Source organism: Cajanus cajan, chromosome 4, assembly GCF_000230855.2.
Source record: "Cajanus cajan strain Asha chromosome 4, NIPB_CcT2T_4, whole genome shotgun sequence".
Taxonomy (NCBI): Eukaryota; Viridiplantae; Streptophyta; class Magnoliopsida; order Fabales; family Fabaceae; genus Cajanus; species Cajanus cajan.
Genome location: NC_138520.1, coordinates 15,596,225 through 15,740,403, shown reverse-complemented (window position 1 = coordinate 15,740,403; position 144,179 = coordinate 15,596,225). Strand labels below are relative to the sequence as shown.

The 144,179-nt window shown below is 35.0% G+C and overlaps 10 protein-coding genes, 2 non-coding genes and 1 pseudogene across 15 annotated transcripts in view; 5 read left to right on the top strand and 8 right to left on the bottom strand.

The window, feature by feature from the left end:
* The window catches only part of LOC145957195 (uncharacterized), a 648-nt gene extending 234 nt beyond the window's left edge, over positions 1 to 414 (bottom strand). Inside the window, exon 1 of the mRNA XM_083073413.1 lies at positions 1 to 414. This exon is cut by the window's left edge and continues 234 nt beyond it. Coding sequence (XP_082929539.1) covers positions 1 to 414 — 414 coding nt within the window.
* Positions 415 to 23,715: 23,301 nt separating this feature from the next.
* On the top strand, positions 23,716 to 24,099 carry LOC145957194 (protein MAINTENANCE OF MERISTEMS-like). Its single transcript, XM_083073412.1, has one exon. It carries the CDS (start codon positions 23,716 to 23,718, stop codon positions 24,097 to 24,099), a length of 384 nt encoding a protein of 127 aa, XP_082929538.1.
* A 1,459-nt stretch (positions 24,100 to 25,558) lies between these two features.
* LOC145957193 (uncharacterized) lies at positions 25,559 to 26,119 on the bottom strand. Its single transcript, XM_083073411.1, has one exon. It carries the CDS (start codon positions 26,117 to 26,119, stop codon positions 25,559 to 25,561), a length of 561 nt encoding a protein of 186 aa, XP_082929537.1.
* A 1,465-nt stretch (positions 26,120 to 27,584) lies between these two features.
* LOC109789137 (nucleic acid binding / zinc ion binding protein) lies at positions 27,585 to 29,988 on the top strand. Its single transcript, XM_020348026.3, has 4 exons — positions 27,585 to 27,795; positions 27,947 to 28,011; positions 28,502 to 28,700; positions 29,116 to 29,988. Exons 1-4 carry the CDS (start codon positions 27,661 to 27,663, stop codon positions 29,479 to 29,481), a joined length of 765 nt encoding a protein of 254 aa, XP_020203615.1. The 5' UTR covers positions 27,585 to 27,660; the 3' UTR covers positions 29,482 to 29,988.
* A 1,766-nt stretch (positions 29,989 to 31,754) lies between these two features.
* On the top strand, positions 31,755 to 33,041 carry LOC109804477 (arabinogalactan O-methyltransferase 1). Its single transcript, XM_020366313.3, has one exon. The coding sequence runs from the start codon at positions 31,770 to 31,772 to the stop codon at positions 32,808 to 32,810; it is 1,041 nt and encodes a 346-aa protein (XP_020221902.2). The 5' UTR covers positions 31,755 to 31,769; the 3' UTR covers positions 32,811 to 33,041.
* Positions 33,042 to 39,939: 6,898 nt separating this feature from the next.
* TRNAL-AAG (transfer RNA leucine (anticodon AAG)) lies at positions 39,940 to 40,020 on the bottom strand. Its single transcript has one exon. It is a non-coding gene; the product is annotated as a tRNA-Leu (tRNA).
* Positions 40,021 to 40,096: 76 nt separating this feature from the next.
* On the bottom strand, positions 40,097 to 40,177 carry TRNAL-AAG (transfer RNA leucine (anticodon AAG)). Its single transcript has one exon. It is a non-coding gene; the product is annotated as a tRNA-Leu (tRNA).
* An 854-nt stretch (positions 40,178 to 41,031) lies between these two features.
* LOC109819181 (plant/protein) lies at positions 41,032 to 44,996 on the bottom strand. 2 transcript variants are annotated; one of them, XM_020384813.3, is made up of 7 exons: positions 44,762 to 44,996; positions 44,621 to 44,661; positions 43,674 to 43,731; positions 43,027 to 43,120; positions 41,944 to 42,028; positions 41,805 to 41,870; positions 41,032 to 41,407 (listed from the first exon to the last, which is right to left on the bottom strand). In XM_020384813.3, the coding sequence occupies exons 1-7, from the start codon at positions 44,850 to 44,852 to the stop codon at positions 41,294 to 41,296; spliced, it is 549 nt and encodes a 182-aa protein (XP_020240402.1). In that variant the 5' UTR covers positions 44,853 to 44,996; the 3' UTR covers positions 41,032 to 41,293. The 2 variants fall into 2 exon arrangements, with proteins under 2 accessions (XP_020240402.1, XP_082928445.1); XM_083072319.1 differs by lacking the exons at positions 41,032 to 41,407; positions 41,805 to 41,870; positions 41,944 to 42,028 and adding an exon at positions 42,047 to 42,844.
* A 145-nt stretch (positions 44,997 to 45,141) lies between these two features.
* Positions 45,142 to 46,325, bottom strand: TSO2 (Ferritin/ribonucleotide reductase-like family protein). The gene has a single exon (XM_020384804.3). The coding sequence runs from the start codon at positions 46,245 to 46,247 to the stop codon at positions 45,258 to 45,260; it is 990 nt and encodes a 329-aa protein (XP_020240393.2). The 5' UTR covers positions 46,248 to 46,325; the 3' UTR covers positions 45,142 to 45,257.
* A 20,121-nt stretch (positions 46,326 to 66,446) lies between these two features.
* Positions 66,447 to 67,455, top strand: LOC109795522 (uncharacterized; annotated as a pseudogene).
* Positions 67,456 to 80,664: 13,209 nt separating this feature from the next.
* Positions 80,665 to 85,726, top strand: LOC109792366 (cell division control protein 48 homolog C). The gene is made up of 10 exons (XM_020351777.3): positions 80,665 to 81,587; positions 81,936 to 82,543; positions 82,805 to 82,957; positions 83,745 to 83,861; positions 83,987 to 84,091; positions 84,508 to 84,573; positions 84,663 to 84,727; positions 84,811 to 85,012; positions 85,187 to 85,312; positions 85,420 to 85,726. The coding sequence occupies exons 1-10, from the start codon at positions 80,819 to 80,821 to the stop codon at positions 85,465 to 85,467; spliced, it is 2,259 nt and encodes a 752-aa protein (XP_020207366.1). The 5' UTR covers positions 80,665 to 80,818; the 3' UTR covers positions 85,468 to 85,726.
* A 4,352-nt stretch (positions 85,727 to 90,078) lies between these two features.
* On the bottom strand, positions 90,079 to 99,929 carry LOC109794350 (uncharacterized). Of its 3 annotated transcripts, none has more exons than XM_020353806.3 (13): positions 99,553 to 99,929; positions 99,026 to 99,164; positions 98,336 to 98,472; positions 98,030 to 98,231; positions 97,699 to 97,937; positions 94,425 to 94,536; positions 94,189 to 94,339; positions 93,964 to 94,106; positions 92,739 to 92,911; positions 92,227 to 92,601; positions 92,098 to 92,153; positions 91,864 to 91,979; positions 90,079 to 91,644 (listed from the first exon to the last, which is right to left on the bottom strand). In XM_020353806.3, the coding sequence occupies exons 1-13, from the start codon at positions 99,766 to 99,768 to the stop codon at positions 90,365 to 90,367; spliced, it is 3,339 nt and encodes a 1,112-aa protein (XP_020209395.2). In that variant the 5' UTR covers positions 99,769 to 99,929; the 3' UTR covers positions 90,079 to 90,364. The 3 variants fall into 3 exon arrangements, with proteins under 3 accessions (XP_020209395.2, XP_020209392.2, XP_020209398.2); XM_020353803.3 differs by having other exon boundaries at positions 91,777 to 91,979; positions 99,553 to 99,924; XM_020353809.3 differs by lacking the exons at positions 99,026 to 99,164; positions 99,553 to 99,929 and having other exon boundaries at positions 91,777 to 91,979; positions 98,030 to 98,221; positions 98,336 to 98,476.
* A 34,888-nt stretch (positions 99,930 to 134,817) lies between these two features.
* Positions 134,818 to 139,100, bottom strand: LOC109791608 (retrovirus-related Pol polyprotein from transposon RE1). The gene is made up of 8 exons (XM_083073410.1): positions 138,470 to 139,100; positions 138,319 to 138,414; positions 137,850 to 138,259; positions 137,421 to 137,777; positions 136,044 to 137,192; positions 135,444 to 135,989; positions 135,150 to 135,395; positions 134,818 to 135,096 (listed from the first exon to the last, which is right to left on the bottom strand). The coding sequence occupies exons 1-8, from the start codon at positions 139,098 to 139,100 to the stop codon at positions 134,818 to 134,820; spliced, it is 3,714 nt and encodes a 1,237-aa protein (XP_082929536.1).
* Positions 139,101 to 144,179: the final 5,079 nt, after the last annotated feature.

Sequence of the window (144,179 nt, the reverse complement as noted above, 5' to 3'; positions counted from 1 at the left end):
AGAATCATTCAAGCCTCGTAAAAATTGCACAGCTCTATCTTCCAATTTTTGTTGAGCAATGATGGAAGAAGCAACACAAGAGCATTTAACATTACAAAGACAGACAGGATCAGCTCTAAAATTCTCAATTTCATCCCAAATGATACATAACTTAGTGAAGAAATCAGTTACAGACAAATCACCTTGTTTCATAGAAGAAGCCTCATATTGTAAATCAGAAATACATAGATGGTCTCCTTGGGCATAGCGGGATTTTAAATCCTTCCATATTTCATCCGCTTGATCCATCCACAAGATACTCTGGCGAATGAACAGGGAGACTGAATGAACAAGCCAAGATACCACCATGTTGTTGCAGCATCTCCATGCATTGAACGTGGGATCCGATTTGGGTTTGTTAAGGTGCACTACCATCAATGAATTCAACCTTATTTTTAGCACTAAGGGCAGTAACCATGGAACGACTCCATGAGTGATAGTTGTTAGATTCAAGCAGAGGAGAAACAAGAGCAATGGTTGGGTTCTCACTAGGGTGCAAATAAAGAAAATCATGGACGCTAGGTGGTTGGTCCATGTCGTCACTCATGATGATAAGAGTGAAATAGAGAAGAAGAAAAAATAGCAGTAGGAAACGTCAGGTGTATGCTCTGATACCATAATAAAAGATGTCATCACAAAAGCAAAAAGGCAGAAAGTGTAACGTGCTCTACAGAGTTGTGGCCAACAAACTTGCATTCTCATTCATTATGAAAAGGGACTATATATATACACACGGAGAGAGAAGAAAAGCTGATAACAGAAAGTTGTTATATAAAAGACAAATAATGTGAGGAAAACATAAATAGAAAAAAAGAGAATTAAGAAATATTTTCAAATTTTTTGCATTCCAAAAGTAAAAATAGGAGAGTATTTATAATTTAAAAGACATATATTAAATGAATTACACTTATTTGTTGAACTAAAAAACACATTCAATAAGTTTATTTTTTTAAAATAAAAACTAATGTTTGAAACATAATAGATCTTATAAAAAAAAAGCATCAAACCAATTTGAATATTTGAATCCTATAATAAAGATTAGAGGAGTATACGCTACAAGAATACTATCATTTAGTGTGAGCCAAAAGTTGGCCGTAGGACAAAAAAGTTGACACAAATATCAATTTTAGCACTACATAAGCATCGGTCTCAATGTAACACTAAAACACTTTTTACTAGTAACTTTTCATCGATCAACACACATGGATTCTACTTGAACTCTACCTAACCGATGTAAAGCCTGTCATAAATTCCAGCTAATACTAAACAATATATTTTTAATATTTACTCATGATTGAAAGAGTATTAGTCATGCTGATAATATTTGCTTAAGAGTTTTATTTTTTTTATTAATACTAGTATCAAACTTAGCAAAACCTGAGTCGATGATAATATTTTTAAATGAATATTGTATTTAAATTATCAATCCAATATATAGTTAACATAATTCAATATAGTGACAATGAATGCTAGAATCTAGAATTAATACAACAAAATTAATGGAAATCAATACTATTAAAAAATTATATGATAATTTAACATAAAATTAATCTAGAACTAAATTACTAATCCAATAATTGTTGTTGGACCTTTTAGCTTTTTCTCTAATCGATTTTGTCCCAAAATTAACCACATTATATGTCGAGGTTGGAACTACATTGGAAAAAGCCTAACAAAACATCTCATAAGATATATGAGATATCTAAAAACTGAGATGATAGTTGAAGATGTTAGAATTAAAAAAAAAGAACTAGATTTTTCTCATAAACAAGTTAATACAAGTAAGTTAAGATATCAAATCTACTCTTTTGCATCAGCATGAGCACAACTTAAACGATTAGACATAACAGACTCATACAACACATTTAGAGATACCAACACAAAGAAAAAGGAGACAGAGAAAGGACTTGAGAAATTAAGGCCAAAGCTCCTTTAACCTATCCTCTGGTATATTTATTGATAACAACAATAAGATATACTATAGTAACTGACATGGGTAAAAAGAAAGCATAACGAGAGAGGTTCCTAGTTCTCTACAACTACTAGAAACAATTAAAAGATTATTATTAGTCTTAAATAATAATTTTTTAGTGACATGGGTAAATGTATCTTGTTACTATAGATAGTACTAATTAATTTCTTTTAAGTCATTCTTAATTATATAATCTCACATCTATACAACTTTTAGATTCCTCCCATTGTAGTATATTCGAGATGTAACAGAAATTCTCACTTTACTAATAATTATTACAAAGAGATTTTTTTCTTTCTTTTTCCCTTTCTTTTTAATTGTTACATTAGGTTTGGGTAGGTTGATGAACATTGCAATTCAAAATTATTTTTGAGGTTATAAGATTAGAGTTGATTAAATTCAAATATCCCATTTGCAGAAGAGGTAAATGATACATAATCTCAAAACAATGTCCAAATTCAAACTTCAAATTAAAGCATGAAATAAATGAGTAATTTACACTCCAAAGAGTATATATAGGTTTAAAACCAAAAGACTGAAATGTAAAGATCCAAAAAAATATATATAATTTACCCCAACTTCTAGTGTCATGTCCTATCATATCAAGGTACCCAAAACAACATCAAATTAAGGCTTATGTCTCTCCTCCAATATTAGCATCTTATTAATCTTCATCTACAAATGACATTCAACCTAAACATAAACAAAACAAAGAAAATAAGTGAGATACATCTCAATCAAGCTTTTAATGTGAAACAAAGGTCAAGTAGCTCATAGGTATAAACATATCAACAAACAACAAATATAATTCAAACACATATATCAGGATAATATATGTTATCTTGTCACCAATAGCACAAAAATGATATCATTTACATAGATATGTACACTAATAAATTGTGAGTTTATGTCTTTTCAAAAGAGAGTGGTAACAATTTTTCCTCTTGAAAAATTATTTTCCACAATAAAAAAACTTTTTCATACCAAGCTTTAGGAGCTTGTTTTGAACAATATGAAGCCTTTTTTTTTAGTTTGAAGACATGTTTAGGAAAAGAAGTATTGTCAAAACCTATGGGGTTGTATAACATAAACTTCTTCTATTATTATACCAATATTCTAGAAGTAATTGTTTACATCCATTTGATGCAACTTCATATCATGATGACCAATGAATGAAAATCAAATGTGAATGACTTCAAGTCTAACTACATGAGCAATTGTTTCGGAAAAGTCTATGTTTTCATATTGTGAGTAACCTTGAGCCTCTAACTTTGTATTGTCTCTTATCATGCATTTCCTTATTCGTCAAGTTTATTTCTATATATGCATTTTGCATACATAATTCCAAATAAATAAGATTTTTACTAATAAGAGTTAACACACACATATATGATAATTACTCAAAAATACAAATGAATAGGTCATAAATTTTGAAATAAAAAATTAGTTATATAAACAATCAAATAAACTATAGAAAATGAGTTATTGATAGAAGACATTAGGTTAAGATGAAAAAATTGAGGGAGAATTGAACTAAAAATAAATTATTAAAATTTACTCCAAAAATTGGTAGCAATTCATATAATGTGATTGGTGTTATAGAGGTTTGTGCAAATATTTCAACTAAAAAAATGGCTATCAACGTAACTATTTATAGAAACCCTTATCTAATATTGGAATTATACGATTTCAACATAAATCCATTAATTAGTAATTGTAAACCTATTTATGATCTATCTTAATTCGTGTCATCGATAATCACTTAAAACAACCTTCCAACAGGTGAAAACGTATTCATGAAGTGTCTTATTGTTACCTAATGTTTACCTACTTGAATGTATCAATATTCCTCTAATTCTATATTTGAAAAGAAACATAAGAAAAGTCTTTGAGCTCAAAAAACACTTGCAAATAAACTTATATTAACCTCTCCATAAAAATTGAAACTCAAATCTTTAAGTAAAAAGGCAAAGACTTTCATTCATTAGTCAAAAAAAAATAAAAAATAAAAAAAAAACTCCATTCATGTTCATCCTTTTTGGAACAAAAATAATATCACACTACTAAAAAAATTAAAATGTTCATTGGTCTAATTGATGTAGCGATTGGTCCTCAAGTCTCAAGCTCTCAAGTTCAAGTCTTAAGTTTAATAAAAAAAAATGACACTGGAAAAGACAACCCTAATACAATCTAGGTCTCAAGGGAGATTGATTCTCAACGAAGTCAGTAGATACTCCTTCCAATAACATGGTAATTAAAAGAACAAAATTGTAAAACAGCAACCAAATTTAATGTTTAAAATACATTTGTCTCTAAGTACAACCGAATTTTCATTTGACCATTACATTTTGTTAGCGACTAATTTTGTGACCAACAAATGTTGGTAACAAACTTATTAGTCACTATGTTCATTGTTGTTCAATTATTTTTTAAAAGAACAAGGTTTGTGACTGCATTAGCAACGAAATTGTTACTAAATGAAAAATACTATAACACCTAACTTTCTATTGGTTGTTAAATATAAGAATTATTCCTAAAATTAGGATTGGTGATAATTCGATAACTAACCTATATGTGCTAAATTGGTGCATAGAAATTGAATGTATTTTTGTAGTTGAAGTCATTCAATAATTATGACTGAGATTAATTTGATTGCTAAATATAAATTACATAAAAATAAAATTTTGGATTTAAAAATAGAAAAAGTGTTATTGATTTTTGGGTGAATGAATATTATTTAAAAGGAAACTAAAAACCTCAAGGAAAACATGTTTGAGTTACATAAATAATGAGCTTATGAATAACAAAAATATGAGCAAAATGAAAGACATGGAAATCATAATTTGCCAATAAGGCATACATTGCTAATCTATCCACAGGTTGATTTGTCTTTTTTAGCACATGGTTCCAAATAACTCGTTTAGAATTATTATGTACATTATGAATTGATTTCATAATGTTAAAATAAGGGTGTGAGTTGCAACATCCAAGAGCTGGTAGTCGTATTATTAGTTGAGAGTCAGAATTTATGCAAATCCTCCTATAGCCCTTGGACCAAGTAAATTGCAAATCTAAAAGGATTGTTTTAAGCTCTTCCACCAACATTGAGCAACCTCCCAAATTTGAAATATAGCCAGCAATAAATCTTCTCGTATGATCTTGTAAAACATAACCACACCCCAATTTACTTCTACCCTCTGTAATTATACCATTGCAATTAATAACAACTAAACCTTCAACAAGAATCATCTATTTAATATTCAAAACCTTGGAGATTACTTGACTTGAACCTTGGAGAGGACTATAAATGGATGCACTCATATTATAAGCTTGAGCCATAGTGCAAGCTTTTGTGAAAACATCATAGATAGTTTAGCTATTTCCTTGAAATATCATAGAATTTTGCAGCCACCAAAGCACGTTTAGAATATTGTCTAACAAAAGACTTCATTTCACACCATGCATAATCACATAGTTGGAAAACCTTTTGTAAGCTAGCTACTCCAATTATAATCCATTTAGAACTCAACTTCTTGCTCAATACGTATAAAAACTTGCCATACTAGTTTGGCATGATAGTAGTCCCGAAAAAGATGGATTAAAGATTCTTCTTGCTCTCCACATATGACACACATGTTGGAACTACTTAACCCCCAACACATTCTTATGGAATTAGTAAAAACACATTTATGGCTTAGTTTCCAAAGTAATCTGTGAGTTTGTTCAGGGTCTCTCCATCTATTAACTAGTTTAAATAACACTTGATTAAGGGATTCAACAACTTGATTCACAACTTCATGGGTTGATTTCATTGAAAACAACCCATCACTAAATGTACTCTAGCCTATTGAATCTTTTTTCTCTATTTTAGGAAGAACTATCATACCCAAAACTTTCTGAACAATGTTCTCAAGAATATAATCCTTGAAACTCATAGACCCTAAATACCATCAACATATAAATAATCAACAATATAGTTATGAATTTTGGACTATGGAATATTAGTGGATGATGAGTCAATAAGCCTCCCACATTCTCCCACCTAGTTATCCTTCCAGAAACTCATTGTCCTACCATTATCTCCTATTCTCCATATGATATCTCAGACGAAGATATCTCAAATACTACAAATTCAATACCATAAGTTACTACCTTGTCTCTTTGTGTTAATAATCTTGGGCAAAAGATTTGAACCACGATTGTATTTTGCTCTAATTATCGAGGACCGCATCGGAGGCTCTAAAGTACATAATCTCCAATATGCTCGCAACATAAAGGAATTATTGATATCTCTCATTGATCTTAATCTCAAACCTAAATGCTCACGTGGTTGGCAAACTCTTTCTTAGGAAACCAAATGCATTTTCCTTGCACTAGAATTGCTACCTTAAATAAAATTTTTGAAAGCTTTATCAACCTCACCTTAAATAAACAAAGGGAAAATTGTCATCTGCATAACATATGAAGGCAATGCTTGTAACACTAACTTTGCAACGGTGACAAGACCTACAAATGAGAGCAATTTTGCCTTCAACGCACTTAAGCATTGTTGGACCTTCTAAATTATAAACTAAAAAGTGTGCTAAGAAGCCCTAAGTACTTTCTTAGCTCCTCAACCCATTATATTCCCATCTCTTGGCTCAATTGTTGTCGTACATGCACCCCATCATTCTTTGAACAATACATCATGGATTTATCAAGATTTATTAGCAAAAGTATTATTGATGGTAATAAATTTCATGGCTTATAACCTATACAACTGATGGAATAACACTAAGGCTGAGAAGACCAAGAGGTGATATATTAAAGGAGGCAAGAGGAATGGGTTAGTGAGGCCACTTTTGGACCTTAGCTCCTAAGTTCTTTTTAATCATAGAATTTATTTTACTTGTATTTCCAATTTTACCCTTGTATTTTGGGGTATTTAGGACTTAGAATTTATTTTCCCTTGTATTTCCCTTTTTACCCTTGTATTATGGGGTGCTCTAGATGATTAGGATTTTTAATTTTGGGCTAAGGTGTTAACTAGAAGGGTGACGCATTTTTTTGGTGCTCATTGGATCTATTTTTGGTGTTAGAAAGGCTTAGGCCCAAGTGGAGGGCAAAGGTTGCATGGTCTTATCATGCACCTAGATATAGCCAATCTAAACCCAAAGATTCCATCCTTGGCCACCAATTTGCATCTAGGGTTCATTTGCATTTCATTTGGAATGCATTTGCCTACTCCAAATGCAACCCTAGATGCCTCCCCTCCTATAAATACCCAACACCCCACACCTTGTAAATACTTTGGATATTGAATATAAAGAGAGCCTTTAGTGCCTTTATATCTTTCCTTAGTCACCCTTGGCTATTTTCGGCCAAACCCTACCATCTCCATCTTGAGAGAAACAACCCTAGAAGTGGCCTTCATCATCATGAAGTGAGCCAACCCTAGAGTACCATTCTCAAGCATTTCCTCAAACACCTTCTACCCAACCTTCATTTTCGTCCATTCCATCATCATCCACCCTAAAACCTTGGTCCACCTTTGAAGAACTTGATCCTTGGAGAAGGCGTCCTCCTCCTTGCTCATCATCTCAAGTTCATGCAAGTAAGGATGCCATCAAGTGGTATCTAGAGCCTTGGTTCTTCAAGGGTAACAATCTCTTTATCTCTAAAAATATTCGGTCATGTCATGTCTTCCTTACATGTCTCCTAAGTGTGCCTAAATGAATCATCTTAATTTCCATATTTTGATGATCCATAAATCTCTTCTCATGTGTTGATTCATACCATATGTTCTTTGTGAATCATCTTGCCATTTTAGGCTTTCTTATTTAGGTTCTTGATTTTTTCTTTAAATTTTTGAGTTGCTGGAAATTTTGGGCTGCATGTTATACATTAATGTTTCTATTTTTTTAATCCATCCGGTTTTGTCATAAGCTTGTCTCTTTGAACTACCTTGAAAGAAATTCCAAGTTTTTTATGCTTAGCCTTTGAAATGAACAAAAAATGACATGCATGCCACTTGTTTGATAAAATGGTCGTGAGTCCTTGATGTGCTTTAGAGAGTCAATCATGCATGCTAATTAGTTCTAGCATGTTCTACATCACTTAAAATATCATGTGTGATTAATTCCTTTACACATACTTACTTCAAATTTTCGGCCAATTTTTTGTGTATTCCTTGGTGAACTTGTATGCCTACATGATGTTTGATAATTTGAGTGTGAAATTGATTTCAATATGCCTATCTTTGCTGCTGGACGTGGGCTATTAAAAACTTAAGAAAAACACTCAAATTTTGTCTCATTGAGCTAGTGTAAGTTGCTAAAAGAATACTCCAAAAAGTTGCTAACAAAACCACCAAAAACAAGTGTAAAACCCAAGCAAAGGAATAGTATAAAATTTAAAAGAAAAAAGAGAAAAGTGGCTAGACTTTGAACAAAAAAAAAAAAGCCAAGACTTGGACAAGCCCAAAAAGAACAAAGAAACCAAAAACAAGAAAAAGGGAACCTTTGCTAGACTTGTGGAGTTTTGGACCAACTTTCATACCATAGCACTTGGAGTTAATTCTTGGACCATTGGACAATACTTAATGGCCGAATGAGACAATAAATCAAACATGTTAAGTGCATAATTTTTCTTTTAAGCCTACTTGCTAAATTCTATTCTAGTGCCATTCTAGGAATTACTCTTTTATGTGCTTTCCTTTTATTAATGTACCTTAATTTCAGTTTTTGAGTCTTTCTTCTACTCTTAAGTTTGTCTCATAAATTCCATTTGAGTTTAGCCTTTTCTTAATTGTGCCTTTTTAGTTTTTCTTTCTTGGCCTCTTGTACTCTTGTGTTGTGTTTTCTTCTTGATCTAGGTGGGGAATGTTGAAGATTGAAGAATCTACATCTGGAAGATGTTCCCTAGAAGTTTTAGTTTTGATGTTTTGCTCATGTTGCTTTTTATTTTAAGCCTATGTCAAAAGGATAATGTATTGTTTGTTTAAAAGATTAGGCTTGTATGTGTTTGTTTGTTATGTGTTAAAAATTAGTAATTAACATGAAGGTGAAAATATCATAATACTCATTTTTCTTATTTCATTCATTGTTGAGAACATGAAGTATTAATTTACTGAGTGTTTGAGACTTTAAATGAAAACTTGAAAACATCAGAAATTTTCTGAGTTAAGGAATAGATTACCTGAACTGGTAATAGATTACCTGACTCATGTTGAAAAACTGATTGATACTGGAATAATCGATTACCATGTGTGGTAATAGATTACCAAACTGATTCTGATGATTTCAAGAGGAAAAAGGATCGTGTTAATCGATTATCTCTTTAAAGTAATCGATTACCTCTGTTCCAAATGTGAGTTTTGTGTTATTTTGGCATCGTGTTAATCGGTTACCATGTTAGGTAATAGATTAAAACAGGAGCTGAAATAATTAGTTCAGTTATTCTAACTCGTGGTAATAGATTACCATCACAGGTAATAGATTATCTCCGTTATGAATATAACTGAAATAACTGTTTCCTTGCACATGAAAATTGTCTTTAAATAAGATTAAAACTGAAGCTTTTAGAAGAGAATTTTTTCACACACAGAAAGAAGAGAAATACTTACACGAACAAGAGAGACTTTTTTTTAATACACATTACTGCAAAAGAGAAAAAGATTTTCTGAAAAAGAAAGAAAGAACATATCTGCTGAAAATCAACTTTTGGAAAAAGAAGTGTGCAAGATCAATTCAAGAAGATGAAGTTCATATAGAAAATTCATTCTAAACTGGTTTACGTTGTTGAAGATCATATCTACACGAACAGGTGTACTCGTTTCTGATCTTTTGTTATTGTTTGAATGGTTTTAACTCTTGAGATTAGAGAATCTCTGGAAGAGTTGTGTAAAGAGAAATCTTGAGATAGGTTTTTCTCAAGTAGGATATTGTGGGATCAATATTCTTGGGTTATATGTTTCTTGTGGAGTCAAGAAATGGTTTGTTAATCTTGGGGGTGTCAAGATTTGCTTGTTAAATTCATTGATTGGATATTGCTTGTGCAGGGTGCATGTAAAGAATATCAATAGTGGATTTGACTGGATTTAGAGGTGTATCTAAATCTGAAACTGGATGTAGGCCTTTGGATGGCTGAACCAGTATATATCTTGGTGCATGATTTTCTTAACTCTTACACTCTTTACATTCTGTATAAGTTTCTTGATTAATGTTGTATGAAGAAAACATTATCTGCAGAAACTGAACTTTAAAGATTCTTGGTAATTGATAAATTCAATCTTTACATATCTTGTATTAATTGTGTTATTCAAATCTTGTTGGATAAGTTGTGCATATATAACTCTGAATTACTTTTTATGTTTAAAGGTTTGTTTTAAATCAAGATTTGTTTGGAGGATAATGAAAAACAACAACCAACACTCTTAGAGAAGAGTAAGGAGGATAATGTTTCTTTCAAAGGGCTTATGCTTGAAGAGAGTCACTTTCCCATTGAAAATGATTTTAAAAAGACTTTTTTCATTCATCAAGACCTTAACTCTTTCTCTCACGTTGCCACTAGTCATGAAGTGGAGATTCAAAAACAAATCCTTTTTAAAGAAAAAGAATCTCAACTTCAAGATTTAGTGAAGAAGAAGTAGACTTCACTTAGTCCCACTTCTTGTGCTACCTCCTTGGTGGTGCCCAAGGAAGATAAGCCTTCTTTCTTTAAAACTCTTTCTACTTTAGTTTTCTTCATAAAGCACCCAACTTTTGGTTTGTATGGTTTGTTGGATACATCTCATGGTGTTGTATCTTCTATTTTTGATCTTGAAGGAAGTTCAAACTTATTTGAACTTAACTTGAATACTTTCCTACAAGACAAACTTAGATTATATGAGTTTCCTAGACTCCTCTTAACACCTTTTTCTCATATGTATCTAACAAATTATGCAATACAAAGTTGTTTAGGTAATTTTTTAGTTAAGTTTTCTTTATTTTCCAATACATACCTAGGTCATTACATTGGGGACTTCCAACAAGATATTTTAGTTTTTAGGACTAATACATTAGTGTGCGATAGTTTTAGTCTTTTTACCTTTTTAGGTTTTAGTTATTGTAGACCCCTAAAATTGTCCGGGTCGGAAATAAGACTCGAAGACTCTCGAAGACCGAAGGAAAGTCAGCCGAAAGGACTCCTGGAAGACCCTGGAAGACCCTAGGATGATTCTTCATAGGTTTAGAAGTCTTAGAGTAGCTTAAAATAAGGATGTGGGAGGATTGGAGCTCAATACGGCCTCCTAGAAGTTCAGTGCGGCCGTACTGAACAATTTGAACTACAATACGGCCGTACTGAAACCAATACGGCCGTACTGAAGTTGCCGTACTGAAGTTTTTGAACTTCAGTACGGCCGTACTGAATTCAATACGGCCGTACTGTAGTTCAAAACTTCAGTACGGGCCGTATTGATGTCAGAGGTCGTACTGCGCCTCACTCCTATATATAGGACGTCATTTGGACGTCATTCCACACATTTGGACACTTTTTCCATACTTTTGGACCCTCTTGCTGAGTATTCTGGGGTTTTTGAGCAGTGTTCTGCCCTAGAAGTCTCTCCGAGAGCCGATCCGACAAAGTTCTTGAGTTCTGAGCATTTAGCTTGAGGATTCGAACTAGTCGAAGGGAAATCTTTTTGATTTCCATAGTAAAAATTAATCTTTAGGGAAGGAGCGAGCGAGCGTGTAGTGGGAAGGAGCGCCAAAAAGCCTCCTAACGTCCGTTTAAATATATAAAAGCACGCTTCAAAGGTTTCTTTTCCAAATCCCTTCTTTTACCGCTTTCTGATTGTTGCATTGCATATTTAGAATTTTCATCATGTAAATATTCCGCTTATAATCGTTTCTAATAAATAGGGGTAATTTAGTAATTTTACACTGTTATTTATGAAATAATCCGTCATAGGGAACCCGAAAGGGGCGTTGTGGGGTGCTAACACCTTCCCCGCACGTAACCGACTCCCTTACCCAACTCTGGTTGTAATGGCCAAGGTTGATTTGCGAAAATCAATTGCCTTATCCCTTTTTCCAATGTTTTGAGTAAAACATTGGTGGCGACTCCAAGAACCCTTCTTTTTGCGAAAACCACTAATCCATGGAGGGTCCCGCTTGGGATTAACATGGATTGGTGAATCATTTAATAAAATTGTTAGTTCGATGAGGTCTCAGTTTGAGAATAAGTCGTTCTAACAATCCATCATTTTTCAAACCTTTAAAAAGAGTCCAACCATCGTCGCGAATGCCAAGGTCCGTTTCGGCGGGTGGCGACAGATGGCGACTCCGCTGGGGAAGCCTCGAGAGTCAGTCCCATTTAGTGATGGATTATTTCTAAAATAATAGTTTAAAATTACTTCATTACCCCTCGCTTGTATGATAATATGTTTTATCTATGTGGCTTTTAATAACTGTTGTATGTTTAAATTTCGCACTTGCTTGAAATATAAACTGCACACAAACCTTTGCACACAACAGTTCCCTCTATACCCGGGGGCATGAGTGGAAAGCCATAGGGAGTGGATGTTAGTACGGCCGGTTGTCGAATGGGTCTATAGGTGCCCGTAGACCGTTGTCGGAAAGCATCACTCAAGGTGATAACCATGAACTCGAGTCCGACAGTGCGTTGGAGCTTTCCATCGACTTACGACGAGAGGAATTGGGTCCCTATAATGGGGGCACCTTGGGGGCCTCAGACCAGTGAGAACAGTTAGAACCTCCTTGAATATGCACTTTTCTGCAGGATACCCCTACCTCGTGATTCGCTCGTGACTGTTCGTGGATGAGTGAATTGTTTGTGCATTGTTTATGTGACATTGTTTGAGCATACATTGCATTCTTTAAACATACAACATTCCCTTTTAAAATAAGAATAAATAGGAATAAGAATCTTCCATTACATGGTGTTAACATCTACCTTCATCACATTCATGTAGGTAGTTTCCATTTTTTCACCAAAAAAAATACAAAAAACAAAATACCCAAAAAAAAGAAAAAGGGTTATTTATCCAAACTAAGCAATATCATGCATCATCTTAGGAGCATCCTGAAAACATGATAATGCTTAGTTGAATAAACACAATGCATGCATATTCAACGCCATCATCTCATATCATGCATTCTTATCAAAGATCATGGAGGGATCTAGGTTTACATTTCATACATCCCTCCTAGTAATTCATTAATAATAGTAATAAAAAGAAAGGATTAAGCGATGCGTATGTTCATAATGGATCGCACGCCGTTTGTTATTAAGTGTAAGCCAACAACCGCGCCAAGCGAACGCACATCAACTCCGTTGTTGGTAATCAAGACGAATAAAGGGGAAGGTCCGACACCGTTAAGGATCACTGCTCCAAGACCTTTTCCCTACGAATCGAATAAGGTTGTGCCATGGATATACGACATCCATTCTTCTGCCGACAGCGATATCTCTAACATCGCTGGACTTGGGGACATGACTAGGAGTGGCAGGATCTACACTCCCGAAGATCTTCATGATAAAGCTCCCAAGAATAAAGGAAAAGAAAAAGAAAAAGAAAAAACCGAGGAAAATAAAGAATCCGAGGAGGAGACTGACGAGCTGTTAAAATATATCCGATAGAGAGAGTACTCCATCGTGGATCAACTTCATAGGACGCCAGCAAAGATTACTCTGTTGTCGTTGATCCTAAGCTCCGAACCGCATCGGCAAGCTCTGTTGAAAGTCTTGAACGAGGCATACGTGTCGCACACTATCTCCCAAGACAAATTTGAGGGGATTGTTAGTCACATCACGGCTAATGATCACCTCACTTTCACCGATGAAGAAATCCCCGCTGAGGGACCGAACCACAACAAGCCCTTGCACATCTCTGTAAAGTGCAAGGAGTATCACATCGCTAAAGTCTTGGTGGATAATGGATCTTCCTTGAATGTAATGCCAAAAAGAACGTTTGATCAAGTGGCAATCAAGGGAATCCAAATGCGCCCGAGCAACATGATCGTCCGAGCTTTCGACGGTTCTAAAAGAGAAGTGGTGGGAGAAATTAATCTTCCAATCCAAATTGGACCCACCATCTTTAATGACGAATTTCAAGTGATGGACATTACTCCTGCGTACAGCTGTCTCCTCGGCCGACCTTGGATTCATGATGCGAAAGCTGTTCCCTCTACGCTCCACCAGAAAGTCAAATTCATAGTGGGTGACAAGCTGGTGACTGTACAAGCTGAAGATGACATACTCATCAGCAAGCCATCCACCATACCTTACGTGGATGCAGCAGAGGAAGCTCTAGAAACCGCCTTCCAAGCATTGGAGATTGCCAATGTTGAAACGTTTCCCTGAGAAATGAAGAAGGTAGCCTACATGCTCACCAAGAACGGATACTTGCCCGGACAAGGACTTGGCAAGGATTCCCAAGGAATTCCCGAGCTACCCACTATCAAGAATAATCCGGGGAAACAAGGGTTAGGATACAACCCTATTCAAGATCAAAGGACGAAGAGGAACCAAGATCCTCCTCGACGTTCTTTAAGCCAGATCTTTAGGAAGGCCGGTTCACAAGCGTCAAGGCCGGTCGTCGTCATCAAGTGCTCTTCTCCTTCCGATAGGGATGTATAGACCTGATGACTGTTAGAGATCACTCCTCGGGGACAGCCCGACCCCCGAGCCTCGATAGGGCACATGTTTCCGCTAGAATTATAATAAAATCATTCTTTATTATTTCTTATTGCTTCTTTTCTTGCTTGCAATAAATTTCTAGACCACATTATTTTAACCCTGTTTGAATAAGCATGAATGAGGTTAAAATTGTCTTAATAATAATAAACCCGCATCATTTTTATGTGGAAGTGTGTGTGACAACTTGGAGCACCATTCCTTGGCCTCGACAAGTGCCATCATGGATAAAAAAGAAATCCTTTAAAAACAAAAATCATAAAAACAAAAAAAAGCTCTGCAGGAAACCCAAAAAGGGGGCTGCGCAAAAATAAGAGCAAACAACTCGCTAGGAATCCCACGAAAGGGTGACCTAGGCAAAAATTAGGGTTGCAAAAATAAACAAAAACAAAGGTCCGCTGAGACGCCACAAAAGGGTGTTTTAGGCAAAGAAATAAGGACTATCAAAAAGCAAAAGAAGTCCATGATGGTACCATGAGCCGAATTCAAAAAGAAAGGTTCAAGGGAAGCTATCTAAGTTGTCAAATCACAACGTCAATAACAGGACTTTCTTAACTTCATAAGTGTTTAATCAAACAAGCCTAAACACATGAGCCTACCTTGGCCAGCCATTCTTACAAAAACCATTTTCGAAAAAATAATCCCCTCTAAAACACAAACTTCTGAACAAAAAATATCTTTCCTTTCTTTTCTCTCTTGTCCCAAACGATTTTAGAATAATCTAGTGGAAACATGGAGATATAGTGGTCAATAGGAGGGTTGACACGTTTTCTAAAGGAAGGAAAGGATCACTTGGTTGATGACACCAATCTCGATATAACACGCATCATTCCTCAGTTACAGAAATCGGCAGCGCACAGCCCGTCTAGAGGAATGGCAAAATCCAAGCAAAGAAACGCATCGGTTAATTCTTTTGAAAAAATAAAATCAAATAGAATTAGGTGCATCATACCGCATACATGCATACAGATGATAGGTGTACTGGAAGATCACTTATTCTCTGTTTATTGAAAAAACCAAAAATCAAAAAAAAAAATCAAACTTCAGAAAAAACAATGCGCCCGTACCATGTTCAGTACGCCCGTACTAAAATTAGGGTTATGAACAAATTTTTAACTCAATACAGGCGTACTGAAATGGATACAGCCGTATTGGCCTTTAGTTGCACATTTAAAGACCTTATCATGAGGCAATCGCATAAAATAGAAAAATAGAAAAAAATTGCTTGTGTATGACAGCAGTCAACAGAAAAAGCCAAAAAACGACAAAAAAGGCAAAAATTCAGAAAATCAACCGCATCATACAGAATAACTGAGCCTGGAGAGGCTTGCCGAAATAATACTCCCTCATCATACAGAATAACTGAGCCTGGAGAGGCTTGCCGAAATAATACTCCCCCATCGTACAGAATAACTGAGCCTGGAGAGGCTTGCCGAAATAATACTCCCTCATCATACAGAATAACTGAGCCTGGAGAGGCTTGCCGAAATAATACTCCCCCATCGTACAGAATAACTGAGCCTGGAGAGGCTTACCGAAATAATACTCCCTCATCATACAGAATAACTGAGCCTGGAGAGGCTTGCCGAAATAATACTCCCTCATCATACAGAATAACTGAGCCTGGAGAGGCTTGCCGAAATAATACTCCCTAGAGACATCTCAGCTTGCACTCTTGGGCCGAACTCCCAGTCAAAGCTTTCAGCGCAGGATCAACAAGATTCCCCAATGGAAGCATGATCATCCGAACAGAATATCCGAGTCAAAGGACTTTGACTTCCTCAGTGGAAGATAGCTTTCCAACTCGAGCGATGAGTGAAGCTAAGCCTGAAGAGGCTTTCTAAATAATACTCTGGGATACATAAGATCTTCAATCCCCATTCGCCTACTCAGAGGCACTCCTTCAAAAAAAAGAAAAAAATCAAAAACATCAACAACCATTCCCCAAGCGGAATCCGGCACTCAGCCGAACACCAAACATCAAGATAATTCGCCTACTCAGAGGCACTCCTTCAAAAAAAAAATCCGAAAAGATCAATAACCATTCCCCAAGCGGAATCCGGCACTCAGCCGAACACCAAACATCAAGATAATTCGCCTACTCAGAGGCACTCCTTCAAAAAGAGAAAATCCAAAAAAGATCAATAATCATTCCCCAAGCGGAATTCGGCATTCAACCAATCATTGAACGTCAAGATGATCTGCCTAACAGAAGAGGCTAATCAAAATTAACGACAGAATCCCCCAGCGGATAACAGCCTACGCAGAGGCAACAAAACCAAGAAAATCAAAAAGAGTCACCCGAATAAGGATAACCGGGATACTCCACCAACGTCGAAAGGACGTCAGCCAATCATAAGGCATCGCTCACCTCAAAAGGAGCATCTTTGTGTCTGCACCCCCAAGGAATCAGAAATTCCCCAGTGGGCACCAACTACGCAATGGAAAGTTGGGACACGAGAACCTATGAGTAACTGCACATCCCCTAGACGGATCCCTGCGTTATCCAGCCCTCAGTGGCACAAAAATCAAAAACAATCGTCGAAGCAGCATCGTGGACTGTGGAGACAAAATCATCACAAATCCCTGGAGAGGGCAAACTCACACTGCCAACGTCGTCAGAAACACGGAGGCAAACCCTGGGGAGGGCAAACCGCAGACCCTGAAGAGGGCAAACTCACGCTACCAAAGTGACCAGAAGCACGGAGGTACGCAACCCTGGGGAGGGCAAACCGCAGACCCTGGAGAGGGCAAACTCAGCTGTCAAGGTTGTCAGAAACACCGAGACAAAGCCTGGAGAGGCGGTACTCAGCTACCCCGTCGTCAGAAACACGGAGGTATGCAACCCTGGGGAGGGCAAACCGCAGACCCTGGAGAGGGAAAACTCAGCTGCCAAGGTTGTCAGAAACACCGAGGCAGAGCCTGGAGAGGCGGTACTCAGCTACCCCGTCGTCAGAAACAACGGAGGTATGCAACTGCCAATGTCGTCAGAAACACGGAGGTGTGCAACTGCTAACGTCGTCAGAAACACGGAGGCAGAGCCTGGAGAGGCGGTACTCAGCTACCGAGGTTCTCAGAAACACCGAGGTATGCACGAGCCTGGAGAGACGACGACTAATACTCAACCTGGAGAGGCTACTCAACAATTTTCCACCGGAAGACACTACAAGTCGGAAGGATGGCTTATTCCCCGGACAATTGGGTCAACTCCTTTACTTGTCAACCGGTACACCAAAAAGTCGTTTGACTAAGTAAAGGGGGGCAGCTGTAGACCCCTAAAATTGTCCGGGTCGGAAATAAGACTCGAAGACTCTCGAAGACCGAAGGAAAGTCAGCCGAAAGGACTCCTGGAAGACCCTGGAAGACCCTAGGATGATTCTTCATAGGTTTAGAAGTCTTAGAGTAGCTTAAAATAAGGATGTGGGAGGATTGGAGCTCAATACGGCCTCCTAGAAGTTCAGTACGGCCGTACTGAACAATTTGAACTACAATACGGCCGTACTGAAACCAATACGGCCGTACTGAAGTTGCCGTACTGAAGTTTTTGAACTTCAGTACGGCCGTACTGAATTCAATACGACCGTACTGTAGTTCAAAACTTCAGTACGGGCCGTATTGATGTCAGAGGTCGTACTGCGCCTCACTCCTATATATAGGACGTCATTTGGACGTCATTCCACACATTTGGACACTTTTTCCATACTTTTGGACCCTCTTGCTGAGTATTCTGGGGTTTTTGAGCAGTGTTCTGCCCTAGAAGTCTCTCCGAGAGCCGATCCGACAAAGTTCTTGAGTTCTGAGCATTTAGCTTGAGGATTCGAACTAGTCGAAGGGAAATCTTTTTGATTTCCATAGTAAAAATTAATCTTTAGGGAAGGAGCGAGCGAGCGTGTAGTGGGAAGGAGCGCCAAAAAGCCTCCTAACGTCCGTTTAAATATATAAAAGCACGCTTCAAAGGTTTCTTTTCCAAATCCCTTCTTTTACCGCTTTCTGATTGTTGCATTGCATATTTAGAATTTTCATCATGTAAATATTCTGCTTATAATCGTTTCTAATAAATAGGGGTAATTTAGTAATTTTACACTGTTATTTATGAAATAATCCGTCATAGGGAACCCGAAAGGGGCGTTGTGGGGTGCTAACACCTTCCCCGCACGTAACCGACTCCCTTACCCAACTCTGGTTGTAATGGCCAAGGTTGATTTGCGAAAATCAATTGCCTTATCCCTTTTTCCAATGTTTTGAGTAAAACATTGGTGGCGACTCCAAGAACCCTTCTTTTTGCGAAAACCACTAATCCATGGAGGGTCCCGCTTGGGATTAACATGGATTGGTGAATCATTTAATAAAATTGTTAGTTCGATGAGGTCTCAGTTTGAGAATAAGTCGTTCTAACAATCCATCATTTTTCAAACCTTTAAAAAGAGTCCAACCATCGTCGCGAATGCCAAGGTCCGTTTCGGCGGGTGGCGACAGTTATACACCTAGACTTCACCGTGGGGAGGATCCTATCCTTAACATTAGAAAGTCTAGTCCTTTTAATTTAGACAATCTTTTTAGCATTTTTAGTAGAACTCCTCTTAGGATACACTTTCCATTTCTATCATATACTATTACCTCTAATGCTTATTTTTATGTTTTTGTTGGTCATGATGCCCACCATGAGGAACCTCTTGATTTGAGGTCAAATCCTTTTCAAGAGGGAGGGAATGATGGAATAACACTAAGGCCGAGAAGACCAAGAGGTGATATATTAAAGGAGGCAAGAGGAATGGGTTAGTGAGGCCACTTTTGGACCTTAGCTCCTAAGTTCTTTTTAATCATAGAATTTATTTTACTTGTATTTCCAATTTTACCCTTGTATTTTGGGGTGTTTAGGACTTAGAATTTATTTTCCCTTGTATTTCCCTTTTTACCCTTGTATTATGGGGTGCTCTAGATGATTAGGGTTTTTAATTTTGGGCTAGGGTGTTAACTAGAAGGGTGACGCATTTTTTTGGTGTTCATTGGATCTATTTTTGGTGTTAGAAAGGCTTAGGCCCAAGTGGAGGGCAAAGGTTGCATGGTCTTATCATGCACCTAGATATAGCCAATCTAAACCCAAAGATTCCATCCTTGGCCACCAAGTTGCATCTAGGGTTCATTTGCATTTCATTTGGAATGCATTTGCCTACTCCAAATGCAACCCTAGATGCCTCCCCTCCTATAAATACCCAACACCCCACACCTTGTAAATACTTTGGATATTGAATATAAAGAGAGCCTTTAGTGCCTTTATATCTTTCCTTAGTCACCCTTGGCTATTTTCGGCCAAACCCTACCATCTCCACCTTGAGAGAAACAACCCTAGAAGTGGCCTTCATCATCATGAAGTGAGCCAACCCTAGAGTACCATTCTCAAGCATTTCCTCAAACACCTTCTACCCAACCTTCATTTTTGTCCATTCCATCATCATCCACCCTAAAACCTTGGTCCACCTTTGAAGAACTTGATCCTTGGAGAAGGCGTCATCCTCATGGCTCATCATCTCAAGTTCATGCAAGTAAGGATGCCATTATTAAGTAAACATAAGATCCATTAAACCAATGGTTTTATTTATTTAGAATGTGGATAAAAAAGCATCACCTATACTTACTATAAAATAAAAGCAAAAAGCATTTTTGGTAAATTGCTCTCACTCTCTACTTGTTAACCACTCACACATATTTAATTTCAATTATTTTTATCATTTATTTTTATTTTTATTTTTAAACAAAATACATGGAGACACAAAGTACCTTTTTATGCTTGTATATATAAGGAGTTTATCTTATAAGAATGTCATTTTTATTTGAGAATAAAAATGCTCAATCTCAACTCTTTAATTGAAATAAATGACTTATATTAAAATATTACAAGTAAAACTATTATGTATAGTTGTTATCGTTGTTATCTCTATCATTGTCATTGTTACCACAAACATTACAAGAATTGTTACCGCCACCACCACTATAGTCACCACCATGACGATGGTGGTAGAGGCCATAGTTGTGATGTAACAATACTGGTAGAGGTGATCGAGGTAACAATAATGCTAATGATGACGATAGTAGTAATAGTGGTATTATAGTGATTATGGGGATGACAATGGTAGTGGAGAAAGTTGAGGCAATCACAGTGGCAGTTGTAATTATAATGATAACAACAATGTTAATGATAACAATGAAAGTGGAGATCGTGGTGGTAATGGTGGCGATAGTGGTGGTGGTGTAAATTATATAAATTTAATACTTTATTTTAAAAATTAAATTAGTAATAGCTTAAAAATTATAAATTTTTAAAAACTAATGCTAAAAAAATAATGACTGAAATAGTGACTTAAATATTTGGTGGTAGTATATGTAAATCTATATTTGTAAATAATGACCAATGATATAATTAGAAAAAAAAAATTCTTAACAACAAAAATACTAACAAAATAACATAGTGGCTATTTGCAATCAATTTAGAGACTAAATTAAATGACAATTTTTTATAAACTAAATTTATAGCGACTGAAGTTGCTACCAAATATCACGATCACAAAATCAATCACATAAAGCATGTGACCAAAATGATAGGATTGACAATTTTTTCCTAGTAACACTATTTTTTAGTCGCTGCACAACCATTTATACAAATTTGATTGTTGATAACATTAGTAACAAGGCTTTTTGCAAAGGATGTTATTTGATCGTTAATTCAATCATTAAATGTAATAGCAATCAAAATAGACAAAATAATGATATGATAAGTCACTAAATATTTTTTGATGTCAGAACTATGTGTACTTTATGATGTTTTGTACCTTTATATATATATATATATATATATATATATATATATATATATATATATATATATATATGAAAACTCTAATACTAAAGTATGAAGTTAACAACTTAAAACAATAATTTAATGATTTGTATATTAAGCTTTGAAATGAATTTCTAATGTTAAAAAGAATAATTGAAAGTTATCTTAATGACACATATTACAATTATTGTTGCTATCTTAACAATAAAGTAACAAGATATAAACACCATCTTTAACTATTTCAATCGCTAATAATTAGCTATGAGGAAAAAATAGTTATTTTATATATAAGTATTATAAAACTTAGTATTTTTATTTCATATTATATCTATCTCAATTATTTCATTTCTTTTCTGTTTCATCTTCATATTCTTTTGAATAGAGATATTTAAAAGAGTTAAACTGAACTGAACTAAATTACATGTTAATTAAATTGAATTATAAAATTAATTCATCTAAATTGAACTAAATTATAAAATAGTTTAAAAAAAACAAACTAAATTATCTTGTAATTCAGTGAACTATTATTATAATTTAAATTGAACTAAACTTTTTTTTTACTATAAATTTAACTAAACAACATTGTACAAAAATTATTTTTATTTTAAATTAATTCTCATTCTCAAACTTGCACAGATAAACCACAATGTATCTAACGCGGTTTAATTTTGGATAAACTAAAATCTTGAAAGTGATAAGTCAATCAAAATCCCTTACCAAAAATTAAAATAAAATAGTTTAAGCTTACATAAGTAGTAACTATGGAACCGCTAATCGATGTTTCATCTACTTGAATTATCCTTTTTACTTAATTAAATTATTTTTGTACTCTAAATCAAACTTTTTTCTTGTGATTTAAACTAAATAGAACTTATTTTTATACTAATTTATATATATTAAAATTAACATTAATATTAAGATTCATATACAATGTATGTAAAAAAATATATATCGAGTGAATCTGTATAAAGCCCAAAATATAAGGAAAAGAGTGAAAGGAAGAAAGGTAGATATAAAGAAATGCTCATGATAAACACACCTCCATTTTTATATAAACACACTCCTTTTTTTAAAAAAAATATATTAAATTCTTAAATTACCCTTAATATTTTTTGGAACTTATAATTTTCATATTTGCACCTCTCTTGTTATTTCTTTTCTCTGCACCTCCCTTCTTCTTTCTTTTCCGGGAACCTCCCTTTTTCTTTCTTTTCCACCCTTCTTCTTCTCTTCTTCATCACTTTCTTCTCTGATCTCTCTACCTCCTCTTCTATCCTTTTCAATTTTTGCAATATCTTCTTCCTTTTTTTTTGTTATAAGCTATATATAAGCTCGCGGTTTAGTGTCAAAGGAAAAGATGTGAGGCCATATGCGTTTTTCCTCCAAGCAATTCTCCTCACTATCTACACCTTATTCTATATTCTTTTGTTCTTATTATTTTTAGTTTATTATCCCTCATTGTTTCTCTGTTTTGTTAACATCTTTCTCTCATCTCTACATTTCTTTTTAGGATTCTTTCTAGGGTTTGTGTGTTTGAAATTGATTGATCAATTGTCTTTGTATTTTGAAATTGATCGATCATCTATCGTTATGTGAAGTTATGGTACGGACAAGAGGTGGTAGCGTTGCACGAAAGCGTCAACGACAAACAAAAGATAGGCAACATGTGAATGCTCAAGTACCTATAGTCAATGATCATGAGGAGCCTCAAGAGGTCATGTTAGATGGTGTTGTGAACCCTCAAGCACCGAGGTCCTTTCTAGGAGGCCATGAGGATTTTTCGGTCCTTAGGAATTTTTCAGACCATGTTGCAACCCGCTTATGGAGTGGCGAGGTAATTAATGTTGTTGGATTTTTTAAGTTTGATGTTTAATAAAGTTTTATAATGACAAGATCATAAAACATTAGGATCGTGGTGAGCTTAAGATTGTCAATCATGGAAGAAAAGTAAAAGGTTTTGTCATCATGCACCACCAAATACAAAAATTGGTAGATAAGTCTGGCTTGGCATCACTTCTACTTTGCAACTACCAGATGGTGGATAAAGGTCTTGTGTTTGCATTTATTAAGCGATGCCATCCAGAGACAAGCTCATTCCACTTGCCAATAGGAGAGATGACCATCACTCTTGATGATGTTTCATGCTTATTGAACCTACCAATTAGAGGTGCACTTTTTAGTCAATCGGGTCATGGACCATGACATTGCATGTGTATACTTAGAGGATTTGTTAGGAGTCTTACACAAGGATGCAATCCTTGAGATAAGGGCTACAAGAGGTGTTCATGTTTACATGAGTTGGTTGAGAGATGTTTATGATGCGAGGTGCCAAGAAAAGCGTTGGGAATTTGCTACAAGGACTTTTCTTCTATTCTTGGTTGGTTACACGATTTTTTCTAATTACAAGAGTGCAACATATGTGGATGTAGCATTCTTGGACCTATTTCATGACCTTTCAGCTTGCAGTCATTATGCATGGGGTGTAGCTGCCTTGACATTCTTGTATGAGTACTTGGGTGATGCTTGTGTCCATATCACTGAGCAGATAGGTGGCTACATGACCCTTTACAGGTGAAAACTTTTCATACTATTTTATGCTTAACATAAAAATTTTGTATTTCTTTTGACTTTATTTAATTTAATTTGGGTTATGAAACAAGCATGGATATTTGAGCTCCTCATATTGGTTCCCATCAATTGTCCATGGAATACTTGGAACAAAATTCTCATGCTAGTCGTTGGTCACATAGCAAAAGTATAGGCCACGTGCTTCCGTATAGGAGGGAACTAGATGCAATCATCATTAATGAAGTTTTTTGGATGCCTTATAGTCATCATAGAGATTATCGACCATTTAAAGATATAACACTATATTCAGGGTGGCTTAATATACTATATAATGTATTATTAGCTTAATACACTATATTTAAAGATGATAGATTATGGCCAAGGCCAAGGAATCCAAGAGGTGATATACTAAAAGAACCAAGAGGAATGGGATGATCTTAAAGACCTTTTTCTTATGTTTGTACATATAGTAGCTCTTTTATATAGGTTATGTTTGCCTTTGTATTTGTGAGGCACTTTACTTGCTTTTTCTAGTGTTTGTATATTGATTTCAAGGTAGGTTACTTGGAGAGTTTAACTCCATTTAACCTCCCTAGTTGATACATTCATGTTGTATTTTTTCAGTAGAGAAAAGGGGGTGACATTTAGCAATACTTGAGGGTGTGACTAGTAATTGGGCCAGAACTGGGTCTAGGCAAAATTTTGCATATTGGACTCATTTTGCTCCTAATTTTTCATAGATTTTATTTAGCTAGGTCTCATCATCATAAGATGAACCTAACTAAACCAAATCAAATATTTTTGAATTAATTCATGGAGTAATTTTGAGCCAAGGCCGCCTAGCCTTTCTTCCTTGTTCATGGCCGAAATTCAGTCTTCCTTCTAGTTTTGAAGCTTCTCCTCCAAGTTTCTAAACCTTGGTAGGTTAGGTTGACCTTACCATGGTTCTTAAGTGAACCATGGTCAAGGTTAGCTTCTCCTACAAGTTTTAGAAACCATGGATGGTTAGCTACACCTTACCATGGTTCCTAGTGAACCATGGTCAAGGTTAGCTTCTCCTAGAAGCTAACTCTCCCTATATATTTGTTTTCTCTACACTTGTACTCACTTTTGAACATTTTGAGAATAGAAATCAGATTTTCTCTCTCACTCAAGAGTCTCCAAAACCGAAGAGAACTCACACTCTAAGGTTTCTCTCAAAGGTTCTTCTACCTTTGACTTGGTTCCTTAGGCAAAATCTTCTCACATAATGTCAAATGTTTAACATATTGATCCTCATTAGAAGAATTCATAACATCATCCCATGCATCCATTACTAAGTCTCATTTCTCCTTTGGGTAAACTACCATATTGCATTTAGCCTTCACATTCTTGTTGATGTGAAAACGACATAACAAATTAGTAGAGCTAGGAAATATCATTTGTAAGGCCTTCATCAAACCAAGGTCTCTATTTGTTACAATCACTTATGGTGTGTCATTGTCATTAGTAATCAATCCTTTTAACTTTTGTAGTGCCCAAGTGAAGTTATCAACTCTCTCAAACATCACATAAGCAAATGCCACAAAGAATGTTAACTCTGTTGAAGTGACGCCAACAATCTCAAGTAATGGCAACCTATATTTGTTGGTTTTATAAGTATTATCTATGAGCAAAATAGTATGAAAAGTAGCAAAAAGTTTAATGGAGTCTAGATGTGACCAAAATATATCTTTGATAACATCATAATTATCCACCTTTCTATACCAATACACATACTTATCACGTTCTAATAATTTTAACAGATGTTGCATTTCTATTCTAGAACCTTTCAAAGAAGATCGATAAGCTTGTCGATAATTGTAAATGTGTCTAATAGTACTGACATTATGCACATTACGATCTTTCAATGTAAGTAGTATGTTTCTTGGCTTTACCATGTTCTTTGTCATTTCACCTACTAAAGAATTCTCTTCAGCACTCAATCGACCAACATATGAATGACCCACTAATATTTCCGCTAAATCATGGTTGTGGTAACCACACATTATCTTAAGGGTCCATCCTCCAGCCTTTTTTGAAGTTGTTCCCCTTAGTTTGAAAGGGCACTCACATTTTTTAATACTAGTCATCCTATTAGATAATGCATTTTTGTTTGATCTTTTAAATTTCCACTTCTTTCATAACTCAAAAATTACAAATGTCTTCCTTTTATCATGTCTTATATTTGTATCTGACCTAAAAATAATAAGGACAAATTCACTTCTTTTGCAACATGTCGTGCTCAATCCAACATAGCATCTCGAGATGGAAAAACTTAAACTTATAAATAGAATTACAATTATTATTATTATATATTGATAACTTAACTAAAATAATAGATTGTTCAATTACCTCTTTAGTGTTAAATACACCACTACCGTCAATAGTCTTATTTGTTGTTCCATTGGTTGATATATTCCTCACCTCATACATTTTCCTAACATGTATTTCATGTGCACATACAAATAAAAATAAAATTTAAAATAAATAAACTATAATGAGAGATAAAAATATAATAATTGTACTAAAAAGAAAAATATAGTATTTTAGAAAATAATATATAAGCAGGTTTGTTGATATGATCAAAAAAATGGAATAATAAGAAAGTTTTGTTCTAGAAAGTACTTTCTGCAATAGTAAAGTTTTTGTTCCGAAAAGTACTTTCGGAATAATAAAGTTTTTGTTCCAGAAAATACTTTCTATAATAGTAATTCTTATTCTGAAAAGTATTTTCCGGAATTATATAAAAAACACACTTCCGAAAAATGTTTTCTAGAACAATAATTTTACTATTCCGGGAAGTACTTTCTGGAATACTAAAATTAACATTTCGAATCTTATTTTCTGGAAGTATGACAAATTTAACTTACGTGTTTCTTTATCTCCGTCATCCACCACCGTTGCCTACGATCGAAGTAGTATATTCTTGTTGTCCATAAGTAATGTTAAATAAGTTAAAATATATATATAAATATAGAATGTAATTTAATATATTAATTTGTACCTTATATTGAATGTAGAGAATAATGAAGATTGAATGAAAAATTAGGGTTTAAGAAAGAATAGAGTAGAAACTGAAAAATAGAATTTAAAAGATAAAAAAATAGAATATGATTATGTTGATTGTAAAAGAAAAAAGATCAAGAATGAAAAACAAAAAAGAATAAAATCATCAAAGAATGACTAGATTGATAACAAAAAAAAAGAATGAGAAAAAGAAGAAGAAAGAAGAAGAAAAATGATGAAAGAAAAAGGTGAATAAAAAAAATTTAAAAATAAAACTTAAAATAAGAATTTAGTTTGAAAGATATTTTAGAAATTTTATTTAAAAAAAATAAAAAGAAATTAAAGGTATATTTATAAAAGATAAAAAGTGTATATATATCTGCCATAAAGAAATTACGAGATGGGCTTTGAATGTGGACAAGTTTTGAGAAGGCCCAAAACTAGAGTCCGAAAGAAACAAATCATCGGTCTAAACTCTGAAGTCCCGAATGAATTCAAAATTGAATGTGGAAGGAAAACAGTGTGATTGAATAGTGTGAAGATGGCGATGGAAGTGGAACTCAATCAGAATCAGCAATTAGGGTTTCCCTTCTGGAAACCGCTTCGTCGCAGGTTCCGACCAGACTCTCCTTTCTTCGCTCCCGGCAACCTCGAACGAGAACTTCTCGCCAAACAGGTTTTTTTTTTTAAAAAAATTTCGTTTTCAAATTCTTCGGTGTTCGGTGCTACAGTTGTTTTACCTTTCTGTCTGTTTCATTATTTCTTAATATAAATACTTAATTTTGAGATGATAATTGTTGATGTTACTTACCCCTTGTATTTCACAGGTTGCTTTGGAATTAACTGAAGAGAAGCAACAGCTTGAGAAATGGATGCAAGAGGAAGAAGGAAGGTACTGATCCTTGTATGTTGTTTTCATATATTCTTAACCATATTGTTTGAGCTCTGAATTAATGCTGATACATGATTTTCAAATGTTGGGCTTCATGTTCATGATGGATTGTTATTTCTAGTTCTCTAACTATGGTTTTTTGTTATTCTACTTGCTTCTTGGTGAAAGATTTTATTTTATATAATTCTAGTTTAATTCTTTCTTTGCTTTTAAGTGGAAAAACACAATTTTGTTGGTATTACTGTCAAGGCCTTACTTCTGTTGTAGAATATGTATAAGGACATAAACTTAAGTCTTTTAGGGGTTAAGATATAAGAAATTAAGTAACAGCAGGAACCAATGTATATTGATAAGGTGTATAAAGCCTAAAACTTGAGGTTTTTTTTTTTTTCATAAAAGGAATACATCTTAAATGAGTGTTGGCTATAGAGACAGATGTAGATTTTAACCATAATGTGTGCCTTGTCTCAAAGCCTATCCTTTTGTGCAGGGAAGTCTTTTGTCCCATTGTTGGTTGTGGTGCACGCTTGACTTCGATGGAGGACTTTGAAGATCACTACAATGCAAGGCATACTGCATCCTGTTCTGTGTGTTCCAGAGTCTATCCTACGTCCCGTTTGCTCAGCATACATGTATCTGAAGTGCATGATTCTTTCTTTCAGGCAAAAGTTGCGCGTGGTTACGATATGGTATATAAGTGTAATTATGGTTCATTGTGCTATCATGATCCAATTCCTTGTAGTATTGCATCTGTCCTATATCCCTGCGTCTTTGTTGAAAAATTGACTGGTTGGATGTTTGTTGCCTTCTTTGGTGTGGAAAATTCAATATTGCTTTTGTTTCTTCTAGTTTCTTCAATAAAGTATCTCCCCATTTTTTTCTTGCTTAAATTTATACTCTTACAAATGTCAACAAGAAAACTTCATTTACAATTTGGTTATTTCAAACAGTGATTAAACCTTTGTGCCTGCCTTACATGCTTTATATGTGTTATTTCTTTTCGAGAGTTCATCGTTTAGCCTGTTATCTTTTTGTGCATCCACATATTTAATTTTCTATTTAGATGACCATCTTGTTAATATCACACTTTTGTCTGTTATATAGTATGAATGCTTAGTGGAAAGTTGTGGTTTGAAATTCAAAAGCTACAACCGTAGGCAGCAGCATCTGGTTGACAAGCATAAATTCCCCACCTCATTTGAGTTTTTCAAGAAGGCTCGGCCTTCAAAGAAACATAGATTGAAGTCCCAACGCAAAAAAGCTGTTTGTAAGGAGGATGCATCAGGAATGATGGAAGTGGAAAATGCAGCCATGGATGACCTTGTTTCAGCAGTCTCTAAATTGAGCACTTCTGACTCCACTCCTTCGTCTATCAGCTTTGGCCGTCGCCCCAAAGGCTTGTCATTTGTCCCTCGAGCTGTTCAGCGTGGGGGTGGATCAAACTCGGCAGCATCCATGTCAAAGAGATAATAAGCTTGCACTCAAACTAATCTGCCTTCTTAATTGCTAAATGATCAATATTCCGATGCTGCTCCAGTATAAAATCTGTGGATGTCTTGTGTTCAAAGTTTGAAGAAGCTGATTAAGTTGAAGATAAGAACAGTAGAATCATGCTGGATGATATAATAACGGCAAACATTAGTATAATCTTTGTGTGCTCCCACTTGGGGCTGTAAGTTTGCCTAACACTGGCAATGTGCGCATGCAAATACACCTGGCTTGGGGTGGAGATTTTGAGCTTCTTTTTGTCTGATATTGTTCTGTAACGTCTAACACCATTACCGAATAGCCACTTTGTGATTTGAATTGAAAGAAATCACTCTTAAAACCTTGTCATATGTTTCTTGCTGCCGCAAATGAATATCTAGCAAGCTTGCAAAAGTTGCACGCATCCTCTTTGCAGGATTTGTAATTTCTACTCCTGTAAACTTTGGATTTTGGTTTGCAAGTTATTACAAGTTTGAGACCACTTGAGAATTTTGTGCACGTTGCATTATTTTTAACTTGAATTCATGTCTGACTCCAAGATTAGGTGTTTTCTGGGGCCAACAATTACTGATTTTCAAAATTCTTCTACCTACATTGCTGTACATTCACAGCTCACGGGAGGGAAGACACAACTCAGCAACCAAACTCTGCCCCTTTGTTTTCTTTTAAGAATCAAACATACCCTTCAGAGAGAATATATAATCTAGTGACTAGAATTTTAGTTAAAAATGAAGTGTTATCAATCTTCGCTGAATAATTCATTTGTCATTGCAATTGAATAAGTTATGGCGACTGTATATGACATTAAAAGAAATATGATATTGATTGCCTTCCATGTTGCAGCATTACCAGCATCAGCATTTACCACTGCATATATATATGAGTGCTACTCTCGCCTCCCAAAATATATTTAAAACACCGATTTATGTATTAAATCAATTGACTCGTTTATAAGTAGGGAATATCGCACATGACACATCCAAGAATAATAGTCATTTATTAATTACTAGAGCCTAAAATTATCAGAACAGGTATGTTTTATTTTTTCTTCCTTTAAGTGGGGTCAAATGATAAAATATCGCCAAAGCATCGATAGTTAACCCTGCTCATTAGATTTCCAAATGTAGCATACTTAACAAATGAAACAAAAAGGGGATTGCTTGTTAAACATGCACTATACAAAATGAAAAACAAAATAGAATGAAAGAAAAGAAAAATGGGATTGCTGTTTGCCATGGCGTATATAGGAAAAAGTTAAACTTACACTCCAATTTTAAGGGGAGGTGTGTCAATAGAAAAAAGAAAAATATGGGGGAAAATGGATACATATGACAAACTATATGATACAAAATACAAAATAAAAATGGAATGAAGATGAGATGGAAGAGAAGTTAGATGTAATAATATAGTAAGAGTTAATCACTTATACACTGTTAGTGTAAAAAAAATTTATACTGGCAACTAATTATATCTTTTAATTGTGTCATGTCAGTGTTAAAAGTAAATGTATTTATAGTGATATGGCACAATTAAAAGATATAATTGGTTGTCGGTGTAAAAAAAACTTTACACTGATAGTATATAGGTGATTAACTCATATAATAAACTCATATACAAATAGATAAATGTTACAAGGTTATTTTTTTAATCTTTGGAATAATTGTATTAAATATGGTTGACTAGCTACCTCAAAAAAAACATAAATACAAATGAATTTTATCAAATGACTTATGCAATGATGAGAAAGGTAAAAATAATATATTATATATTGATTAAATATCAAATTTGATAATTAAAAAATGATAAAAGTGATCTTAAATTTTATTAAAAGGTCTCACAAATTCATTCATCAAAATAATTCATTAAAATCTTTATATTTTTTAATATCAACAAAATCTTCTTTAAATAAACTTTTTTTTAACTAAATACCACTAAACTTTGACGTATTGCTAAAAAAAATATTATAATTATCTTAATTAAATATTACCAAATTTTTTATGTACTTTTAAAATTCTAAACCTTAAATCCCAAATTATTAAAAATATTTCAATTGTCTTAATTAAAAATCATATAACTTTTTATATTAAAAAAAGTCTTAGACTTTTTATAATAATTTTTTAAAAATTTCAACGCAATGCATCTCTTAATTAGTTACTCGGTATGTATTTTATTTAATTTTTTTAAACTATAATTAATTGCTAAGATTTGATGATGCAAAAACCATGTGACAATGTCCAGATGGAGCTAATTATAGGAAAGTGAAACCACATATGTGGCTAGAACATCGCCCTTCATCTCCATGCATCTCTAACTTCTCCATCGCATTCACTCACTCACCTTCATTCATTCATTCACACCAACAACGCAACTTCCCTCACTTCAACATGCAACCCTGGATTTTCAGGTCATTCCAACCCCCCGCCAAGAAGAAGAGCCCCTCCACCCCCCACTCCCCAAATCGCCGCCTCCTCAGCCTCCTCGCCGCCACCGTCGCCGCCACCATCCTCCTCCTCTTCCTCTTCCGCCAAACCCTCGTCGACCCCAGCAGCCTCTGCGTCTCCTCCTCCGCCGCCGTGCCCCTCACCCCCTCCGAGACCGACGTCGCGGCGGAGTTCGACGCCACGCCGATCACCCTCGTCACCATCCTCCACTACGCCACCGCCACCGCCCTCCCGCAGCAGACCAAGGGCGAGATCCGAAGATCCTTCGACGTCCTCCAATCCCTCGCGCCATGCAACTTCCTCGTATTCGGACTCGGCCACGACTCGCTCATGTGGGAATCGTTCAATCCACGTGGCACCACGCTGTTCCTCGAGGAGGATCCCAAGTGGACCCTCTCCGCGCTCCAGCGCTTCCCCATCCTACGCGCCTCCACCGTGCGTTACCCCACGCGCCTCTCCGAGGCCCACGCCCTCCTCTCCTCTTATAAAACGGATTGTGCCAATGCGAGAACTGACACTGCCGGTCACCCCCTCAAAGGTCACCGGCAGTGCAAGCTGGCACTGGACGAGATGCCAGATGAGGTCTACGATCATGACTGGGATGTGGTCATGATCGATGGTCCCAGAGGGTACTTCGCGGCAGCGCCGGGGAGGATGGCGGTGATATACTCGGTGGCTATGATGGCGCGTGCAAGAAAGGGATCGGGAGTTACGCACGTGTTTCTTCATGACGTGGATAGGGAGGTAGAGAAAGAGTATGCGAAGGAGTTCTTGTGCATGAAATATAGGGTTGGGGGTATTGGAAAGCTTTGGCACTTTGTCATTCCACCCGTTGATAATGCTAGTGATATCACTCATGGCTTTTGCTGAAATTAACTATAGTAGTGTCGTATATTTTCTCTTCTTTTATGTCTTTAAATATGAAATATAAAAAGTTGTGTGTAACGATTGTTCTACGTTTTGCTTCGCAGAACTCAACAAGTTTTATCATCTCCAATTCGTGTCTATTTTTTGTTACTATACTTCCTCATGCACTAGTATATCAAAGTTTATATCTAGCATGCATTTTGAGATGGGTATAAAACAGGCAACGTTGTACAATTTTGGAAGACAAAAATGTCTATTAACAAACACGTACCTACAAAAACTATTAATTTACTAAATAAATAGATTGAAGTCAAGTAGATATTGTATTTTAGAGAATAGTTAGAAATAAAGATATATTTTGTTCATCTCTTCACTTTGTGCAAGTCTTATTTCAACCGAGTAATATCTTCTAAATTATGTAAACTACTACGATACACTTTTTTTTACTCCAACTTTATAATCACGAGTAAGATCTTCAATCTCATAGCAACTCTTTGTAATACTTTCAATTTTGTGAGGATAAAAAGATGTTCAAAATTGAGCATCAGGTATAAATAAAAAAGAAGCACGAAGCACCAAGAAATCTAATATGTAGTAACTTTAACAAAATAAGACATGTTTTAAAGAGTCTTTTTTAGTCCCTATACTTATCTTTTAAAATCATTTTTAGTCTTTATGGTTTAATATATATATATATATATATATATATATATATATGCTTATAATTTTTAATCCTTTTAATTTCTATCATTAATTTTTTTAAAATATTCTCTCTTGTGTTGATGTGATAGATGTATTAATTTAACTTTGTAATTGATGCTGAATTTATTTTGTTAGAATTGTTCTAAATTAAATTTATTAATATTTCATGCTTCTTTTGTATCGTCACCTAACGTCCATTGTTGAAACATCATTTTTTTATTCTCACAAAATTAAAGGTACCACATTAACATAAAACAGCCAAAGTTACCAAAAAAAAATAACAGTAGGAATTAAAAGGATTAAAAAAAACTATAAATATAGGAATTAAATAGATATATCTTAAACCATAGAAACTAAAAATGATTCAAAAATATAAGTATATAAATTAAAAAAATCTATTTTAAATTATAAAAACTAAAAAGTAAAGTAAGTGAAATTATAGGAATTATAAATATAAAAATTTAAAAATATTTATCTTAAATTATAACAATTGAAAAGGATTAAAAAAAGATAAGTATAAGAATTTAAAAAAAATTTATATTTTAAAGTATAAAGACTAAAAAATAAAATAAGTGAAACTATAAAAATAAATAATAATAATAATAATAAATAAATAAAAGCTAAAAATTATTCAGATATTAATGATCTAATGTGTTCAATTTACAATGTCTTTTACATGTATAATCTATTAATTAAGTTACAATAATAGCAACAGGCCTAAGAGCACAATTGACCATATAGCATAAATTATGAACCCAAAATTCAATAACCAATACTTGTGGAAAACTTTTTTTTTTCTATATTACATCTAGTTTATTCTATAATTCACTATACGAATGGGATTCATATTCAGAAAAAATTTATTGATTTAAATCTAAAGATACATATATTGATAACATTAAAAATTTTCTTATTACATGCTGTGTGAATGTATTGTAAAGAGCAGTTATCAAACTGACTCTGGGTTGCTAACTCTAGTTTACTAAATTGACTAAAGTTTAGTTAGTTAGTGAATACTCAGCTGTATTATATATAGTGTTTTACATACTGTAAATACAACAATTTCATATAATACAAATTTAGTTACAAATCTGTTACTCTGTCTTTTCGTTTCTCTCTCTTTTCTCACATGGTATCAAGAGCTTGATGATCATCAATGGCTGAAGCGTCTTCGCTGCAACCTTCGTCTGCCCTAATTACGTTTGCGCACACGATTTCGTCGAAGTTAGATGAGACGAACTTCCTCATATGGCGTCAACAAGTCAAACCAGTCATCAAAGCTCATCGACTTCAACACTTTGTTGTTTGTCCAAAAATTCCACTCAGATTCTTGAATGAAACAGATCGAGATGCAGGAAAGCTCAATCCCGAATACATCGCCTGGGAGCAGCAAGATCAAATTCTCATGTTGTGGCTTCAATCTTCACTTTCTCCTACGATTCTGTCTCGCGTTTTAGGAAGCAATCACTCGTATCAAGTTTGGGACAAGATTCACGATTATTTTCATAAATAAACTCGAGCAAGAGCTCGACAGTCACGAACCGAACTCCGATCAACTTCTCTTGAAGAAAAACCTATGGAAGAATTTCTTCTTCGCATCAAAGCTCTTGTTGATGCGCTAGCATCTGTTGGAGAATCAGTTTCCTTACAAGAACATGTTGATGTAATTCTTGAAGGTCTCTCACAAGACTACAACTCTGTGATTTCTATTGTTGAAAGTAAATTTGAAACTCCTTCAATTGAAAAAGTTGAAGCTCTTTTGCTGGCACACGAGATGCGACTTCAAAAATACAAGAGACTTTTGTCAGAATCAGCGTCAATAAATTTAACACAGGCTCCAATAACAAACCCTAACTCTGGTTTGCAACTGAAAACTGAGTCTACAAATCAATCTAATCAGTTTTCACAAGATGATGATATGGAAATGAATGCTGGAAGAAACACCTATCGTGGCCGCGGAGGTCGACGTGGACGTCGTCGCGGTGGAAGGTTTTCAGGTGTTCAATGTCAAGTTTGTCATAAAATTGGTCACATTGTTGCATATTGTTATCATCGATTTGATCAAAACTATCAACCTTTGATGGCTTACAATTTTCAAGGAAGCTACTCTCAGAATCCTAGTTTTTAGAACTCTGGTTTTTCATTTAACAATCAGACCGGTGGATTTCAGAATCAGTTTAATCAGCAACAACATAACTCTATGGTTCCCAACTTCAACAATCAAGTGAAACGAAACATGAGACCTGCTACTTCTCAACAGCCTAGTGTTATGGTGACCAACACAAGCTCAACTAGCAATCCTACAAATTGGTTTCCTGATTCCGGTGCTTCGTTTCATGTGACAGGAGAACAACAGAATATTCAACAAATGAGTCCTTTTGAAGGACCAGATCAGATATTCATTGGCAACGGTCAAGGTTTGCCTATTCATTCTTCTGGTTCATCCTATTTTACCTCTCAAAATAATCCTAAAATGTCTCTAGCTCTACATAATCGTTTACATGTTCCTCATATTACAAAAAATCTTATTAGTGTTAGTAAGTTTGCTAAAGATAATTCTGTATATTTTGAATTTCATCCCACTTATTGCTTGGTTAAATCTCAGGTCACCAATGAAGTGTTGGTGCAAGGAAATGTGGGATCTGATGGTTTATACTGCTTTCCTAATCTTCAGCTTCAAGCTGCTCCAAGCAACTCCTCAGCATTCATAGTTTCTAATAATTCCAATACTGTAGTTTCTGATGTTGATGTATTGAATAATGTCAAGCCTAGCTCTCATACCTTATGGCATGCTAGATTAGGTCATCCAAACTTTCATGTTCAAAAGCTTGTTTCTCAACAATGTAATATTCTTGTTGTGAATAAAATTGATGGTTTCTTTTGTAATGCTTGTTGTATGGGCAAAGCACATCGTTTGCCTTCCAATTTGTCTGATTCAGTGTATAAAATCCCTTGGAATTAGTGTACAGTGACTTGTGGGGACCAGCCCCCATACAATCTTCGAATAATTACAAATATTACTTAAGCTTTGTTGATGCTTATTCACGTTTTACATGGATCTATCTACTACAAAACAAATCTGATACTCTCACTGTGTTCAAACAATTCAAAATGATGGTTGAGTTACAATTTAATACTTCTCTTAAAAGTCTTCAAATTCATTGGGGTGGTGAATTCAGACCTTTGTCTAAATACTTAAAAGACTTAGGTGTTAATCATAGAGTCATATGTCCTCACACTCATCATCAAAATGGAGTAATTGAAAGAAAGCATGGAAATATAGTAGAACTTGGCTTAACTCTTCTTAGTCATGCGTCTCTTCCTTTAAAATTTTGGGATTCAGCATTTTGTACTGCTGTTTATCTTATCAATAGATTACCAACTGCCTCACTCAAATATGTTGTTCCATATGTTGTTTTGTTTAAACAGCCTCCAGACTATACCTTTCTTAAAACCTTTGGATGTGCATGTTTTCCTCTTCTGAGACCATACAGTAAACACAAGTTAGATTTTAGATCTCATGAGTGTGTATTCTTAGGGTACTCTACTTCTCATAAAGGATATAAATGTCTTTCTCCTACAGGCAAAATTTTTATCTCCAAAGATGTTGTATTCAATGAGTATCATTTTCCTTATCATGAGTTGTTTCCCTCATCCATAACTCAATCATCACATACATTATCTAGCTCTCAAACTGAGGTATCCACTTCCATTCCAATCATTCAACCTCTGTTCTACACCTACCACTTTATCTACCAACTCAACTTCATCTCTGTCCAACACTGATCCACAGTCTACTTCTCCTGTCCAGTCACAGAATGTTCACCCTATGCAAACTAGATCTAAATCTGGCATTCACAAACCCAAATAGCCCTCTGTTCTTCTTGCTCAATCTGAACCAAAGAATGTTAAGCAAGCCTTAAAGGATCCTAAATGGCTTGAAGCCATGAAACAAGAATATTTTGCTCTTCTTAAAAATAATACGTGGACTCTTGTACAGTTACCTCCTAACAGAAATGCCATTGGCTGCAAGTGGGTTTTTAGAATTAAAGAAAATTCTGATGGGTCTATAAACAGATATAAAGCCAGATTAGTGGCTAAGGGCTTTCTTCAGCAACCAGGTTTTGATTTTAATGAGACTTTTTCACCAGTCATCAAACCTGTTACCATCAGATTGATCCTCACTCTAGCTATTTCAAATCATTGGGACATTCATCAATTAGATGTAAACAATGCCTTTTTAAATGGCTCACTAAATGAAACTGTTTATATGCAACAACCTCCTGGATTTGAAGTTCATGATTCTACTCTTGTTTGCAAATTAAACAAGGCACTATATGGTCTAAAACAGGCTTCACGTCAATGGTTTGAGAGACTACAATATACTTTACTACAGTTTGGATTTAAGGTCAGCAAGTGTGATCCTTCTCTATTTACCTATCACATGCAATCTAATATTGTATATCTTCTTGTATATGTTGATGACATCATAATTATAGGGAATTCTGTTCAGTTTACTCAGCAACTTATAAATTAGCTTAATTCCATTTTTTCCCTCAAACAACTTGGCATGCTGGACTACTTCTTGGGAATAGAAGTCAGACACTTACAGAATGGATCTGTTCTCCTCACACAAAGTAAATACATCAGAGATCTGCTTCAAAGAACTAATATGCTTGAAGCCAATGCTATTTCATCTCCTATGGTGTCATCCTGCAAGTTATCCAAACATGGTTCAGACACTCTAGCTGATTCTACATTCTACAGATCAGTTGTTGGAGCACTTCAATATGCAACCATAACCAGACCTGAGCTTAGTTTTGCTGTCAACAAAGTTTGTCAATTTATGGCTCATCCTCTTAAAAGTCATTGGAATGCAGTCAAGAGAATTTTAAGGTATCTTAAGGGTACAATGTTCTATGGTCTACATCTTCAACTAGCTCGTGTTCATCAACCATTTTCACTGTATGCATATTGTGATGTTGATTGAGCAGCTGACCCTGATGACAGAAGATCAACATCTGATGCAACTATTTTTCTTGGTCCCAATCTGATTTCGTGGTGGTCTCGGAAACAACCTGTCGTGGCTAGATCAAGTACAGAGGCTGAGTACAGAAGCTTAGCTCAAGCTACTTCTGAAGTTCTATGGATTCAAACTCTACTTCATGAATTAAGGGTTCCTTTTTCCACTCCTACAATTTACTGTGATAATCAAAGCATAGTGTCTCTTGCTCACAATCCGGTTCTACATTCAAGAACAAAGCATATGGAGATTAATCTTTTCTTTGTGAGAGAAAAAGTTCTTGCCAATCAACTCACTGTTCAACACATTCCTGCTTCAGATCAATGGGTTGATGCTCTCACCAAGTCTCTCTCTTCTACCAGATTTTTATTTTTGAGAGACAAACTTAAAGTCGTTGAGCTTCCTTTTGCTTCTCACCCAACTTAAGTTTGTGGGGGGTGTGTGAATGTATTGTAAAGAGCAGTTATCAAACTGACTCTGGGTTGCTAACTCTAGTTTACTAAACTGACTAAAGTTTAGTTAGTTAGTGAATACTCAGTTGTATTATATATAGTGTTCTACATACTGTAAATACAACAATTTCATATAATACAAATTCAGTTACAAATCTGTTACTTTGTCTTTTCGTTTCTCTCTCTTTTCTCACACATGTGATTTTTCCTGCGAATTTTTATGAAAAATTCGTAGGAAACGTTGTTCCTACAAATTTTTCTGTAAAATTTTATCTACAAATAATACCTTCGTGGATAATATATTTTTGCAAATTTTAAAATTTGCAAAAAATTTTCCTAAGAAATTCCTTGCGAATAAAATTTGCAGGAAAGTTTTCTGCAAAAAAAAAATATGCAGGAAAATTCACAAGAAAGTTTGCTACGAATTTTTTTACAAGAAATTCTGCAAGAATATTTTTTACGAAAAAAATTAAAGAAATTACTATAAATTCTATCAATAATTCTTCAACTTTCAAATGCTCACAATGAATTCATCCGAAACATTTGTTTCCATGCCTCCAGCATGTGATACATAATTTTTTAAATTCTAAGATTGTAGATTATAAGTTTAACACTTAACCATACAAATCAACTTGTAAGGTAAGTGTTACCCCAACTTATATACTCTTTAATTGTTTTATTTTCAATTGATGTGGGACTTGAAATTAAAATAGATGGGAAATTATAAGAAAACAATAAGATACATATGAAAACCAAAAGAAAGAATAAAGGAAGTATGTGAAAAAGAAAAAAATAGTAAATTGAAAGTTGGAGATGTAAAATTAAAAAATTAAAGAATAAAAATTATGAATATTTTAAGAATTTCTATTTTTTAAAAAATAAAGGAAGATTATATATCATGAACCAAATTAATATTTAAGTTTGGACATGAATCCTAGTCCAAAACAAAACAATTTGTTGAGAGTGGGATTTGAACCCACGCCCTTTCGGACCAGAACCTTAATCTGGCGCCTTAGACCAACTCGGCCATCTCAACTTCTATATTCGGAATGCGTAAAGAATAATATATAAACTATAGATAAGAAAAACAATAAGAAAATAAAATTGGTAAATGTTGAGAGTGGGATTTGAACCCACGCCCTTTCGGACCAGAACCTTAATCTGGCGCCTTAGACCAACTCGGCCATCTCAACATTTTTATGACAAAAATAATCATTTTATATTTATAAGTGTTAACTGCATATTCATAACAGTTCTTTATCCATAGGCCTCCCTGAAAATTTAGAATTAAAATGTGCAGTTGAGTTTACCACTTAGTTTGGTGAATAATTTAATGACCTTAAACATTAGAGTTGACGTACCTCATTTTAAATGCATACCGATAGATTTCAAGTTGGATTTTTCACTGTCTACTCTGCCTCAGTTTACCATCTTCAACCGTTATTCAGATTCCTCATTTCAAAAATTTGTTATTCTTTTGTGCAAAGAGCAAATGAGAGAACAACAAATCTTAATTATAGAGTCACAATCAGTATTAAAAAGTAAAAACCCTCCCTTATCCACACGAGACAGTACACATTCTACAGAAATTTTCAAATACGTGATGCAGATGTGGACATAACATTACCAATCTAACTATTAACATTTACTACTTCATAACTAATTGAATTCTTAACCTATCCACTACCTGCGGTTGACACCAACCAAAAAGATAAAAGTAGTTGTTCCTTGCATTTATTTGGGAAAAACAAGTTGCCAAAAGGACATTTCTTTTTAAGAATTTAGACCAGTGCTGCAGAGTTATTTGATACCAGGCAAATTTTTCTATCTTATTTTCTTTTTGATTAAGACTATTTTCAAACTTCATAAAACATTTCAATAAAAGTTATTTCAATTAAAAATATATAACTGCATTTCCAAGTTTTTAAAAATGAATATCTTTTGGGTTAGAATTTTATCCCATAATAAATAAAAGCATCTAAATACTTTTTCACAATGGCTTTCTTTCCCCGCTATTACCTCCATACTGCTTACCATAAACAAATGCTACCCTAATGGACCATGTGTATTATCTTTTCTTATGGATCATTCTGTGTCGTAACCGATTCCATAATCTATACAATTTTAAAATCATTACATAAAAATGTTAACCTTGCAGAGGCTACAAAATGAAGTGTCAGGCAGTAAACGAAGTAAATAGTAACAGAATGAGGAATTGGACGAAACAAAATAAATGTCACAAGATACCCATAAACCAAAATATCTGCTAAAATAATTTTAAGGGTCCATCATAGGGCCGGCTTTTGGTTCTAGCTCGGCGTATACAGAGGGGACACCTTCCTTGGAACGATCTCTTCGATTTGCTCGGATGACAAAATGGATGTCTCGCTTTCATAATCGCCATTTTCCATCTGCTGGTGTAACTGGCAGAAGAAAAGCCAAATGCATCTAATGAAATTCATTTTCTGCTACTTTTTAAGTACATAATTTTCAAAGCATTTTTATCATTCAGATGAATTAGCCGAACTACAGGGACGAAAGTAGTAGCATTAGAAGACTGCTTAGAAGTTTTCAAATGAAATACTAATCCTATTGACAATCATGCTTACATTCAAATAATATTTTAAGACCCACTAGCAGCAGTGCTTGTAAACTATTACGTTAGTATATAGGTGTTGCTGATGCTAACAAAATGTTGTAAAATAAAAGTAATTAAATCTCAGAGTTGGTCTTTCATTGACTACCCTACCACTGTTATGTTTTCTTGTTGGAACCAAAAGATGTGAAATGAATCCCCATGTACTTTGAAAGAGTATTTACCTTCTCAAGGATGGCAGATTGATCATCCAAGTGAAACTTGCGCATGTACTTCAGCATCTCTAGTTGCTGTGAAGTTTTACACTTCATATATTAGCAGTGTACACAAGTACCACGGAATTCATCCGAATTTAAATTTTACCTGTTCCTGTAATTGTTGTTGATACAGCATTTTTTCTGCAAATTCTTCTTCTCCAAGCTCTGCTTCATCACATGCCACCTCTTCTCTGCGAATTCATAGTATAAGGTCATTTTGCATTACATAACTGTTTATTAACCCTTCTACGGTTCACCACTTCACCTAAAAGTATTTTATGTTGTCTAAGGGCAGAAGAAGAGGCAAGCATTAAATCGGAAAATAGACTTTAGTAGCTATGATTTTAATGTTTTTAATTACAAGTTTTGAACATAAAATAAATTAATTCAATCACACGGATGTGTAAAAGACAATCATAACTAAGTACAGGCAATGACATGGTCAAAATCTTTCCACCTAGTGCATGTTTGTTTCTGTTTATTTTTTGAGGAAAAAAATTATTTCAAAAGCATTTCACACTAATTCCAAGCTATACCAAAGTGTATGGGCTCCAAGAATGCAATTGCCATATTCCATAATTCCTCAAACATGGTGGAAACATCAAGCTAGTCCATTTACTCTGTTAGTATTGGACCAAAAAAAGGCAGAATGGTACTATAATAACTATACAGTCTGTATTATTAAAATTTTGAAATATAATCACTAAAATTTTGTATCTGATATCAATGTGTGCCTGAGACAAGTTACAGCAGAAAATGGCATAGAACTCTTTTCTTCTTTTGTGAAGAAAATAGAGATATCCCAGACTATTTGGGAGGCCTAGACATTCCTGCCCAATTCCTTCACTAATAAACTTCCTGCCCTCCATTTCCATGTAACCCACTCTGCACAGTTTTTTCTTTCTCCATCATGTGATCCATGTCTCCTAGTAGTTACTCCCCTTGCAAGTCGTGCTAACTTGGGGAGCTGATTCCCTGAATCTCTGTAACATAGTCCTAGTGTACACCTTAATAGATGGGTTTCAAATTATCAATTATTCAGTTGTTGCAAAGTCAATACAACTAAAAGCTAAGAAAGACATAGGCACAGAATGGTCATTTTCTAAATTAATTGTTCTAACAATTGAATAGAAAATATTAACAGGTAAAAGTGAGTGAAAATTACATATAAAAGAAACTGTGAACTTACTTTGAAAGGAATTTATAAAACTGAATCACCAACTCTTGGTCATTCTCGTATACAGTACTGACTTTTCCCAGGCATGAGATACCAAATCTTGGGTCTGTTGTATAAATTATATTATATTAATAATAATCCTTCAAAATAAAATACAACCTTGAAGCTCCATCCAGGGCTAACCGACTAAGAATAAATTCCAACATCCAAGCTATAATCCCAACATAGTTTTGGCAAAAATAAACTCGTAAACTGTTCTGCATCAACATGTCTAGAATGTTCACATAGAAGTATCACCCATCGTATTATCTAGTGTCAACTAATTTTCATCTCATGAACCAAGACTAAGAAGCAAATCATATATGACCATCAAGCGTCCGACACAATTTAATCCATTGTTTGATTCTCTTTTATTGCTAAAGAGTAAATACCCAATAATGCTTTAGATGCCTTTTGTATCTATGGAAAATTAAACTTTCAATCAGGGATGCATTGTCAAACACATACATATCCAATAATGGCATCCATGACATTGCTGCAGCCTACAGCAGAGATGAGTCTGAAGAATAAGCGTAATAATGGCACAAGTTAATGATATGAAAAATGAGGCAACAATGCGAAGTACAAACAACTAATATGTCACAATAAAAGAAACATACCAACACCCATCTCCAAAAATATCTCTTCCTGTATTGCAGTGGTCACAGCAACAGCTTCCTGCTCATCAGTTGTTATGAATCTCAGGAAATGACAGTGAAATGCATTATATACCAACTTTAATCTCATAAATTAAAAGGGCAAAAGTATAATCTTACATCGACTAGTATGCACTTTGATTTTACATATCCAACATTTAAATAATTCTCTATATAAAATTAAAGCTCAACACATACATAAATGCTAATCAAAAAGGATATAAGGTGTACAACAATGTCTCGTGATTTTTGATGACTAAAAAAACTGGGTAACCACTGCACCAGACTCTCCACCTAGTGGATTCTGTGCAGGGATGTATATATTATATAACCTTACCCCAGCAAGCCTTCCAGAATTCAAACCTTCTAGCCTCATTTTTGCACCAAGACTCCCCTCTTTTCATGACTAATCATCAAATCATACCAAGAAGCACAGATAAAGGTTCTAATTATTTAGCTCAGTTGTCACGCTTTAATGAATTCAAACCAAAGGAAGAATTAACTACTGAAGAGACCAACAAGGAAACAAAGTCAAATTCTTTTTTTTGAACAAAATTTAGGTTTACTATATGCATTTGGCGTTGTTCTTCGATTAAAAAAAATCACTTCTATAACCAGCACAAAATTTAGGTTTAGTACACGATATATTCAAACTGTAATTTTAATTAGAAAAGTATTCAATTAACTACGTCCAAATTTTACCCAATTTCGTTTTCCCTCACAAGCCCATTAATGATTCTTAAAATCAGGAATGTTTCCAGTAACCAAATATCTAATACAATGAAATAGCAAAGTCACCTTACATCGAAGATAAACTGTGCAATTTCAAACATAATATAAAAATAAAAAATAAAAAAAAAATAAAAAAAAAGGAAAGTGAAAAGGGGACGAACGACACCATAGAAACTCACCTGCTTGTCCCGAACAGCCTCTGCAATCCTTTTCTTCACATCTGCAGATGACAAAATTCACTAAGTGCAAAATTCTAAGAAACTCGTAAAATAAAATCAATCAAATAGAATAACAAATATGCAAATCGATAATATAAGTACCAGGTTGAGAAGTCAGAAAAATAAAACGATCAAAAAGATGGGAAAGTTGCTCTCTGGTTAACATCCCAGTACTCTGCGTGCCAGATGCCATGAGCGCAGCTCACAAACCCAACAAAAGAAACAAACACGACCCACACTGTAACTTGGATGAAACAATTGATAATCCGTTTTATTTTATATTTTTCCTTAAATAATTACTTCGGGCACAAATTTTTCACACAGTTCACCTTCAAAATCACAATAAGATTCCGTAAATAATTACCATTCACTTTACACAAAAAATAAAAGGAATTTATGCAAAATCTAAATAATAGTATATTTTTTCTTTTAATCTGAACCCAACTTACTTACAAGAATAACAAGAAGAAAAGGAACCCAAATAAACTGAAACTATACTTTATCATTCCTCAAGAAAAAAAAATTCACAGCAAATAAAATAACATAAACCCACAACAGTAAAAGACCCACTAACAAATCTAATTAAAAACAGTAAAAATTAAAAATCTTCATCCATCTTGAACACGTGGATCCCATCATCCCCATTTAAGTTAGACATGACCGAAGCCTTCTGATACTCCCCCACGCGCTTCTCAAAGAAATTGGTCTTCCCCTGCAACGAAATCAGCTCCATCCAATCAAAAGGGTTCTGAACATTGTACACCTTCCCGCAGCCAAGCGCAACCAACAAACGATCCGCCACAAACTCAATGTACTGACTCATCAACTCCCCATTCATCCCCAGCAACGCGCACGGAAGCGCGTCGCACACAAACTCCCTCTCGATATCCACAGCGTCCCTCACGATCTCCTTCACGCGCTCCTCGCTGAGCTTCTTCCTCAGCAGAGAGTACAAGAGGCAGGCGAAGTCGCAGTGAAGCCCCTCGTCGCGGGAAATGAGTTCGTTGGAGAAAGTGAGGCCAGGCATCAAGCCGCGCTTCTTGAGCCAGAAAATGGAGCAGAAGCTTCCAGAGAAGAAGATTCCCTCGACGCAGGCGAAGGCGACGATGCGCTCAGCGAAGGAGTCGGAGGAGTCGATCCAGCGCAGGGCCCATTGGGCCTTCTTGGCAACGCAGGGGATGGTTTCGATGGCGTGGAAGAGGTGGTGCTTCTCGTCGGAGCTCTTGATGTAGGTTTCGAGGAGGAGGCTGTACATCTCGGAGTGGATGTTCTCGATGGCGATTTGGAAGCCGTAGAAGGCGCGAGCCTCGGCGACTTGGATCTCCTTCATGAAGCGGCCGGCGAGATTCTCGAGGACGATGCCGTCGGAGGCGGCAAAGAAGGCGAGGACGTGGGTGACGAAGTGGCGTTCGCCGTCGGTGAGGGAGTCCCAGTGGCGGAGGTCCTGCGAGAGGTCGACCTCCTCCGCCGTCCAGAAAGAGGCTTCGGCTTTCTTGTACATTTCCCAGATTTGGGGGTACTGGATTGGGAACATGCAGAAGCGGTCGGGGTTGGGAGCGAGGAGAGGCTCTTCGGGGATTGAAGGCATTGTGAATGGAGAGAGTGGAGAAAGTGAGTTTGGGGTTTTGGTTGGGGTTTGATTTGAGTTTGAGCGAAGGGAGGGAGGAGTGAGGGGTTTATATAGGAGAAGAAGGGTGGGGGGGGGGAAGAAAATTGGAGCGCGGGATTTGAAAAATTTTGGGAAGCTTGCGGGAGAAGATGGGGAGGGGTAGTTTGGGGATTTTAAGGGTTCTGTGTTGGAGAAGTTTTGTTTAGAGATGAGACTGAGAGTGTGCGTTGCGGCGCGGAGGGAGAGCGGGATATTGTTTTGGTGGGAAATTTGAGTTGCCACCATTTTGGGGGTCAATGACACGTGTCATTTCATGAAAAAATATATAATTCCCGCCTAAATTTACTCTCTCTCTCTTTTTTTCTGATTTTCTGATTTTATTTTTAAATTTTTATTATTTTGCACTAAAGAGTTATATACAGATAAATATTATATAAAAAATTGTAGATAATTATTTAAAAAAAATATAAAAAATTGAGGGAGGATAAAACAGTTATATATCTCAATATCTTTCTTATAATAAATATAAATTTTGTCTCTAATAATTAAAGACAAATAAATATTAAATATTTATAGGTAATTATTAAAAAATATAAAAATAAATAAATAAATTTACATTCAAGATATAATAATTCACTTAAAAAAATAAAAATTAAAAATAATTATATATACCAATATCTCCTTTATAATATAGGTATTGATATTTATTTTGCCTCTCCTCTTCAATTGCCGTCTACTTTTTCCGTTCTTGTTTGTTGGCATAATTATTATCTTCTTTTCATATTTGAATAAAACATCATAAAATTTTAATTTCCGATAAAATAATATCTGAAGATTTTGATTTTTTACGTTTCAATCTCTTATTTCTTTATTTCTTTCAAAAATATTTTCTCACTTACTTTCACCATTTTTGTTTTTCGAAAAATCTTATTATAAGACAAATCTTTATTATTATAAAAAAAAATCTGAATGTTTTTATAATCATTATTAGCATTACTTTATACTTTATATTTTTATAAATTATTCAAAATACAGGAAAAAAAACTTATCTCTTAAAAAAATAAAACAATATCATAAATGTTAAATAATTAGATATATTTAAATAAATATAAATAAATAAAATACTTTAAATTCTATAAAAAAAATATGTCATAAGATAAAAAGTTTAAAAAATTTAGAAGATATATTTATTCTCATATATTCTTATATTAAGATAATTATTTTTCTATTCCAGATAATTTGATATTTAATATTATTATTTTAAATAATCTTGATTTCAATTGTAATTATTGTAAAAGTTAAATGAGTTTTATACACTATTGATAAAAATAATAAAGAAAAATTTTATATGATTTAAATTTTACACATGTTGCTTAAGCTTTACGTGTTAAAAATATTAAATTTGTAAAAAATAACTTTTTTTCTTCTGAAAAATAAGATGCCTTTTTAAGCTAAAATTTAAAATTTATAATTATTTTTCAACAATCATTTTTTTATGCTGCAATTTTAAAATATATATATTTGTTCATGTAACAGTTTTAAAATTTTCATTTTTAATAATGCTTGAATTTTTATATTTTATTTATTGTGTTTAAATTAATTATTACTAAAAATTAAGTTTATTTATTCAAATTTAATAAATATTATATATAACTTTTTTAATTATAAAATGGAGTTAGTTGAATTTTTTAATTCATATTCCTAAATAGGATGAGATAGAGTGGGACATCAACATTTTGTCACTCTAATTTCTAATATCATAAATGTTAAATAATTTTATATTTAAACAAATATAAAATAAATAAAAATAGTATTACTACAAAATTAATATAATAATATTCTAACTTCTAATAAAATAATTTATAAGATAAAAAAGTTTAAAAGATCTAGAAGACAAGGATATATTTATACCCATATATTATAATGTTAAGATATTTTTTTCTATTTCTAATAATTTGATATTTAATGTTATTTTAATATTAATTAATTTATTATCATATATTATTATGTTTAGGATCTTAATAATTATTATTATAATAATAATTCTAATACATAGATTTATTATAATATTATTATTTCAAATATTCTTACTATTATATAATGATTTAAATCATAATTATTGTAAAAGTCAAATGAGCTTTATATGCCTTGTGAGTTATTTTTGGAAGTGTTTATGTCGATAATTAAGGAAGGCACGAGAGTATAAAGCTAAGCATGGATTACTGCTAGGTAGGCTAGTGAGCATGATAAGTACTTCTTGTTAAGGTAGGATGAACTAGTTGATTAAAATAGATGGTTTTAAAAGTATAAGTTGGAAGTTTTGATCGATGCAAAGATCTTAGATACCTTTTGGCAAGAAAAAATCATCAACCATGATACAAGTGAGAATGTTGGAGTTTATTAAGAATTATAATTTTAAACCTTGAGTAATAAAATCTTAACATAAGTACCTTACTGTTAGAGAGTTGGAACCTTCAAAATAAGTTTAGAGACCTTAGTTGATATATGAGTAACCTTTAGAGCATCCTAATTTGAAAGTGTTGAAGAAGACCAAAAGTTTGATAGATGAGATGTTAGTAAAGGTAAGAAGGTTGAATCCCTATCATTAGTTTCAATTTAAAGTTGCATTAAGGTATAAGAATAGTATTGTGATGGTATATAAATGACATTCTAAGAATTTGAGATAATCATAGTGTGCAGTAGAAATGTGGAATGCCTTGAACTAGTTAGAACTTAGAGAGAATCTTGTATAGGTGGTGCAACAAACTGTTAAAAACGTAGACCAAAAAAAAGGATGAGACACTATGAAAAGAAAGAGTGTATCATTTGAAGAAGAAAGAATTTGACTCTGGTTAAAAAAAAACAATGCATTATTGAGAAAAAAAAACATTATTGAACTATAATTGGTTAACATATGAGGTACAAACTTACTTCATGTTTTATTGATTCATCCTATACTTGAGAAGAAGAAAAAAGTCAATGAAGTAGCCTATTATGTAACCTTGTTTCTTTCTCTACCAAATATCCTTGTTGTTACTCCAAGTCACCCTACTAAAAAAGTATGTTTGTGCATCTTCCTATATCCATTTTTTTCTTACGAGTAAAATATTAGAGATGAAATTTCTTGAAGACGAAGAATTGTAACACCCAAAATTTTCTAATATTATGATGGAACTACTTGGAGAAGATTGATGTTCTTCAAGTTGAACCATGCTAAGTCCCTTCTTCTCTTGAGGTTCTTCACGTCAATGGAAGATTTGGATGAGTTCAAGCTTCAAAAGCTTGAAGATGCTTCCTAAGGTGGTTTGGTTTCTCTTGAAGGAGAGAAACTTGAGGAACCAAGCATAAAGGAGAAGTTCCTTTGTGAAGCTTCTAGGAGAAGGAGATTCTCCACGAAATTAGACTCTTGAAATGAGAGAGAATTTCTGAATTCTAAGTCTCATAAATGTTAAAAGTGATTACAATAGTAGAAATTACAAATATGTAGAGGTAGGTAGCTTAAGGAGCAAGCTAACCTTAACCATGGTTCACTAGGAACCATGGTAAGGCTAGTTGACCTTCTAGGTGAGTTTAGAAACTTGTGGAGCAAGCTTCTCACTTAGCTTGCTTAGGAAGCAAGCTAAGGAGAAGCTTGTAGCATAAGCTTCTCAACTCCTTGAGAATTAGAGAAGCAATTCAGCCAAAGAGGAAGCTAGGCAAGGTGGGCGGCTAACTCAAGTTTTGCTCACTTTGATTATTTCAAAATGTTTGATTTGGTTTAGTTAGGTTCATCCAATGATGATGAAACCTAGCTAAATCAAATCTATGAAAAATTAGGAGCAAAATGAGTTCAATATGTAAAACTTTGCCTAGACCCAATTTTGGTCCAATTACTAGTCACACCCTCAAGCATTGTTAAATGTCACCCCTCTTTTTCTACTAAAAAAATAGAAAATGAGTGTGTCAACAAAGGAGGTTAAATGGAGTCAAAATATCCAAGTAACCCACCTTAGAATCAATATACAATGACTAATAAAAGAAACTAAAGTGCCTCATAAATACAAAGACAAAAATAAGTCTATACAAGAGAACTATGTACAAGATATTTACAACTAGAACTATGCCTTCTCTTCATGATAGAGTGGTCCAAATTGAAGAGTACCTTGGGCTTGGAAAGCCCACTGGTCTTCAAGGTGGTCATAGCTCTAGTGATTGGGTCCTTGGCCCATGGTCCATCATCTCATTCCTCTTAGTTCCTTTAATGTATCACCTCTTGGATTCCTTGGCCTTGGCCATAGTCTATCATATTAGAGATGAAATATTTTAGTTTCTAACTATGTGTTAAATTAATGTAAATAAAATTACAATTATACCCCAAACTGACAAACTTTTTATGCAAGAAATTTTTTCTCAATGTATCCAAATTTAAGTAATAAAAGATTCATCGACTCAATTACATACTCACCTTTCTAACGTAAAGATTTTATTAAATGGTGGAAGAAAGAGGTTAAAGTATGAGAAAGATGGGGTAAAAAGAAAAAAGTAGGGTTAGCAAAAAAGGATAATGATGACAAAGGAAGGAGACATATCTGTAATGAATTTGAGAAAAAAAATCTAAACCATTACTTAAAAAAAAGATCTAACAAATTAAAAATGCTCTCAAAAAGTTGAAAAGTCATGTTGAATAGACAATTGCAATTATTATCAATTTATGATTTCAGTGGACCAACGCTACTCTATTTGTATACTTTTTGAACATGTAACATCATTTTTACTTTCTAATAATTAATCCATATGATTGTAGCCTCAGATATATAATAAAAAATCAAGCTTTACAATTTTTGTTTAATATTAGTAGGAATATTAAACAAATTGAATCTCAATGCCAACTTCCATCCACTAAGACATCCTTTAAACGCAACCATGAGTCACTAATGTGAACATAGTCAAGATGTTCACATATTGGTCCCTCATCAATCCAATGAGAAAAGAATAAAGAAATGTAACATTTGTCTACACTATTTAAAAGCATGTTTGAGATGGTCAAAGGCTTTCATTATAGATATCCACATGAATAAATCTCCTTATTTCACATTGGTATGTAGCAAATTGCCCCTCAAACAATATTTGTTTACTAAAATTTGAACTCATAGTCTCTATGGTTCATGAAAAATTGACCATATATGTTTTCCCAAAAGTGTCAAATTTGATTGTTACACTTCAACATAATTGGTAACTCCCAATCCACCTTAGTAAAAGCAAAGCACTAGGAACTAATTATGTTATCTAGTGTAGTCCAAAGAAACGATTTTTTGTATCATTATATGAGTGTTGTGGTTATCCCATAACCAATTGATGTTTGAGGATGTTATTGAATCTAAGACATTGCTAGTGTTAAAAACTATAACTTGGGGTAGTCGTGCAGGCACACATTGTAGTTTATGAATTAGGAGCCATCCCAACAACCATGGATATCCCTGAATGTTGATGGAAGTGCTCTAGGTAATTCCAAGGTGGTTGGGCTCGGTGGTTTGGTGCGAGATTACTCAAGAAAACTCCTTTAGAGATTCTTTGGAAATCTAGGTGTAAGCATTGACTTCAATACGAAGGTGATATCTCCCTTGAAGGTGACGGAATCTACCAAAAGCTGCACTTAGAAGAATTTGAGGAATAAAGAAGAGGAATTGATTTGCTTAATAAGGCCCATGGAGATATCATCTAATATTATTTTCTAAATCTTGATGAAGACTTTAGCCCAATTTGAAGATATGATGACAAGTTCAAGAAGAAGTATTGATGGGTTGGAGTTTAATTAGTTTTTGGGCTAAATAGGTGTTTAAGCCCATTTTGTTAATTATTAATGTAATTTTCATATTTCTTTATATTCAAATAATTCATATGTCTTTTTATATTACTTAGGTCAGTTTTTAATGCTTTTAGGCTTCATATGTCATAATGATAGACAATGGGATAATGGGGAGTTAATTCTAGTAGAAATTAAGTGTTAGTGGGAATTTATGTCTTGTTGCCCATCTAAGCTTATAAATAGGAACCTTTTTGCTAAGATTTGAAAGAGAATGAATTATTCAGAATTTAGATATTATTTCCAATTGAAAGGATTTTCTCTCTCTAGGCTTTTGGGAACTTCTTTTGATTCATATCCTTGAATTTCCTAATTCAAAGTGGTGAATCGTCCTTAACTTATTAATCTTTAGGGATTGTAGCATTGTTCTTCCATTTCTTACCTCAATCCATTTTTTTAAATTTCTTTATTTTCTTATAAAATATCCAAAGAAATTCATGTTGAGATGCTGAAATTTTGATCCTATGGGGTTCATATCAAAAGGGGTTGGAGTTGTGTTGGGAACATGCTCATTTGAAGTGTCAAGCAGATTATTAGTATATTGTGTAGTCGGTTACTTGGTTAAAGGTTATCCCAATGTTCATCATAAATATGCTACTTATATTGAGCATATAAAGGAAATGATGAACATGGATTGGAATTGTGGAATTGTTCATATCATTTAGGAAGGCAATGCATGCACATATTGTCTTATGAAAAGGGGTGCAACTTTAAGTGAAAAATTTGTTTTAGTTGAGGATGTTAAATTATTTAATATAATATTGACTTATGTATTTAAAGAATGGGTTTTAATGAAAAGATGTCTAATGTGATGGTTGTTGTATTAAGAGTCATTGGAGATTATTTTAAAGGTATTAAAATTAATCTCCTCCCTCCTCACTTCATTAAGGGTAATTTTGGCAATAAAGAAAAATAATTGAAAAAGGAAGTTATGGAAGTTAAAAGGTGGTTTTACAAAAGGAAAACCTCTCTCTCTTTCATGACTATGAATTGTTGTTGTTCTCATAAGAGGTTTTTATGCGCAATTAGAGGATTGTCAAGAATCAAACAAAAGAGGTTTCCGCACTATCATAGAAACCAAGTAAAAAAAGTAAAAGAAGGGAGAAAATCTTATTAATTTTTGAATTGCATTATGAATTTGGGTATGTCTTCTAAATTTCTCATAGAAATTACAGAGTTTAAAAATAGTGAGAAATATGTTATCTAAGATTACTTCAGTGTAATTCCTTTAAATGATGAACCTTATGAAATTATACGTGGTCATAAAATATGAAACCATTTGTTATTAGAATAAGGTTAGAGATAATATATTTCTCCAATTAAAATTATTTAATATGTATAAAGGTTTCAATTGTTTTTAACATGTATGAGTGCATATAAGGTTTTTCATTGAAATTATTTGTTTTCATTCAATTCAATGATCAAGTCATTCACAATGCACAATTTTTTTTTCTTTCTTTGTGCAAATTGTTTTAATGCTAATTATTAAATGCATTTTTTTATATATAGAAAAGAGTGTTTTTGGAATTATATATTAAAGTAAGGCTTGTTAATCACCAAAGTGATTTAATATACGAGTTTATAATTCCAAATTACATGATTGATTATAATAATGATGCTATGTAATTAATATGTTTAGGTTGTTTAAAACTGTTAATTATAAGGCATACATAGATTACTCAAAGGTGAATCATTACTTATAATTAACAATATTAAAAATTTATTTTCATGTTTTTTGAGTGTTTGTATATCCAAAGATAACATGCATGTCAAGAATAGTATGATTTACTACCCATTCAAGTATATTTGTTTAACATCGTTATTCATGTGGATATGTATTCATTTATCACCCAAAGGTGAACTTAGATACATGATTAAGGTTGATGTAGTTTGAATCCATTATTTTATTCCAAACATCAATGTGTAAGTTTGTTTAAATGTATGCAATTATGTCAAATATGCTTGTTGCAACCTGAAAACTTCTGATCTTGCAACCTATGTTTAGATATCTTTTTGAAAATCTCATCAATTAAGGAATTCCTGGAGACCAGACTAATCCCTAATTAATGATTTTGAAAATAGTTTCATGGAGTAGCCACCAATGTTTTACTCAAAACATTAGAAAAAGAAAAGGTTTTTCAAAAGTCCAATAATGGCCTTGATAACCAGAATTGGGTTCGGGGGTTGGTTACGTGTAGGGAAGGTATTAAGCACCCTTACAACGTCCTTAATCGGTACCCTATGATGAAGCTAGCATAAGAGATAATAATTTAAATATTAATTCCCCTTTATTGATGATTATTTATATACATTAAATTTAAATTATGAAAAATAACCTAGGATGTCTACATGGTTATTTCTTTTATTATAACAATATTTAAAATAAAAGAGGTGGAAGATGGAGAAAGAGATCAGTGGATAATATACCTCGTGACAAGCTTTATTGATGTTCCTCAAATATGGGATTTTTAGGTGCTTTGTGGCAACCTTTCACACTATACAAATACCTCACAGATCTCAAGAAATACAAAAAGAGAGAGAGAAAAAGAGAAATTTCCAGCTATAAGGAGTTCGAGATGAATTTTCTAACCTTGAGAACAGTGCTTGAGTCTGTTATTTATAGACATCAGAAATGGCCAAAATGGCCCATTCCAGATTCAGAACGTCTCATTCTGGATCCATTCATCATGTGTTAATTTTGCATCTAGAATGGTCCGTTCTTAAACCAGAACGGTCCGTTCTAGAGTTGAGTTTTAACTTATAACTACCATGTTGGAACGACTCATTCTAAACTAGGGTTTTAGGCCTTTTTGGTGGTTTGGAACGGCCTGTTCCAGTTTAAGAACGGCCCATTTCACGTTTGAAACGGGTCATTCCAGCTTAAGAACAACCCGTTCTAGTTTGGGAACGGGCCGTTCTGGATTGGGAACAGCCCATTCTAGGCTACTAAATCTGTCTTTTGTTGGGCTTTAGGCTTTTTGATGTCATGTCCTGTTGTTGTCATGCTTTGGAGCTCCTTTTCTTTGATAATGGAAGCCTATTTTCTTGTTTATATGCCCCGGACAAAATTAGGTGTCTACAATGCTCACTTTGGGTAACTTAATGATCAAGTTCAATGGAATGGATTGTGTTGATTAGTTTGAAATGATCCAGTTTCAACTAGGTGTATTGAACTTATACTTAACATTAGTAATGGATGCAAGCCCTCCAATCATTATAGAGACTAGTACTAATGCTGACAAGTCTCTTTATGAGGCTTGGGAGTGGTCTAATAAATTGACATTGAACTTTATGAGATTAACTATGGTCGCTAATGTAAAGTCATCTATGCCCAAAACAAATAATGTAAGGGAATTCATGAAATTGGTCAAGGATTACTCAAAATCTGACATTACTGGTAAGTCAATTGTGGGGAATCTATCAAGTAAACTAACAAACAAAAAGTTTGATTGGTCTCAACCAAATCATGATCATGTGACAAAAATGGCTAATCTAGCAACAAAGTTAAATTCCATGGGAATGGAAGTGAGAGATTCATTTTTTGTTAAGTTTATTTTGAACTCTCTATCTGTTGAATTTGGCCAATTTCAAGTGAACTATAATACTCTTATGGTGTGTTTGGATAAGGTAACTTAAAGGAGTAATTCATTTATTTAAAGAAATTTAAATACTTTATGATTAAATGATTTGTTTGGATAAATGATTTATTATAGGAATTTTAAATTCTGTCATTTTATTGGAGTAATTTAATTAACTAAATTTATAGAATTTTAAATTCCACAAAAAGTGAGAAATTTGAAATTTCTCAACGTATGCATGCCCTGTTCACTCACGAACACCTTCTCACACTTGCAACAAACACTCTTATACTCTTTTGTGACGATTGTGCTTGCTCTCTTGCAATCTTGCAACACCCACTTTCTCACAATTTGCTTTCTCTGTCATTCATGATTCTTGCTTTCTCTCACAATCTTTGCTCTCTCCCTTTACTTAGGTTCATTTTTCTTCTCTTTGAAATTAGGGTCCCATTTGATTTTTTATTGCATTTGTTATTGATGTATGGTTTCTTTTTTAATTTCATGTTGATTTCTAATAAGCCGGATCTTTCTTCATACTTTTAATACTACATGTTTGCAATTTTATTTGTGCTTACCATTTCTATTATTGTTAGTTTAATCTTGTAGATTAAATTGACAACTTGTGATGTGCATAATACTATCTTCTTGTGCTGAAAACAAAAGCTAAATGTTTTGCATATTATTTTAAATATTTATATAAATATTTAAACTAATATCAAGAAAACTACATATTAGGTTTATAAGTTTTCTAATTGCATTTTAAAAATCTCAAGATTCATATTCAGTAATTGAATCTATACCAAGATTATTTCTATGGAATACATGGAATATTAGATGCTTATGTTTAATAATTGTATTATGTAAGCTTTATAATATATGAGAATTTATCATGCACACAACAAAAACTAATCATAAACTTTCAAAGTATATTTTCTTTTTAGAATGTTTCACAGTTATTACATTTACATTTAAGCAAATAAACAATGGTTTCCCAAAGCATTGGATATTGTATAAGGAAGGATCAATGTTATTATTCTATTATATATGCTAATAGTGACATATGTTGGAGTAGTAGAGCTTCCTTACCTTATCAATGAAGCTTAAGATTAGAGTTATTCTCTTTGTTAGGTCAAATTTCAATTGACTAAGATGATGGAGGAGGCCCATGGGCCAAGGGCCCAACTACTAGGGCTATGGCAAGGATGATCCAAGAGGAGTGGGCCCAAGCTCAAGGAAAGCCCATCACATTGTTTAGTTGGGCTTTGACTCAAGTCCAAGTAGAGTAGGAGTAGTGTAGGTTTGGGCCTTAGGGCTTTGTATTTCTTTTAGGCCTTGTATTTCCGGCCATTAGAATAGGAATTTCATTTCATGGTCATTTAGATTTAGGGTTAATTTAGGTTAACATGTATACCTTCATTTGAATGTAATTAGTATGTCATTTGAAGTGTATTTCGGCCATGTGCACACATGCACATGGTGTGACCGAAATGCAACTCAAATGGATACTAAATCACATCCAAATGAGTGCACATGGAGGGGGTGACCGGTCGGTTGGCACCAAAATTTGAATTTTAGAATTCAAATTTTGGCGCCTAGAGTTAAGTAAACCATACCATGGTTTTACTTAACTCTAGGTTAACCCAACTTAAACCCTTAACCTAATTTTTCCTATAAATCTCTCTATGGCTGAAGATTGTAACACTTTTGGATATATGCATGAGAATTCTCACATTAGAACTCTCTCCCTCCGAAAGTCACTCTATCCTACCTCTACCCTCCTTGAGCTCCTCTCTTTGTAGAGCTAGGATAACTTTCTCTTCTTCCGGACTTGGCTTGAGTAAGCATAGGTCACATTGGTGCTTCTTGGAGTCTCCTTCCTTGACATCTTTCCAAGGAACCTAGAAGCATTTGAAGGTGTTCTTGAGGATTCACAAGTGGAACCTCATCAAGTGGTATCTAGAGCTTCGGTCTTCAAGAGATAAGCTTCTCATTCTTGTCTTTTGAGTTTTTGATCCGTGGTTCATCTTGTTCATATTTGTGTTCTTATCACTTTTGAGTTTCATCTTTCCTATATCTATTTTGTGCATAAAATTTGATGGATATAGTTGTCATGTTGCTTGAATGATTCATCTATGCGTTTATGATTAATTGCTTCCATGAATCATGCTCCATTTCTTATGCCTTCTAGGAATTTTCTGCCTATGAACTTTTTAATTTGCTTGAGTCTTATTTGAAATTTTATTCGGTCATTATGTGTTTGAGTCAATTTTCTTTTGAATCCATGTCTAGGAGTAATGTGCAGTTCTTTTCTTGTTCATCATTCTTAGCTATGCTTGTTTAACCTTGTATTTTCATTTGCATCTTGAAAATTTTTTCTGGATTTGGCCGAGATCCTTATTGTCTTGTGTGCTCATAATTTTTGTTTGAATTTGAGTTCATAAACTACTACTAGTTCATTAGTAGTTTTCTTAGATTTTAGGTTTCCTATACTAGAAAATGTCTTGAAATTTTTTTCCCTATCCGTGAGTTTGATCTTGTGTTAGAAGTGTTTGCTGAAAATTTTTGTTTAAGATTCATTTGAAATTTGAAATTTAGAGCCAAAACCGTGCATGTGCTAAACAAACAAGCAAGTACAAAAAGCATGTTGCATTTACATTACATCTTGACCTAATTTGCTTGCCATTTGTAATTCAAATTTGAACCGGTTTTGTGCTTCAATCTAAGTGTGACCGAGAGTGTGTGTTTGCATATTGTTTCAAAGAAAAAGGTATCTCCTAAGATAAAAAAAATAATAGAACAAAGTTTAAAAGAAAATGCAAAGGCAAAGTGATTAAAAAAAAATTAGCTAAACCTAATTGCTCAAAGTAAAAGCCATACAAGGAGATTTGTATTGAAATTGTCACAAGTTCTTCTCGGTTTTACATTGCCTATTGTGTATACATTTTTTTCAGCTTACATATTTTGAGTGTTTTGGTTTTGTTAATCAATTCTAGCTCCTATCCAGGTTATTTCCTTCTTGTCCTAGCCAATTCTTTGTTCTTTGTTCATCTATATTGTCTTCTCCTAAACTCTACTCTTGTCTTCTTTAACTCTCAAATCCCTTGGCTGTTTATGTTCATTTTGGTACTCAAATGTGACCTAAGTTTTGACCTAGCCTATCTCCTTAGAAGCTAGTTCTACAAGGGTCATCAAAAGAGGACTAAGAAAAGGAGGAGGAAGGGACAAAAGAGTGCTCTCGGATTTGGCTACCAAACTTGAAACACCAAACACTTTGTTGGCTGGAACTTTATGGCTGTTGGACTTTCACATCCGAGGGGATCCATTGGAGTTTCAATTGATTTGTAATTGAATTTAAAAAAAAATAAAAATAGAGTATTAGTGACGGATTTAGAGACCAAATTTTCCTTACTACTTTGAATTTTGTTGCAAAATTGGTCACTAATCCCTCACTAATTTTGGTGGCTGTTTTTGACTTATCTTGAAGCCACTTGTTTACTTTACTGTTCAGTTTGTAATTACCTTGTAATTGGCCATTTTTAGGAGTGTCTTGGGTGTGTCTTTGGTACACAACCATCTCTCCTTAGTCTTAATTTTCGTTAGACTTGGTGGGAGTGGTCCTTGATTGGTCTTTGGTACCTCTCAAGCTCTCACCTTAGGAAAACGTTTTAGATAGCTTTTAAGTTCTTGCAAGTTTAATTGTTTTAGTGCTTTAATTCGTCTAGTTTATCTTAGCTCACAACTCAAAAAAAAAATTCATTAAAAAGATTTTGGTGGAGATTAACTACAAGGGGGATTAGTAATTTTTACTTGAAGAGGCTTGGTTATTAAGTGGCTCTTAGTAGCTCACCTCCCTCCAAAGTTCAATTTGTATACTTAGTCCTCCAAGTACTTAGTCTTAGCCTTGTACAAAAATTGCTTTCAAAACTTCTTTTATCAAAAGAAATCTTTCTCCTATAATGGAAGAATTTTCTACTCCTCAAAGTGATAGTAATTCAATTAATTACAATGACATGTCAGAAGTAACACATGAATTAAGATCACTCAAAATTTGGAAAGAGCAAGAGTCAAAACAAAGACTCAAAGAAAAACTTGAAAGAGAGGCTCAACTTGCTCTTTTGGAGGAGGAAATTCGTTTGTTAAAGGAAAAAGAAGAAAAATTACACCATAAGCACCGAAGTAGACATAGCTCCCAAACTCATAGTTCAACCATAGGAGAGTCCATGCATGATGATAGCCTAGCCTTAGGTGATCATTACCAACAACCTCCTAGAAGAGTTCATAGGACCCCCAAAGCAAGGGAATCTAGGGTAGATCTCCATTATTTTCATGGCAAAGATGATGTTGAGGGGTACCTTGATTGGGAGATGAAGGTTGAACAAATCTTCACTTGCCATCAAGTGAGTGAAGAAAGAAAAGTATCCCTAGCCACCTTAAGCTTTCAAGGTCATGCCATGTATTGGTGGACATCACTTGTTAAGGATAGGCGTCTCCATAATGATCCTCCAATTCAATATTGGAATGAATTAAGGAGTGCCTTGAGAAGGAGGCATATTCCCTCTTACTACACTAGGGAGCTTATCAACAAGCTCTAAAGACTCCATCAGAGAAATATGATTGTGGAAGAGTATAGATAAACGATAGAGTTATACTTAATGAGGGCTGGCATTAGGGAGGAAGAAAATATTACTATTGCTAGATTTTTGAGTGGGTTGACTTTTGAGATAAGACATAAGGTTGAGCTTCTTCCTTATAGAGATTTGAATGACTTGGTTCAACTTTGTATCAAGGTTGAACAACAAAATTTGAGAAAGAATTTCAAACCAAGCTCATACTCATCTTCTTATTCAAAGGTAGACTACAAGAGGGAGGGCAAGCAAAACACTTTTGAAAAGAAAAATACTTTTGACTCCTCCAAAAATCTAGGCAAGGGTAAAGAAAAAGAAAAAAAGAACAACACCTCACACACTAGCACCAAGTCTAGTGACATAAAGTGCTTTAAATGTCTTGGGAGAGGCCACATTGCTTCTCAATGCCCTAATAAAAAGGTTATGATTCTAAGGGGCCAAGACATTTATAGTAGCCAAGATGAAGCTACTACTTCTTCATCTTCAAGTGAGGATGAAGAAGAAACAAGTGAGGGAGAGTCATGTGAGGTCACTTACCCTTACAATGGGGAACTTCTTATGATGAGAAGGGTCCTCAATAACCAACCTAGTGATACACAATCCCAAAGAGAGAACATTTTTCATACAAGATGCAATATTTCAAACAAAGCTTGTTCTCTTATAGTGGATAGTGGATCTTGGTGCAATTGTTGTAGCACTAGGATGGTTGAAAAGTTGGGCTTGACTACCACACTCCATCCCAAACCTTATCAACTTCATTGGCTTAATGATGATGGGGATATGGTGGTCAACCAACAAGTGGAAGTGGAGTTTTCTATTGGGAACTATCAAGATAAAGTCAAATGTGATGTAGTTCCCATGGAAGCTTGTCATATTTTATTGGGTAGGCCATGACAATTTGATAAACAAACCCATCATGATGGCCTAACCAATAAAATAACTGTCACTCACAAGGGTAAGAAGTTTGTGCTTCATCCTCTATCACCTTCACAAGTGATGGAAGATCAAGTACAAATGAAGACCAAACGTGAGCAAGAGAAAGGCAAAGAAAAACAAAAAAAAATTGAAAAAAAAAACTTCTAAAAATTAGTGATCAAGAGGATTCTAGAGAGACTAGTGTTCCCTCTCTAAAGATAGTTCAAGAAGAGATTTTTAACACAAAACCTTTACACAAACCTTCTCTCTTCCTTGAACCATCTTCTCATATCCTCATGTGTAGAGGAACACTCACATGCACTGCCACAAGTTCTTTGGAAACTTCTCTACCTCTTGAAGTCAAAAATCTTTTGAAAGAATTTGATGATGTATTCCCTAGTGAAGGCCCAGTGGGACTTCCACCTTTTAGGGGAATAAAACATCAAATAGATCTTGTACCTGGGGCTAGTCTTCCCAATAGACCAGCCTATAGGACCAATCCACAAGAAACTAAAGAGATAGAGAAGCAAGTACAAGAGTTGTTGGATAAGGGTTGGATTCAAAAGAGTATAAGCCCTTATGCTGTGCCTGTCATCTTGGTGCCAAAAAAAGATGGAAAATGGAGGATGTGTTGTGACTGTAGAGCCATCAACAACATCACAATAAAATATAGGCACCCAATTCCTAGGCTTGATGACATGCTTGATGAATTACATGGGTCATCCATATTTTCTAAAATAGATCTTAAAAGTGGATATCACCAAATTAGAATCAAGGAAGGTGATGAGTGGAAAACTACTTTTAAGACTAAGTTTGGATTATATGAATGGTTGGTAATACCTTTTGGGCTTACTAATGCACCTAGCACATTCATGAGGCTAATGAATCATGCCCTTAGGGATTGCATTGGTAGGTTTGTAGTTGTTTATTTTGATGATATTTTAATCTATAGCCAAAGTCTAAGTGATCATGTGGATCACCTAAGACAAGTCCTACTTGTTCTTAGAGACAATCATTTGTTTGCCAATGTAGACAAGTGCACTTTTTGTGTGGATAATGTTATTTTTCTAGGGTTTGTGGTAAGCAAAAAAGGGGTTCATGTGGACCCCGAGAAAATCAAAGCCATCCAAGAATGGCCTATTCCTACTAATGTTAGTGAAGTTAGGAGCTTCCATGGTTTGGCAAGCTTTTATAGAAGATTTGTTCCTAACTTCTCTACATTAGCTTCACCTCTCAATGAGTTGGTGAAGAAGGATGTGGTCTTTTTGTGGCAAGAAAAACATAATTTAGCTTTTCAAGAGCTTAAGCAAAAACTCACTCAAGCACCTGTTCTAGCTCTCCCTGATTTTAGCAAAACCTTTGAGCTAGAATGTGATGCTTTAGGTCTTGGCATAGGAGCTGTGTTGTTACAAGGTGGCCACCCCATAGCCTATTTCAGTGAAAAACTTCATGGGGCTGCCTTGAACTACCCTACCTATGACAAGGAGTTATATGCTTTAGTCCGTGCCCTTCAAACTTGGGAACATTACCTTGTGACCAAGGAATTTGTTATTCATAGTGATCATGAATCACTTAAGTATTTGAAGGGTCAACATAAGTTAAATAAGAGGCATGCAAAATGGGTTGAGTACCTTGAGCAATTTCCTTATGTCATCAAATATAAGAAAGGCTCTACAAATGTAGTAGCTGATGCTTTGTCAAGAAGACATGTTTTGTTGAACATCCTAGGTTCTCAAATACTAGGGTTTGATGACATCAAGAAATTGTATGAGAAAGACCTTGATTTTGCAAACTTTTATTCTTTATGTATTCAAAAACCTTATCAAGGGTACTATATTTCTGAGGGGTATCTTTTTAAAGAAAATAAACTTTGTGTACCCCAAGGATTTATTAGGAAACTCTTGGTAAAGGAGAGCCATGAGGGTGGGCTCATGGGGCATTTTGGAATTGAGAAGACTCTTTCACTTTTGAGAGAAATTCTTTTGGCCTATATGAAAAGAGATGTTCAAAGATTTTGTAATAGTTGCATAGCTTGTTTACAAGCTAAGTGTACCACAAAACCTCATGGACTATACACCCCCTTGCCAATATCCAATGCTCCTTGGGTAGACATTTTCCATGGATTTCATCCTAGTTTTAATGTTTCTGATTTATCTCTCTTTACAGGACTTGCTACCTAAGAGCAGGATGCTCTGGATTTGAGGACAAATCCTCTTCAAGAGGGAGGGGATGATGGAGGAGGCTCATGGGCCAAGGGCCCAACTACTAGGGCTATGGCAAGGAGGATCCAAGAGGAGTGGGCCCAAGCTCAAGGAAAGCCCATCACATTGTTTAGTTGGGTTTTGACTCAAGCCCAAGTAGAGTAGGAGTAGTGTAGGTTTGGGCCTTAGGGCTTTCTATTTCTTTTAGGCCTTGTATTTCCGGCCATTAGAATAGGAATTTCATTTCATGGTCATTTAGATTTAGGGTTAATTTAGGTTAACATGTACACCTTCATTTGAATGTAATTAGTATGTCATTTGAAGTGTATTTCGGCCATGTGCACACATGCACATGGTGTGACCGAAATGCAACTCAAATGGATACTAAATCACATCCAAATGAGTGCACATGGAGGGGGTGACCGGTTGGCACCAAAATTTGAATTTTAGAATTCAAATTTTGGCGCTTAGAGTTAAGTAAACCATACCATGGTTTTACTTAACTCTAGGTTAACCCAACTTAAACCCTTAACCTAATTTTTCCTATAAATCTCTCTATGGCTGAAGATTGTAACACTTTTGGATATATGCATGAGAATTCTCACATTAGAACTCTCTCCCTCCGAAAGTCACTCTATCCTACCTCTACCCTCCTTGAGCTCCTCTCTTTGTAGAGCTAGGATAACTTTCTCTTCTTCCGGACTTGGCTTGAGTAAGCATAGGTCACATTGGTGCTTCTTGGAGTCTCCTTCCTTGACATCTTTCCAAGGAACCTAGAAGCATTTGAAGGTGTTCTTGAGGATTCACAAGTGGAACCTCATCAAAGTTATAGTGGATTTGTTAGTGCAATTCTAGAAAGAGGTGACACGCTTTGTATTTAGTAGTTAATGCTCAAATTTAATGAGAAGGAACATGTCAATTGTGTGTGTTATATCTTTGGAGTGACCAAGGTCAATTATTGAAAGATAAGAAGGGGAAGCTTTAATCTAATGTTAATTCTTATGCATATTATTTTCCTTTCTTTTCTCACGTGTTGCTATCAAGCCTTAGAATAATCACTAGGAAAAAAAACATCAATAGTGATGCTCTAACACATCATATTATTACATAAGAAATGTAAGAAACATTATTGGAGATCCTAATGGAACATGAAAGCATTATTGAAAGTTGGTAGCCAACTTGTTAGTTTTTTTACAATACATTCACTGATAACCCAAGAAAAAAAATAGAAGAAGGGATATGAGATACTAAAGTACATTATTTCATTTATGAAAAAACTGATGTATCTTATTAAGCATTTTAGCCTATGAATTAGTTATTGATATATTAGACCTAATATACAATTTTATAAGAAAATATCTAAATTTATCTCATCCATAAAACCTTCAATACGTGTAGCAATATAATAAGATAAAACGTGCTTAACAAACAAGAGAGTACTAATGCTTATCTAAAATAAACTCAACAAAAACAATGTGCAATGCAGATCTTATGCAAAAAGACTTCCTCATCAAGAAGAGAAAAAATGGAGTGATTAGATCTCACTTTCTCATTTCTGATTGCAATGCTAAACAAAATTCCATGAATCACTTCAAGTGCCAATTATTTTTTTTCACATTTTTCACATGCTAATGTAAATTTTTGTGATCTCATTCTAAAACATTATCCTTTCATATCAACATATTCATAGCATCTATGTCTGTTACATTTTCTTTTTAGTAATTTACAATCTATCTATTTATAATATAAAAATTAATATGCAAGCTTTGACATTGGCTATTCAAAAACTTAATCTTGATTTTTTCCATATATTTTGAGATTAAAAGTTATGTACATAACTCGCACTTATTCCTTCTAATAACTATTAGTATTGGATTGCAGACTCGTGAATTTATGGCTTAAGAGCAACTAGTTTGAACATTTACACTATAAGACATATTATCTTTCACAAGAAAATAGAAAATAGATTTATGTGGAAGGATTGAATAGAACCACGCATCAATATTAGGTTAATCATCTTTGTTTTGACACTTTTAATTTGATTATTGTCATATATGAATTTGTGATAGGTTTCTATTATTTTAGTTATAATTTTTACTAAGAATTACAAAGAGAAAAAAGAGAGATAAAAAGAGAGTTTGATCTATGGCTCCCCTTTATCACCAATAGAGCACTAACATTTGTTAGTATAATTGTTATGCTCATGATAGTAACTAATGGTTTGTATATGTTTTGGTCTAAAACATCAATAAGAAACCAAGTACTTATTTGCATCCAATATTTGTTGTCACCATAAGAGCAAAAAATCAGAAAATAACTCCAAAAGTCCAATAAAATTAAACTTTAAATTTCAATGCAAAATATTGAATCCAAAAGTAAGAGTTTAGCCATTCACCTGTAGCCTTTGTTTGAACCTAAATCCCTATGGTAGTGAGTTTCCAATTAATATGATCCAAATTTAGGATGGGTATAACTACTGCTTTGCTAATCACTAAGGTAATATTTTTTTTTATTAATCATATGTTTCTTTGCTTGTTTATTCGAGTAAATCATGGTCTACTTTCATCATTATATTTTGGATTATATTGTCTTTATTTTATTTGCTATTATTATGAATTATTAATGGCTATTAATGGTGCACTATATGCTATGGATTGTTAGGAAATGGACACTTGCATAGTTGATACTTCTATTGCTTCAAGAAAACATAGAAGAGATGAAGAAAAAGGAAAGGAAAAACTTGAGCAAACAATATTCATTATTGTTAGTGTTGTTACTATTCATTTGGGTGTAATAGTTTGTTATCATGACAAGTACTTTATTAAGGAATCGGCCCAAATTTAGGAATAAGAAAGGCGTATTTTTCTCAATCGTTTGTATAGTGGATTAGAAAAGGATTGCAATGAACAACTAAGGGTCAATAAAAAAACTTTTTTTTTTTTAAGTTTTGTAGAATTTTGGAAGAGAGAGGATAATTAGTAACAACAAGAAATATCCCTACAACTGAAATTGTGGCAATGTTTATGCATATTCTTGCTCACAACCTTAAGTATAGAGTTTTTCACTTTAGTTATTGTAGGTCCAAAGAAACAATAAGTAGACAATTTAATAATGTCCTACAAGCTATAATGAAAGTGAGCAAAGAATATTTGAAGTTTCATGACTATAATCTAGAGGGCTTAGAGGCAAACAAATGGAGATGATTTGATGTAATTTTGTAATTTTTTTATAGTAATTATAAGGTATTTTTAGTGATTACAACTTATTTATGATTTTAAAATATCTAGAATTCAATTGGAGTACTTGACGGGACACATATTTCAATAACTGTTGTAGCAAAAGATAAGACTAGATACCATAATAAAAAGGGTGATATCTCTACAAATGTATTAAGAGCTTGTGGCCCAAATTTAAGGTTTATATATGTGTTACTTGAGTGGGAGGGCTCATTTTGTGATTCTCGAGTACTACGATGCTTTGCATCATCGAATGTATATATTTTAACATATAAAATAGTGACAAATGGTAATATCATGAAAATGGTGACACTTTTTAACATATAAAAGATAATTGTATGATTTATATATTTTATTTTGGAAAATCATTGTAGGTAAATATTTTCTTGTGGATGTGGGATATACAAATGGCCTTGGATTTTTAGCACCTTATCGATTGACTAGATATCATTTTAATGAGTGGACTCCTCAAAACTACAAGGAGTTGTTTAACCTTCGTCATACAAATGCAAAAAATGAAATTGAAAGATTATTTGAATTTTTATTTAAAAAAAGATGGAGTATATTAAGTACTCCTTTTTTTGATATAAAAACACAAATAATAATTATTAATGCTTGTTTCATGCTACATAATTTTATAAAAGGTGAGCAACAAAGTGATCGAATTTTGGAAGACCATTGCTTGGAATTTTTATCTATAGTTGATCATGAGTTAACCAATCAACAAATGGAAAGAGTTAGAAGTAATAACACAAATGAAGTTACAACTATTAAAGCAACTGAGGAATGAACAAGATTTTGTGATACTTTAGCGATGAATACGTTTGTTGGTTATCAAGTCAGAATAAACTTTGATTAGAGATTGTATTTTTAGTAGACTTTTGATTTTAGTTTCTATTTATATGTGTGTGTGATACTTTGGAATTTAGTAAACAAAATGACATAAAATAATGTTACAATGTTGATATTTAAAATATCTATTTTATTTTGTAAAGTCTCAAAATTGATATTAAGAGTTATTGTAATAAATATGAAAGAGGTTTGTTCATATTAGTAAAAGTTACTTAGCAATAATGTTAAAATTCTTTTTCACGTTATGTAAATTGAATTTTTTTAAAAATAATATAACTTATAAGTGAATTTTTATTTGTTTTAAATAAAATATTTTATAAATAAAAGAAATTTAAATATTTTATTCAAATATAAAAGGAAAAAATGGAATTTTCAAGAAATTAAGGTCATGTTAATTAAGGAGGAAGGGAGGTTAAAGAAAATAAAGAATAATTCAATTCATCTCATGACTCATGATGCAACCAATACTAGCAAAAGCAAGCTAGGTAAGAAGAACAAGGGGAAATTTCAATTAAAGGTTAAAGATGGAGAAGTTCGTAAGAAAAAAAAATGCTACTTTTATAAAGCAAGTGGTCACTTTAAAAGGACTACCCGAGAAGAAAGAAATGGTTTAAAAAAAAGATATATTTTATATATTTGAAATAAATCTTGTTGAGGTACCTAATAATATCCAGTGGCTTGATTTTGGAGCAACTACTCATATGTCACATATTGTGCAAGGATTCCTTTTGATCCAAACCATAAGAGGAATTGAAAAGTTTCTCTATTTAGGAAATAAAATGAAGGTAAGAATAAAGGTCATTGGGGTGTACAAATCAATCTTTGAAACGAGGTGTCATGTAGATTTGAAATAATGTCTCTATGTACCTGGATGTGCTATGAATTTAGTTTCTGTTGCAAAGTTGGATCAATTAGGTATTAGTTTCAAGATTGTAATGATGTATTTTCTATGTTTAAGGATATGTACTATTGTGGATCTGGTACTTTAATAGATGGTTTGTGTTGTTTCAATCTAGATGTAAAGTTTAAAAAATCAGTTTAATGTTGAATATGTTGTTAGTAGCAAACGTATTATACATAATGACAGTTTTGTTTATTTCTGGCATTAAAGATTAGGTCATATTTATAAAGAAAGGATAATGAGGTTAATGAAAAATGAAATTTAGCCTTAATTGGATTTTAGCGATTGGGATATATGTTTAGATTATTTTAAAGGAAAACAAACTAAACAAATATCAAAGAATTTTGCTATAATAAGTAATGAACTTCTAGGATTGATACACATTGATATTTGTGGACCTTTTGACATTCCATCTTGTGGTGGTGAAAAGTATTTTATCACCTTTATTGATGACTTTTCACGTTATTGTTATTTATATTTATTGCATAAAAAGTCTCAATCAGTGGATGTCTTAAAGGTGTTTATTAATGAGGTAAAAAGACAATTAGATAGAATAGTGAAAGCTGTAAGGTTTGATAAATGTGACGAATTTTATGAAAATTTTAATGAAAAAGGACAATGTCGAGGTCCATTTGCTAACTTTCTTAAAAGTACAGGCATATGTGCATAATATACTTACTATGTCTGGCACACCGCAACAGGATGGTGTGGCCGAAAGGTAGAATTGTACTCTAATGAACATGGTTAGGTCTATGCTTTATAGGGTTCTCAATAAGGCAATTCCTAAGACCCCTTGTGGATTGTAGATATGAAGGAAACCCAACTTAAGGCATCTCTGTTTTTGGGGTTGTTTGGCAGAAGTAAAGGTATATAATCCACATGAAAATAAGTTTAATGCAAAAACCATTAGTGACTTCTTCACTGGGTATTTTGAAAAGTCCAAAGGTTACAAATTCTATTGTCCTAACCATAGTACAAGAATAGGTAAGTTTGGTGATGTTAGGTTCATTGAGAATGAAAGTTTAGTGGGAGTGAGAAATCATGAGTGGTGGATATTGTAGAGACTCTTGGTAAATCTTCTTCACCTATGGTTTGTCCTCAAGATGTTGTTTCTCTGATTATATTACAGTTAAACAACACATAAAGATAACATGATCATATTCAAAACCCATAAAATGAACATATTGGTAATGAACCAATAGACAATATGCAATACACAAATGAACAAGTGATAAAAAGGTGCCAGAAATAACACCAAGGAGTTTTGAAAGGATAAAGAGGCCACTATTTCAAGTGATTATGTTGTGTATTCACTTGAATATGAATGTGAATTGAGAAATAATAAAGATTTAGTCTCATTTAGACAAGTCATGGAAAGTGACAATTATAAAAAGTGGTTTAATGCAATGAAAGAGGACTTAAAATCAATGGATGACAATGAAGTATAGGATCTAGTTAAATTGCTTGAAGGTTCAAAATAGGTTGGTAGTAAATGGGTCTTTAAGACCAAACATGACTCAAAAGGAAATATTGAAAAGCATAAAGCTAAACTCATTGTCAAAGGTTTCACTCAAAAAGATGACATTGTTTATAAATAAACCTTTTTTCCAGTTTCTAAGAACTCTTTGAGAATTGTGTTGGCTTTGGTGGCTTATTATGACTTAGAGCTTCACCATATAGATGTAAAGACTGCCTTTCTAAATGTTGACTCAAAGGAAGAAATGAACCAACTTGAGGGGTATGTTTCTATAGGAAAGGAAAATTTGGTGTGTAAATTAAAAAAGTCAATATATGGACTAAAATAGACTTCCAAACAATGGTATCTTAAATTTAATAATACCATTACGTTGTATAGTTTTGTAGAGAACACTATTGATTAGTGTATCTATATGAAGGTTAATGGGAGCAAGTTTGTAATTTTAGTCTTATATGTTGATGATATATTGCTTGCTACTAATAATGTTGCTATATTACATGATGTATATAAATATTTCTCTAATAACTTTGAAATGAAAGATATGGGTGAGAGATTTTATGTGATATGAATAGAAATATTTCGTGATAAATCACAAGGAGTGTTGGGATTGTCTTAGAAATGATATATCAATAAGGTGTTAGAGAGATTCAAAATGGAAAAATGATCTGTATAGATTGTTCCAATTCAGAAAAGGGATAAGTTTAGTCAAATGCAATGCCCTATAAATGACTTAGAACAAAAGGAAATGATGTCTATCCCTTATGCATCAGCTGTTGGGAGATTGATGTATGTTGAGATATGTACTCAATCATATATTAACTTTGTTGTAGGAATGTGGGACCGATATCAAAGTAATCCTGGAATAGATCATTGGAAAACTGCAAAGAAAGTTCTTAGGTATTTACAAGGCACAAAGGATTACATGTTCACATATAAGAGGTCAGATCATTTTGAAGTGATTGACTATTTGGATTCAGACTATGTTGGATGTGTCGACTCAAAAAATTCTACATTTGGGTACATCTTTCTTTTAACTGAAGGAGTGTGTCATGGAAAACTGCAAAACAATTTATGATTGCCACTTCTACCGTGGAGACTTTGTCGCATGCTTTGAGGCCACATTTCAAGCATTATGGTTATGAAACTTTACTTCAGGATTTGGTATTATTAACAATATAGCTAGACCACTAAGGATTTATTGTGATAATATTGTAGGTATCTTCTTTTCTTAGAATGACAAATACTCTAAAGGAGCAAAACATATGGATTTAAAGTTTTTGTCAATTAAAGAAGAAGTGCAGAAACATAAAGCGTCTATTAAGCATATTGGTACAAAATTAATAATAACGAATCTGTTGACTAAAGATTTACCACCCAAGATATTCATTGGCCATGTTGAAAGGTTAGGTATTATCGATAAGTCCTTGCTAACAATGTAGTGTGATGTGTGTGAATACACACACACACATATTATAGTTATAATGCTCATATTGTATGATACTTGTGAATTCAAATATAGTTGTTTATGTTTATCTTATCATTCTCATTATATGATATACATTATTATTTTAGTGAAATGATAAAATGTATCTTAGAAAGGATGACAAAAGACACACATTACAATATTAATTAAAGTTGAGTTGAATTGAATGATTTGTGATACATGGAAGAAACCAAGTTAAGATAACTTGCAATCACTATGATTCAATCATTTTAATTTAATTAAGGATGGTGACTTGTTATTTTAACTTATAGTGCACTCTTACAGTTTATTGTTGAATCTTCAAGTCATCACATAAGCCAAGTGAGAGAATGTTAAATTATTTAATCTAATATTAACTTATGTATTTAAGGAATGAATTTTAATGAAAAGATGCTAATGTGATGATTGCTAGATTTAAAATATATTAAGCGTCATTGAAAATTATTTTAAAGTTATTAAAATTAATTTCCTCTTTTTCACTTCATTAAGGGTAATTTTGGCAATAAAGAAAAATAATTTGAAAAATAAAGTTATGGAAATTAAGAGGTGGTTTTACAAAAAGAAAATCTCTCTCTCTCATGACTATGGAATGTTGTTATTCTCATAAGAAGTTTTTGTGAAAAATTAGAGAATTGTCGAAAATCAAACAAATTTTTTTTTAAACAATCATAAAGATAAGTAAAGGAAGAGAAGAAATAACATCTTATTAAATTTTAAATTCTATTATAGATCTCAGTATATGTTCTAAATTTCTTATAAAAATTACAGAATTTAAAAATAATTATATTATCTAAAATTTTAGCAGGGTAATCCCTTTAAACAATGATTTTTATGAAATTACACATGATGATAAATTTTGTTAAAAGAGGAAACTCCAACAATCATGTTTTACTGTTGGTAGTTGATACTATAGGAGTTTCGATACCTAATGGGCTAAACGACCATTATAATGCAGTTTTACAAACAAAATACTAAAATGGGGCTGTTTTGAAACATATTACACCTTTGGGGCTCTTTAACTGGGTGTCGCTATGAGCCATAGCGACACCGATGACACGTGGCAATTTTGAGTCTGCTTCTAAGCCATGAACGCCATATTAAAGGAGGCGCTGTAGCTGGTGGAGACCCTTAGAAGTCGCTATAGGCTACAGCGACTTCACTTGGCTACCCCATTTATATAATAAATTTTTAAAAATAGAAAATTTTATGTGAAGAAAAAGGAATAAAAATAACTTAATGTAATATATAAGAAAAAAAATTAAAAATGAACAAATATTATGTGAATAAAAATTAAAAAACGAAAAAAAAAATCAAAATATGAGGCGCTATGGCTCCAAGCGGCATAAAGGCGCTATGAGTCACAGCGCATTTTTAAAATTTTTTATAATAATTGTTAAATATAAAAATTGATAAATGAATTATAAAAAAATTTCCAGAAAAAGCGGAAAAAAGAATTGAAATAAGAAAAAATAACATTTTTAAAAAAAAAAGTAATGTAATGTGGAAAAAAATAATAAAAACAAAAAAAAAAATTTAAAAAACGGGGCGCTGGGGCTTGTAGCGCCTGCTTTAAAAATAAATAAACCAAAAAATATAATTTATTTAAAATATTTTATAAAAATAAGAATTGATAAATTAATATAAAAAAAATTTCGGATAAAAAAGCAGAAAAAAGAACTGAAATAAGAAAAAATTTAGTTAAAAAAAAAAGTAATGTAATGTGGAAAAAAATAATAAAAACAAAAAAAAAATTAAAAAAGGGGGCGTTGGGGCTTGTAGCGCCTTACAGACGCAGTGGCTGATAGCGCCTCCTTTAAAAATAAAAAAACAAAAAAATATAATTTATTTAAAATATTTTATAAAAATAAGAATTGATAAATTAATTAAAAAAAATTTCGGATAAAAAAGCGGAAAAAAGAACTGAAATAAGAAAAAATTTAGTTATTTAAAAAAAAGTAATGTAATGTGGAAAAAAATAATAAAAAGGAAAAAAAAAAAAAAGGGGGCGCTGGGGCTTGTAGCGCCTTACAGGCGTAGTGGCTGATAGCGCCACCAGTTACAACGTGACACGTGGCCCAGCCTTTTCAAATTCATTGCAGGCGTGACCAGTAGGATGGTGACACGTGTTGCAGTTTGGGTAAAAAAAAAGGGGACGCTGGGGCTTGTAGCGCCTTACAGGCGCAGTGGCTGATAGCGCCACCAGTTACAACGTGACACGTGGCCCAGCCTTTTCAAATTCACCGCAGGCGTGGCCAATAGGATGGTGACACGTGTTGCAGTTTGGGTAAAAAATTGTAATTTTACAGTTATAAAATGAAACAGATGGTCCCCTCCCCCACTTTCACTTTCACATTCCTTCTTCTTCGAGTAAGTTTCTCTTCTGTTAATTTTTTCGTTTTCATAATTTTATTTTATTAAATATTTTATATTTATTTTATGTTTAGGTTAACAATAATTTAAACGTTTGAAATAAGTATTAATTTATTTGGACCCGTTCTGTGGCTGTTGTTCGTTTCAGGTAAATTTTATATTTTGAGGTTATATTTTTTTATATATAATATTTAAAAGTCGCTATAGGATATTTAATTAATTTTTTCTGATTATAATTGATTTAGAAGTCGCTATAGGATATTTATAAGTGTTATAACTGTTATTTAAAATTAATTATTTTGATTTTTATTTAATTTAAAAATTTTATGTAATAATATATTTATGTTATTTCAGGTTGTTGGTGTTTTTTTTGGATATTATATCATACGAGGTATTTATGATTTATTATGTTTTAAATTTTGTAATTTTCTGCAATTTATTTGGTTTTAAATATGTGTTTTTTAGAATTTTAGTTGTAAGTCAATTTTTTACTGTAATTGTGAATTATATATTAAATTGAATAAACTTAATTCTGTGTCAATAATATATATATGAAAATTAATTATATTTAAATTGTTAATTGATTTGATTTATTGCAGTATAATTGAGATTAATTAAAATAAGAAATATATTTAAATTTTAAATTGATAAAATGATTTCTGTGTAATTTTTAATTATTTAGAACATAATTATAATTAAATTATAAAATGATATAATTAATTTCTGTGTAATTTATATTTATTTAAAAATAAGTATATTTAAATTTTAAATTGATTTAATTTATTTGTGTGTAATTTATATTTATTTAAAACATAATTATATTTAAATCTTAAATTGATTTAATTCGTTTCAGTGTAATATATATTCATTAAATAATTAAATATATTTAAATTTTAAATTAATTTAATTGTGTGTTATTTATGTTGATTAAAAAAATATTTTATTTATATTTGAAATTGCTTTATTTTATTTCTGTTTAAGATAAATTTTTTTCGTAAATAATTGTATTTAAAATATAAATTGGTTTAATTTAATTTTGTGTAATTTATATTTATTTAAAAGAAAGTAATTTTAAATTTGAAAATGATTTAATTTATTTCTGTGTGATTTATATTTATTTCATAATTAAATTTATTTAATTTAATTCTGTGTTATTTTCATTTAATTACAGTTTATTTTAATTTTTAATTTTTTAATTTATTTCTGTGTTATTTTTTTTATTTAAAAAATATATTTATTTATATTTTTATTTTAAATTGGTTTGAGAACATTTATGAAGATACGTTTTTTAAACTAAAACTAGATAATTAACAAATATTCAAATATACCTTATTTAATATGAACAAATATTTGAATGTCATTTTTTAATTTAACAAAATATTTGAAGTTTTATTTTAATTAATTCCCTAAATATTTAAATATACCTTATTTAATATATAAATTATTGATTTGGATATTGTGTTATTTATTTGGATTATGATTATAATTATTTATTTAAATTATTAAATTGTTTTATTTATTTGTTTATAGTGTGTCATTATTTATTATTTTGGTATATTAATGTTAATGAATTATAAAAAATAAATTATATGTTTTAAAATAATTAATTTTATTACATTTTGTTATAGATGGCATCATCATCATCTTCTACGGGTATGCGTGTGACATGTGGACCAGTCGACGATGATTTATTATCGTTGCAAAATATACATGTGTCACAACATGTTTGGAACAGAGATGAAGACAGGAAACTAGCAGCACGACGTGCTGCTCCGTCGCGCAGTAGAATTGCAGGAGTTCCACCACAAATCATTCCGTTGCTAGATCAAGTTGGTTTCGGATGGATAGCGCGTCTGAATTATATTAAAGTTAGTCCTGGTTTGCTAACGGCTTTGGTAGAGCGATGGAGACCAGAGACATATACATTTCACATGCCATTCGGAGAGTGCACAATTACTCTTCAAGACGTTGGCATGCTTGTTGGTCTTGCGGTTGACGGTGAACCGATAGTATCTCGAGGCGATCTAAATATATTGGAATTAGGTAATTATAAGTTGACTTTAAATTATTCGTAAATTTATAGTATATTGTTAATATTAATAATAGTTAATTTTTTGGTTTGATTTTATGCAGCTGAGGAGCTGTTAGGGGTTGTTCCACCATAGTCTGAAATAAAAGGACATCGCGTTAGGCTATCTTGGTTGGCAGCAATCTTTGGGGACTTTGCTGATGACATAGATGATGTACATGTCTTGGCTCGTTATGCTAGAGCCTGGATATTACGTTATCTAGGAGGAGTGCTTGTTCCGGATAGATCTTCAGCGTATGTGTCCTTACGATGGTTGTTGTTTTTGCGCGATTTTGACATTATTAGGGGTTATGCATGGGGTGCAACTGTGCTTGGATTTTTGTATCGGAATTTATGCACCTCAACCGATTACAAACCCCCAAGCTGTGGTGGATTTACTCTTTTATTACAGTTATGGGCATGGGAACGATTCCCAACCATTATGTCTTCACCATTTCCACCTATTCCTCCAGCCAGTCCAATTGGTTTAAGGTACGAGCAAATTTGGAACTTTGTATTTTGACAATTAATCAGTTATTAAAACATTATTTAATTATTTACAATATGTTTTTTCAGGTGGTCAAACACAGGGACCAAAATAAGTATGAGCGATGATATAAAATATTATCGCAAATACTTTGATCGTACTACTAGGAAATCGGTAAGTAATTAACGTTTTGTAGTTTTAAAAAAAACTTTATAAATATTTATTGTATTTTAATTTTCTAATTAAAAACTTTATTTTACAGATAATTTGGCAGCCATATCCCCCTGCTAAATAGATGCCCGCTGACTGCACACAGGGGATGCAGATTTGGGGTTCTGTAATTCCCTTACTTTGTGTGTGTATTTGTGAATGGCATCAGCCGGACAGGGTGATGAGGCAATTTGGTTGCCAACAACCAATTCCACATCCTCCAATGACTCCTACAAATGTGCATGCATTGACCTTACGCAGCAAGGTAGACGATGACTGGGCTACAATATTAAGTCCAGCATTACAACATTGGGGTCATCGATATGAATATCACTTCACACCTACTCCTTCACAGGTCGGACTATTAGGTCCGAATTCAGAATATATGAGATGGTACCGGAGGAAAGGGAAGCCGCACATTGATCCAGATGAAGTTAAAGAGTCAGTTTTGGTATGTGTCGTTTAGTAATTATATTTGAATACAATATTTTGTCTAAATATAAAGTTCTTATGACATTTGTTGTATATGTAGGGAGATGTAGTTGAATGTCTGACATACTTGACTTCCCCTACTGGCAGAGATGACTTTTCGTTGGAGGCAGTCACGGAGCAAACTAATCGATTTTTATCGATATCTGATGACTATCTCGCCCGTGTCGTTGAGCCAGCTGAGGAAGCACCCCCTCCTTCAGAGTCATATGAGATGAGGACATTCAATGTTCCTCCATCCTCTAGGGAGGCAGCAGGATTAGGACGACGAAGAACGCCAATTGAGGCTGTCGACCAGATATGATATCTTAAACCCAGTTTGAGATGTTATTCTTTCTTGGATAAGGCTAATCTTGATTGTTGGATCTTGGTTAACCATTCCTACATATTAAATATTCAAAATCAGTGATATAAATTATTATTAATATAATATTATAAGTTGCAGTTGCAGAACTTACCTTGTATAAGTGATGCAATTAGCTCAGAATCCAACTTATTATGATCTTGTGACAAAGACATGTTCAAACATGTATGACGTCCACCCCATTGAGTCACTTTCCACTTGTCAGATTTCTTTGACTCAATAGCTCTCATGTACCATGGACATCCATCATGCGCATTTGGACATCTAACAACCCACTTTGTCGTTTTCGATTCAACCACATAAAAACTCTGATGCATTCTCATTGCATTTTGCTTTACTGCATTTTTTACTGCATCTTTATTCTCAAACTTCAATCCAACATATAAATCTTCGCCAATAGACCAATTATTAGCCACATCCATCCCTGAGATTTCTTCTTCATCGGGGTGACTCCAATTGATATTAGTATAGTGAGGTAAATTACCCTAAAATTGACTTCCACCTAATTTAATCATAGTAAATATTTTAAATTCAATAATGTAAATTTAAACAAAATTTTTTAAACAAATAACACAAATTGTTGACAAATTTAATTTTCAAATGTTACCTTCAGTAGATGGATACATTGAAATTGGTTCAACCATTGGACTTTCAACAATAGCATCTGACTCCACGTCACTATTAGATACTTCACAATTATCGATTTCATCTTCATTTGATTCATCATTGCTTTCATATGACAATGAAACATGATAGTCTTCATCATCTTCGTCATCTTCATCTTCGTCTCTTGTCATCACCGGTGATCGTTGAATTGACAAATTTTCTAACGAAATTGTTGAAGATTCTAAGTTACCTATTTCAGCATGTAATTCCATTATTGGCATCACATTCTGACTCATAAAAGCTTCTATCATGCATTGTACATCATCATCGTCACTCAATTCTAATGAAGAATATCTGCTCTCACCATGTTGTGAAACAACAAATCTGTAAGTTACAAATAATATAACTTGATTTGACTTAAGATGAAATTTGTTGTGAATCCTTCTCTTTAATATATCCAAAGTTAAACCTCGTTTAATATACATCCCTTTTTTTGGTCCCTCAAATGTTACACCACATTCTGGACTTTCATACATCCTTCCAGTGTAAATATAAGCGATAATTTGATCCATAATATCTGCAAAAAAATTAAAATATTAGTACAAATACATACAACTTATTTAAACTACAAAATATTTCAATCATAAATAACATTTTAAAACTCAACTTAACAGGAGCAAACAACCAACCAGACTGATTTAGTGGATAAATAACAAATACAGTAACAAAAACAACAAATGAAGTAGAGATTTCGATGTGATTAAATAGAACGGAAGGGGGGTATATATACTACAAGAGTCTCCATCACCTACAACGACATCTGCATAAATTATTTAATAAAAATTTAAAAAATTTCAAGTCGCTATGGGCCATAGCTCCAGTTAAAAAAATATATATTATTTTATAAATACAAAAATTGTTTACAAATTTATAAAAAATTAACGGATAAAAGGGAAAATAAAAATTCATATAAAATAAAATGTAAATTTCAAAAAATAAGTAATATAATGTAAAAAAATAATTCATAAACGAAAAAAAAAATTTAAAATTTGGGGCGCTATGGGCCACAGCTCCACTCAGGCGCTGTGGCCCATAGCGCCAGTTACGGAAAATATATATATTATTTTATAAATACAAAATTTGTTTACAAATTTATAAAAAATCAACACATAAAAGGGAAAAAATTAATTCAAATTATAAAAAATGTAAATTTGAAAAAATAAGTAATATAATGTAAAAAAATTATTCAAAAACGAAAAAAAAAATTAAAATTTGGGGCGCTATGGGCCACAGCTCCACTTAGGCGCTGTAGCCCATAGCGCCAGTTAAGGAAAATATATATATTATTTTATAAATATAAAAATTGTTTACAAATTTATAAAAAATCAACACATAAAAGGGAAAAATTTAATTCAAATTATAAAAAATGTAAATTTGAAAAAATAAGTAATATAATGTAAAAAAATAATTCAAAAACGAAAAAAAAAATTTAAATTTGGGGCGCTATGGGCCACAGCTCCACTCAGGCACTGTGGCCCATAGCCCCAGTTACGGAAAATATATATATTATTTTTTAAATACAAAAAATTGTTTACAAATTTATAAAAATTTAACAGATAAAAGGGAAAATAAAAATTCATATAATATAAAATGTAAATTTCAAAAAATAAGTAATATAATGTAAAAAAATAATTCATAAACGAAAAAAAAAAATTTAAAATTTGGGGCGCTATGGGCCACAGCTCCACTCAGGCGCTGTGGCCCATAGCGCCAGTTACGAAAAATATATATATTATTTTTTAAATACAAAAATTGTTTACAATTTTATAAAAAATTAAAAGATAAAAGGGAATAAAATAATTCAAATAATAAATAATGTAAATTTGAAAAAAGAAGTAAATATAATGTAAAAAAATAATTTAAAAACGAATAAAAAAAAAATTTGGGGCGCTATGGGCCACAGCGTCAGTTTAAAAAAAATACATATTATTTATTTAAAATTACTTTTTTATAAAAATTTGTTTTCTTTTTATAATTATATAATAATAAATTTCAATTAATTATATTTATTCTACATTATTATTAATTTCGTATTTTTTTTCTTCTTTGCTTAGTGTCGCTATGGGCTATATAATTTTTTTTAGCCCATCAGGTGTGGTGCTTCAGCCTATAGCGACAGTGATCCAGCCCAACCAAGTCAAAAAAAAAAAAACACCACGTGTCATGGGTGTCGCTATGGCCCATAGCGACACCCATGAAAACTACCCCAAAGGTGTAAAATGTTTCAAAACAGCCCCATTTTGATAATAAGTTTCTAAAGCTGTCCCACAATGATTGTTTAGCCTACCTAATGTTGGGAGTCCCCACTTATTTGGTTTTGTTGATCTTCTTGTCTGATTTGTTCTTTTTTTACTCATGTAACAAAAAGTTTTATATATATATAAATATATATAAATAATAAAATTATAATTATTCAATATTTAGATATATAAATAAAAAATAATGCAATAGGATAAGATTAATGTTTTTTTATTTATTTATCATAGTTTTGATAAAAGTATTCCCCAACTTTGTTGAGAATAGTCTTTAAGAATAAAAACCTTAACTGTATTAAAACTATTTTTCTAAACATCATTTTTTTTTAATTAAACTTAAATTCAAATTCGAAACCCAAAAGTTTAGGAACGAGATGAACCTCGGTTAAACTTGTCCGAGGAGAGTAATCTTATTGGTTGGGAAAGTAATTTACTCGTAAATAGAAATTTATCAATTTCAAAGAATTTTTGGTGGGTTTTGGTTAGGTTTTATGAGGTGAAGAAGAAGACAGGAGCAAGGGTTGGGGCGAGATGGGAAGAAGAAACGGTGGCAGGTCTCTGCAAGAAACTCTCCGCCGTCGACTTGACTCTTGCAAGTCCAAATACTCCACCGCCGAAGAAATCGCCACCCATCTCCGCTCAACTTACCCCGATTACCACCGAACAAAGCACCAAACCCTAATTCGATTCGTTCAGGAAGCTCTTCACTCCGCCGCCAAGCCCGATCACATTCCCACGCTCAAGCATTTTTCCGACGATGACGACGACCGAGACTTTCCAAGCCCCTCTCCGAAAAGACGGAAGGAAGAGGACGAAGACAGGGAAGAAGCGGTGGTGTCGTCTTCGGAGGATGCGGTTTTCGGGAAGAAGATGGAACCTGAGTTCGGCTTGAGGAAGACGGTGCTGCGAAACTCGTATAAGAAGATTGCGGCGGAGGAGAAGAACGTGGAATTGGAAGTGGGGGGTGGCAGGAAGGGTATTGTTGCTAGCAGTGTTGTGAATGAGGAAAGGAAGGAAGTGAGGGGTTCGGTTTCGAACGGTGAGGTGAAGGGGAAGGATGGACCTAGGTTTAGGGATTTGGGTGGGATGAAAGAGGTTTTGGAGGAATTGAAGATGGAAGTGATTGTGCCTTTGTGCCATCCCCAATTGCCTAGACAGTTAGGTGTGAGGCCAATGGCTGGCATTTTGTTGCATGGACCACCTGGTTGTGGGAAGACTAAACTTGCACATGCTATAGCTAATGAGGCTGGTCTTCCTTTCTATCACATTTCAGCTACTGAGGTTGTTTCTGGAGTCTCAGGTATTATACTGTTACCTGCTTGGACTTGGATTTGTGCTTAATTCACTTGTATTAGTTCTAACTTGAAGTGCTTAAGGATAATCCTTTTTCTAGAGTAGAGTTTTAAATGACTTAAGAAGAGCATGGTTGATTTTCCGTTGAGAAGCTTAAAAAATGACACTAGACATTTAGATTGGGGTGAACATGCATTGGGACACATGTGAACTGAAATCCACATACAGCTGGTGACTGTAGAGTGCTTGTGCTTTTTTTATTTTTATTTTATGATTAGTTAGTTTCGTTGTTTTTGTTACTATCGTGAAATGATTTGGATGTGTTCTATTAAGTATTTGTGTATTTTGTGGCTAGGTGCATCGGAAGAAAATATTAGAGAGCTTTTCTCTAAGGCGTACAAGACTGCGCCGTCGATTGTCTTTATTGATGAGGTTGATGCAATTGCTTCCAAGAGAGAGAATTTGCAGCGTGAGATGGAGAAACGAATTGTGACGCAATTAATGACTTGCATGGATCAATCAAATAGGCTTCTTCAAAAAGGAGACGAGTCAGAGAGCTCCGATGGTCAACATCCTGGATATGTTCTTGTCATTGGAGCTACAAATAGACCTGATGCTGTTGACCCTGCCCTGAGAAGGCCTGGACGGTTTGATCGTGAGATTATCATTGGCATTCCCAATGAATCTGCCAGGGAGGAGATCCTTTCCACGCTTACTAGCAATCTTAAAGTTGAGGGATTATTTGATCTACGGAAAATAGCCAGGGCTACACCAGGATTTGTTGGTGCTGATTTGGCAGCTCTGGTTAACAAGGCTGGTAATCTGGCAATGAAAAGAATAATTGATGAAAGGAAACGTGAATTATCTCAAGTTCTCATGAATGAGGGTGATGAAGACTGGTGGAGAGAACCTTGGTTGACTGAAGAAATAGATAAGCTTGCCATCAAAATGTCCGATTTTGAGGTGCTTTATATTTATGTCCTTGTTTACTTGTTCTTATTATTTGTAATCCACTAGACCTTTTTTGTAGGTTTGTGTCACTTATCATCGCATCTATTATGTGTTAATCCCAGCTTTTACTACCCTATGTTTGAGAGGATATCTTATCCTCCACCTCTTCTTGCTATCAATTTTTTTCTCTCTTTTATGATCTGTCTTAGCTTTTCCTTGAATATTTAGATGCCTAAAATATCAGTCATTACATTTATCTGGGCATGTATGTAGGAAGCAGTCAAAATGGTGCAACCTTCATCAAGAAGAGAAGGTTTCTCTTCCATTCCTAATGTAAAATGGGAAGATGTTGGAGGGCTTGATTTTCTAAGACAGGAGTTTGAACGTTATATTGTAAGGCGTATAAAATACCCTGATGATTATGAGGTAATCATTAAATACTAACTTTTTAAATATTGCGATTTCTGTTAAATTCTATTTGTCTTCTATTTTCTTTGTCTCTTGATTTTTTATAAATGTTTTTTTTTTTTTTTTTAATTTTTTTTTTATTTTATCACAATTCACATTACCCAAACCTCTTGCTGAAATTTATATGCATGTATGATTAGATCTATATTGTCTGCATCTCTGTTATAGGGATATGATTTTGAGTAGATGTAATAATATGTTAGAATCCAATTTCAAGGTATGGGACTTGAGTTCCACATGAGATTCTAAAATGGGGTTTGTAAGGCCTTGGGTTCTTGAGTGCTACATAGTTAAGTCATGGCACAAAAGTGGTTGGTCTTGTATAATCTGTCTTTATTTCTTTCTAACTGATAATGTCACTCTCTTTGCCATTGAACAGTTGTGATGAAATATGCTGCTATGGTGTTAATTGTGTGAATTTTATAAGTTATTTTCTTAATATAAAGTCCGGTGATTGGTGAGAATTATCATTATATTTTTTTTTCCCTCAGGTTATAGTACTATGCAATAGGGATTTTTGGAATAACTGATAATGATGGTATTACACTAATCTAGATCAACATTACAAAATATCTGATCAATGTTCAATAATTTCATAGCTTTATATTTAAGTTCTCTTGATAAGTTTCATACTCTTTTTCTAAAAGTTGATAAACTGATTTGTCTTTGCTGTTTAAAGAAAGCATAGTAATTAGTAAGTTGTATATCACAGTCTGATCACTGTTCTTGGAATCATTTATTTCAGGGACTTGGGGTAGATCTTGAGACAGGATTTTTGCTTTATGGACCTCCTGGTTGTGGTAAAACACTGATTGCCAAAGCTGTTGCCAATGAGGCAGGGGCTAATTTTATTCATATTAAGGTATGTCTAAAAACTCCACCCTTTTCTCTTTAGTTTTGATTGTCTTACAAGGACATTCCTCTGGTTTGAATAAATCATCTTTTAAATAATTAAATTGCTTTTTTATTTTTTATTTTTTATTTTAGGGACCTGAACTCTTAAATAAATATGTTGGAGAAAGTGAGCTTGGAGTTCGGACAATGTTTAGCCGTGCAAGGACATGTGCGCCTTGTATACTTTTTTTTGATGAGGTTTGTGGTTCTTTTCTTAAGAATATTGGTGAAATTGAATGTTTGTCATGACATGTCAATTTTATTTCAAATTTGTAACTATACAAGAAAATATTATTGTTTGGAATATTCTTTCTTTGGAGGAACTATCCTGCACCACCATTTTTTATTTTTGTTTATTTATTTATTGCAAAGTAAATCTTTTTTTCTCTCTCTCTCACATAAGTGCAGTGATCATTGTTTGTATTTGGTGCTTACTTGGTGAACGAGTTACGTTCAAGACTTGTGTGGGTATCTGTTATTAATTTCCTTCTTAGAATTTCCTTGATCTAAGAAGGACTCAAACAAGTTCTCAGCAAACAATTTGTTATAGAATGGTGTATACCAGTGTACATAGTTACAACGAGTGTTACATTTTTTTCTTTTGCTATTTTCAGGTGGATGCTTTGACAACCAATCGTGGTAAAGAAGGTAGTTGGGTTATTGAACGACTGTTGAATCAGGTCAAATAATTACTAGTCCTTTTTGAATTAGAAAAACAGGGCCATTTTAACCGATAACAATGTATAATGACAGTTATATGAAATTGCAGTTGCTTGTTGAGTTAGATGGGGCAGAGCAACGGCGAGGCGTTTTTGTTATTGGTGCTACAAATAGGTACATTTTGTTCACCATATCTATTCTCTAATTAGTTATTTAACTTCACATCACACTATTTAAGTCAGTTTCTTATTTTGCAGGCCTGAGGTGATGGATCGTGCTCTCCTACGGCCTGGTAGGTTTGGTAAACTTCTTTATGTTCCACTTCCAGGCCCAGATGAACGAGTTTTGATATTGAAAGCTCTTGCAAGGAAGAAGCCTGTTGATTCCTCTGTGGATTTGAGTGCTATAGCAAAAATGGAAGCTTGTGAAAACCTAAGTGGCGCTGATCTTTCTGCATTGGTTTGTCTCTGCTCTTTATTGATGTTGCCTCTTTCATCCCTTTACCATTATTGAATGTTATGTGTACGTATGTATATACTACATAGTTTTTGATTAATGGTGGTACAAGGGTAGGACTAAAAAAAAAAGTGGAGAGTCAATTTGTGAGATTTACTGATTTTATTGAATATACAGATGAACGAGGCAGCAATGGCTGCACTTGAAGAGAAATTGACTGAGACAACTTACGATACAGTGACCATCAAGAAAAATCATTTTGAGGTAGCACTGAGTAAAGTCTCTCCGTCTGTGTCAGACAGGGTAAGGCTTATGCTTTATATTTCTTTCACACATGAAATCTCGTTTCTTATGGTGAATAAAATAGTTTTAGAAATTTACATTCAAATTTATTTCGATTTTTGGAGCAGCAAAAGCACTACTATCAGCACTTGTCAGAGAGCTTTAAAGTAGCATGAGCAGCATGGCGTTGACTTTTTTTAGTCGGTGATGACATTATTTTATGCTTTGTTTGGGGGAGGAGGCAAAATTGAAGTAAATGAAAGAGAATAGGTGATAATTGATTTGATAAGAAATAGGTAAGAAATAGAATTGAATTTGTAGTTGTTTGTTAGATTAAAATTACGTGAGAAATAGTGAAAAATTAGTATTTTAAAATTGTATTTTATATAGTTAGATCATTATAAAATAATATAAATACCTACCATTTTACCCTTCTTTTTATGTTGACATATAATATTGGAATTTCAATTTTTTTTTATATATAGTTTAGTAGCATAATCAGTTATGTTAGTTTACATGGCTGATTTTGCTACCGTAGCCCGTTTTTGTACTAGCTACATAATGCATTACTATCATAACAGGTGAATATGGCACCTAAAGTTCAAGACTAGGTGTAGCGTGTGTTTAGAATCATAATAAACAAAAGGAACCAAAATATATGGCTTCCATTCATGTAATTGTCATATTCCTTAAACATGGTAGAAAGACCAAGCTATTCCATTTATTCAGTGATAGTGTTGGACCAGGAGTACAATAGTATTGTATTATCACTAAAATTACATATTTGATGTCGATGTGATATTAGTACCAGAGGTTATTGCAGAAAATAGTATAACTCATCTCACAATAGAACAAAAATTGCAGATGGCTTTTTGGTAGGCCCAGGACGGGTCAAAAACCTGTGGAAGAGGGCCAATTTTATTTTCTTATTCGATAATTATTTGAAAATTTATCTGCTAACATATAATTATTTAGTAGATAATAATTTTTAGAGTATTTATTAGATTACATATATAATTAAAAAATGATTTTTTTCAATAATTTAAAAAGTATTTTAATTTGTTACAAAAGATTGTTATTAAAATTTCTTCATATTATGCTTTATATTTTTTTTTTCCAAACTTTAAAAGAACTTTTAATTTAATGAAATAATCAAACACAATTTACAATCATAGTCTCGCAATAAATAATAAAAGAAATTCATGAAATATAATAATAATTAAAAATCATCAAATCTTATAATAGTAATATAAAATAAATATGTTTGTAATATAATAATATGATTAATATAGATAATAAAATATATGTAGGAAACATGTGGAGGGGAGAGGGTGGCGATGAGACCTGAAAAATTAAGTAGTTTAATAATATAAGTGTCTATAATCTCTTGGTTAGTTATTATATAATATGTATTTTAATTTTTATAATTTACAAGAAAAAATTAATAACACATAGGAAGACTTGCCTGGACCCTCCTGGCTTTGTTTTCTCTCTCCATCGTGTGATCTGTGTCTCTAGTACTTACTCCAATTGCAAGTCATGGTAACTTGGAGAGCTGATTCTCTGTTTCTCTCTTGTTTATAGTTGAGTTTCAATTATTCAGTTCTTGTAAAGTCTTACAACTCAAAGGTAGAAAAGATACATGCATGGAATGACCATTTTCTAAATGACTTGGTGATGGAGGACCCTTGGTACTTCATGCGAGACCCATCACATGGTTTACGACTAGGAGGATGGAGAGATACCATGTATGGATCTATCTTTTAGGCCCAATTTGAGTAGTATAAAATTTTATTGCTTTATTCCAATTTTACCCTTGTACTTTAGGATATTTTAGTCATAGAATTTATTTTACTTGTATTTCTAATTTTACCCTTGTATTTTGGGGTATTTTAGTCATATAATTTATTTTCTTTTGTATTTCTCATTTTACCCTTGTATTATGGGGTGCTCTAGATGATTAGAGTTTTAATTTTTGGGCTAGGGTTTTAAATTAGGAGGTGACGCATGTTTTTGGTGTTCTTGGACTTATTTTTGGACTTAGAAAGGCTTAGGCCCAAGTGGAGAACAATGGTTGCATGGTCTTATCATGCACCTAAGTGTAGCCTAACTAAACTCAAAGATTCCATCCTTGGCCACCAAGTTACATCTAGGGTTAATTTGAATTTTATTTAGGTGCATTTTGCATTGTGAATTTCAGCCATGCACTCTCCAAATGCAATCCTAGATGCCTCCTACTCCTATAAATACCCAATGCACCACACCTTATAGATACTTTGAATTATATGAATTTGAGTGAAAATTTTTGCCTCAAATCCTCTCTTTAGTCACTAGGTCAATTCGGCCTACCTCTCGTATCTCCTCCTTAGAGTGAGTTTAGGGATACCTTAAATGGCCTTCACCTCCACTTAGTGAAGAGAGCCAACTAGAGCACCCAAAATACCATCCTTCCTTCATTTCTCATATTCGCCCAAGCCATCACCATCTACACCCACCTTCCTTTTTGCCTCACCCTTGAAGGACATCCACCCCCGAAGGTCACTATCTTGGCCTTAGCAAGGAGCTCCTCTTCACCATTGACGTTTGTTCATCCTTTGGTGGAAGGAGTCCATCACTTGGTCTAACAATTGAAGTGAAAATATTAATTGGGTAGAAGTGAGTGAAAGCTACGTATGAATAATATTAATAACAATTTTTCAGAACAAATATTATCATGTTAGCTGGGTAGAAGTGAGTGAAAGATACATGCTAACTCTGTTGTATAAATAATATTAATAACAATGTTTCAGAATAAATATTATCATATTAGGTTGTACAACAAAAATAGATCCTGCATACAATCATTCCATGCATCTAAATGCCCAAGTTAACTCCACACTTATCATAAACTAAAAGGGCAGGAAAGAAATAGAAAGTACAATAAAAGTTTTAAAAAATGCCATTCCTATCAAATGTGCAAGACTTTATTAAACACGTGAATTTTCTAGAAAGAAAAGAATCAAAGTCCTAGAACAACAATATACAACCTCAAACTCCCAACATTATTTCTGAAAAGAATAAATTCTTAACCAATTTCTGTATTGTCGTGTCCGACATGTTGACGTAAAATCTATCATGTATCTAGTATCAACTCATTTTCATCTTAAGGAACAGACCAAGAAGTAAATCATATTTGACCATCAAGAGTCTAATATGTCTCTCCATAAAATTAAAGTCCACATACACACAGATGATAATCAAAAGGATAAAACGTGTACTTAAAAATGCAACCCGGTGCACCAGAGATAAAGTTAATAGAGTTCGTGAAGGGTAGATATACGTAGTCCATGAATAAAAAATAAAAACATTAAATAAGTGAATAATTAACAAATAAATCACTTAAAGTTCCAACCGAAACGCCCAACATTAATATTAAGGTTAAACATATTATTTAATCATTACATATGTTGTAAATTTTCAATTCAGTTCCTATATGTAAAAATTTATTAAATTGGTCCCTATTCCTATAAACATTTCCGATTTGGTCCTTAGAACCATCAATTCCTTTATATATTCTTAATATATTTCCAATTTGATCTTTATATATGTAGCACATTTTAAATTTGGTCTTTATGCAATTAACACATTCTTAATTTCATCTTTTACATGTTGAGACCGAAAGAAGAATACATCATATAGAAGGACCAAATTAATATTGTTACATGTATGTAGACCGATTTAACAAGTTTTTATGAATAGAGAGCAAATTAAAAATTTTCCTAAGGACTAATTTATATATTTAGCCTAATATTTTTTAAATACATAAACCTAATATAAAAATCTTACAAGCAAAACATCACTCACACAGCATCAAATAAAGTCTTATTCTAGAATACATAAATCCGCATGTCAGCATGTTAGCCCGCAACCAAATATAGCCCACGAATTACACACTTCGGGCTAAAAAAGACTTGCATCCAATTATTCTCCAATTTTGCTTTAATGAAAAGAAACAAATGTATAAGAGTATGCTTAAATAGAAAAGACTAATTTTGTGTTCCATTTGTCTTACGCAGAATTGAAAGCAGTCTTTTGCGTGATTCTTTCTTATTCCTTATCTTGTTTTAGTTCATCTAACCTAAGGGAGTTGTCTAAGCAAACATTTGTCTTTCAGTATCTTGTTTTTACGATACAGACAGAGCATTCTATCAAGTATCAATTATTAAGTTTTGTTCTTTAGAAACAGATTTCCATAAAAAATAAAAAATAAATAATTCAATTCCTATATTTTATCGTGTCTTGCAATTTGGTATCGAAGTTTAGCCTTTAATGTTGAGCACCTTATGTGTTAGAGGTAAAAATCTACCAATCATTTCAAATCTCGAGAACCAACTTAATTTGAATAAGCTTCATTTACTAAACCCCCTACCTTATTTGGAGAGGACTATCCTTACTGATGAGATCACATAAAAATGTTTATCAACTCAACACAGTATAATATGAGGCATATCATCACTTACAGAGATGTTGCCCCTACAGTAAAAGACGGAGTTCTTATTCATAAACCATAACGAGTCAAGAATACATCAACAGCATGCAAGACGTGTGATCTCAATAAGCATAAATTAGGGAGAAAAGGCCTAAAAATCTGTTGCATGTACATCAGAAAATCCTAATAAATAGCATAGAAAACTGTAGTGGGTCCTAAAAACTAGCAACGGATTGATACATGTTACAACACTTTTAACATGAATTGGCGTTCATCACCTAAGAAAATGCAAATCGTGTTAGCCAAACACACTAAAAAAGGAGTACAGAAAATTTGCACGATATATGTTTAACAATAACAGTAATGATGGGAGAATATTTGAAGCCGTTGTACATTTCTACCGAGACAAATGATGAAGTTGTCATAGCATGTGAGTCAGTTAGAATAGCATTAGTAGCAAATTGAGATCACCAAAACTACAGAAGAGACTATACAAATGATTGTTGAATAAACATGGCAATTTAAAGGAATGTGCATCTTCCAAAATCTTCCCAAGTAGGATGTGTTGAATGGTGATGTACTTCAGTGGCCCTTATGCATCAGTGTCAGTAATATCTTCTCTTTGGACTACCCAAATAGATTTCACCAGATGAATGTTGTTCACCCAAAGTGTAGCTGGAGCTGGCTTCATCAACCCTGGTATCCCCAGAGAAGCTAGCTTTTGCAAGCTCCCTCAACATCTTTAGCTCTTTCTTAAGCCCAGCCTTGTGCCCCTTTAGCCACTTTCCTTCAACTTCAATATGCGTGCTTGCAGCTGGCATCGATGTTGTAGGATCTCTTCTTTCAATAACATTGGGACTAGGTGTACCTGGACTTTGCAAAGGGACTACTGTAGCAGTCATGGCACTAAAGGGATCCATATATCCATTTCTATTTCTCCTTTCAAATTCTGTAGGATTGACAGAATGCAGGTCTGTTTCTGGTTGGGAGAATGTGGATATCACACTAGACCAATGCTTGCTTGGAAGGAAAGGCAGGATGAGTCCCTTGGCAGCAAACTTTAATCCATGTCTTAGAGAATTATTCTGAGACTGTGAGAGTGTCAATAGGGAATTTACCATAGAATACCATTGATTGGTAAGCTGAGCAATAAAGGTAAACAACAGGAGAAACAACAGGACCAATTCCCAAGTTTTAGCTTCAACTGAGTTTGAACCACTCCGAAGGATAAAGATACCAAACACACCTGCCTCACACAAGAGAGAAACACTTTCCACAACATGGACACCTCTGCTGATGTATGGTTTAGTAGTAAACAGGTAAATGAACTGTATTGATGTGATTATCAATGCAAAAAGGCTTTTAGTTGAAATTGATGATGGGTAAGCTATGGATATTATTCCCATACCAACTCTTCTTAGTAAGTCAAGGATGATGTAGGATGATCTCATGCAACCTAGTACCCTCTTGAATGTAGAGATTTTGATTTCCTCAATGCTGTTTTCTGAACTCATTGTTTTCATTCTTCCGATCCCGCTTTGGCCACTTTCGGTCCACTTGGTTATGGCATTTGGTTCATAACTTTGATCACCTAAAATGAGCACTGGAGGACCCTTCCAATCATCAAAGAGAATTCCAAACCGTGAGAGGAAAGAGTAAGGTAGACCGTTTCTGTTAAACCACTTTCCAGTCGTAGGCCTCCCAATAAAAATGAACAATAACTTCGTGTACCATTTTTCTACATCAGTTACTTGTTTGAATTCTTTGTATTGGGCAAAACTTTCAGAGTAGATTGCAATAATAAGAAGTAGCAATATTGACAAGATGAATGCTACAGGTATTGCTAGTAACAGCACCCCAGTGATAATTCCGCCTGCTGTACCACCTGCATATAAATGTAGTCTTCAAGGATGAAATAGTTCTCTTGCACATGAATTTAGTCTTAAATAAATAACCAGTTCTAAAATTCTGTAAATATAGATTACTGAAATAAACAGTGTTAAATCTAGTTGCTTACCTTTTATTACAAATGTTGATGACTGAGAAAGACAAGGTAGCATGAGAATCAGAAGAAAGAGCTCAAACCTAGGAACTGATAAACTACCTTGAGGTGGTTTCCCTGTCCTGTGTCTTAGGAAGCATATCATGAAAACATGAATTAAAAGTAAACAGCCTACTCCCACACCAAGCCAGAATAAGTTCATTTCCATGTCCTGCCACCTGTTGGTAAGAAAACAAATCTCAAATTTTCTTAATTAATCCTGCAAATCAGAAACTTTTTTTTACTGTCTAGAGCTTAATGTTTTTGAACATAAAGGTTAATGTCAAGGCTAACTACCCTTTGTAACTCTCCATTCCTTTGATGACATTGCCAGCCGACAATGGTTCTCCTCTCTGCATGGCAAATGAATCAGTTGTAAACAAGTGTCTATTGTTGTACTCCTTTTAAAGTTGTTGTTAAACTCACCAAGAAATAAGTGAAATATTCAACGGAATCGAGAGGTAGACCATATAATGTACTTGTCTTGCTTATATTGAGCTGATTAGGAAGCTGACCAGATTTGTTGATAATTTCAGTCTGAAATGAGTGTTTGTGACCGATATAAGATAACCCCAGTAACTCAGTTTTCTGTTGATCTATATATCTTGCAGATGGACCATTACTTCTCCCTCCAAGTTTCTCTCTTTCCAAGTTTGAAGACAAAGTGTCATATTTTTTCCAGGGGAGCTTGTGATGAGGTATGAGCCACCTAAGACCTCTTGTCGTCTCCGAGTATTTGATAAATTGATCAGTTGAAAACCAACTTGTGAGGGCAAAGACTTGTAGGTGTCCAACCATTCCCTGTTAAATGTGTCAAATGTTTATAATATAGCCCTTGGAGAAGATGTATAGAAGAACTCTGAGAAATTGAATTTTTTTTTGTATTGTTTGTATTCTAGTTATGAATTATGGTACCATGCATTAGTTTCTTTACTTACATGTATATTAATCGATGGATTGGAAGCTGGACTGCTTGTCGTTCCCAAAGCAAGAATGCTTAATGCTTCTAAATTTGCCGAGGAAAGAGAAACCATAGCAGCTACCAGTGATGTTGCTATTGTTCCGGCACTGATAAATGAGTACAGTGCAATGGATATTGTAGGGGTGGAATCTGAGAGTTTTGAATCAAACATAAGAGAATACTCAAAAGTCCATGCGCAGTCACTCAATTACTTCTGCATTCTACTTAGATTAACATATTTTACATGCTTAATTTGGTTAGTGGGAAAGGAGGAAAAGAGGGGTAAAGTTGAATAACGTCGGATCTGACTATATGAGATGTATATTAGATACAAACAGGCATGTATTTACTTCTGCTATCAATTGAGGTCAAGTACTAGCTTAGGATAATTTGTTCAAACTTAGCTCAAGCCTACTAGCACAATAAGACCCCTAACATGATAAAATCATAATACTATAATGATTGACATACTATATTATTATGCAGCTGTAATCCAATGTTTTGAAAATTGAATTGATTATTGAAGTCGTAAGGTATTAGTTCAAAGTTTATCATGATTGACTATAGTACATATTAGTAAGTAAATTCATATTTTAATATTATATGATATACTATTTCTGGTCCTTTTTTGTAAGAAATAAGTGATAGTGTATTATTATCACTTGTTTCTTATAAAAAAAGACCAAAGGTAGTATTAAATAATAAACCAACACAAAATTAAGTAAACTTAAATTAACATAAAATGATCATATTATATGTTTGGTAAAATATTAAAAAGAAAGAAAGAAAAACAATAACAACCAACAACATGAATCAATTAAAAAGTTGCTCTAACTTAATTAGAGGTCTCAAATTCGAATCCTATGATGTAACTGGGCTAAATATTCGAAAGAAGAACTTTACTGTCAATAGTATTACTATTTGACTCGAGGAGAATTGTCTCCCATAGAGGAACCTCATGTATGTCTCCTATTTTGACACTGGCTTTTTGGTTATCTGGTTGAAAACTAGTGAGCTGATCATTTTCGTCCAGTTATATAATCAATGGCATTATTCATATATAAGTGCATAGTGTCAACCAAAAACGCTGTTGATGCTGAGATTAACAATTAGCATTGATTTTGAATAATTACAAAGAAATTGTTATATAATAACCGGTTATTATAAGAATCAAAAGGAAGGAAAAAAAGAGAGATTCATACAATACTTGATATCAAGCTGGTTAGATGCCAAATTTTCATTTCCTGAAATATCAGTTACCTTCCCCGAAGGAATGGTAACTGACACCTCCTCTGTTACTGCTTGGACAGTCAATGAGTATAAAGCTCTTGATAGTTCCTTTAACCTACAAGGAACAAAGTCAGGAATTTTTACTTTACTTGAATCATAATGAAATATATTAAGTAACTCAACTTTATTACACCTGCCTTATCAATCTTCCTCCCGAGACTTCTACCATAGAGGCCCCAGACCCAGTACCAAAAACTGGCTTTGTGAACTCAGCAATTATGTTGATGTTGAAATCCCTTGTCTCAGTGAGGGAGCTGGTCCTCAGTACCACCTTGGGTTTCACGGGATCTACGCAAAAATTCAGAAATTGGTTTAAAGTTATAGATACTTAGAGGAATGATTTTTAATATCATAAGCACAGATGATAGCATACCATAAAGGAATGTGATAGGAGCAACAGGAGAGACAGGAGTGCCTGTCCTGCCAGCTATGGATGCAGCTTGTAATTCAATTGTGACAATCTCAGTTCTTGATATGTTCTTGAGCTACAAAATGAAACCAATTAATAGAAAGGAATGTAGTTGTCAGAATTCAATTCTTATTCTAATTTTGTTATGTCTTGGTTAAATAAACTTCTTAACAAGCACTTGTAGAAAAAGAATATAAGAAGGTAAAATAAGTTGAGTTTAATGATTATGTACTGCAAGCATAAAACACTTTTATACAATCAACGAATCACAAATCACCTATTAGCATGGCTTTTTAGCATAAAAATCAACAATTTTATCATACATACATGATGATTTGTGATTGAATAATTGTGTAAAACTATGTTACATAGTTAGTGTTGGAAAATCTTAAATTTCTAGAGATTCCGAGATATCCGAGATATCCGAGATATCCGAGATATCCGAGATATCCGATTTAAGTTATCTGGAATTATTTGATTTATCTTTTGAGTTATTTTGTTTCAGATTAGATAAGATAGTTTTTTGATAAGTTTTGATTTGATAAGATAATTTATTATCTTCTTGTTAGTTCAGTACGTTGTAAAATGGCTATTTAAAGACCATCTCTTATTCAATAAAAAATACAGTGAGTTGCTACGTTCACCCACAACATTAGTATTACCTCGTCTCTCTTATTTTTTTCTATAAATTGGTATCAGAGCTTTATGCTCTGAGTGCCGAGTGTGAGAGGAAAATAGTGTGCGCCTGTGAAGGGGAGGAAAGAAGAAAGAGAGAGTAATGACGAAAGTTGTTAATGGAATGACCGTACCACAACTGTAAAAGAAAACCAATTATGATAATTGGTGTTTACAGATGAAGACCCTGTTGGGTTCCCAAAGTCTATGGGATATAGTGGAGAAGGGGTTTCAAGAATCCGAGGAGGACGAAGACCAATCTGTGGCTCAGATTGCCGCATTGGAAAAGACACGAGTGAAGGACAAATCGGCTTTGTATTTTTTGTACAATGCCGTGGATGAGTCAGGCTTCGAGAAGATTGCAAACGCTGCATCTTCAAAGGAAGCATGGAAGATCTTGGAGGTTGCGTACAGAGGTAACCACCGTGTCAGACAGATCCGACTTCAAACTCTCCAAGGAGAGTTTGAGTGTTTGAAGATGGAGGATAAGGAACAAGTATCCGAGTACATAACTCGGGTGGAGAAGGTGGCTAACCAACTCGGAAGGAATGGGGAGTCAATGCCAGCAAGTAGAATTGTGGAGAAAATCTTGAGATCATTAACAGATGATTTCGAGAGTATCGCATGCGTAATTGAGGAGTCAAAAGACTTGTCAGTCCTCTCAGTGGAAGAGCTCACTGGGTCACTCGAAGCCCACGAACAAAGGAGGAGGAAGATGAAGAATACACTTGATCAAGCATTACAGGCGCAACTTAATTTGAATGAAACTCGGAATTCCCAGGGCCGAACATTAGGAGGCAAAGGACGAGGTGATCATGGAGGACGAGGCGATCATGGAGGTGATCAAGGACGAGGTAGAGGACGAGGTGATCATGGAGGTGGACAAGGACGAGGTGATCGTAGCCAAGGAAGTTAGCCGAGGTCCGAGGTGGAATGTTATAAGTGTGGCAAACTCGGCCACTACGCAAAAGAATGCAGATCGGCAAATTGCTACAACTGTGGCAAATACGGTCACATAGCAAAGTATTGCCGAGCTAAAAGCCGAAGTGGAGAGAAAGAGAAGAATCTTCTCACAGAAGAAGAGGACGAGGAAGCAGGAATTTTGATGATGACGCAGAGCTCGGAGACCAAGCTACGTCCGAGTTGTGCCTCCGAGGATGAGCTAAACTTGAGTTGCGTGGAGAGATCAGTAGTTGAGCTTCCAAGCTCAGATGAGAAGTCAGAAGCCGAGCTTGATTCGAGTTGCTTAAACAACTCGGTCTGGTATTTGGACACTGGGGCGAGCAATCATATGTGTGGAGAAGAGAGTTTCTTCAACGAACTCATCAAGGTGAAGGCTGGATTCGTGTCATTTGGAGATGATTCCAAGGTTGCGGTAAAAGGGCATGGAACCATCAAGTTTATGCAGAAGGATGGACGAGTTGGAGAAATAAGAAATGTCTACTACGTTCCCGAACTTAAGAGCAACATCTTAAGCATGGGGCAGATGATGGAGAAAGGCAACTCGGTTCTGATGAAAGATCGAGTGCTTTATTTGAAGGACAAGCATGATCGTTTAATAGCCCGAGTGGAGATGAAAAAGAATCGGATGTATAAACTGAAGCTGAACATCATTCAAAATAAGTGTTTAAAGCTGGACGTGAAGGATGAAGCAATAATGAGGCATTCTCGTCTTGGGCATTTAAACTTTGGAGGTTTGGTCGAGCTATCAAGGAAGGAGTTAGTGCACGGACTGCGTGGTGATGAGTTTGACAAGAAGTTTTGTGAAGCGTGTGTACTCGGAAAGCATTCAAGAACAAGTTTTCCGAGCTCGTCCGAGTACAAAGCAAAGGAGCAAGACATCTACAACTCCACTGACGAGTTACATGTAGTATGTCTATTGACAGGAACAGAAGACATAAAATTTGAAGAGGCAGTACTTGATGAGAGATGGAAGAAAGAAATGGATGAGGAGATCGGATCAATTGGAAGAGTGAGATGGGAAGCAAAGCTGAGCTAGTTGAGGAGTTTAAAGAAGTGATGGGGGAGTTTTGTTGGAAAATCTTAAATTTCTAGAGATTCCGAGATATCCGAGATATCCGATTTAAGTTATCTGGAATTATTTGATTTATCTTTTGAGTTATTTTGTTTCAGATTAGATAAGATAGTTTTTTGATAAGTTTTGATTTGATAAGATATTTTATTATCTTCTTGTTAGTTCAGTACGTTGTAAAATGGCTATTTAAAGGCCATCTCTTATTCAATAAAAAATACAGTAAGTTGCTACGTTCACCCACAACATTAGTATTACCTCGTCTCTCTTATTTCTTTCTACAGTTAGTACATTGCTTATTTTCTTAAATAAATTGCACTTTTTTTGATAAATTATACTTATACATAAACTAATTTTAGAAGCTCTTTCATTTATTTATTCAAAAATTGATTTGAACTTCTGTATAAACTAACTTAACAGAAATTTATTTTGTTTTACTTTCTTATTTTCTTCTTCTATAAGTGCTTATTTATTCTCCTAATGTTTATGGTAAAAAGACAGAAGTATATCAGACAACAAATTCTCTCTTACATTAAAACTAAATCCGCGGGTGTCGTTGCTTCCACCATGGAGAGGAGTTAAGATGCCAGAGTTAACATGTAGTGCATTCAAAACTTGCTCAGTTGAGTTTCTTATAGGAATGCTAAAGTCCAAGAAAACTATCAGGTCCTCTGGTTTGCTTGTGGCAACTACTGTTCTTGGGATACCATTAATCTTCAACTCATAAGATGGAACAGATGTCCAAAAATCCACCATCACCGGTCTTCTATCTAAGACAAACCATTTGAATGTATATATGAGTGCCCTTAAAATACTTTTTAGTTCAATAGTCAAAACATGAACATTGCAACCAGAACCTCACCAAAATGAATAGTCAAAGTAGAATCATTGGTCCTAATGAAATGGTTTCCAGCCTGGTCAATGCAAGCATTCTCCACCATTGTGATTACAACACGCCCATAAGTAACTTTTGAGGAGATAATCACTTCAAGGCTATATTTGACACCCGGTGTGATAATTTGTAAAGAGGATGCATCCACTTGGGCAGGACCAGCTACCATGATCTTACGTGTTAAACCACAGTTAAAAATGTTGTCAATGTTTTCAAGGAAAACAACAAAATTAGGATACTTTTTAGCACAATGCTCGTCATTAGAAACCAACTTACATCACAGTTTGACGAGTTTAGGCAATTAAATCCACCTAGTCCAGTGCATGGTTCACTGAATGTGACATCAATTGCTACCCTTTGCTCATTTGTATGCGTCTGTTCACTGGTAATAGTTGCAGTTGGCGGTATTGTATCTATTCAGTGAAAAGGAAATCATTAGCAAAACCCCAAAATGCTTAACTGAAGTTTAGTATTATGACCAGGGAATCAATCTTAAAGTGGGTGAGAAGGAAAGATTTGAGCTAATGCCATTTCTCTTCATTCTTCAATTTTCTAGTAGTCAAGGTTTTAAACTGTCGTTACCATGCAATTTCGTCACAGTTCTTGATATCGTGACAAATTGTGGATAAAAGCAGTTGATACAGCTACAGTTGCGATAATGAACACCCTAAAAACTTGAAGTTGTGACCAAAATCCAGACTTTTTTAAAAACCTTGCTAATAATAATATAAAGCTTAATTTGGATAAATTTTCTATTGGAGAAGAACATAAGTAAAATGTAAGCTTTTTTAATAAATTAAAATTAACTTATGCACTTCATTATAGAAATTCTTTACTCTAACTTTTCTAGATGTATAACTCAATTTTAACTTAGGAAAGTTTGATTCATTTTGAATTTTTTTTCTTCTCTTGTAAGTACTTTTTGATAATTTTTTCTTAACAATCTCTAAGTAAATAAATGCTCACCGATGAACCATGAGTAAACTGATGAATTTCTTTCTCCTTTGTTTGTACTGACATTGAGAAGAAAGCTATGCTCCTGATTTAGAGTTAAATTTCTTAACACAATGCCACTTGCCTGGCAAGGGTAAACTTTGCCATCAAGCTGTCAAGCAAAATACATTCATCACCAACAAACTCATGTCACATTAAGTATATGCAATCATTAACAATTAAGGATATGTCAAATAAGCTAATTTACAGAAATTCTCTCCTATTAACTCCTACAAAATCTTATTTCTACTCATACATAAAATAATTTTAACTTATGAAGAAGTTTATTTTGATTTTCTTCTATATTTTTTTTCCTTAAAGTATTTCTAGAGAACTTTATTCAACCTAACAAATCTTTTCTTACTAGGTGGGGTTGGCAACATGGATAAAAATTCAACGTGTTAGTATTGCAACTCATTTTCATACAAACCATTCACCTCTAAATAAGCCTTACAAGATCATATTAAAAAAAAAATGATCTCTCAAGAGAAATTCCATACCTCACATGAAAATGAACAAGTGTCTCTCTTATAACATGCATTGGAACCATCCAACCTCTCAACTAGAAACTGGAAAACAGCATTAGAAGACCTAGTCCGAGTTGGAGGAACACGGTTGAAGTAAACCAGAAGTGTTGATTCAGCTGAGACAAAGAGCACAGCCACCCCCATGAATGCAACACAAGCAAACATGTGAAGAAACTTGAGTGTAGCCATAGCACAAACAATTAAGCTGATATAACTATAGTAACATTGAAAGACAAAATAATGGGAAGACAAGGCTAAGGAAGAGGCATTTGTTGTAGGTAAGACAACATAATGCAGTTGGTGGCATCACATTTAAGCGTCCAACGTTCATAGCAGCTATAAATGGAAGAGACATTAGTAAAAGCTACAGACAACTACCTCAACTATTATTGTCAGCCTCATAACTGCTTTTTCCAATAGATCACATACCTCATTAACTACTCATCACTTTTTCTCAATCGGAACTCATTTTCTTCTCCCTAAATTTATGGCAAAGAATTAAAATTGAATTGAATTGAAATAAGATGGTATAAAGTCTTTTTCCCCTCTTCCAATCATGATCAGTAACATACTTGAAACCATAGTTTTAAAAACCGGACCGGTCATCGAACCGGTTAAGGTACTGGGTCAGTGGGTCAAAGGTTGAACCGGTGGGTCACTGGTTGAACCGCATGACTCGATTTTTATTTATTTATATTAAAAAATATTCATATTAAATATATTTTATACTTATAAATTTTAATAAATTCATATCTTATTTTAAATTTTAATTTTTCTATATTATTTAAAATTATTTTTATTTTTATTTTGTAAAAAAATACATAAAAAAATTACATGTTAAACAGTATATTAATACAAATTAAAAATATAAACAATATGTACATATATAATATGCTTGCAATTAATATCACAAAATAATATATGTAATATTTACATAGATATTGCATTATTAAATATATAATTTAAAATTAATAATATACTATAAAAGTTATTTAAGTTGTATATATTGCAAATAAATATATTAGAACAAGTAGTCATTGTTATATTTAATAAGACTCCTTGCTTTTTCATTAAGAGATTCAATTTTCATTATTATTTTTGTGATTTATGGTCCCTTAAAAAAATTTAAAAAAAAAAATTTAAAAAAAGTGGTTGAACCGGTTTGACCCATCGGTTCACCGGTTGAACCGGAAAATTGACCGGTTCAATCCGGTTTGAAACGGGTCGACTGCATAACCGATCCAACTTCAGATTCGGACCGGCTGGACCACCGGTTCCCGGTCCAACCGGTCCGACCGGCCGGGTCGGTCCGGGTTTTAAAACACTGCTTGAAACATTTTTTAAAACACTTTTTTAGATTTTTTTTTAATTTTAAACAAATAGGTGCTTTATAGTTATTTTGGCATTAAGTTGGTAGTAACAAATTTTTTTATTTATAAGAATTACTATTATAATATCATAATTTGAATTTAGGATTTTATGCAATATTATCTCAACTCCCTATTATTAGGTTGACTTAATTAGTAGTAGCTTGGCCATAATAATTTAAGGTTGATTTGGTAGGGATGAAAAAAATAAGTGAGACATAAAGTGAATCAAAATAAAGAAGAGGAAAATAAGTAAATAGAAATGAATAAGAAATATAGTGGAAATAAAAAAATAATTTAAAAAAATAATAAAAAAATGAGAGAAATAAAAACTAAAAAATGAAAATTTAAAATTGGTTTTTAAATTAAATGATTAATTAAATCAAAATTTTAACCAATTAAATCAACAAAACAAAATTATTTAAACCAACAAAACAAACATTTTTCTTAGTAAAGAAAGTGTGCACCAATAATTTTTCATGCTTATTTATGAATAAATAAAAAAGTACGAGAATTATACATTTATTCCCTCATTTCACATTTATACTCTTTCAAACATATCTCCTTTTTATTTTTATTTCTCGTCCATTTTCCCTCTCTCTTCTCTATTTCTCCTTTATTTCAAACCAATCATAGGAACCAAAAGACAAGAAAACAAAACAAAGAGGAAGTAAATAAAGTGTACTCAGCATGCCTCGGCCTAGGTGTTATCCATTATTGTTTAGTTAAAGAAAAATGATACAGCGTCCGAAATTTTTGTTCCGAAAAACATTTCAAAAGATTAAAATATTAATTTAAATTATAAAATATTAAATTAAATAATTATTTTATAATAAATTTATTAAAAAATACTAATATTTTAAAATTTGGACGGGGATTCGGAAAAAGAATGGATTTATATTAAATTAAATAATTATTTTATAATAAATTTATTAAAAAATACTAATATTTTAAAATTTGGACGGGGATTCGGAAAAAGAATGGAACGATGTATCTTCACTCTTAGTTAAATAGAAATTGAGAGAAAAAGAATATTTTTATATCATTTGATTAGACAGTGAAATAGATAAAAGAGAAAAACTAGTGTAGAACCTAAAAAAACAAATCCTGTTATGATAAGAAAAAGGATATTACTTCGATACATGTTTTACGTTACATATCTTCTTTATTATTGTCTAATGATATGTAATCATGAGTATTTAATTTTTTAATATGTAATTAAATATCATTTATTTATTAATATTATAACTAAGTCTTTATAAATTATTAATAACTCTTTTAATTTTTTTTTATTTTAATCTTTTTGTTTTCCGCTTTTTAAATTTAAATAATTTTTTTTCACAGAATAATTTTAAATAACTATTTATTTTTAATTATTAAAATACTAACTAATTAAAAATGACTAAAATTATTATAATTTCTAAAGTTTTAATTGAAAACCATAAAATAAATATGTAAATATATATTAATAAAAGTACTTGATTCCTATATATATATGTATGAATATAGATATATTTTTTATTATGTTTTTTTTTATAATATTATTTTCTATTTTTTTACAGCTTACTTTATATTATAAAATTATTAATATATTATCACTGTAGTAATATATTTTTTTTAATTTTTTAATTTATATTATTTGTAACGACTCGGCTGGTCACTACACACTGCCCAACAAACCAGCACCACACAGAAAGAACAAGTATATATACATATATAAACATCTAAAATATATATATATATACACAAGGTCCAATTCTGGGGCTTCAACAAAAGAGAGAGTACAATTACAGCCCAAAATAGCCAAACTATTGGCCCAAAACATCAGAACAACAACAAAATAAAACTCCATCTGCCAGCTGCAGACCGACCTCAACTCACCAACCTAACCCTGCTCTGCTCCCATACAACGTATGATCATTGCAGTCCAAATATATGGAAATAACAAAGGGTAAGCAATATCACACAACTATACAACATAAACAGCAATATCACACAAATGCGTCGTCACGCATATCAGCTCGGAGATCTCCTACAACAGCTCAGCCTTACGGCCTACAACAGCTCAGCCTTACGGCCTACAACAGGTCACAACACAACACAGCTCAGCAATATACATCTAATATAGCTCAACATCATACTTCAGCATTATCAACTAGTCAGCACAACATAGTCATCAATTACAGCTCATACTCAGCATAAAACAACATTTTATCAGCATACAGTTAAACATCACCTCCGTGCTCGACGCACTCATGGTTGCGCCAGCGCGGTACAACCAGAGAGCACCAGGGGCCAATGCGCCCGATGCAAGAGTGCTCGCGCATGGCGTGTACCAACCAGAGAGCTCAAGGCTCAAAATGCGCCCGGTGCAAATCCAATTGCACACAGCGCAAACCCAGGCAGAGACTCCCAGGAGTCTCACACGCCCGGTGTGCCTAATCCCGCGCTCGGCACAGGGAAGGCAGAGACCTCCCAAGGTCTCACGCCCGACGCAATTCAAATTGCGCCCAGCGCTCCCTTGGCAGAGACTCACAAGGAGCCTCCACGCCCAGCATGACAGGGTCGCGCCCGGCGCCGCACTAGAAGCCCCAAAACATGCCACATACTGATATTGCGCCCGGCGCTGTCTAGGTCACGCCCGGTGTGGGCCATCCAGAGGCTCACATTCTCAAGCTCGCTCAGCGCACACATCTTTGCGCCTGGCGGGCTTGCCTAAATGGAGCCCCCTGGTGGTCACGCGCCTGGCGCGAAGAACGGTGCCCGGCGTGATGCTCAACAACAACTCTCAAACTTTCGAAAACTTCATCAAAGCCTGCAAAATCAACCAGAAAACCAACATGCAATCCACCCAAACCTCCACATTTTCATCAAACGTCACGAAAAACACCCCATTTTCAGCATGCAACCAACAAACAAGTAAAACCCCAAATTTTCACCCAAACCCAAAAAAAAAACCCAAAAAATGAATTTCTTCAATCTCAGCCCGAAATCATCAAACCATCAGCCCACAAATGAGTTTAAGAACTCATTCCCAACAAAACACAGCCAAAAACTAGCTTCCCTTACCTCGGTGAAGAATCCGAGCTCCGGGAAGAAAGCAAACTTGAACAGAGAGAAAATGAGAAGAAGGAGAAGCTTGAACGAAGAAGGAGGAGAAAAGGAAACTCCAATTACTCAGTTAGCAACCCGAATCTACTCCGCACCACCACCTTGAGATAGAAAATTAAGGAGAAGAACAAACGGAAAATGAGATAGTGAGAAGAAAGTGAGTGAAAATGAAGGAAAGGAAAAGAGGGAAGGGTCTCACAACCTCCCCAACAACAAGAGTTTTCGTCCCCGAAAATAGACTTACTTGGGAAAAGAAACGGATATCGCTCCTTGCACTGCTGCTCCACTTCCCAAGTATCCTCACTAGTAGCTGCATCCCACAATACCTTCACCAGAGCAATGGACTTGTCCCTCAACTCCTTCAGCTTATGGTCCACCACAGCTACCGACAACTTCTCAAACGTCAAATTCTCCTTCCCTGCATATCATCCAGCTCCACCACATGACCAGGGTCGTGGACATACTTCCTCAGCTGGGATACATGAAATACATCGTGTAAGTTTGAAAGAGACGGTGGCAAGGCCAACCGATAAGAAACCGGACCCACACGCTGTATTATCTGATAGGGACCCACAAACCTCGATGTCAACTTCCTTGCCTTCAGCGATCTACCCATACCAGAAGTCGGAGTCACCTTCAGAAACACATGCTCCCCTTCGGCAAACTCCAAAGGCTTCTGCCTTTTATCAGCATAGGATTTTTGCCTACTCTGAGTAGTCTTCATCCTCTCCTGAATCAACTTCACCTTCTCAGTAGTCTGTAGGATCAGCTCCGGTCCCACAACCAAATGTGGAAGAAAATATGCACAAAGTTTTGATGATGCCAAAGCATTGAAGAAAATAAAGGTCAAGTTAAAGCAAGCTGATCAAGAAGCAAGATCTCAAGTAATAACTAGATAAGTTTTGACTGCTTAGCTTAGTATGTAAAATGAACTTTTAGAATTTGCAAATTTCACTTGGCCATTAAAATAAGAATTTCAAGAAAACCTAAACTTAATATTTTTGCATATAAGAATAAGTTGTTTGAAAAGAAAACAAAAAGAGTATTCAAAAGATTAAATAAAAATATTTTTAAATGAAAAATAGAAGCTCTCTATATCTTAAGTTCTCATAAGCCAAAACAAGTGATATTGTCTGGTAATCGATTACCACTTGCTATAATCGATTACCAGAGAAAGAAAACCTCTTATCAAAAGTTTAAATGTTAAAATGCTCTCTGGTAATCGATTACCAGTGATTGTAATCGATTACTAGAAGAGAAAATTTCAAAATTCGAATTTGAATTATACAACGTTTCAATCATTTTGAACTTTAACCGTTGTAATTGATTACCAAGTCTTGTAATCGATTACCAGAGCCTATTTTCTGAAAAATTATAGAGAGTTACAACTCTTTGTCGCCACCGGCCCGAAACGGGCTTTCGGTATTCGCGAAGGATGGTTGGACTCTTTTATTTGTTTAAAAATATGGATTGCTAGAATGACTTATTCTCAAACTGAGACCTCGTCAAACGAGCAATTTTATTAAAAGGCTCACCAATCCATGTTAATCCCAAGCGGGACCCTCCATGGATTAGCGGTTTTCATAAAAAGGAAGGGTTCGTGGAGTCGCCACCAATGTTTTACTCAAAACATTGGAAAAAGGGATAAGGCAATTGATTTTATAAATCAACTTCGGCCATTACAACCAGAGTTGGGTAAGGGAGTCGGTTACGCGTGGGGAAGGTGTTAGCACCCCACAGCGCCCCTTTCGGGTTCCCTATGACAGATTATTTCTAAAATAATAGCGCAAAAATTACTAAATTACCCCTATTTATTATAAGCGATTATAAGCGAAATATCTACATGATGATAATTTAAGTATGTACAAACAGAAAGCGGTAAAAGAAGGGACTTTAGAGAGATAAACCTTTGAAGCGTGCTTTTCTATATATTTAAACAGAAATTGGGAAGCTTTTTGGCGTTCCCTCACTCTACAAGCCTGCTCGCTCCTTCCTAAAAAATAATTTTTGACTTGGAAATCCGATGGATTTCCCTTCGACTTAGTTCGAGACTCAAGCAAAATGCTCAGAACTCAAAAACTTCGTCGGATCAACTCTCCGAGTGATTTCTAGGCAGAGCACTGCTCAAAAAAACCCAGAATACTCAAGAAGAGGGTTAAAACTGTGTGTAAAAGTGTGAAATGACGTCCCATTGACGTCATATTTATAGGGAAGAGGCTCAATACGGTTTATGAGGGTCAATACGGTCAACATTGAAATTTTGAACTAATACGGCCGTATTGAATTTAATATGGCCGTATTGAAGTTCAAAAAACCTCAATACGGCCGTATTGAAGTTCAGTGCGGCCGTATTGAAGTTCAGTGCAGCCGTATTGAATTCAATGCAGCCGTATTGAAGTCCAGAAATTTCAATACGGCCGTATTGAGTTCAGTGCGGCCGTATTGAAGTTCAAAATGTTCAATACGGCCGTACTGAACCTCTGGGAGGCCGTATTGGGCTTCATTCCCTCCACTTTCTTATTTTTTGCTACTCTAAGACCTCTAAACCTACAGATTGTCATCCTAGGGTCTTCCAGGGTCTTCCAGGAGTCCTTCCGGGTGACTTTCCTTCGATCTTTGAGGGTCTTCGAGTCTTATTTCCGACCCGGACAATTTTAGGGGTCTACAGCTGCCCCCCCTTTACTTAGTCGGACGGCCTTTTGGTGTACCGGCTGACAAGTAAAGGAGTTGACCCAATTGTCCGGGTGAGGTGCCAACCTTCTGACTTGTAGCGTCTTCCGGTGGAAAATTGTTGAGTAGCCTCTCCAGGTTGAGTTTGCCCTCTCCAGGGTGAGTATTAGTCGTCGCCTCTCCAGGCTCATGCATACCTCCGTGTTCTTGACAACCTCGGGGTAGCGTGAGTTTTCCCTCTCCAGGCTATACCAACGTGTTCTTGACAACCTCGTGGTAGTTGCATACCTCCGTGTTCTTGACAACCTCGGGGTAGCGTGAGTTTTCCCTCTCCAGGGTATACCAACGTGTTCTTGACAACCTCGTGGTAGTTGCATACCTCCGTGTTCTTGACAACCTCGGGGTAGCGTGAGTTTTCCCTCTCCAGGGTATACCAACGTGTTCTTGACAACCTCGTGGTAGTTGAATACCTCCGTGTTCTTGACAACCTCGGGATAGCGTGAGTTTTCCCTCTCCAGGGTATACCAACGTGTTCTTGACAACCTCGTGGTAGTTGCATACCTCCGTGTTCTTGACAACCTCGGGGTAGCGTGAGTTTTCCCTCTCCAGGGTATACCAACGTGTTCTTGACAACCTCGTGGTAGTTGCATACCTCCGTGTTCTTTGACAACCTCGGGGTAGCGTGAGTTTTTCCTCTCCAGGGATTTGTGATGATTTTGTCTCCACAGTCCACGATGCTGCTTCGACAATTGTTTTTGATTTTTGTGCCACTGAGGGCTGGATAACGCAGGGATCCATCTAGGGGATGTGCAGTTACTCATAGGTTCTTGTGTCCCAACTTTCCATTGCGTAGTTGGTACCCATTGAGGAATTTCTGTTTCCTTGGGGTGTAGACACGAAGATGCTCTTTCTAATGTGAGCGATGCCTTATGACTGGCTGACGTCCTTTTGACGGTGGTGGAGTATCCCGGTTATCCTTATTCGGGTGACTCTTTTTGATTTTCTGATTTTTTGCTGCCTCTGTGTAGGCTGTGATCCGCTGGGGATTCTGGATGTTGATTTTTGATTGACCTCTTCTGTTAGGCAAATCATCTTGATGTTTGATGTTTGGCTAAGAGCCGGATTCCACTTGGGGAATGATTATTGATCTTTTGATTTTTTCTCTTTTTGTAGGAATGCCTCTGTGTAGGCGACTGGGGATTTTGAAGTTCTTATGTATCCCAGAGTATTATTTAGAAAGCCTCTTCAGGCTTAGCTTCACTCTTCGTTTGAGTTGGAAAGCTATCTTCCACTGAGGAAGTCTAAGTCCTTTGACTTGGATATTTTGTTTGGATCATGCTTCCGTTGGGGAATTTTGCTGATCTCGCTTTGATAGCTTTCACTGGGGAATTTGGCCCGTGAGTGGAAGCTGAGATATCTCTGGGGAGTATTATTTCGGCGAGCCTCTCCAGGCTCAATTATTCTTATGATGAATTGGTTTTTTGTTCAGCCCGAGAATGCGAGCTGAGACGTCTTTTGGAGAGTATTATTTCGGCAAGCCTCTCCAGGCTTAATTATTCTGTGGGTGAGAGAGTATTGTTTCGGCGAGCCTCTCCAGGCTCAGTTATTCTGAGAGTATTATTTCGGCAAAACTCTCCAGGCTCAGTTATTCTGTACGAGGCGATTGATTTTCTAAATCTTTTGCCTTTTTTGTCGTTTTTGGCTTTTTCTGTATTTTTGCCTTTTCTGTTGATTTGCGGCTTTTTCTGTTGACCGCTGCCATACACAAGCAATTTTTCCTATTTTCTATTTTATGCAATTGCCTCATGATAAGGTCTTTGAATGTGCAACTAATGTGTGTGATGCACAAATGCAAGTTTTATTATTTAATGTTTTTAGAAAAATGAATGGCTCTCCCTATCCTCCTCTTCTTGGAGGAATTTCTGTCATTGACGTGAGGGAATATTTTTGTGAGTCTTTTTACGCAGGAGATTACGAATTTTATAGGAACCCCTCCCATTTTCTTTTATTGACCGATTATTAGGGAATTTCATACAATTTTTTTAGAAATACCAATTCAGAGGCATAATCACATGGTCAAGAGAGAAAAGAAACAAATGGATATTTTATTTGATATTCAAAAATGTTTTTACAGAAAGATTTGCAAAGGGAATTTCTGAAGAATGGCTGGCCAAGGTGGGCTATTTATACATTTGGCTTAAACAATCATATCTGTAATTGTCGCTCTTCCCGTTCCCCTAGCTGCTTCGGGTGAGATGCCTGAGCCAGGAGTGTAGATGCTGCAAGACGCTTGCTTCTAGAAGATTATCACTTGAACCGCCTTTCGGTTTTCGATTCAAGTGATCGTTGCTTGCTTTGTTTTTACATCTTATTATTTTGCCCCTAACTTTTGCCTAGGACGTATCCTAGCGGGGATAATTTTGCCTTTGTTTTGCCTAGTACCCTTGTACTGGCGGGCTTTTCGTTTTGCCCTAACTTTTGCCTAGGATGCCCTTTTTGGGTTTTCATCCTAGCGGGCTTGTACAAGCAACGTCTTCAAGCATAATACTTCTTTACCACGTCAGCGTTGACTGGGTATCGAAGTTCTTCTCCGTCCATGTTTGTGAGGATCAGTGCTCCTCCGGAGAAGGATCGCTTCACCACGTATGGTCCTTCGTAATTTGGGGCCCACTTTCCGATTTTGTCCTTTTGAGCTGGTAGCAATTTCTTCATCACCAGCTCTCCCTCATGGTAGATTCGAGGGTGGACTTTCTTGTCAAAAGCCTTTTTGATCTTCCTTTGGTAGGCTTGACCATGACATATGGCGTTCAGTCATTTTTCTTCGATAAGGTTCAATTGGTCGTATCGGCTTTGAACCCATTCTGCCTCGGAAAGTTTTGCTTCCATGATTACTCTCAGAGAAGGTATCTCGACTTCAACAGGCAGAACTGCCTCCATTCCATAAACAAGGGAAAATGGAGTAGCTCCTGTGGATGTGCGCACTGAAGTCTTGTATCCATGGAGAGCGAAGGGTAACATCTCATGCCAGTCTTTGAATGAGACAACCATCTTCTGTACTATTTTCTTGATATTCTTATTGGCTGCCTCGACTGCCCCATTCATCTTTGGTCGATATGGGGAAGAGTTGTGGTGTTGGATCTTGAACTCTTGGCACAGTTCTTCCACCATCTTGTTATTTAGATTGGATCCATTATCAGTGATGATCTTATCGGGAATACCGTATCTGCATATAATGTTTTTTCTGATGAAGGACGTTACCACCTTTCGGGTCACATGAGCATACGATGCCGCTTCTACCCATTTGGTGAAATAATCAATGGCCACCAGGATGAATCTATGTCCATTGGATGCCTTTGGTTCGATGGATCCAATAACATCCATGCCCCACATTGCAAATGGCCAAGGTGAAGCCAATACATTGAGTGGCGTTGGTGGGACATGAATATTGTCGGCATATGCTTGACATTTGTGGCATTTCCGAACGTATTGGTAACAATCCCTTTCCATGGTCGACCAATAGTACCCTGCCCTAAGGATTTTCTTAGCCATTGCAGGTCCGGGAATGTGGGTACCGAAAACCCCCTCATGTATTTCTTTGATCACATTTTGAGCTTCGACTTGGTCTACACACCTCAACAAAACCGAGTCATAATTCTTTTTGTAGAGGGTTTCTCCTATCAGCAGAAATCCCATGGCCCTTCTTCGGATATGCTTTTTGTCATTATCGTTGGCCATATCAGGATATTCCCCTTTTTTCAGATATTGTTTGATATCGTGGAACCATGGACAATCGTCGATAACTTCATCTATCAGAAGGCAGAACGCTTGCTTATCATGCCGTCAGATATTAATGATGGGCATTTCATGCTCTTTATCCAAGGCGAACATCGACGAGAGTGTAGCAAGAGCGTCGGCAAACTGATTTTCCTCCCTTGGAATATACTCAAAGACGACACTTTGAAAAAGATGTGTCAAGTCTTTGATATGCTCAACATATGGTACTAGTTTAGGATTTCGGACTTCCCAGTCACCTCGTAGCTGATGAATGACTAAAGCCGAATCTCCAAACACTTTGAGCTTTAGGATACCATTGTTGATAGCTGCTTGGATTCCTAGCGCACAAGCTTCGTATTCGGCCATGTTGTTTGTACAGTCGAAATTGAGTCTTGCTGTTAGGGGGATATGCTTTCCTTGTGGGGAGATTAACACTGTTCCAATCCCCTGTCCAAGCATGTTGGAGGCTCCATCAAAATACATGGTCCACGCATCATCTTTGCGCTCTTCATGTTGTAAGTTCATGATATCCTCATCGGGGAAATCATCCTGAAGGGATTGATAGTCATTGGTCGGCCCGTGTGCTAGGTAATCAGCTAGGGTACTGCCCTTGATGGCCTTTTGGGTGACATGTATGATGTCAAATTCTGATAATTGCACTTGCCATCGGGCAATCTTCCCAGTGATTATGGGTTTGTCGAACACATACTTAATTGGGTCCATTTTGGAAACCAACCAAGTAGTATGCCTAATCATATACTGCCTGAGCCTTTGTGTTGCCCATGCTAACGCGCAGCACGTCTTTTCTAGTGGCGTGTAGCGGGTTTCATAATCAAGAAACTTTTTGCTCAGGTAGTAGATGACTTGTTCTTTCTTCCCTGTTTCATCTTGTTGTCCTAGCACAGCTCCCATGGACTCATCAAGTACCGTTAGATAGAGGATTAATGGTCTTCCCTCGACAGGTGGCACCAACACTGGTGGATTGGCCAAGCACTGTTTGATCTTATCGAAAGCTTGTTGACAATTCTCATCCCAAGTTTCGGAATGATTCTTGCGCAACAGCTTGAATATCGGTTTGCACGTGTCAGTCAATTGTGCGATGAACCTCGCGACGTAGTTCACCCTGCCGAGGAATCCTCTTATTTCTTTCTCGGTTCTAGGAGGAGGCATTTCCATTATTGCCTTTACTATATCAGGGTCCACCTCTATGCCTTTTTCACTGACGATGAACCCGAGAAGCTTACCCGACCGAACTCCGAAAGTACACTTAGCCGGGTTTAGCTTAAGCTGATACTTACGAAGCCGATTGAATAATTTTCTCAAATATTGGATGTGGTCCATCTCGTCCTTCGACTTTGCGATCATGTCGTCCACGTATACTTCAATTTCTTTGTGGATCATATCGTGGAATAGCGTCACCATCGCTCGTTGGTAGGTGGCACCCGCATTTTTAAGTCCAAAAGGCATCACCCTGTAGCAGAAAGTGCCCCAGGGTGTAATGAAAGAAGTTTTTTCGCGGTCTTCTATATTCATCTTTATTTGATTATACCCCGAGTATCCATCCATAAAGGAATAGAGTGTGTTTGTGGCAGTGTGATCCACAAGTGTATCGATGTGGGGCAAGGGAAAATCGTCCTTTGGACTGGCACGATTAAGATCCCTGTAGTCAACACAAACTCTAACCTTTCCATTCTTTTTAATGACAGGCACAATGTTAGCCAGCCATTCGGGATACTGGGACACAACCAGGAACCCCGCGTCTAATTGTTTTTCTACCTCCTCCTTGATCTTTAAAGACCATTCGGGCTTGACTCGTCGGAGCTTTTGTTTGACGGGTCGAAACCCTTCTTTCAATGGTAATTTGTGCTCGACGATATTAGAGTCCAAACCGGGCATATCATGGTACGACCATGCAAATACATCTTTGTATTCCCTCAACAATTGAATCAATTGCGTTTTTATTTCATCACTGATATGGGTCCCAATATTGACTTCTTGTAACTCTTGACCCTGCCCCAAATTCACGGTCTCCAATTTCTCTTGATATGGCTGGAGTAGACGAGCTTCTTGATCTAGCAGTCTTTGCAGATCCGGAGAGATGGTCTCCTCATCACTGTCCGACTCAACCCATTCATCCTTGGCTTTCGGATCCCGATCAGAGCGAACAATCACAGACATAATTGTTTTATTGGTTCTGTTTAGGTTTAGAATTATTAATATTGATGAGAGAGAGAGAATAGAACAAAATGAGAGAATAATGTATGAAAAATGCCTCTTTATTGATATATGTATGTAAAACTGTACAAAACCCTTATTTACATGAAAAGGTCCTCATGATCTCGGGTACTGATCATGAGTCCCTAAAAGAAAAAAGTGGAGGGGCCCTATCATGGCTTGCCCTTCTCTCTACTCCTGTTTTGGCAGAGGGTTCTTGCTCACGTCGGGCGCTGTCGAATCGAAGGTGACCCACCCGGCATCAATAAGGTCTTGGACCTTGTATTTGAGAGCCTTACAGTTCTCAGTTGAATGTCCTGGTGCCCCCGAGTGGTATAGGCATTTATCTTGTGGTTTGTACCACTCGGGATAAGGTGGATCCATCTTCCTTGGTGGAATGTAAGCTAGAAGATGAGCTTCCACTAACTTCGGCAGGAGGTCGCTATATGTGGTCGGAAGTTTGTCAAACTTCTTCACAGAGTTGTATTGCGACTTTCCCGACTTCGAAGTGGAAGAAGATGAAGAAATGGTTACAGCGTTGACTCCTCCTTCTTTTTTCTTCCCGAAGGCCTTCTTAGCTTCATATGATTGGGAAGGCTTAGCCAGCTTCCCACTTTTAAGTCCTTGTTCCACTCTCTCCCCAATGGTGATGATGTCCGAGAAGAGTGTCGTCGTGTTCCCTATCATTTTATCGTAATAGGGACCAGTCAACGAGTTGATGAATAAGGACACCGTCTCCTTATCCGACAGCGGGGGCTCTATCTGTGCCGCCAACTCCCTCCATCGTTGGGCGTACGCCTTGAAAGATTCATCATTCTTTTTACTCAAGGCTTGAAGATCTGACCTATCGGGTGTTAGGTCGATGTTGTATTTGTAGCGCTTGAGAAAGGCGTCGGCCAACTGCCTCCATGTGTGTACTAGATTTCCATCTAGCTGCATATACCAGTTGAGCGCGGTATCAGCCAAGCTCTCTTGGAAGCAGTGGATCAAGAGCTTTTCGTTTGTGGCATATGCAGCCATCTTTCGGCAGTACATGGTGAGATGACTCTTGGGGCAAGTCGATCCCACGTATTTCGGGAAATCTGGCACTTTAAATTTAGGAGGGAATTGAATGTCCCTCACTAAGCACATGTCGGTGGCATCTTTGATGTCAAAATCATGCCCCTCCATAGCCCTCAACCGATCCTCTAGGGCGTGGAATTGTTCTTTTGAAACCTCGGGCTCTTTGATTACAATTCCAGCCCCTATAGGTATAGCGTGTGGAGGCTCTTCCTCGTGCTCTTCCTCCTCTCCATGATGGGACTCATGGTCACTGTGGTGTGATCCATGTATATTGTGGTGACGCATGAGCTACATCATTTGTGCCATCTGTTCTTTGAGCTGAGAGAGCTCGGTTGTGAGCTTCTTATTTTGCTCTTCCAGCGCTTCCATTTTCTTGATTTTCTGCGCGCGTGTGAGGACAGAGAGATGACCAGCCACTTTCTAAAACGAATGTTTTATTCTAATTAGTTTATTCATGGTATGAATACACTCTCGATGTGAGCTTGATAAGACTCCATCTTTAAGGCGCTGCCTTTTTAAGATGAAGGTTTATCACCCTCCCTAGCCTATGATCTCTCCCCAACGGAGAATCTCAATAGTCATGGGTCCCTTTTACTCACATCGAGAGGGTATTGGTGATCCTAAAATGAATAATTGATGAGGATGCATGAGGTCTTATTGGCAATGATGCACATGCTCCTCACTTTTATTATATTTTCTCACATTGGTTTTTTCTCTCATGTCATGGTTTTTTCATGCATGGGGATTATTCTTTAGACCTTATCACGAGGTTATTTATTAATGCACAAACAATTGCACATAAGCATTTACACAAACAATTCACTCATCCACGAACAGTCACGAGCGAATCACGAGGTAGGGGTATCCTGCAGAAAAGTGCATATTCAAGGTGGTTCTAACTGTTCTCACCGGTCTGAGGCCCCCAAGGTGCCCCCATTATAGGGACCCAATTCCTCTTGTCGTAAGTCGATGGAAAGCTCCAACGCACTGTCGGACTCGAGTTCATGGTTATCACCTTGAGTGATGCTTTCCGACAACGGTCTACGGGCACCTATAGACCCATTCGACAACCGGCCGTACTAACATCCACTCCCTATGGCTTACCACTCATGCCCCCGGGTATAGAGGGAACTGTTGTGTGCAAAGGTTTGTGTGCAGTTTTTATTTCAAACAATTGCAAAAATTTAAACATACAACAATTATTTAAGCCAAATATATAAACATGTTATCATACAAACAAGGGGTAATGAAGTAATTTTAACTATTATTTGTTAAAAATAATCTGTCACTAAATGGGACTGACTCTCGAAGCTTCCCCAGCGGAGTCGCCATCTGTCGCCACCGGCCCGAAACGGGCTTTCGGCATTCGCGAAGGATGGTTGGACTCTTTTATTTGTTTAAAAATATGGATTGCTAGAATGACTTATTCTCAAACTGAGACCTCGTCAAACGAGCAATTTTATTAAAAGGCTCACCAATCCATGTTAATCCCAAGCGGGACCCTCCATGGATTAGCGGTTTTCATAAAAAGGAAGGGTTCGTGGAGTCGCCACCAATGTTTTACTCAAAACATTGGAAAAAGGGATAAGGCAATTGATTTTATAAATCAACTTCGGCCATTACAACCAGAGTTGGGTAAGGGAGTCGGTTACGCGTGGGGAAGGTGTTAGCACCCCACAGCGCCCCTTTCGGGTTCCCTATGACAGATTATTTCTAAAATAATAGCGCAAAAATTACTAAATTACCCTTATTTATTATAAGCGATTATAAGCGAAATATCTACATGATGATAATTTAAGTATGTACAAACAGAAAGCGGTAAAAGAAGGGACTTTAGAGAGATAAACCTTTGAAGCGTGCTTTTCTATATATTTAAACAGAAATTGGGAAGCTTTTTGGCGTTCCCTCACTCTACAAGCCTGCTCGCTCCTTCCTAAAAAATAATTTTTGACTTGGAAATCCGATGGATTTCCCTTCGACTTAGTTCGAGACTCAAGCAAAATGCTCAGAACTCAAAAACTTCGTCGGATCAACTCTCCGAGTGATTTCTAGGCAGAGCACTGCTCAAAAAAACCCAGAATACTCAAGAAGAGGGTTAAAACTGTGTGTAAAAGTGTGAAATGACGTCCCATTGACGTCATATTTATAGGGAAGAGGCTCAATACGGTTTATGAGGGTCAATACGGTCAACATTGAAATTTTGAACTAATACGGCCGTATTGAATTTAATACGGCCGTATTGAAGTTCAAAAAACCTCAATACGGCCGTATTGAAGTTCAGTGCGGCCGTATTGAAGTTCAGTGCAGCCGTATTGAATTCAATGCAGCCGTATTGAAGTCCAGAAATTTCAATACGGCCGTATTGAGTTCAGTGCGGCCGTATTGAAGTTCAAAATGTTCAATACGGCCGTACTGAACCTCTGGGAGGCCGTATTGGGCTTCATTCCCTCCACTTTCTTATTTTTTGCTACTCTAAGACCTCTAAACCTACAGATTGTCATCCTAGGGTCTTCCAGGGTCTTCCAGGAGTCCTTCCGGGTGACTTTCCTTCGATCTTTGAGGGTCTTCGAGTCTTATTTCCGACCCGGACAATTTTAGGGGTCTACACTCTTCATGAAAAGACATAACCCAAGAAACAATTGTCTATAAATACCTATAATTTTTCAGAGAAAAACGACGAACTCTATTGTGAAAATAATCTTTACAAATCACTTGGCGAAAGTGTAATATCCACTCTTCAAGAGAGTCATTCTGTAATACTTAATAGATCATTGGATCTGTAAAGGAGAAAGTATTTTTCTCCTTGTTGGTGTTTGAATCTCAACACAAGGAAAGGGAATTTTGAGGTGTTGGAGGATTCATTTTCTTGTAAGGTATACAAGAGTAGTGAAAATCTCAAGTGGGAGACTTGAGGACTGGATGTAGGCAGGATTGGCCGAACCAGTATAAAATCAAGTTTGCAATTCTTCTTTCCCTACACTTTTAATTTCTTGTTATTAATTATAATTGTGTAGTTTGCATCATCATTCATTCCTTCAAATTTGTCTAAGGAAATAAATTGATAAAGAAGTAATTGAAATTTTTTTTATAAGAGGAAATTTAGTAAACTTTATTCACCCCCCCTCTTAAGTTAATTGAGGCTAAGTGACTAACACACTGACTCACCATCTTGATACCAGCACAGAGGAGTCCTACATCTTCTGCCATACAAGGCTTCAAACGGCGCCATCCCAATGCTAGCATGAAAGCTATTGTTGTAAGTGAACTCCACCAGCGGTAGGACCTCCTCCTAGCTTCCCAAATGGTCTAACACACAAGCCCTCAGTAGATCCTCCAAGGACTGGATTGTCCTTTCTGACTGACCATCCATCTGCGGATGATAAGCAGAACTCAACTTTAGCTTCGTGCCTAAGGCTTGATGTAGACTCTGCCAAAATCTGGAAGTGAACCTCAGATCTCTGTCTGAAATAATACTGGAAGGCACCCCGTGCAACCGTACTATTTCCCTCACATACAACTGCGTCAGCTTCTCCAAGGACCACTTGATGTTAATAGGCAAGAAATGCGCACACTTGGTCAACCGATCAACTATCACCCAGATAACATCACTATTCCTAGCCGACCTAGACAACCCGACAATGAAGTCCATAGTGATACTATCCCACTTCCATTCCGAAATTTCTATCTGCTGCATCAACCCACTCGGCTTCTGATGCTCCACCTTCACCTTCTGACACATTAGACAGGCCGCCACATATTCAGCTATCTCCCTCTTCATACCAGACCACCAGAAAGTCTTCTTGAGGTCTTGGTACATCTTAGTCATACCGAATGTATGCTAAGTCTGCTCTTGTGGCCTTCCTCCAACACAGCTCTCTTCATCTCAGCATCCTGAAATAGGAAAATTCTGCCCTTGAACCTCAAGATTCCATCTTCACCCAGCTCAAAACCAATAGCCTTCTTAGTACCCAGCAAACCAAGAAGCTTCACCAGCTCAACATCTTGCAACTGCTTAAGTCCAACCTGCCTTAAGAACTCACTAGTTATGGAAATCATCCCACAATTAATGTGATCTTGAGCTAACTCCACACAGAGATTCAAATCTCTGAACTTCTTCACCAGCTCCAGCTCTTTCACCATCATACCAGACATGTGGATGAATTTTCTACTCAGCGCATCTGCCACAACATTGGCCCTACCAGGATGATACATCAACTGGAAGTCATAATCTTTCAGAAACTCCATCCACCGCCTCTGCCTCATGTTCAGCTCCTTCTGATCAAACAGGTACTTCAGACTCTTGTGATCACTGAAGACGCTGAACCGAGCACCATACAGATAATGCCTCCATATCTTCAAGGCAAACACCACAGTTGCTAACTCCAAGTCATGAGTGGGATAATTCCTCTCATGATTCTTCAGTTGCCTTGAAGCATATGCCACTTCTTTCCTGTTTTGCATCAACATACACCCCAGACCCTGGTGAGAAGCATCACAGTATACATCAAAGGGTTCACCAAAATTCGGCAACACCAGCACAGGAGAAGTAGTCAACCTCCTCTTCAGCTCATCAAAACTCCGCTCATAGGCATCTGTCCAAATGAACGGCTGCTCCTTCCTTGTCAGCTGGGTTAGAGGCACTACTATCTTAGAGAATCCTTCAATGAATCTTTGATAATAACCCCCCACAAAGCTCCGAATATCAATGACAGTTCTTGGACGTTCCCACTGCAACACCGACTCCACCTTAGCCGGGTCAACAACAATCCCCTCAGCTGAGATCACATGTCCCAAGAACTTCACCTCATCCAACCAAAACTCACATCTTGAAAGCTTAGCATACAGCTGCTTCGCCTTCAAAATCTCCAGCACCAACCTCAAGTGCTCTCCATGCTCCTCCGGGGTCCTTGAATAAATCAAGATGTCATCAATGAACACCACAACAAATTTATCCAAGAAAGGCTGGAAGATCCTGTTCATGTAATCCATGAACACTGCATGGGCGTTGGTCACACCAAACGGCATCACGACATACTCATAGTGACCATACCTAGTCCTGAAAGTAGTCTTCGGTATGTCACCCTCCTTCACTCAGATTTGGTGATAACCTGACCTTAAGTCAATCTTTGAGAAAACGGATGCTCCCCTCAATTGATCCATTAAGTCATCTATCCAGGGAAGTGAATATTTGTTCTTAATGGTCAACTTGTTCAACTGCCAGTAATCAACACAAAGTCGACTACCTCCATCCTTCTTCTTAACCAACAACACATGAGCACCCCATGGCGAAACACTCGGCCGCACCAACTGCTTTCCCAATAGATCCTCCAACTGACCTTTCAGCTCAACCAGCTCAGCAGGAGCCATCCTATAGGGAGCCACCTACACTGGCCCTGCACCTGGAACCAAGTCAATGCTAAACTCCATCTCTCTAACAGGAGGCAACCCAGGCACCTCATCTAGGAACACCTTAGCAAAATCCTTCACAACGTCTATCTCAGCAATGACCCTTTCGGTCTCCACATTCATAGCAGCAAGCAGAAGACAGCACTCTGCTCCATCTCTCAGCAATGATTCAGCTTGACCAGCTGAAATCAACAGCTCCTCCTCTTCTTGAGGAAAGATCAACCTCCTATTGGCACAATCTATAAGAATACGATTGGCAGACAACCAATCTATCCCTAAGATTATGTCAATATCAACCAAAGGCAAACAAATCAAGTTCACCTTATACCTCTTCCCATTCACAATAATAGGGCAACCAACACACAGCTTAGAAGCAACTACCGAAGCAGAAGCGGGCGTCGACACTAGTAGTCTCAACCCTAAATCACACAGGCACACCCAGCATAGCAGCACAAGCATATGAATTAAAAGAGTGAGAAGCTCCAGAGTCAAAAAGAATCATCACATCCTTACCAGCAGCTTTGCCCTTCCCCTTCACAAGATCAGAAGAAGTCAAAGCCTCAACACCCGTCAAGGCGAATACCCTACCAGCTGTAGTGGGTCTGTCACCCCTCTGGGCATCACCTCTCTGCACATCACTCCTCTGAGCACCCCTCTTCGGTCTGTTTCTGGTGGGGCAGTTGAACGACTCATGGCCCATCTGCTGACACCTGAAACACCGGCTCACTGTGTGTGGACAATCCCTGATCAAATGGGGCCCAGCACACCTATAGCATCTAAGGGCAGCACCTCCACCCTGTCTCCCTCCACTAGCAGCACTAGAAGGTTGCCTAATGACAAAACCCCTTTGCTGTGACTAGGGCCTATCATATGGTTTCCTTTATTTTCCTCCCTTCTTGGACCCAACTGGTCCTTCAGCAGCCTTCACCATACGGTTGCCACCTTCCAACCGCTCCACTACCTTCACCTTCTCCACTAAGGCCGGAAACTCAGTGATGGCCATAGGCACCACCACCCTCTTCAGCTCATATTTCAGACCCTCAGCAAACTTCCTGCATTTCTAGGCCTCAGATATAGCTTGCGAATAGAAACGAGCCAAGTGCTCGAATCTCATCGCATACTCAGAAACTGTCATCCCTCCCTGGTGCAACCGCATGAATTCAGCTTCCTTGGCGTGCCTCACGCTCTCAGGAAAGTACTTATCCAAGAACACTCCCTTGAAGCACTCCCAATCAACAATAATTCCTCTAGTAGTAAGCATGTGGTGAGTACCCCTCCACCAATGCTCAGCCTTTCCTACCAGCATGTAAACAGCGTATGCTAGCCTCCTCTCCTAAGAACATCCCAGCACAGTGAAAATCTTCTCCAGCTCACATATCCAGTGGTCAACTACCTCCAGATCTGCATCTCCCTTGAATTGCGGAGGATGACATTTCCAGAACTCAGCAAGATCCTGACTCTCCTGTGACCCCATTGGCCTTGCTGCACTAGCTGCAACTCTATCAGCATCCATCCAAGCAAAATAGGCATTTTGTTGCTGCATAGCCATAGCCATCATCTCCATGGCACGGGCTATGATGGAGTCTCTCCTTCTATGGTTGATGATGGTGTGTTGAAGGGAGACACCTTGCCCATGATCTAGGCTCACCAAAGGTTAGACAAAAGGGAGGTTTATGGTGAAAAAGGAAGCTAGGCGTGAGATAGTGTTGAATGGCGGAAGTGTATGGTGAAAGGTGTATGGTTGCTCAAGGTTGGCTCACTCCAAGTGTAGGTGGAGGCCACTCTAGGGTTTCACTCTCCAAGGGTGGAGAATGAAGGGGGTTAGCCGAAGTTAACCTAGTGACTAAGGAAGAGATGTTGAGGCATAAAATGCTCACTCAAAATCTATATAATCCAAAGTATTTACAAGGTGTGGTGCATTGGGTATTTATAGGAGGGGAGGCATCTAGGGTTGCATTTGGATTAGGCAAATGCACTCCAAATGAAATGCAAATGAACCCTAGATGCAACTTGGTGGCCAAGGATGGAATCTTTGGGTTTAGATTGGCTATATCTAAGTGCATGATAAGACCATGCAACCTTTGCCCTCCACTTGGGCCTAAGCCTTTCTAACACCAAAAATAGACCCAATAACACCAAAAACATGCGTCACCCTCTAATTAACACCCTAGCCCAAAATTAAAAACCTAATTATCTAGAGCACCCCATAATACAAGGGTAAAATGAGAAATACAAGTAAAATAAATTCTATGACTAAAATACCCCAAAGTACAAGGGTAAATTTGGAATAAAGCAATAAAATTCTATACTACTCAAATTGGTCATAGCCATGAACCATGTGATGGGTTTCACATGAAGTACCAAGGATGGTCCTCCATCATCCCCTCCTTCTTAAGAAGGATTTGTCTTCAAATCTTTAAGCTCTTCCATTCCATTGATCCTTCGAAAGATGTGAAACCACAATTAGGGAAGTAAAAATACTAAAACTTAACTATGCAATCCTTAAGTACAAAATTTGTTGAATGAAAGTGTTAGGGTCATTGGGGAAAGCCAAAAGGCATAACCATATAAGAAAATTTTCAAAAGTTGTGGTGACCCCATGTAATTCATTCATCAAATTGTCTATCTTAGGGATTGGGTGCCTAGATTTTATTGATGGCTTTCTAAATTGTTATATGAGTATCGTGACCTTGGTTAACATGTCAGGGGTGAGCACGGCCCTAGGTTAGGGGTAACGTGACCTTGGCACATTGTTATATCAGCGGTGAGCACGACTCTGGATTGTTATGTGGGTATCGTGACCTTGGTTAACATGTCAGGGGTGAGCACGACCCTAGGTTAGGGGTAACGTGACCTTGGCACAGTGTTATATCAAGGGTGAGCACGACCTTGGGTTGTTAATTGGGTAGCGTGACCTTGGTATAGTGTGAAGTACAAGATTTGTGATGAATGGTGTGATTGAGAATTATAACGTGATGACGATGCATGATTGATTGAAATAAGATATGTTGAAATATTTATGAATATTAGTTATAATGAGATAATATGTTGTGTTTTCTTATGTGCTATATATATAGATGTTTTCTTTTCTCGCCGTGCGATTTGTGGACGTTTTAGGTGAGAAGATCCGGCTACGAGTGGCATCTGGAATGCCAACAGTTAAATTAGGGGTATGCTCTGATATTGTGACATCGGGGCAGAGGACTTTTAGGATAGAATTTTTATATGGATTTGGAATTGTAAATATCATTTTGAAAATAATTTGTAAACTCTTGTGTTTCATTTTCTAAATCCTTATTATTGTGGTCATTGAAGGATAATTTTAAAGTTTCTCATGTGAACCCTTTTACCGAAATTTAAGACATTTATTTGTAAAGTTACAATATGTGTTGGGGTAGTAAGGGTATCACATTTAGTGGTATCAGAGCAGGTCGATCCAATCGACCGTGAGTTATGAGTCTACTATGCTTGTTCGGTAGATAAATGATAAACTGAATTGATTGTGGAGTTTTTTGATATGTTGGTATGATGATTGATTTTTTTGATTGCTATTTAATTGTGTGTACTCTAACAATGTTTTGTATTATGAGAAGGATAATGATGATGTTTCCCTTGTGTTGTTGGTGTTGTGTTTAGTTGTGTATTGTTTTTTCAGAATTTGGCTGAAAGACATGATATTGCTTAGTTGATGTTATTCATGATTACTCATTGGTTTTGATACTTCTTACTTACGTAAGAAGTAGTGGATGAATGCTATCGCTCGTATTACGAGCATATGTGCCAGTAGTAGTGGATGAACCCTTGCTAATCAACTAGAAATTATTGGGACCTTAGATTTGGGTATTTGTCGAGAGTTTACGGTTAATGGAATTTCTGGAATCTATAGTGGTAGCGATTGAATCGAAGGAGGTTGCATCTGAGAATTAGAGTTTTGATATTTTTGGTGAGAGGTTGGAACGTTGGAAATTTCCTTAAGTATTGGTGCTTACATGTTAACCTTTTATGGTTTAGGTAGCATGTGAATTTTATTCTCTAAGTCCTTTGTACCGAATATGTGAGCTGTTAGGATTGTAGTGGAAAGCTTGAATATGAGTTTAAGGTGGAAAGGATTGAGTTTGGAATGGTTGAGGTATTTTGTGGAATGTTAGTACACTATCGCTGTATGGTATAGGGGATAATTTCGCTGCAGTTTTGTTGAGCCAATATGAGTATCATATTAACAGAATTAGATTTTGTGGTCTTCATGAAAGTGGTGGCTTTGGATATTATCTTCCCAATGGAATTGGAATAAGATAAAACAGAGGTCTAGAACTTCAGTTATAACTGCTTTGGTGATCAAAAGTCTAGTTGTAAGCGCTGAATATATTTGTTATGGTTTTTGAATTTTTTAGCTAAGAAGATGATTTTTTTAGAGTCTTATGACTTCATAAGAGTTATAACTTATTCCCTTGGATTTCTTTTGAAATAGGTTTGAGATCATTTTGATGAGTATAACTCTTTGTGTGTCATTTGCTTTGACATTGTTGAAGGGAGGTATATGCTGTCATGATGTTTTGAGTTATTAGGCATAACAAGGATAGAAACTGATTTGGATATGATGCTATGTGGTAAGGTTGGTTCATGCTATATGGTGTAAACGATGATTGATTCGTATATGCTTAGGGATGGTATATATGAAGGTTTAAAGTAGGTATTCTAATATGATTTGATATGCATGTATGTTGATATGAGAATAGATGACTTTATGGATCAATTAGTGGATGTTTGTGTATTAATGAGATTGACCTTAGGATATGATATCATCATATTAAGAGTTAAGTGTGAAGATATATCCAAGATAAATTTAGGATAGATTATCTAAGTATGATTTTGATTGTATGAGGTGAGTGTTCTAGGCCATGTAATTTCTTGCGGAGGTATAACGTAGATCTATCTAAGATAGAAGTTGTGCTTAAGTGAGAGATACTTGAGTCTATTAGTGAGGTTATGAGTTTCTTGGATTAGCTCATTGCTGTTGGATATTTATTGAGTAACTTTCTAAGATAGCATTACCTTTGAACAGATTGAGTAAGAAGAATGTTGTTTTTGTGTGAGATAGTAAGTGTGAGAGTAGTTTCCAAATTCTTAAGGAAAGATCGACTAGTGCACTAGTATGAGCATTGGCCGATCTTAGTAAGCCTTTGTGGTATGGGTTGATGTTTCTAAGATAGGTTTGGGTGGAGTGTTGATGCAAGAAGGAAAGGTAGTAGCTTGTGATTCTAGGCAATTGAAAACTCATTAGAGGAATTACCTTACCTATGATTTTTAAGTTAGCAGTTGTAATATTTAGAGACACTGCCTATATGATTCTAAGCTAGAGGTATTTATTGATAATTAGAGCCTTAATTATCTGTTGACTGAAGGAGTTAATTATGAGACAAAAGAGATAGTTTAATTTTTGGAGGACTAATATTTCAAACTTAGTTGTTATTTGAGTAAAGCCATTGTGGTGACCGATGTTTTGTGTAGGAAACCTTTATATTTATCTTCCCTTATGATTAGAGAGATGAATCCTTTTGGCTCAAATTAGAGATTTAAGTTTGGCTTATAAGGTGACCCTTAGTAGTGTGAGACTAAGTTTGACTTGAGTAACAAATGGATTGTTGAAGGAAAGTGGAGAAGCATAATTTTGGTGAAAAGATATAAGGCTATAGGATAAGGTGATGGATAAGAGTTTGACTTGGGTGTAGATGGAGTGGTGAAATTAGAGATCTGATATGAATACCTAGTGAACTTACGCTTAGGTGCTTAATCTTTAGAGATGATCATAGAAGTAAAACCAATATTGTGGTAGATGCCTTGATTATGATGACCTCTGGTATATCATTTTTGATGATTTAAGGGTTGAATTTGATTGAAGAATTTAGAGACTTATGCTTTGTGGGTGAGATTATCCTTAGGAGCATTGAATTGATTATGTTGAAAGTGACTAGTGAATTAATGGATGAGATTAGAGAAGCCTAGGAGTTAGAGCCTTTCTTAGAGAACCAAGTGGAAAAGATTGGTAAGGAGTATAGATAACTTTTCTGAGTAGAATCGATATTGTTTTGAGGTGCAAGAACAAATTTGGGTTCTTAGTAACCTTCAATTAAGAAAGATGATTTTAGAGGAAGGAAATTCATTTAGGAGCTACTGAGATGTATCGGGACCTTAGGAGGATGTATCAGAGTGGTGCAGCGGAAGCATGGTGGCCAAAGGTGAAGAGAGGAGTAGAGAAATTGTATGCTCGTGTTTAGTATGCAAGAAGTCTTTAGGAATTTTGTAGCACTTAGACGTCCCATTTTGGAACTGTAGTGGTGAGTGGATAGACCTTAATTGTAGGTTTGTCTGAGACGCTTAAGAGATCGATTCTATTTGAGTTTTAGTGGATAGACTCGCCAAGTTTACTTGTCTTACCCTTAGATATCCTTTGGTGAAATTAATAGAGTTGTACATCAATAAGGTAATGAGGTTGCATAAGAATTAGAAAGTAAGAATTGAGGAGTCTACCATTGCAAAAATTTAGGGGACGAAATTTCTTAAAGGAGGGGAGTATTGTAACAGCCCAAAATCGCTGGGCCAGAGGCCCAATTGATTGCCTGGAACGGGCCGTTCCGAAATAAGAAAAATGCCCAAAATTGGAGAAGCAGAACGGGCCGTTCTGGTTTGGAGAACGGGCCGTTCTGGCGGGAGAACGGGCCGTTCTGCTGGTTTTGAGAACGAGTTGTTCTGGTTTTGGAACGGACCGTTCCAGGTGAGAATTTTGCGTAGTTTCGAAGGACCCAGAACGGCCGTTCCACTTTTGGAACGGGCCGTTCCGGTAGGTGAGCCTGAAATCCTATAAATAGCGCCCTCACCTCTCATTTTCACACATCTCTCATTCTCTCATTTAGAGGAGGAGACCAAGAGATCCCTGTTTTAGTTCAACTGCTGATTATCCAGGTACGGTGGAAAAAGGGAATTATTTATATGTAGAGTTGCATGAGGGAATTGGGTAGAGAGGAACCCTTAAGATTTTGAGTAATTTTATAATTATTTCTGTTTGGAGAATTATTGGTCTTATGTGATTCTGTATGAATTTAAGATTATAAATATGCTAATAATTTGTAAGAATGATGATCAGGGAGAGAGAACAAAATTGTAGAAAAGTGTCTGTGAGCTAGGTTTTGGAACAATTAGGGGTTTTGCTGTTTATGTTGAAATCATATTAAATTGATAATTTTATTATTTTATTAATTTATGAATGTTATTGTTATAAATTGATGATCTAGATGTGAATTGCTAGAGGGGTGTGTAAACCCATTATTTTGGACTTATCTTATATGTGTATGGAATTGAACTATGAGATGTTGTGTGGATATGATTATGATTTTGACTGTGGTACCTCACATCAATGACCAGGGATGGCACGACCCCTGGGTAAGTGATGCTATAGGGAGGGCGTGACCCTGGCATGATGTGGGATGAGTGAGACACTAAACACGTATCACTTATGTCAAATATGGCAGCCCTGACATAGGGTTAATTGCAAGAGATTGTGTGGATTGTGATGTGATTGTGGTTCCTCACATCAATGACTAGGGATGGCACGGCCCCTGGGTAAGTGATGCTACAGGGAGGGTGTGACCCTGGCATGGTGTGGGATGAGTGAGGCATTTAACCCGTATCACTTGTGTCAGTTGTGGCGTGGTCTTGACATAGTGTTAATTGTAAGATTTATGTGGATTGTGATGGATTGATGTGAATGAGATGTGATTGTGGTCCTTCACACCTATGACCAAGGGTGAGCACGACCCAAGATTGTTATATGAGTATCGTGACCTTGGTTAACATGTCAGGGGTGAGCACGACCCTAGGTTAGGGGTAACGTGACCTTGGCACAGTGTTATATCAGGGGTGAGCACGGCTCTGGATTGTTATGTGGGTATCGTGACCTTGGTTAACATGTCAGGGGTGAGCACGACCCTAGGTTAGGGGTAACGTGACCTTGGCACAGTGTTACATCAAGGGTGAGCACGGCCTTGGGTTGTTAATTGGGTAGCGTGACCTTGGCATAGTGTGAAGTACAAGATTTGTGATGAATGGTGTGATTGAGAATTATAACGTGATGACGATGCATGATTGATTGAAATAAGATATGTTGAAATATTTATGAATATTAGTTATAATGCGATAATATGTTGTGTTTTCTTATGTGCTATATATATAGATGTTTTCTTTTCTCACCGTGCGATTTGTGGACGTTTTAGGTGAGAAGATCCGGCTGCGAGTGGCATCTGGAATGCCAACAATTAAATTAGGGGTATGTTCTGATATTGTGACATCGGGGCAGAGGACTTTTAGGACAAAATTTTTATATGGATTTGGAATTGTAAATATCATTTTGAAAATAATTTGTAAACTCTTGTGTTTCATTTTCTAAATCCTTATTATTGTGGTCAATGAAGGATAATTTTAAAGTTTCTCATGTGAACCCTTTTACCGAAATTTAAGACATTTATTTGTAAAGTTACAATATGTGTTGGGGTAGTAAGGGTGCCACACCAATAAACATATAATAGATTCATCTAAACTATACATATTCACCAAATAATCATACAAATAACAAGTTATCATAAGGAAATCTGCTTCTGGCACTATCCACCTTATGGCTAGTGCCATTGAGGCATGGAGTCCTCTACCTCGTCCACGCCTGACACCATTCCACTCGTGCTCGAAATGGCAGAGGTAAGGAACCCTTGGGCCTTCATGCCTAGCATGGCAAAGTCCCATGCTCGACCCAAAACTAGGCAAAGAGGATTTTCTCTCCTCACGCTCGATGTCACTCTTTTGCCCCTTAACACCAATCTAGATATAGTTAATTCTCTCACCTCACGTTTAGTCTCATTCAAACCATGTTCGTTGCTATTTCAACCCCAAACAATTCTCTCTCCCCACGTTTGACACCTCCAATCTTGTGCCAAATATGGGCAAGATAAAGTAGCCCTAGTTGAAGCCATATCCAACACTTTGGAGTACACTCGGTATGATGCTGAGTTTTGCACATACAGACTCACAAATGTGGCTCATAACGGTTGAAAAATTAAATAGAAGATTCCAAGCATGTAAAGCACCAAATAACACATGTATACCACCAATAACTCATATTCAATAAGAAACTCGACATGCAAGATCATTCCAAATCATTAGCCACAAATTCATATAGAATCTCTAGCACCATACAATTCATGCATCACCACAAAATCAAACAACCTATCTTTCATTACCTCAACTCCAAGCAAAGAGATGAAGAAGTACAATTTTGAGCTCTGAGTAATCGTAAGCTTTATACACCACTTGATTCTCAACTATCTAACTTTGAATCAACAACCAACAACAATCTCTACACACTATTGATGCCTAGAAAGAAGAAGACAAATAAGAATAAGAACTTTAGAGCTTCTCTCTCTAGTATCTCTTTAAAGTTCTCTAAGAAATGAACTTATGAGACTCAAGTTTTAAAAGAACTTTATATATGCCTCCCCTTATAGTCAAAATGAACTTTTACTCAGAGAAATCCTCTAAAATAGTTAAAGACTCCTCAAGTAGAATCTTTCAACACCACACCTCAAAACACCAAACATATTATTGTTAAAAGATAATAATTAACAAAAACGTAAAGCATTATACTATTTTAGATAATTAATATATCATCATTATAATAATATTTTTCATTTCTATAATATTAATCTTCTACTACTTTATTTATTTTTAACTAATCATATTAATATATATTATTAATGTTATTTTTTTATTTCAAATTAAGTTCAAAGTTATAATTTATTATTATTTTCTTAAAAACATCAATCAACATTTTATTAATATTTTAAAGATATTGAAGTTATTTTAAATATTTATTATAATATTATTTTAATATTATTTAGAGATAATAAAAAAATTTCATCGTGGATAATATAATTTTTAATATTATTTTAATTTGAAATTAATTTTAAAAATTTAATTTTCCCACACTGTATACTAAATTTAACGTATTTTGATTGAAATAATTTATGTTATCTATTATTAATTTAAAACATCTGAATAAACTTGACATATTGATTTAAATAATTTTTTTTATATTTTATTTATCAATATAAAATATTTAACATATTTAAGTAATATCTTAAAATATAATTTTTATAATAGTATTTTATTATTCTAGAAACTAATTATTATAACATGTGCATTTTTTATGGTTTAGAATATATTATAACTGTAGTAACATTATTATTTTTAATTTTTATTTTACTTTTATTAAGGTTATAATATTATTTTTAATTTTTATATTTTATTAGTATTGTTGTATTCATTGATTTTATTTTTATTAAATTGTTAGTTTTTGAAATTAATATATATATATATATATATATATATATATATTATAATCTTATTTTATAATGTTATATTGAAATGTCAAGAGATAATTATTTTAAACATATTATATTATGAATATAATAGATAAATTGCAAATTTAGCAATTTGTTTTAAGTCGATTTGAGAAATGTTAATTTTCAAAACTAAACTTATTTTAAAAATAATATAAAATAATACAATTTCATTATAAAAATTAGTTATTACTTAATTACAGTAAAATAATATTATAATTAATATTTAATATAAGACATCTTCTATTAAAATGATAATAAAATAATGATTAATATTATAAGAAAATAATTATATAAATCACAATTTTCAACAAAATATCAAGTAAATAAAAATAATACTAATAATGAATATAAATATTATTAATAATTTATAAAGAATAAAAAATTAATATTTTACCAATCTTATAAAAAATTAATATTTATAACATACACGAAAATAAATTGTTATGATAAAAAATACGTGACAAAAGGAAGAAACAATTATGTAATGTAAATGATAGCATTGCACCGATGTATTATTGCTGAATCATGCAAAAGGCAATAGACAGAAGAATTCCAAGTAGCAACAGAATTACTTTACAATAATAGGAGAATGTTTCCGCACGATGATCATTTGTCACTTGTCCAAATCCTTCCCCTTACTGCATAGACACTCACTAATTTCATTCATTACATAATCAAGACTTAACCTTGTTTTTCTATCGTTATCATTTATATGGTTGAGAGTTTATAGGTTGGTTGTTGTAGTGGTGAGGTAGAGGGAGAGAAGGTCATTCCTATTTGACAATGGTTAGATGAGGAGGTACAAAAGTTATAGAATTCCTAGAAATGGTGATTAATTGTGATGCCTAATGACCAATGAACCACCTTTATTGGTGATCCAACTTAAATTTCGTTAAGAATCTGGACCTAACTATTTGATAAATAATCAATGACATAACTTGTTTAGATCTTTTCCCATCTCTCATGGCATTTGAGATTTTTTTTTTTTTTTAACTTCAACAAAAATGCCTCAGCTTTTATATAATTCACGGTCTCGAGCATAAACATATACTAATTTTAGGGTCTCAGACAATAAATCAATTTCACAAGAACTTTTGAAGTTCAAATTGATTTTTAAGTCCCCAAAAAATTGTTATTATCTAATTAAAACGATAACATCTTGCGTGTTTAATTTATTAATTTTCGCTCTTTAGATTAGCAAATTATTAGGACAAAAACATATGACTTGTTCGTTAGACATTTCAACTGTAGTTATTTACACTAGATTATACACTCAATTGGTTTTTTATTTATTAGAAGAAATATATTATTAAGCTAAACTTTAAAAACTATTTTTGACACATTCAAGTCATAGTTTATTAATTTAAATCTCATAAAAGCATCAAATTACATCAACAAATTAGGCCTAATATACTCCCTTAATTTATTTCAGAAATAGGTTGGTATAATACCTTTAAAAAAAATTACCAAAAACAAACTATAACTTCATGGCATATCTCTTTTAAAAAGACTTCCATCATGTGCATTTTATTTTAAAATAAAAATAAGATAAAAACATTTAATCAGAACTTATAGAGATAGCAAAATGGTTACCAACAGTGAATGTTAACTACATAAAAGTAACATAAAACTGAATTATATAGGAGCAAATATATCCACATAAAAGTGGTCATGAAAAGCAGTTACCAATATCCTTTATTAATAGTAAGATAATTAAAAATTAATTTTTTTAGAACAATTAAAAAAATGTTAATAAACACTCAATAATATCTGAACAAAATTATTTTTACATCTTCCCACCTAAAAAAATTCTTTACGTCCTACATAGCTTCTAGTATAAGTACAATCTAAACAAGGGAATTCATTTCAAATAAAATGAGACTGACAATATTAATTTTTATTTTCATGAAATGAAATATTTACTTGACATGCTCATGTTTGTACATATATTTCCCTTTTTCTCATTTATGCTCCCACCTTTCCTCCAATAAGAAGGGGAAAAAATGAGTAAAATTCATTGAGAGGATTGGACAGAAGATGGAAAGAGTCATGAACAGGTTTCAACATACTAAATCTTCAATGAAATGGATTGTTACTTTCAAATACCAGCAGGGATTAGATCCTTATCAACATCAATCATCTGATCATCTGATCATCTTCCAGTTCCATCCAATGTAAAATAGGACCCTGAACATCATATTTGTTTAGTAACAAAGTCTAATTGATTTGAGGTTATTATAATGAGCATCAAATATAAACGATATACTATATGCTATATATACTTTGAAGTGTACACATAACTGGCAAAATTGTGATGACATTAACAGGTTTCCATAAAACGCTAATTGAGGAAACAAAAGTGCAAAGTATTCAATGAGAACGGAGAATATTTTATCATATTTTTTTGAAACCAACATTTTATCATATTAAAAACACAAAATGTAATTAATATATATTAGCTAGTGGTTTTAGGATCCTCAGACACTTATTATTGCATTGCACTACAGTATCAAGGTTTGCTCTAGGAAAAGAAAATAAAAGAAAAAAATAAAATAGGTTTCCTCAAAAATTAAAATTAACTTATACCCAAATTAATTTGTAGGAGTTATATTATATTACTTGAGAGAGCCATGAATACCAAAAGTCTTATCTAAATAGACTGCGGAGTGCAGAGCATGTGTTCAGTCGCATTCTTCATGGGAAAATGCAAAATAGGATTCCCTTGAGAAAGATGACTACGTAAATATAATGTGCTATGTACATGATATGGTCTATTTATAACAAGTATAAATGCCAAATTGCCAATAATATTCCCTTTTTCTTTAGAGCAAGGGTCAAAATTATTATTTCCATAGTTATTTAAAATGACTAAATTCATCAACCCTTAATAGAAGAGTGATACCTCTAGTCCATATGTATCAGCTATATATCATAACTGGATCGATCATCCATTCATCTTCCTTCTGGAACTTGATTCTAAAAGAATGATGAAAAGTGTCAAAGTAATATTAAGGTACAAACATTAACTATTATTCAACATATTCTTATCCAACAAAATAAACAAATAAAAAAAATCCACTTACTAGGTGTGTATTTGGGTGAGCATTTACAAACTCAATTTTTATGATATTTGATTTTGCATGATTGATTTTGGTTAAAATTGAGTTTGAAGTAAAATGATTTGTGCTTTGAAAGTTTAATCTCAAAACCAAGTTCGTAGTAAAAGTTAGTATGAAATTCTCAGCCCAACACAAGTTAAATAAGTGTTGCTTTTACTAAAATCACATTCAGCCTCAAAATCACATAAAAGCAGCTTTTTCCCAAACAAGATTTTTTACATAAAAATCCAGTTGAAACATCAAATGTGGGTTTGGGTTCATTGAATACCAAACCAAACACACACTAGCACAGACATCAAAAGTGGCTAGTATGGCTTCCTAGGAGCTGGAAGGGGTCAAAAACAGACCTCCAGCGCTCCAGCCTCAGATAGCCTGAGGTTAAAAGGGTTAGATGAAAGGGTGAAGTGGCTGATGCTGTGATACTGCCATAATATGCATTCAGTTACCCTTCATTAAAATGCTTCGTAGTCAATAGGTGTTTCTAGATTATATGAAAATATTCATTATTATCTTGATCATACCATAGAATAATTGAGATCATCTTTTAGGATTAGTTTCCCTATTTCATCATTATGTCTTAGAATGGTTACAATATTTTCTTATCTAATGATTTATTTCGTTTTTAGTTAGGATTATGATTGGCATAAATAAAATATAGCGCCTTAGGCTTTGTGTACATATAACCAGATTGTGATTAGTCCCAATACACAGTAAAATATATTCAAAGTCTTAAGTCTCTACTCTTTTTGTTTAGTGTTTCCTCTCTTACTACCTAAAACCCCATAATTTCAACATCTCATGACTTGTCCCATTACTAATACACTGCCTAGCTTCCTAAAATTTGGACTTCTACTTTATTTTATGATTCTACATTCATATTAGTCATCTTTCCTGTAAGAAAAACATTTTCCACTGTCCATCTTATTTTTGACCTCTAACCATTGTTGTGACATCTCATGCAAGTCCTAACACATACACATGTCTCTAATTTCTGATCTCCTCTGCCAAGCATTTTTCCAATGTGTTTTAAAAAGTCTTCCAACTGTCCTTTACTCCCTCTGGCAGTTAGAAGTGTATTCAGTCATGTTCTTCATTGCCTCTAGCCTCCATCTCCATTTCTGGACATGTTTCTGATAGGCTCAGAAATGTAAAGTTCACTGCATAATACTGTCATCGATATTGATGAACAAGGAAATGAAAAAAATAATCTGATAGAATGGTTTCTATCATCCCATGCCATAAGACTCCCCTCACCAAAGACGATCTCAAACTCTCACTGTGACTATCCTCTCCCTTATTCTTTATAACTAATTGATTACAAGTCATGCCCTTCCTTTCATGTTCTATATCAAATTTTAACGATCCAACCGTTGAATTTAAAGTTTTTAAAAAATTTGAAAATCATTTGATACTTCGTTTTATTAATTCAAATTGACGGATAATCATAAAATCATTTTATACATTGATTTGAATTAATGAAACAAAGTATCAAATGATTTTTAAATTTTTTAAAAATTTGCAAATTTGATCTATGCATTAAGAACTTTAAACAACAAAACCATAGATAACTAAAGCTTAACATCAAAAAAGCTATGCAGTTTATGCAATCATGTATAATTGGTAGATAATCAATGTCCTATTTGCAATTATATATACCATAATATAAGTTTGAGCTCATTGGCTTTTCCATAGTGCTTTAATCAACTGTTTCAAAGACATTTCTAATATAGATATTCAAATAGAAATATTGGTTACATTGTGTTAGATAAAATCAAGGGAGATAAAAATGTAATAGAGAAACTTCATTTTCATTACTACTCACAAATGAACACACGGGTTCAGAATATATAGGGAACCCACTTGAATTACAACAAAGAGAGAAAAATATAAAAATAGCTGTAAAAACAATCAGCAGAGAGAGAAACTCATGAGAGGTGGCTGGACAGATGTCCACTAAAAGATTTTGAAGATATCCTAAAGATATAACAGAATGCAAAAAGTAAATAAAGGCTAACAAACAAATATTCCCTTTTGTTGTAATTTAATATACACTAACAACCCCCTTCAAACTCAAGGTGGAGGTTTGTCACAAAAACTTCGCACATTGAGTTTGCCTCTAAGAACTTCAAAACGAGCAGTAGACAGAGGCTTAGTAAGAAGATCAACCCATTGATCTAGAGCTGGTATGTGATAAACCAGAAGTTGCTTGGAGAGAACTTTGTCACGAACAAAGAACACATCAATCTCCATGTTCTTTGTTTTGCTGTGGAAGACAGGATTGTGGGCAATGGCCACTGCACTTTGATTGTCACAGAGTAAAGTAGGTGTAGATAAGGGAACCTTAAGTTCCTACAGAAGAGCTTGAATCCAAGTTAACTCAACAGAAGCTTGAGCTATACTACGGTATTCAGCTTCTGTGCTGTGCTGGATCGAGCAATAACTCGCTGTTTCCTGGACCACCAAGATATCAAATTAGGTCCAAAAAAGATAACACAACCAGAAGTGGACCTCCTGTCATCAATATCAGAGGCCCAATCAGCATCACATAAAGCAGTAAGAGAGATGGGACCACCTACGACAGCAACTTGCATATGAAGACCATAAGTGAGTGTGCCTTTTAAATACTTTAGGATTTGTTTGACAGTCACCTAGTGAGAGTCAAGAGGATTAACCATGAATTGACAAACTTTGTTAACAGCAAAACTGATTTCAGGTCTTGTGAGTGTAGCATACTGTAAGGCACCAACAACAAATCTAAAAAGAGTGGGATCATGAAAGAAGTCATTCCCGGACTTGGACAATTTGCAGTTAGAGAACATAGGAGAAGGAGCAGCATGAGCTTCAGCCATATTGGTTTTAAACAGAAGGTCCCGAATGTACTTGCTCTGAGTCAGAACCAGAGATTTTTCAAGCAAGTATTTAACGTCAGTACCTAGAAAGTAATCCAAGCTTCCCAATTGCTTCAAAGAAAATATGGAGTCAAGTTGATTGGTGATTTGGTGAATGAGGGAAGAAGAGCTGCCAGTGATAATGATGTCATCCACATAAACCAAAATAAAGATGGTATGAGTTTGATGTTTGTACCAAAACAGAGATGGATCACACTTACTAGCTTGAAAACCAAATTGAGTGAGAGTCAATTTCAATTTGTCAAACCACTGTCGAGGGGCTTGTTTCAAGCCATAGAGAGCGTTGTTGAGCTTGCAAACTAAATTCTTATTCTCAGCTTCAAAGCCAGGAGGCTAAACCATGTAAATAGTTTCTTCTAAATTGCCATTCAGAAAGGCATTATTTACATCCAGCTGAAATAAGTCCCAGTTATAGGTGAGAGCAAGAGTGATAATGATTCTAATAGTGATAGGTTTAATAACAGGAGAAAATGTCTCATGAAAATCAAAGCCATGCACTTGATGAAAACCTTTTGCAACCAGCCGAGCTTTAAGGTTATTTATAGAGTCATCAACATTTTCCTTAACTCTGAAAACCCATTTACAACCAACTGCTTTTTGATCAGATGGCAAGGAAACTAAATCCCAAGTATGGTTGTGCATTAAGGCAGTGTATTCTTGTTGCATAGTAGAGAACCAATTAGGATCAGCAAGAGCTTGCTTAACATTTTTAGGTTCACTATGAGCCAAGAACAGAGATGGATGTAATCGAGGATTATGAAATCCAGATTTAGACCGGGTTTGCATGGGATGGTTATTAATGGTTCTAGGAATACTTGTAGTGTCAGTAGAAGAGGTAGGAGGAGATACATTATGTGAGGAAGACTCATGAGATGAAGGAGACACATTATGTGAAGAAGACACTGTGGGAGTGGTTGATACACCTGGATCACCAACTTGAGAAGACAGAGGAAGCTGCTGTGAGAAAACAGGAGAAGTACTGCAAGGAGAAGACAAATCCGGATTGAGAGTGAAGTATGGACATGGAGAGACATTTTGAGTAGGACTTGGCTGAAACAAATCTGTGTAAGGAAACCTATGTTCATTAAAAATGACATCTTTTGAAATGTAAATTCTGCTAGAAGAAGAGAGACATTTATAACCTTTGTGAGAGTTTGAGTATCCCAGAAAAACACACTCCAGGGATCTGAAATGAGGTTTATGACTGGCATATGGTCTTAAGAAAGGAAAACAAGCACAACCGAATGTTCTTAAGAATTTGTAATCAGGTGATTTGTTGAATAAAACAGTGAAAGGAACATCAAAATTTAATGCTGCAGTTGGCAATCTATTGATAAAATAAACTGTAGTGGTAAAGGCAAAATCCCAAAATTGCAGAGGTAAGGAGGCATGATGAAGAAGGGTGAGGCCAATTTCAACAATATGTCTATGTTTCCTTTCAACCAAACCATTTTGATGATGTGTGTGGGGACAAATTAATCTATGTTCTATTCCATTTGTGGCAAGAAATGAAGTAAAGGGTCTATATTCCCCTCCCTAATCAGATTGAACACTTTTAATTTTGGTGTTGAATTGAAGTTCAGCCATAGCCTTAAATTGTTGAAAAATAGAGAGAGTTTCAACTTTTTATTTTAAGGGATATATCCAGGTGTATTTAGAGAACACATCAATGAAGGCAACATAGTAAATATAACCAGAAAAAGATGTAATATGGGATGGTCCCCACAAATCAGTGAAAATTAAATCCAAGGGAGCAGAATATACAGTTTGAGAGGCAGAAGAAGGAAGTCTACGAGACTTTCCAACACAACAAGATGAGAAAAATTCAGTAACATAAGTATTTGATGGAAGAAGGTTACATTGTGTAAGAACAAGCTTAAGAACATGAGAATTAGGATAACCTAGCCTAGTATGCCACATAGTGGAAGAGCTATATACATCATAACTTTTATTTAAATTGATATTATCTAAGACTGTAGGGGTTGTAGATGAGACAGCAGACTGAGAGGACATTTCAGCTGAAGAAGAGACCAATGCTGAGGGATTTTGGAGCTTTAGATTTGGAAAAGAATAAAGCCCATCAGCACCAACAATACCTTGAAGAAGAACCTCATTGGTTTCCTAAGATTTGACAAAACAATGATCAGCATGAAACTCAAAGAAAACACAATTGTCTTTAGCAAACTTACTAACACTCAACAGATTTTTGGTGATAAGGGGAACATGAAGAAGATTATTCAGCTGAAACTTAAATTGAGAGTTAATATGAGATAAAAAGAAGGAAGAACCAGAACCATTGATTTGCAAACCTTGACCATTTCCTATGAAGATTTGATCTGGACCATCAAAATGCTCTAGCTGATGGATGTTCTGAGGCTCACCAGTAACATGAAACGAAGCACCAGAATCAGGAATCCATGAAGAATGAGTACATGCTTGAGAAGAGGTATTAGCAATCATAGCACTTGGTGTGACATTGGCATGAGCATCTTGGCTGGGCTGTTTCTGATTGGGATTCACCCAAGTGTTGGAGGCTTTAAGGTTTGAAGAAGGGGTGACCTGCACAGGCTGCAATGTGGTAGGATCATACAGAACAAGGGATTCTGTAGGTTGATAATTAATATCAACTCTATAGAAACAAATATTGGCAGTATGGCCATACTTGAAGCAAATCGACTACCGGCCTCTGCCCGAACCTCGACCACCGCGACGTCCACTGTTACCACTACCTCTATCTCTAAAAGATCCACCACTGAAACTGCCACGAGAATAACCCTGAGTGTAATTAATAGAAGGAGAGAAAGATTGCTTACGGAACTGGTTAGCTCGTGACTCATGTGCAAGGAGAAGAGCTTCCACTTCAGCAATATGAGGGGTGACGAACTTGCTTTCAATAACAGAGACCACAGGTGCATACTCTTGAGGCAGACCTTCAAGAACAACATCAACATATTCTTCAAGTGACACAGGACTCCCAACTCCAGCAAGTTCATCAGCAATGTTTTTTATTTGAGTCAAAAAGTCACGCATGGATTTACCATCAAGAGTGGTGGAACACAAATCAGTGCGTAGTTGACGTGCACGTGCCTTGGTTTGAGTATGAAAATACTCATGAACTTTGTCCCACACTTGATAAGAATGAACGGAGCCAATGACACGTGAGAGGATGGTCTTCGAGAGCGTCGATTGCAGCCATGTGAGAAGCATTTGATCCTGGACTTCCCAGGTTTCATATGCTGGATTAACGATATCAGAATCACGATCAGCATTGGTCAAATACCGAGGTGGGATTTGCGGATTAACCACAAACCGTTGAAGTTTGTGGGACTTGATGGCTGGTTCAATCTGCTGCCTCCAGTGAAGGTAATTCGAATCATCAAGTTTTTCAGCTATGGAGTTGGAGAAAAATTGTGAAAAGGGAGAGAGATTATTTGAAGTTGCCATAGAAGAGATGAAGAAGAAAAATTAGGGTTCTGGTGGAGGATCAGAAAGCTCTGATACCATGTTAGATAAAATCAAGGGAGATAAAAATGTAATAGAGAAAATTCATTTTCATTACTACTCAAATGAATACACGGGTTCAGAATATATAGGGAACCCACTTGAATTACAACAGAGAGAGAAAAATATAAAAATAGCTGTAAAAACAATCAGCAGAGAGAGAAACTCATGAGAGGTGGCTGGACAGATGTCCACTAAAAGATTCTGAAGATATCCTAAAGATATAACAGAATGCAAAAAGTAAATAAAGGCTAACAAACAAATATTCCTTTTTGTTGTAATTTAATATACACTAACACATTGATACACAAACACTCTCACACACAGAGAAACACACCGACAAACACACAATGACACATATACACACAAAGACATGCACACACCTAAACACAAACACAAACACAAACACAAACACAAACACAAACAGGCAGAAATACATACACACAAAAACACTCACACCTAACCCCACACACAAACACATACACAGAGATACCCACACTCAACCCCACACAAAAACACAAATACAAACACAGACATAGACACATGCATACTCAAACACAAAAACACAAAAACACAAAAAAAACACGCATACATAGACACACACTCACAAGGGCAAACACAATCACAAGCACACACAAAAACACACACACACAGCGAAGCACACCACACAAATAGACATGCACAAGCACATGCACATGTACATACAAACACACACCCATACAGACACACAAACATAGACACACAGAAACACACAGACACATACACATAGGGACACACAGACGCACACAAACAAACATATACATAGATAGATAGTTACAACACACACACATAGACACAAACAAAATTGACACATAGACATATACATGCACACACACATAGACATGCGCACACATACAAACACACATAGACATATACACACAAAGACACAGGCACACACACATAAAAACACGCATAAATACCCAAATACACACACAAATAGACATACACATAGACATTAACACACACAAACAAAGAAACTCTCACATAGACACATAGAATCAAACAAACACACATAAATACACAGACACACATAGACCCAAAGACCCAAACATTGGCAAACAAACACAAATAAACGCAGACACAAAGAACCATACACACAGAAAATCACAAATAGACATATACACAGACACACACAAAAGTAAACACAAACACAAACAAAGATAGACAAAGTCACAAACACAAACACACAGACTCACACACATACATAACCACACAAACACAGAGAGAGACACCATAAAGAAAAACACACATACATAAAGAAAAACACACATAAAGTTACAAAGACACACACAGACAAAGACACTTGCACACAGATAGACATAGAGACACACAAACACACACATACACACCTACAAGCACACACACACATAGACACTAACAGACACACTAACACCCAAACACACATATAGTCATAAATACAGATACCCTCACACGCATAGAGACACAAAACGATAAACACACACAAAGACACAAATGCACAGATACACGAAAAGACAACCAGACACCTAAACGCAAACAAAGACATAGAGACACACATAGGCACATACAGGCACAAACACATACACATAGAGACACCAAAACCAAACCACGCAAAAACACAAACGTAAACACAGACACAAACATACTCACACACTCTCAAACAAAAAAGACAAACACCCAAACACAGACACACACACACAGAAATACACACACAAACACATACAAACATACACAAACAAAAAATTAACATAAACACACAAAAAGACATAATCACGCAAATTGGGTATTAGAGAATAAATAATAAATACTTTTATTAGTTGTTGTATTCAGTTAGTTTTCTGTTTTAGGTCTTGTTAATTCTCTATATATGTAACTGTACAGCACAATGTGCATTTCAATTTTTCAATAATATTCTCTTGTAAAATCTGTTTCTCCTATATGGTATCATTGTGAGCTCGGTGCGATCTTGGGCTAGTTCACGTTTCTCTTGCGTTTCTATCGCCGTCGTTTCCCTCGCTGCCGCGTCACGCCCCTTTATTGTCACCTCCTCTCAATGAAGCGTTTTCTCTTGCCATCGTATCCTCTTGCTGTTATTTCCCTTGCCGTCGCGTCACGCCCTTTTGTCGTCGCTCTTTCTTGACGAAGCGTTCCTTCTTGCTGTTGCGTTCTCTCGACGAAACTATTGCTATTGCTTTCATCGTTGTTTTCTCTCGTCGCTGCATCGTGCTTTTTTCGTTGTCTTCTCTCGACGAAGCGATTCTCTCGCCTCGTGTTCTGTGTGTTTTCTTTGAGTGTGATTATTCAATTTGTGTTCCCCTATTGAGGTGTTGTTTTTCTCCTTCTTTCTCTTTGATTCTTGAAATTACTCTTCTGTATCTTCAATTGCATTCCAATGGCTTCCGCTTTTGCAAACTCCACTCAAGCTTCTGGCAGTATACTAAAACTTTCTCTCAAAATGTCACCTACAAACTTGATGAGAAAAACTTCATGACCTGGCAGCAACAAGTCACTACTGTCATTCGTGCTCATGATCTTGAGCATTTTTTTGTCAATCCAAAGATTCTGATGAAGTATCTCACCAGTGAGGATCGTGATGAAAATACTGTGAATCCTGAGTACACAACATGGGACCGTAAGGACTCACTCTTGTTCTCTTGACTCCTGACCATGTGACACCCTTACTACCCCAACACATATATATTGTAATAATGTAAATAAACTAAAGAATAATTTTCAACCCCTAATTCTTCCCAAAACCTGTTGCCAATTTTAGTATTTTGGAACGGCCCGTTCTGGGCTACTAAATCACCCTCGTTTTAGTAGTTTGGAATGGTCCATTCTGGGCTACTAAATTACCCCTATTGGGCTTTTGGCCCTCATAGAATCTGTGAAAATCGGGCTGTTACAATACTCCCCTCCTTTTAGAAATTTCGTCCCCGAAATTCACCTGAAAACAGAAATAGGTAGGCTCCTCGCATCTTGTTTTCTAATTCCCATGCAACCTCACTACCTTACTCATGTACAACTCTAACAATCTCACCAAGGAATGTCTATTATGAACGAGGGTAAGGCAAGTAAACTTGGTGAGTCTATTCACTATAACCCAAAAAGAATCAAATTTCATAATCATATTAGGCAAGCCTACAACCAAAGTTTATCTACACACCATTTCACTTCCAAAATGGGATGTCTAAAGGCTGCAAAAGTCTTAAAGAATTCTAGCATACTAAACATGAGTACACAAATTACTCTACTCCTCTCTTCACCTTAGGCCACTATGCTTCCGCTGCGCCATTTTGATACATCTCAGTAGCTCCTAAATGAATGCTAAGAGTACTCCTATGTCCTTCTTCTAAGATCATCTTTCTTAATTCGAGATTACTAGGCACCCAAATTTTGTTCTTGCACCATCAAAACAATGTCAATTCCTACTTAGAAAAAGTTATCTATACCCCTACCAATCTTCCCCACTTGGTTCACTAAGAAAGGATCTGACTCTTGGTTTCTCTAATCTCATCCATTAACTCACTAGTCACTTTCAATATACCCAATTCCATGCTCCTAAGGGTAAGCTCGCTCACCAAGCTTAAGTATCTAAATTCTTCAATCAAATCCAACCTTTAAATCATCAAATTTGATAGATCAATGATCATCATAATCAAGGCATCTGCTATTGCACATATATATGATATTTCAAAAAGAAATAGTCCCATATTGCTTGGTCCACCTAAATGTAGAGCCTTTTTATATTAAAGTGCTCCTTATACTTCCAAAGAGGCAAGTAATGGGTGGTGGGCTCGCCCACGTGAGAGTGGGCCTTGTGAGCCTATTGTAGTTCAAATATGTCGATTTTCCCCCCTGCACGTGCAATAATAAGATCCGGAAATATTTTTATTTTTGATTACATTAAATTTTTCTTAAAATTAATTAAAGAAATCTTATCTGAATATGACCGTTTTTCCATTTCAAAATTCAAACTTGATTCTGTTTTGAAAATCGATCAAATCTTATCACTAAAAAGTCATATTAGTTTTCTTTAATTATACATATTTATTTTCTTGATTAATTCGGGTTAATTTTCTTAATTGTTGGATCCTATTAGGGTTTCTGAGACTCTATACATAGAGGCCTCCGGCACGTCATTTAATAATCACCCGAATACCTCTCTCTTTTCTCTCTGAGTTCTCGTAATCTTCAATCGCCAGTTCTGCTCCTCAGATCACTAAGACGACCCTGTTGTATCCTGGGGGCTTGCGTGTATCCCGCGAATAAGTCCTTAAGGTCAGTTCCATCACACGCCTCAGGGGAACTTTACTAACGTGGTTGTTCAATTTTTCAGGTTCTTCTTAGCTGCGTCTACCGTTTAAATTACAACAATCTTAAGGACTTAATATGGCTGACACATCAAACAACGCTACCGCTATCACTACTGTCGTCCCCCCACCCGCGACAATCACCACGTATGCAAAGACCTTACCTAATGTCTCCAAATAAGGCCTAGACGTGTTTTTTGATAGCCTTGGATTTATTTTTGGACTTGGCAAGGTTTAGGCCCAAGTGGAGGGCACCTAGGTTGCATGGTCTTATCATGCACCTAGATGTAGCTTAACCAAACCCAAATATTCTATCCTTGGCCACCAAGTAGCATCTAGGGTTAATTTAGGTTTCATTTGAAGTGTATTTGGCTTGCATTTTTCAGCCAAACACTATCAAATGTAACCCTAAATGCATCATCCTTTCTATAAATACCCTAGGCTAGCAACCTTGTAAATACTTTGGAAATTAATATAGAGTGAGCCTTTTGTGCCTTTATATTTTCCTTAGTCTCCCTTGGCTATTTTCAGCCAAACCCTACCGATCTCCACCTTGAGAGAAAAACCCTAGAAGTGGCCTTCAACTACCTTGGAGTGAGCCAAACCTAGAGTACCCCTTTCAAACCTTTCATCAAACACTTCATCCACACTCTCCATTTTCACCCATTCCACCATATTCCTTCTCTAAACT

Bases quoted from the DNA above. Each gene is read 5' to 3' on its own strand.
- LOC109819181 (XM_020384813.3), bottom strand. From the start codon at position 44,852: ATGGCATCTGGCACGCAGAGTACTGGGATGTTAACCAGAGAGCAACTT. The intron at 41,871-41,943 runs GTAAAATTTAAA...AAAACTTCACAG, and splicing joins AACAACAATTACAGGAACAG to CAACTAGAGATGCTGAAGTA. The intron at 41,408-41,804 runs GTAAATACTCTT...TTCTTCTGCCAG, and splicing joins AATCTGCCATCCTTGAGAAG to TTACACCAGCAGATGGAAAA.
- TSO2 (XM_020384804.3), bottom strand. From the start codon at position 46,247: ATGCCTTCAATCCCCGAAGAGCCTCTCCTCGCTCCCAACCCCGACCGC.
- LOC145957194 (XM_083073412.1), top strand. From the start codon at position 23,716: ATGGACCATGACATTGCATGTGTATACTTAGAGGATTTGTTAGGAGTC.
- LOC109804477 (XM_020366313.3), top strand. From the start codon at position 31,770: ATGTGGCTAGAACATCGCCCTTCATCTCCATGCATCTCTAACTTCTCC.
- LOC109789137 (XM_020348026.3), top strand. From the start codon at position 27,661: ATGGCGATGGAAGTGGAACTCAATCAGAATCAGCAATTAGGGTTTCCC. The intron at 28,012-28,501 runs GTACTGATCCTT...CCTTTTGTGCAG, and splicing joins ATGCAAGAGGAAGAAGGAAG to GGAAGTCTTTTGTCCCATTG. The intron at 28,701-29,115 runs GTATATAAGTGT...TCTGTTATATAG, and splicing joins TTGCGCGTGGTTACGATATG to TATGAATGCTTAGTGGAAAG.
- LOC145957193 (XM_083073411.1), bottom strand. From the start codon at position 26,119: ATGTGTGGTTACCACAACCATGATTTAGCGGAAATATTAGTGGGTCAT.
- LOC109792366 (XM_020351777.3), top strand. From the start codon at position 80,819: ATGGGAAGAAGAAACGGTGGCAGGTCTCTGCAAGAAACTCTCCGCCGT. The intron at 81,588-81,935 runs GTATTATACTGT...TTTTGTGGCTAG, and splicing joins GGTTGTTTCTGGAGTCTCAG to GTGCATCGGAAGAAAATATT. The intron at 83,862-83,986 runs GTATGTCTAAAA...TTTTTATTTTAG, and splicing joins CTAATTTTATTCATATTAAG to GGACCTGAACTCTTAAATAA.
- LOC109794350 (XM_020353803.3), bottom strand. From the start codon at position 99,768: ATGGCTACACTCAAGTTTCTTCACATGTTTGCTTGTGTTGCATTCATG. The intron at 99,165-99,552 runs GTATGGAATTTC...TTTGCTTGACAG, and splicing joins CTTGTTCATTTTCATGTGAG to CTTGATGGCAAAGTTTACCC. The intron at 98,473-99,025 runs GTGAGCATTTAT...TTCACTGAATAG, and splicing joins AGTTTACTCATGGTTCATCG to ATACAATACCGCCAACTGCA.
- LOC109791608 (XM_083073410.1), bottom strand. From the start codon at position 139,100: ATGGCAACTTCAAATAATCTCTCTCCCTTTTCACAATTTTTCTCCAAC. The intron at 138,415-138,469 runs GTAAGCAATCTT...TTCTCGTGGCAG, and splicing joins GTCACGAGCTAACCAGTTCC to TTTCAGTGGTGGATCTTTTA. The intron at 138,260-138,318 runs GTATGGCCATAC...ATCAACCTACAG, and splicing joins CGGTAGTCGATTTGCTTCAA to AATCCCTTGTTCTGTATGAT.